General features: G+C 40.4%; 1 protein-coding gene across 2 annotated transcripts; it reads left to right on the forward strand.

Moving 5' to 3' along the window:
* The first annotated feature begins 15,786 nt into the window (after positions 1–15,786).
* Positions 15,787–77,657, forward strand: znf830 (zinc finger protein 830). Of its 2 annotated transcripts, none has more exons than XM_012964521.3 (10): positions 15,787–16,136; positions 16,831–16,930; positions 19,128–19,251; positions 20,537–20,570; positions 48,764–48,981; positions 51,208–51,289; positions 57,100–57,163; positions 58,178–58,245; positions 76,321–76,397; positions 76,738–77,459. In XM_012964521.3, exons 1-10 carry the CDS (start codon positions 16,024–16,026, stop codon positions 76,764–76,766), a joined length of 909 nt encoding a protein of 302 aa, XP_012819975.1. In that variant the 5' UTR covers positions 15,787–16,023; the 3' UTR covers positions 76,767–77,459. The 2 variants fall into 2 exon arrangements, with proteins under 2 accessions (XP_012819975.1, NP_001004918.1); NM_001004918.2 differs by having other exon boundaries at positions 15,956–16,136; positions 58,178–58,258; positions 76,738–77,657.
* The last annotated feature ends 66,522 nt before the right edge of the window (positions 77,658–144,179 follow it).

The raw sequence follows: 144,179 nt of genomic DNA on the forward strand, positions 1-144,179 counted from the left end.
TGAGTAAACGGCTCAAGAAGCTTTCTCCGTTTGCAGCTGCCATTTTAGGTAGCTTCCTGTTTGCAGTCTAACCCTTATAGCTCAGATCACACATTCCTAAGGGAGGGGGGAGCTGCACAGATTCTGGCTCAGGGAATAAACAAATTCTTTGAGAGAGGACGTCAGACACCAGAACAAATCCTGTTTTTATTTTGATAGTGCAGCTTTTCTGTAAGTGCTTATGGCTGTATTTACATAGACCTTTCTGATAAAGGTTACTAAGTTGTTACCTTTCCTTCTCTTGTAACTTATAGGATGAAAGCATCATTTTGCCTCTTTATAGATATCTTCAATAGGTTTCTGAAACTCGAATTTGTCAACAGTCTGGAATCAGTATAAAAACTCAAATGTTTATAAAAACTTAAGAGTACTTCTGGTCAGTTTTACCCACTGTCTTCTTCTAAATAAACCCTTTTTGCATATAAGTTGTAAAAATATCTTGTTCTTGTTTGCACAAAAATAAAATACTCGGATGCTAGAGTAAAACAATGAAGATTACAACTAAAGACAAAGGTCCAGCACCATTTAGTATTCATCCCAGCAAAATGAAAGAGCTCAGCTCTGTGATACTAAACAACTTAATTTTCCAGATTTTTTTAATGTTTGGCATGGTCCAGAGAAATTGGCAAAAATGCTTATGTGGTGGCATTATAAAAAAGGGATCATCTTAGCTTGAAACGTACAGGCCTGTAAGTATGACATACATTTAAAATCAAAATACCATTTATTTGCCAGCATGGTTTTAATGCCGAATAATTCTTGGCAGACACATTCAATTGCCTTCTATGTAGAAATGGGCAGAAACTTGAGGTGGCAGCAGATATAATCTATACATTTTGCTAAAGCATTACAGTACCACACAGAGGTCACCACTGTAGACTGAGGAACCAAACTTTCATTTAAAGCAACAAAAACACTTTCACAGTGAGTGCAGCGAGTTTTGGGAACACTGTGCCAGGTGATGCCAGGTTCTCTTAATGCCTTTAAAGGAAAACTATACCCCCAACAATGTAGGTCTCTATAAAATGTATTGCATGGGCAAGCTCATATGTAAAGCCCTGCTTCATCTAAATAAACCATTTCATAAAAATATACTTTTTTAGTAGTATGTGCTATTGGGTACTCCTAAAAAGAAAATTGCCATTTTAAGAATTAATGGCCGCCTCTTGGGATCAAAGGATATACAGTGCACACAAACAAGCCAAAGCACACATACATGCTAGGCCACATATATACTTTAGTTTGATGAGATTCTTTAACATGCCACTTAACATAAAATAAACTATTTGTTGGTTAAGTATTCATTCTGTGGGTATAGTTTTCCTTTAAGAGTGGCTTGGATGACTTTGTAGACAAGCATAATATACAAGGCTAATGATCTTAAAGGAGAAAGAAAGGTAAAAACTAAGTAAGGTTTATTAGAAAGGTCTATCAAAATACAGCCGTAAGCACTCACAGAAATACTGCACTGAGTTCTCTGTCAAAAGATTTGTTCTGTTTTCCTCTGCCAGAGACACGCAGCTCTCTCCTGATCCCCCCCTCCCTCAAGAATGCTAAGAACTCACTCTCCCTCCTTAGGAATGTGGATCTGAGCCAATCAGCAGGAAGCTTCCTCATAGTCTTACAAACTGAGCATGTACACTGGTCTGGGTCTCTGTGCAAAAGCGAGGCATTATGGGAACTTTCTTTACACAGCTCAGCGATTTTTCTTCCTGTTTGGCTTCTGATCATCTGAACAGGTGAAATATGGGGAAACTTAAGGGCACTATTGCGAGAACTGAAGGTATGCCTGCAGCATGAGGTTAACTCTTTATTAGCCTTTCCTTCTCCTTTAAGATCTACATTCAGTTTAGTATAGGTTTTGGGGTCTGTAAAATATATGTGTATCAGTTTACTGGTAGTAATTTTAAGTTCTTTAATCTTAAAAGAGCCTAAAAGGGCAAGATTATTTTTCTCAGTGTCCCATACTGTTTTTTTTACAAAATTAACCCTTTTTTTTGTCCCAATATTCTGAAAACTCTGGTCCTAGGTTGCATAAAAAATACTTTGATCCTTCAAGATTAGTGTTGCACAAAATGATAGAGTAAAAAGAGCCTAAAAATCAAAGATTACTTGTTTTATCCCTAAATTGTGAAAACTCTACACAAATTAGATGCAGAGGGTCTGGTAGAAGCAGGTATTTGTGGCAAGGACCTAAAAAGTGTTTTCTTTTTTCTTACTTGGCAGAAATAGCTTTGAAAGTATATGTAAAGGCATGAGGTCAAATTGTCACGACAGCAAGAATCTGGAGAAACAGTGTTACAATATGCAAAAACAGAGAAATTAAATTAAATTCATGTAGAAATGGAAGTTGAATTTTCAAAGCTAAAGCTTCTTTGAAATTCTTAATTCAGGTTTACGAGACTAATTTACAGACTTGTTAAAAATGAAAGGTAAGATGAGATTTCACTGCATTTTAAGCCTTCCACTTCCGAGATTTTTTTATAAGCATACACTAGAGCAGTGATCCCCAAGCAGTGGCTCATGAGCAACATGTTGCTCACCAACCCCTTGGATGTTGCTCTCAGTGCCCCCAAACCAGGTAGTTATTTTTTAATTCCTGGTTAAGTGACAAGAAAAGACATACACTTGATCAAGGCACACCGTATAGGAAGTTAAAATAAACCTTTATTTAAATGACTTCTAAAAAAATAGGTTTAAAAACATGTACGGGGGACAGGAAAGGTTAAAAGGAAAGGCAGCCCTATGTTTGTTGAAATTAGAACAGTTTCACTTTCTATGTTGCAACATTGTAACAGTATCGCCAGAAAGGGAAAAAAAAAATATTTTTTTTTTTTCTGCTGGAATTGCAACTAAGAGACAGTAAGTGTTGGGAGTCTGTGAAACCGGTATGGATGAGACACACTGTATCAATTGTTAGCTGCTTGCATGTGTTGGGAAGGTGAATGTAGGTTTCGCCACAGTAACACCTAAAAAGTCCCAAATCCACCCTATGTCATTCACACCCGACTAAGAATGTATGGAGATTATAGTTAACATTCCATACCCGGGTCAGGATCAGACTATGTTGCCACGGCCTTGCAAGGGAAAGTGGGTGTTTTAATCAATCAATTACAGAATTACGCCAGAAGAAGCTGAATTGTCACTTGCCAGTGGGTCACATTACTTGCTGCGTGGTATAAAGAGCTACGACTGACCTTTGTTTCATCACTGTAATTAAGTGCTTGAAACTATGTCATTCATTAAGACATGATTGTTCTCTATTCCTAACGGCGCAAGATAGCTCTTTATAGTATCTGGGAATTGTTCAAGAAAGGCTGGGTACAATTCAGGTTCTCAACTCAGCCAATATCTTGACCAGAATTAAATCTCATATACGCAGGCTTACTGTATAGTCTACCCAACCATTTAGAACGGGGAGCTCATTGTCCGCACTTCAGCTTAACAAGTGCGTCCTGACAAGTGAGTCACCCGGCACCTACTTCATTTCACTCCCGACTAAACATAGTGGTTCTCTATACTATCAGCTGACTATGTGGTGGAAGCGAGACCGACTTCAGACTAGAAGGAGCAGTTAGGTAAGTATCTCATCGGCCCAATTGGTATGCAGCACACGGATCCGTTTGGCGCTAAGAACTGGCTGCCGATACTATAAACTAACGGATGCGCCCTTAATACTATTTGTATTGCTCGTGCCTCTACACAGCCAGAGGCGGTGAACTACTTTCCCCAGCAAGGATCCCCTAAATGGCCGTGGGTTACTGTCTGAGTACTCAGTACCACAAATGTCGGTCGATAAGCTGCCTATTATGTGTAGTCACCTCATCCGCCTCAGTGTTTGAGTGCAGGTGCTTCAATCGGATACAATTATCCTGCGAAAATGTCGAGCGGGATTTCTCCCCTGGTAGTGTTCTGGCCGAATTATAACTCCCATAAATTTTAGAGATCTCAAGGGAACACCACTATTCTTGTCCCTTGGCAACCATAAGCTGGTGCCGTCGACATTAACTGTCCCTATTCGATCTAGAATTTGCCATTATCATTACATTAGCAAAGCATAGCAATCAACAAACAACGGGCTGCAATGCCGACGCGCGTTTCGCATATGATGCTTTATCAAGGCGAACATCAGAGCCTCCGTGGGAGTTGTTTAAATATACTCCCCCACCAATCACACACGTTCATCATCCTCGCGTGAGCTGCAATTGCTCTGGGAGATTGCTGTTACTACAAGAACGGGGAGGAGCTTAGCATCAATATAGCTCCTTACATTTTAGATCTCATGCTTATATATCCTAATGAAGTTGTTTTGGTTTATTTTAGTGGAATTATTTAAAATTTATGTAGTTTTAAAGATGCATCAATTAGTTACTCGGTCTTGCGATACTCTTATTTATTAGTTAGATACTTTTATTTAAGTTTATAATCATCATGATCTTATCCTAAGGAGAGTAGGATACTCTTTACTGAAGAAAAAATTAATTATTAATGGTTACTTATCTGGTGAAAAAAGAGATAATCATACATACTTGTCTGTGTTATATTGGGAATTCAAGAAAAATAAAAATTACCATGAAATAAAAAATTCGGAAATTTTAAAAATCAATTGTGCTTAGTTCCGTAGTTATCTATAATCTTGTGCTGGTTAAGGAAACAGTATCCTCAAATACTGTGAAGAATACTGTATGTGTTGAAAGTATATAAATTTCAATCCGTTATAGGGGTGTACAAAAATAGGTGAATGTGCTTTAGAAAGAATTATATAATATAATAATGTGTGAAAGAAAGGTAATTAATAACCTGTGAACAGGAGTCACTAAATCCGTGTATCATTGTGTAATGATTATGATCGGGAATATGTTACCGAATCATGTGAGTGTGCATTTTGATGTGATCATGTAGGAAGAAAAGGATTAATAAATTAAAATTAGAGTTTCCAGATGATTTTTTCAAACACGAACTAATGCTCATCTTAAAAAAGTAGAGAAGTCAATTTTCTCATTTAGTCCCGTCGGAGCTAAGGTGTTTAGTGTATAGATCCATTTGCTTTCACGCTTTAACAGGAATTCAGATATATTGCCCCCTCTAATACCCAGGGACACGTGTTCTATTCCCCAGAACTGCAATTTTTCTGGATTGCCATTGTGATACGTTAGGAAATGACTTGCCACTGTACTGAGGATTTTATTCTTTTGCCGATCTTCTTTTGCCATATTAATGGTACTTACATGTTTTTGTATCCTCTTGTTTAATCTTTGTGTGGTCATGCCAACATACTTTCTATCACAGGGGCATTCAATACAATATATCACGTTAGATGTCTTGCAATTGATGTAGTCATTTACATGCTGTAGATTGCCAAATCGATCAGTAAAAGAGTCTTGGTTTTTCACCATGCTGCAAGAGACGCAGCTTCCACATCTAAAGGTCCCCTTGACTGGGGGCTGACGTTTCCTTCCTGTGAAATGGCTCCTAGTAAGGTGATCGCCTAAATTTTGGCATCTCCTATAACAAAAGGAAATTGTTTCAGGCAGAATAGATCGTAAGTCTGCATCTTGATGTATTACTGGCCATAATTCCTGAATTACCTGTTGTACCTTATATGTTTGTGGGCCATAAGTTGTTATAAATCGTAATTGTTGATCATCGTGGGTTTTCACCGGTTTGGTTTTAAGAAGATTGTCTCTATTGGTAGTAAGTGCTCTGTGATATGCTTGTTTCAAAATTTTGTTGGAGTAACCTCTATCTTTTAGTCTGGTTTTTAACTGTTCTGACCTTAGACGGAAAGTTTCAAAAGAAGTACAGTTGCGTCTAAGTCTCAGGAATTCTCCCGTTGGTACGGATCTTTTTACCGTATTCTTGTGGTAGCTCTCAAAGTGTAGGATTGTGTTGGTAGCCGTTTCCTTTCTATATAGGTCAGTAGTGATATTTGATTTCTCATCTATGCCTATAGTTAGATCCAAAAAGGAAACCATGTTTTGTGAAATATTTTGAGTGAGTCGAATATTTAAACTATTAGTATTCAGGATAGTGATGAAATCATTCAATAAATTGAGTGGTCCTTCCCATAGGAACAGGATATCGTCGATGTACCTAATCCACAGCGGAATGTAATTAGTGAAAAAACTAAGGTCATCTCCAAAGACGACATCCTGTTCCCATTTTCCCAGAAATAGATTGGCATATGTTGGGGCACAGGAAGTACCCATCGCGGTTCCTTGTATTTGTAAATAAAAAACATTATTGAATACAAAGTAATTGTGGTGTAATATAAAACTTAGCATTTTTATTATAAAATGTCCAAGGTCTGGGTTGATTGATGGATCTATGTCTAGAAAGTATTTAACCGCCTCGATGCCATCTTTATGTCGTATTGACGTATAGAGTGCTTCTACGTCTAGTGTCACCAGGTATGTGCCCTTCATTACATGAGTACCATTGAGTCTGGCCAGGACTTCCATGGTGTCTCTGACGAATGATGGTAAGGCGGTGACATATTTTCTAAGTAGACAATCCACATATTTACTGGTATTTTCGGTTAGGTTGCCGTTACCAGACACAATGGGTCGTCCTGGCGGTTTTACTTTGTTCTTATGGATCTTTGGTAAAAGATAAAAAGTGGCTACTCTGGGATTATCGACTAGTAAGAAGCTTTTTTCTTGTTCCGAGATCAAAAGATCTCTGAAGGCATCATTAATCAGATTATTATGTATTGCCACAAAACCTTCGGTGGGATTACCATATAATCTTTTATATGTATCTGAATGGAGCTGTCTTTTTGCTTCTAAGATGTACATATCATTATCCCAGATCACAACATTACCTCCTTTATCTGAAGGTTTTATCTGGACATCTTCCCAGGACTTCAATTCTTTAAGGGCTTGTCTTTCAGCTTTACTTAAATTATCAGATTGACGCTTATGATTAAGTTTCAGAAGAGCATCCGAAGCCATATCTCTAAAAACGGAGACGTAATTGCTAATGCCATAACCCGGTGTAAAATCCGATTTTTTCTTTAGCCCTGATCTATTCGCTTTCTGGAACTTTTGGTCTAAATCACTTTCATCGAGTAGACTCTCTAGAACTCCCAAGATTTCTTTGTCCTTATCAACTATATCAGGCTCTCTTAATTTATCTTTTTTAAAATATTTTTTCAGGAGAATTTTTCTACAAAATAGGTTTAGATCTTTTTCTAGCTCAAAATAGTCACCTTGTGGTGTAGGGCAGAAAGAGAGGCCCTTCATAAGTAATGACATATGATCTTTATTGAGAGTATGTTTGGATAAGTTTATAACTTGTAAGGCATCTCTTGTTACAGTCTCCGCTGTCTCTCCCGATATTTGTAATTCTGCCGGGTCAGGGGTCTTAGGGATTCCCTTTCTCTTTCCCTGTCCCCGCCTAATTTTGCGTTTCGTGTATATGCTGTGGATTGTTCTCCTCGGTTTCTTTTTAAGCGAGGTCTGTCTTGTGATGTCATGCTCTCTAAAATATCAGTCCTGGATCTCACTAGTCTTCTGGATTGGGGTTCAGTATCAGTGTCTGAGGTATCTAATTCTTTGTCTAACTTTCTAGGGACATGAGTAATTTTATGTGGCCACGTATATACTGACCCTGTTTCAAAATCTTGTTGGTCCCTTGAGAGTTTCTGTTTTTTACGTTCAATAACTATGGATTCGTATTTATCTATCTCAGTCAATAATCTTTCATAGCTCTTATGAATTTCGATATTCTTGGTATCTAGTTCCTGTTGTATATTTTCTATTTCTCTCTCTAATTTTTCTAATTTCTCATGTTCATTAATTATTAGGATATTCATTAGTTCCAAAGAGCAAGTAGTTAGTGTTTCCTCCCATTTTTCTTTTAGAACGGCATTTACCAAATCAAAAGATGGATACGTATGTATCCTCAGACCTCTAGGAACTAGGCCTTGTTTCACGTATTGTTCGAAAAAACTCTTATTCCACCATGACTTTGTTTGTTGTAACAATGCATCTTTAAGGTTTCTTAGAAGTTCTTTATTATTAGATGACAGTAAGGATAAATTAGCAGTTATGGGATTAGAAAAAATCTGACATAGATTTTCTTTTCTCCGTTCATTGCGTTCTCTTACATTAAACGTGAGGGGTTCTCCCCCTGCTTGTGAACCAATGCGTAGTGACATTGTTTCGCTATTTGGCTATGTGCAGAGGTAAAAGAGAGAGGGAAAAAGGGGGGGGATAGACCCTCTTAATTGTAAGTTCCTGGCGACATAGGGTGGATTTGGGACTTTTTAGGTGTTACTGTGGCGAAACCTTCCTTCCCAACACATGCAAGCAGCTAACAATTGATACAGTGTGTCTCATCCATACCGGGTTCACAGACTCCCAACACTTACTGTCTCTTAGTTGCAATTCCAGCAGAAAAAAAAAAAAAAAAAAATTTCCCTTTCTGGCGGTACTGTTACAATGTTGCAACATAGAAAGTGAAACTGTTCTAATTTCAACAAACATAGGGCTGCCTTTCCTTTTAACCTTTCCTGTCCCCCGTACATGTTTTTAAACCTATTTTTTTAGAAGTCATTTAAATAAAGGTTTATTTTAACTTCCTATACGGTGTGCCTTGATCAAGTGTATGTCTTTTCTTGTCACTTAACCCAGTCCTTTACTACATTCAAGTGCACCCACAAAATAGCTATAGTGCGTGGTTTAATTTCAAATTTAGGAATTTTTTAATTCCTGACTTGGTGACAAGTTTTGGTTGAATAAAAACAAGGTTTACTACCAAATAAAGCTTCCTGGAAGCTGATAGTGTGCATAGAGGCTACCTAATAGCCAATCTTAGCCCATATTTGGCACTTCCATGAACTTTTATGATGCTTGTGTTGCTCTCTTTTTTTTTTACATTTGACTGTGGCTCACGAGTAACAAAGTTTGGGGATCTCTGCATTAGAGATTGGGCCCTAGCATTCAGATAGCTGGTGAAAAGCCTACACTGAGTAAAAGTAGGCAAAGGATTCAATAGAGAGAGAGAAGACCGAGTAGATGGTAGATGTGTGAAACTGAAAACTGGCCACAGGCGTTTTAATAATACTGTACCCCATCTAATAATATACCAGAGGCGCCTGCTTTTTCTGCCTATTCCAAGTTACTTGGTTGCTATGTGTTTCTGCTTCTGGGCAAACTTGTCTTTTATTTCATATGGGGCTTTTCTCTCAATTCTGGCCCTAGTTTGCACAAAAAAATACTGGGACCCTCTTATGCCACTGAAAAAAAAACAAAAAACGAAATTACTGGCACACTGACACAAATGTAAAAAAAAAAAGGCTAATTACCAAATATTGCTGCTGATATATTTCACTGATTATCTTTTCCTAAATAAGCCATTTTTGTCCCTTGTGAATAATCTGGCCGAAGTTCTCACAAAAAAACAATTGGACCCTCTGATGGAACTGTAAAATCAGAGCCTAAAAACGCAAAGTAAATTTTGTTCCATTACCGTCATTGTATTCCCCTGTATTAGACATTTGCGCCCCTAAATTGTGAAAAATATGCCCCTTATTTGCACCAAAAAATCAATGGAACCCCTGTGATGCCAGATCAAAAAAATACAATTATTTCACACCCTAGTTTGCACAAAAATCACATACTTCTGGCAATTAGTATCAAGTTTCCATAATTCTCTGCTTTATGAATACCAAAAATACTTATGGGAGTAATGGGATTTACATTGGTAACAACAGGATATTGCAACGAAGAATCCATGCCTGGTGAAAAATGTCACTTGTAACAGCTAGTACTATCACTAGTAACAGCTAGAGAGGCCTGATTTCTATACAAAACAGGGGAAACCCGTGCCAGCAACTGGTCTTTACCTCCCAGAACTTTCTGCTGCAGAACAGCCATGGAACATGCACACTTTGGAGTTTGGACCAGAGCATATGAAGAGTAAAAGGTAATTTTGGTTGATTTCACCCACCGTTAGCCCTTGTTCTGTCCCTGAACTCAGAAAAATCTGGCCCTTGTTTGCACAAAAATAGAAAGAACAAAAAGAACCTTAATGTTAGTATATTTCACCCACTGTCTCGTAAATTAGCCCTTAGTTGTCACTAACCTGTTAAAAACCTGACCATAGTTTTCACGTAAAAGCACTGGGATTCTCTTATGCCAGAGTATCAAAAACCCCTAAAAACTCAAGATTACTTCTGGTCAATTCCAATCACTATATTCCCCAAAATTAGTCCCTTTCTGTCACTAAATTGTGAAAAATCTGCCCCTTGTTTGGATAAAAAATATTTTGTCTCTGAATTAGTCTCTAGATTTTACATAAAACACTGAACCAGAACTCAAAATAACCATGTCTGTTTATGGGTAACCGTGTATAGCAAACAAAAAGTCCATATACTTTCCCCGTTATTGACCTCAATACGTTGTCTGTTGGTGCAAATCCTCCAGACGCACCTGGCTCCAAAATGCATTTAGCAAACTGTTGGATTGAAATCTGATGTTTTGTTGACTCCACCCACTTTTTCTAACCTTGGACCACAGTTATATAGTAAAAATCACTGTGCAAAGTTTGGGGACCCTGGTTTTAATAGTGTCTGAATAGCAGCAATTTAAATTTCCCCACTGAAAGTCAACAAGTGACATCTGATTTGCTGATTTGGTGGCTGCAAAGTTTAGGGACCCTAGGATTAATAGTTAAAGAATGGCAGCAGTTTAAATTTAAACTCTGCCCACCCAGTCACCCAGTGACAAACAGTGGACACCTTGGCATAAATAGTGTGAGAACGGCAGAATTTTAAATTTAAACCAAAAAAAAAAAAATCAATAGGTCAAGTCTGATTGGCTGTTGGTGGCTCCACTCACTTTTTAAAACCTAAAAATGCAGTCCCCTAGGACCCTGGTATTAATACTGTAAGAATTACTAATACTGTAGGGAATTCCCCATTGAAAATCAATAGTTAAAATCTGATTGGCTGTTGGTGGCTCCAACCACTTTTTCTAACTCTGAACTGCAGTTACCTGGTGACTAGCTCTGCAAAGTTTGGGGACCTTAGTATTAATATTTAATGACAGCAGTTTAAATTTAAACATATGAAGTCTATAGGTGAAATCTGATTGGCTGTTGTTGGCCCCACCCACTTTTCTAAACTTGAAACATAGTCACCCAGTGACTGTGCAAAGTTTGGGAACCCTGGAATCAAACCAATAAAATTCAATAGGTGAAATCTGATTGGCTGTTGGTTGCGCCGCCCATCTTTTTAAAAACAAACTGCAGTCCCCTAGTGACCAACTGTGAAAAGTTTGGGGACCCTGGGGTTAATACTGTGAGAATGGCAGCAGGCTGAATTTCCGCCAAGTCAATAGGTAAAACCTGATTGGCTGTTCACAGCTCCGCCCACTTTTGGGCATCCAACAATCATCATATTTTTATTCAGGCTGACCCCATGACTATGTGATTTAAGTTTGGGGAGTGTAGCCACAAAGCTGTAAGATTGGCAGCAGTTTCAATTTCCCCCATTAAAGTCAAAGGATAAAATTTTATTGGCTGTTGTTGGCCCCTTCCACTTTGGGGTCATTCAACAAAGTCGCTGTTTCATTCGGGGTGACCCGATGATTATGTTATTCAAGTTTGGGGAGTGTAGCTTCACAGCTGTAAGCATGGCAGCAGTTTGAAAATCTTCCCTGTCAAAGTCAATGGAAAAATTGGGGTGTTCAGAGCAGCGCCACAAAACAACAGGGAGCGCAATCACTTAGAAAAGCACAAGCAACCTGCTCCACTATAGGGTGAAGAAGTGTGGAGAGTTTGGGTGTTGTACCCCTAAAACTGTAGGAAGAGTAGCGTTTAGAAAATGGGGGGTGCTAAGAATAAGAAGCGGAAGAATAAGCCAAAGTTGAAGAACAGTATGTTGGGTTTTTTCAACCCAACACAATAACAAAAGGAGAAAAGGAAATGCACACAACATTTCTGCTGGTGAATATTTATTGAGGAGTGCACATACAGACCAAAATTTCAAGAGCTTCACGCCCTCTTCATTAGTGTGTGTTTTTTCCACTGAGAGCATGAAGCCCTTGTGTGCATTTTCTTTTCTCCTTTTGTTATGGGTAACCTGGCCAGCACCAGCCTTTAATGCCATTTTGGGGCCCTGGAACTTTCTGTTGCAGAAACTTACAGGGAACCTGTGCACCTCAGAGTTAGGACCACAGTAAACAGACTAAAAAGGTATTTACATCAATTTCACCCAGTTTTCTTCTAAATTAGCCCCTTTTCTGTCTCACAAAAAATATTGAGACCCTCCAATGCCAACAAGAAAACGCACTTAAAGGACAAGGAAAGTCAAAATCTATTAAGCACACTATTAAATAGTACTACTATTGCTGTGTAAAAACGCTATATTTCTGGCTTGCCTAATGAAAGATTTACAGAGATACACCTGCTACATTTTACATACTCAGTGAACGGCGCCGCCATCTTTAATAAGGCATGACCACTCCCTTTCCCTCACTGTCTCTACTGCGCATGCGCCCCCAACATCCTCCCTGCGCTCTCTCCGGTCCTCTCCCGCCTTGCCTCTCCCCCTACCAGCACCTGCTTGCCTAATGAAAGATTTACAGAGATACACCTGCTACATTTTACATACTCAGTGAACGGCGCCGCCATCTTTAATAAGGCATGCCCACTCCCTTTCCCGCACTGTCTCTACTGCGCATGCGCCCCCAACATCCTCCCTGCACTCTCTCTGGTCCGCTCCCGCCTTGCCTCTCCCCCTACCAGCACCTGCTTGCCGGCTGTCACACACTACCCGCTTGCTTCGTTTTGTCATCACCCCCCCCCTGTCCGTTTGCTCTCTCCGGTCCGCCCCCCCTACCTCTCCCCCCACCAGCACCTGCTTGCGGGCTGTCACACACCACCTGCTCGCTTTGTTTTGTCAGCAGCCCCCCCCGTCCGCTCGCTCTCTCTGGTCCGCTCCCACCTTGCCTCTACCCCACCAGCACCTGCTTGTCCGCTGTCACACACCACCCGCTCACTTTGTTTTAACAGGACCCCCCCCCGTCCGCTCGCACACTCTCTCCGGTCCGCTCCCCCCTTGCCTCTCCCCCCACCAGCACCTGCTTGCCGGCTGTCACACACCACCCGCTTGCTTTGTTTTGTCAGCACCCCCCCCCCCCCGTCAGCTCGCTCTCTCCGGTCCGCTCCCCCCTTGCCTCTCCCCCCACCAGCACCTGCTTGCCGGCTGTCACACACCACCCGCTTGCTTTGTTTTGTCAGCACCCCCCCCCAGTCCACTTGGTCTCTCCGGTCCACTCCCCCCTTGCCTCTCCCCCCACCAGCACCTGCTTGCCAGCTGTCCCACACCACCCACTTGCTTTGTTTTGTCAGCACCCCCCGTCCGCTCTCTCTCTCCGGTCTGCTCCCCCCTTGCCTCTCCCCCCACCAGCACCTGCTTGCCGACTGTCACACACCGCTCGCTACAGTCAGCTCGCCGCTTGCCTCTCTCCCCCTGCCTCTCCCCACCTTTCCTCTCCTCCCTCCAGCACCTGCTTGCCGGCTTCTGTGCCGTTGCCGCTGCATACACGCATGCATACACTTAGGGCAGCGGTCGCCATGGCAACCGGACGCTGGGGGGGTGCGCATGCGCCGCCAGCAACAGTCCTGGTCCCATGGTCTGTGCAGAAGTGAGGCATTATGGGAATATTCTCTACCCAGCTTAGCGTTTTTTCTTCCTGTTTGGCTTCAGATCTTCTGAATGGGAGAAATATGGGGAGACTTAAAGGAGAACGAAAGTCAACATTTATAAATCACACTCCTCAATAGTTCTACTATTGTTCAGTTAAATCGCTATATTTTTGGATTGCATAATAAAAGAGTTACACTTCCATCCTAATTTCGCTCCATTTTTTTAACGGCGCCGCCATCTTGAAAAAGGTATTCCCACTTCCTTCCCTCTCTGCTCCACACTGCGCATGCATTTCATCCCCCCCAACCTGACCCCAGGCGCGCGTCCATCCTTTCTCACAGTTTAATATATTCACTCAGAAAGCCGCACCTCATCCGGCACCATGGCAGTTGACTGTGCAGACAAATGTAGTAAATTATTTTGCCCCTTGCTGCGCACCGCTTGCGCTATGTGTATGCCCCCGTAGCAGAGCAAAAATGAATGAATGGAGCGCGCTCGTGCGTTGCTATGGTAACAGTGGTTCCACTTCTGATTGGCTGGTGGGCGTGTAGAGTGGAGGTCAGTATGACACGCACGCTACAGAACAGGAGACAGGATTGCATTACAAATATGCGCACATGAAGGGAATTGAAACCATTGTGATTAAGGCTGCCGCTGGCAGCCTGCAGGAAGTGGAGAGATATTTTAGTGATGTCACTGTAGTCTTCACACTGCTGTAGGCAGCCAGCACCATATCTCAGAGAAGCAAGCAGGGATCTGGGAATTTAGATATGCAGTAAGTGCTTAAAAAGAATGCTAAAGATTTACTTTTAATTTATATTAACCTTTCATTGTACTTTAAGGGCACTATTGAGACAACTGAAGGTATGCCTGCATTTTGAGATTAACTCTTTACTAGCCTCTCCTTCTCCTTTAATAATCCAATATTACTTTTTGGAATCAGTGCTGTCCAAGTGGTGGGCCATAGCCTCCCACCTGTCTGGCTGCTGTAACTGCTTAACTTTGTGTAATCTTTAAATAGTATCAGTACTAAGATTTACTGGCCCCTGCATTGTTCTCGCCTCAGATTCTGGCCCCTGTATTGTTTACACATGTAATCTCCTGTACTGTTCACACATTTTAGTCCCTGCATTGTTCACACCTCAGGCTCAGACTGTAGGAGCAGTATCAGCATTGTGTCACTGTATCCACTGCCTGCCTAGGCAGCATAGGGCAGGCAGAGTACAGCATGCACAGGCAGCATAGGGCAGGTAAAGTATGGCACACAGGCAGTACTCTGCCTGCCCTATGCTACCTGTGTATGCCATACTCTGCCTGCCCTATGCTGCCTGTGTGTGCCATACGCTGCCTGCCCTTCCTTGCCTGTGTGTACCATACTATGCCTGCCCTATGCTGCATGTGTATGCCATACCCGGTTTGCCCTATGCTGCCTGTGTAGGGCAGGCAGAGTATGACACACACAAGTAGCACAGGTCAAGTAGAGTATGGCACACACAGGCAGTACTCTGCCTGTCCTATGCTACCTGTGTGTTCCATATTCTGCCTGCCCCATGCTGCTTGTGTGCTCTACTCTGCCTGCCCTATACCACCTGTGGGAGGTAAACCTGGCAGGGGTTTGTTTATGAGAGTTTGTTAGCATTTGGAAATAGTCAATATATGGTCCCTAAGGTGTGTAATTCTATGCGGTGGGGGGGGGGGGGGGGTTCTAAGGATTTACGGGTATGACATAATTCTTTCACCATTTGTGTTTTTGCTGTGCTGTCACCATTAATGTGGGTATGGTCTTAAAAACTCTTGTGATAACATGGGTGTGGTTTAAAGTGGGTGCCAATGGGCACTGTTACCAAGCCAACACGATAAATCCGTTTTTAAGCCAACGGCAGCGACAGTGCAAGTCAAAATTAGTTTGTTTTTTCAACAAACGTTTGTTTCCTGGTACAAAAGCTCTGATCAAATAAAAATACAATTGTAAACAAAGAGCTGACATCTGCACACAACAAACAACTACGATCACCTAAAAGCAACTGACGTTCTCGTTCACAGCACTATGTACTGTTATACGTCACAGCCATATCTCGCGATACTATGACGTTTTATGGTTGATCGTCCCGATAGGGCATAGGAAAGGAACATATGTTTTGTCTTGAGTTCTAAGCACACGTATTAAGTTTATTAGCGAATGTGCATACATTTGAATAGTGACTCTACAAAAGATACACTTCCAATCGCGTCACCTCCTAACTTGGTCATAGACGAGTGACGAATTGCATTTTTCCTGGCGGAAGTAACAGAAGGAATCAATTCACGTGAATAACACTGTCGATAATATGGCTGACGCCGGGAAAAAAAAACTGGTGCAGCAAGAAGAGCTGCGTAGGTTAATGAAAGCAAAGCAGCGGAGAAGTTGTTCTAAGAAACGGATAGAGTCTCCATTGGCCAAATATCCTTTTGTCAAGCTAAGACCCAGGGTTGAAGAAATCCCGCCATGGTGTGACTTGGATTAGATAGTGTGCGCCTTATTTATGAGCGGTCACAAGTCATTATTTTGTGATTGAGCTTGATTATAGCAGTAAAATAGTTACACAATGTCACATGTAGCTGATACTTCCCTGTATTATGTTTACAACTACGGCTGTGTAGCAGCCCTTATTTTCTTGCTGTATCTCCTGCCTTAGTATCCAAAGCAGGATATGAATAGGTTCTGATAGCTCAAGTGTTTTTGGAGGAGAATCACTGGAAAGGTTATTTAGCATTTTCAGGCAATTCCTTTCAGTGAGGGGTTTAAAGGGATACTACCATTTTGTTGTGGTGTACTTTTTTTTTGTATTTCAACAAGAACTTTATTGTTACAGCATATCAAAGGTTACAGTTTCATTTGTACGAGTGCTTACACAATCGGTAGTGGTGTACTTTTTATTTATAAATTGCACAACAAATAATTCACTCTACCATTTAAATTATATTCTTGAACAAATGTATTTTTTTTTAGTTATATCGGTGTGTTAGAACTGCTTTCAAATAACCCATTGTTTCTCCTACTCCCATGTAACTGAAGGTAGAAGCACATTCCACCAACAAACCCCCAGCATTTTTTGTCTGTCATTTAATGTAATTGGTCTTTGACTGCTATTTACATATAACAGCCTTGGTCACTTACTGTGTGTTGTCTGCAATATTCAGATTAAAAGTGAGTTATTGTGGCCAGCACACATTCTTGGAAAGCAACACAAGGAGGTGAGTCTTGGTATACTCAGTTAATATTTCATTTCTCAAATAGCTTTCTTCTGCTTTTCTACCTGATACCATGATTTAAAAGAGATGCAAAATCCCTATCAAATTTTTGATGTGCCTATTTCAGTGCATAGGACTGCAAGCTTTTATCGTAGTTTGAGGCCATATACAGCGAAGGAGGTAATAGACCATTCTCCATTGTACTGTCTTAGGTGCTTTGGTGTCATGTTCTTTCTAGTTGTGCCATCAGGCCTCCACTGCTGTTTACCCCGCCAAAGTTATAAGGCATGTGAAACAGCCAAGGTGATTCACACAACACTATATGAAAAAGTGCAGATGGAGAAGGTCAATTCGCACAACACTATACTAGAAATTACAGATGGAGAAGGCCTAATTGCACTTTTTACATTGAAAAGAATAGTTTGCTTTGTGAATACATTAGCTGTATTATTCATGGACAAGGTAAGGTTTATTCGCTGGGGGGGGTATCCCTTGCAGTTTTATCAGGGGCAAAGTTGCTAATTTAACACTTGGAATGCCTAGGAAAAGTATGCAAAATGGCAGCAGCACCCGGTTAGTTTTGTCCATTGGCCTGTGCATTTTATCCTAACATATTGGCACCCCCAGCATATCCACCTTTTTTTGTACTTTAAAGGACATGTCAACCCCAAAAATAATTTTCCCCTAATAAAAGAAAACATAATTCTAAGCAACTTTCCAATATCAATTTATTAAAAATGACTAGTGCTTTAAAAGTTATTTGTAAATGTAATTGCTATAGAAAGCAGCATTTGCTGAACTCGTGGTTGTTACTTTTTAAACAATGTTGCAAGTGTCCGGCTCCTCCAGCAAGACAGGCCTGTAAAATCTGCTGATTTGTGTTACATTGTTTCAAACACCAGAGCCACCAGCGCAGAGAATAGAAAGGACTGGCAGTCCTATGCTTATAATAGCAGTTACATATAAAAACTTGAAAGGGAAGTTTGAGAACAAACTTCATGTTGGGTTAAAAAACGTGAAGTCTCTGAATAAAATCTGATCTGTTGTTGACCCCCCCCCCCCCCACTTTTTCTAACCTTGGACCACAGTTATATAGTAAAAACCACTGTGCAAAGTTTGGGGACCCTGGTTTTAATAGTGTCTAAATGGCAGCAATTTAAATTTCCCCACTGAAAGTCAACAAGTGACATCCGATTGGCGGCTCCGTCCACTTCTTCCAACCTGGAACTGCAGTTACCCAGTGATTAACTCTGCAAAGTTTAGGGACCCTAGGATTAACAGCAGCAGTTTAAATTTAAACCAATAAAAGTCAACAGGTAAATTGTGATTGGTGGGTGTGCCCATTTTTTCTAACCTTGAGTCGAAGTCACCCAGTGACAAACAGTGGGCACCCTGGCATAAATAGTGTGAGGATGACAGCATTTTAAACCAATAAAATTCAATAGATGAAATCTGATTGGCTGTTAGTGGACCAACCCACTTTTCCTATTTTTAAACTGCAGTCCCTCATTGACCAACTCTGCAAAGTTTGGGCACTCAGGCATAAAAATTGTGGGACTGGCAGCATTTTACACTTCACCATTGAAAGTAAATAGGTGAAATGTGATTGGCTGTTGGTGGCTCCACCTACTTTTTCTAACTTTGAACCGCAAATACCCAGTGACTGACTTTGGAGAGTTTAACAACCCTGGAATTAATACTTACATAATGGCATCAGTTTCAATATAAACCAATGAAATTTAATGGGTGGAAATGGACTGGCTGTTGGTGGCTCCACTCACTTTGAATTCATTGTGAATTGAGAAAGCCAGTTGAATGACTGGCGAAACGTCTTCAAGAAAAAACACAGCAAGGATACCTGCTGTGATTTCTAAATAAACGACAGTAGATTTATGTGTAAATAATTTAGTGCATGTGCCTTTACCCTTATATTATACTTAAGTGTGGGTTTTTTTTTCAATTCTATAACATGATACTGTGACTTTTTTAACAACATTTTTCACATATGTTGAACATCTACATCCTTTACCATTATGCTTTACAAAGCACCTTCATTCAGTGTTAATCAGGCCTTATTTACTCATTCAAGTTGCATGTAACACATACAATATCATTGTTTTTATATTACTGTATTTATGTGATCCTAGTTTTTAAGTTTGTAAATTGCTCTCTGTTTCCTAATGTTTTTGATATTTTAAAGAAAGTTGCTGAGTTAAAAGGATCCAAGGCTAACATAAGTAGTCCCTCAAATAAAGTACAGCTTCATCACATTATGAAAAGGAAGGGGTCTGAACCAGAGAACCAAGAGAGCAAACGAATTAAAGGTAGGCAAAATTAAATGCTTGATTTCATTTCTGGGTGTCATCTGCTTTCTCAGAAGCAGTTTTTTTTTGTTTTTTTTAAGTAAACACCTAAATAAACAGACAGTTGGTGAAACTCACAACTGCATTTTTTCCTTGAAATAAAGTTAAGCTTGTCATGTAAAATTATTTTTTAATGTAAAGATTAAAGAAAGGAGCTGCTTTTAATATTCAGCCTATTTGTAGTATTAAACTGGCACACCAGAATACATAGAAATCTCACTTGGCCACTTAGTCTACCTAGTCAGTTGATCTCCTTTACCTCAGTTTGTCTAAACAGAGCATAGTGTCCTCCTAAGGGTGGCCACCATTAGAAATCTAATGAGCATTCTAGAGTCCTGTATTATATGACTGCTTAGGCAAAACAAAAGTGTGCTCACCACAAATTAAATTAAATTAAATCAGTGGTGCAATGAGGGTGTAATTTTATAATTTACCAAAAATATTAGGGGCACCCCAGAGATTATAATCTCTTACCTGAGACCCCTGGCCGGTGCTTCTGTTTGCTGAAAGTTGCACCAGCTTGGGGTACTACTGTAGGAGCACCACACTCCCATCATCTTCTTGGATCTTCTCTACAGTCCAGTCTGGTTGTATAGAGCGAAGATATTCTTTACAGCTCCTCATTAGCAAGAGAACACAGGGAAGCGTCTTAACTAGGGTAGCCGTGGTGTCAAGTAAGCCATTAAAATCACTTGGGGTTTGCATAACATTTTGGCACCTTCTAGTTATACCTTTCCTTCTTTTTTTAATTTATGATTCAAAAATCATAACTTTTGAGGAGAACTTTCCATTTTGCTACTAGTTTCTAATAGTTTATAAAAGAAGAGGCAAGCTCCCATCATTTCTCGCTTCTGACAGGTGATCCCTCTGGTGTCCAATATAAAGGGCAAACTTCTGGGAGTTTTAACTTTGTAAAACAACTTGCCGATACAACTTAGTCCCTGTAAACACTTGCAAAAGAAATTACTGGAATGCAAAAATTAATTAGATGAAAGCATAGGTCTGGCTTGACAATGGTTGGCTGATGTAAAAATATTGCAAAAAAGGGTATAGTTGAGGGCAGAGGATCTATTTTTTAGGGGATTTTTTTTTTTTTGTTTTTTAACACAAGCATTTAATATTTGCTATATGGATTATTTATAGACCATTGCCTGTAAAGACTACATAAGGAGACTACAGCATGCTATGATCTCTATAAAGTTACACGAACATTAATGACAGCTTTGTAACAGTTATTTTTCTGCAGGCACAGAAGACCAGCCAACAGCTTTAAAAACCAAGTAAGTTTTATGTTAGCAGCATGCTTGTGTAATTGTGTAATTTTAACCTTAGAACTCAAATGAATACTTTTAAAAAAGCAAACTCTCCTAGCACTGTTTTTATTGACAGTGCTTTCCCATGGAAATAAATTATTTTTGTTAAAAACTATTTGTGCATCAGACATCTGTGTTTAGTTTACATGATTTGCCTTACCGAATTTTCAGCTTTCTCAGTGTGCAGGGTTACTTTTTAATGTTAAAAAAGGGGTGGCTATTTCAATTTCTTCTAGTATCTCCTGTACTTTTAATCATTCAGCATTCACTTTTTAAGTAAGTTGTCCACGCACTTCTAACTATGCTGTAGAATGGGTAGTAGTAGTGCACATCGCTTTATCAAGTGTACTTGGCATTTAAAGTACACAGAGACCAAAACAGCCCCCCACCAGATCAATAAATAGTGACTGTCTATGGCATCTTACAGCATGCTAACAAACTCCCAGAACAAACCCCTGCCAGGTTCACCTCCCACAGCATAGGACAGGCAGAGTACAGCACACGCAGGCAGAGTATAGCACACAGGCAGTATGCTGCCTGTGTGTGCCATACTCTGCCTGCCCTATGCTGACTGTGTGTATCATACTCTGCCTGCCCTACACATAGGCAGCATGGGGCAGGCAGTACATACAGCATATATGGGGTTATCACAGTTTTTGCTTGTAGTATAGATGTCTTACCCTTTGTAGAGATGGGCCCGGGTGCTCATGCCCCAGACCTTTAGCTTAGGGAGCCATAATAGAGGAAATCACGTAGCAAAAATTGATGGCAGGCACTCCGATGTCCCAGAGGTATATATTAAAAAACAGCCGACAGACTGTAAACCCCTGTATTGTTTAAACATGTAATCCCTGGTACTGTTCACACCTTTAGTCCCTGCATTGTTCACACCTCAGGCTCAGACTGTAAGCCCCCACATTGTACACCTGTTTATCCAGCAGAAATCACATAGCAAAAATTGATGGCAGGCACTCCGATGTCCCAGAGGTATATATAAAAAAACAGCCATATTATAAGTAAAAAATGTAAAAAGTTTATTTAATCCATATATAAAAGAACAAAAAGAAGCCTTATGCGTTTCGCACCAATAGGGTACTTAGTCATAGGCTGTATTACACTTACAAGATACACAGTATTTAAATATAAGGTGGCCAATAGGGATATCTCAAAAATTGGCCAATCACAATCATCAAGTAATTAGGTACAATTGAATGATAGATAGTGAGTGGTTAAAAAGATTTATATAGGGATACTAAGTATAACTCTTATGTGAGATTAAATATCCAACGTTTAGGCACAATTTTATAAAGCATTTTTCTATACATAACAGGTCACATCGTATTCATAGTTTAGACCATGCGGTTGTCTGGTTTTTATAAAAAATATCCATTTAGTTTCTTTTTTAATTAGAGCATGGGTAATGTCTCCTCCACGGGGATCGTGGAGGTTACTCTAGCAATTCCTTTTATGTTTAGATAGGACAATGATCTATTTGAACATTCTGAGAAATGTTTCGCTATTGTAGTGTTACATTTTTTGTTTGTGATATTAAGGATATGCTCTCTGATTCTGTCTTTCAGTTTTCTACTTGTTTGACCGACATATTGTTTTTTACACTTAGTGCATGTGAGTAGATAAATCACATATTTAGTATTGCAATTAATATAGTGTTTAATCTGATAAGTATTCATTGTAGTGGATGAAGTGAAGGATTGTGTTTTGACAACAAAATTACAGGTAATACACTGTCTGGACCCAGGATATGTCTATACCCATGGTTATGTATTAGTGGGGATAATTTGTTACTTAGGGTATCCGTTTTCCTGGTTACAAATCTATACCCATTATCAAGAATTTGCCTCAAAATTGGATCTGTTTTAAGAATTGTTAAGTTATTATTAACAATGCTTTTTATAGCGTTGTATTGAGGACTATATGTAAAAATACATTATAAGGCCTTAGTGTTGTCTTTGAAGGTTTTTCTTTTTTGAGAGTAATTTATTTATGGGTGCTCTTTTATTTTGTGCAGCCAAAGTTTCTGTGGTGTTCCGAGTTTTATATCTATTAAAAAGCTCTAATCTGTTGGTAGATGCAGCTTTTTCAAAAGCTTCTTGTATGATTCTTTTTGGGTAACCCCTATCTAATAGTCTATAATAAAGATCATTAGATTTTTCTAAAAAATCAGTTTCCTCTGCGCAGATACGCCTTATACGCAAAAATTGGCTATATGGGATGTTGTTTAGGGTGGCAAGATTGTGCGTTAAGTAATGTATTGGCAGAGCTGTCTTTTCTAAAGATAGTAGTGGTGATGGATTAATTTTTAGCACTTAATGTGATACCTAAGAAATTAATAGAGTTTTCATTGATTTCTGAGGTAAATTTCAAATTATAATTATTAGTGTTAATGTGAGTGATGAAATCTGTGAAATGTTTCATTGGTCTTTGTTCTGCATGGTCTGTGCAGGAGTAAGGCATTATGGGAACTCTTCTTTGCACAGTTCAGCGTTTTTTCTTCCTGTTTGGCTTAAGGCTGATGCCACACACGGCGTAGGGCTGATTTTTTTCAGCAAGCGGAAAAACGCTAGCCGAAAATTCAGCCCTACGCCTGCTACTTGTGCCTGCACCCGAATGAATGGAATACGCTCGGCTGCAGGCACATGTAGCCGATATACGCATGAAAACGCGAGAGAATGCAAAGTCTCGCGTTTTCATGCGTATATCGGCTACATGTGCCTGCACCCGAGCGTATTCCATTCATTCGGGTGCAGGCACAAGTAGCAGGCGTAGGGCTGAATTTTCGGCAAGCGTTTATCCGCTTGCCGAAAATTTCAGCCCTACGCCTCGTGTGGCATTAGCCTAAGATCTTCTGAACAGGTGAAATATGGGGATACTTAAGGGTGCTATTGAGACAACTGAAGGTATGCCTGCAGCTTGAGATTAACTCTTTACTAGCCTTTCCTTCTCCTTTAATGCTCTTTTTCTTTTTGTGTAAGATTATCTTACAGGTTAGAGGTTTTTGTTCCTTTTTTAAGTTGTCATGTAGAAGTGTTAATTCAACTTCTATGTTAATGATGTTATCTCTTAAACGTACTGGATAAAAATTGGATTTAGATCTAAATCTTTCTTTAGTTTCAATTAGGTTAGCTCCGACTCTACCTGATTCAGGGTTAACTTCTCTCTGTCATTGTTCAAGTTGTAAGAGCATTTTCATTTCATGAAAATTGGACACATTAGACTGTAGAAAGATGGGGTCAATCTTGTTGACTCCATCTTTCTCATTGTTCAATGGGTTAGAATTATCATCAAAGTTTCTTTAGTAATAATTTTCGCACAAATCTATTATGTTCGTAATGGTGTCAAACAGATCAAATTAAAAAAGAAACTAAATGGATATTTTTTTCTAAAAACCAGACAACCGCATGGTCTAAACTATGATTAAGATGTGACCTGTTATGTATAGATAAATGCTTTGTAAAATTGTGCGTAAATGTTGGAAATTTAATCTCACATAAGAGTTATACTTCGTATCCCTATATAAATCTTTTTAACCACTCATTATCTATAATTCAATTATTGTGATTGGCCAATTTTTGAGATATCCCTATTGGCCACCTTAGCTTTAAATACTGTAAGTTCCATGCAGGATGCTGACGCTTTGCAGAGCGATTTGACAAAATTGGAAAACTGGGCAGCAAACTGGAAAATGAGGTTCAATGTTGACAAGTGCAAATTTATGCACTTTGGTAGAAGTAATATAAACCCGAACTATCTACTGAATGGTAGTGTGTTGGGGGCATCCTTAATGGAGAAGGATCTAGGGGTTTTTGTAGATCACAAGTTGTCTAATTCCAGGCAGTGTCATTCTGTGGCTACTACAGCAAATAAAGTGCTGTCTTGTATAAAAAAGGGCATTGACTCAAGGGATGAGAACATAATTTTGCCTCTTTATAGGTCCCTGGTAAGGCCTCACCTTGAGTATGCAGTGCAGTTTTGGGCTCCAGTCCTTAAGAAGGATATTAATGAGCTGGAGAGAGTGCAGAGACGTGCAACTAAACTGGTAAAGGGGATGGAAGATTTAAGCTATGAGGTTAGACTGTCGAGGTTGGGGTTGTTTTCTCTGGAAAAGAGGCGCTTGCGAGGGGACATGATTACTCTGTACAAGTACATTAGAGGGGATTATAAACAGATGGGGGATGCTCTTTTTTCCCATAAAAACAATCAACGCACCAGAGGTCACCCCTTTAGATTAGAGGAACGGAGCTTCCATTTGAAGCAGCGTAGGTGGTTTTTCACGGTGAGGGCAGTGAGGCTGTGGAATGCCCTTCCTAGTGATGTGGTAATGGCAGACTCTGTTAATGCCTTTAAGAGGGGCCTGGATGAGTTTTTGAACAAGCAGAATATCCAAGGCTATTGTGATACTAATATCTACAGTTAGTATTACTGGTTGTATATATAGTTTATGTATGTGAGTGTATAGATTGGTTAGTATAGGTTGTGTGCTGGGTTTACTCGGATGGGTTGAACTTGATGGACACTGGTCTTTTTTCAACCCTATGTAACTATGTGTATGTATGTACAGCCTATGGCTAAGTACCCTATTGGTACGAAACGCGTAAGGCTTCTTTTTGTTCTTTTATATATGGATTAAATAAACTTTATACATTTTTTACTTATAATATGGCTGTTTTTTTTATATATACCTCTGGGACATCGGAGTGCCTGCCATCAATTTTTGCTACGTGATTTCTGCTGGATAAACAGGTGTACAATGTGGGGGCTTACAGTCTGAGCCTGAGGTGGGAACAATGCAGGGACTAAAGGTGTGAACAATACAGGGGTTTACAGTCTGAACCTGGGGTGTGATCAGTGCAGGAGGGCAGTTAATCTCAATACTAATTACATATAAAGCTTACACAAAGGTAAGCAGTTACAGCAGCCACACAGGTGGGGGCCGCGGGCTGCCAGTTGAACAGAACTGGCCAAGAGCATAGCATAGAGTCTACGTCTTGTTGGTCTATAATTAAATTTGCATTTTGTTTACACAAGCCTGTTTGTGAGATCCATGAGTGCCCTGTGTTTTGGTTGTGGTATGATCCTCCTCTTGCTGTAGCTCTGGTGAATGTGCACATGGACCCCACTTATACTTTGGTGAGATATACTTGTATACCTATGGGATTATACACTAAAATGTTTAAAATGGATTCTCTGTATTAGACTTCCTTCTCTCAGCTCAAACCTCCAGGGACCAGCCTTGTTTCTCTCTCCTGCTCCCTACCCCTTCCCCTCTCTGCTGTAATCTGAGCCCAGAGGAACATTTGGGCATGTTCATTTGTGTATGGTGCATATTTGCTTCGGAACGTACCATTGCACTTGTAATCAAAGTAAAACATTTACTATTTTACAGTTTCTAGTAGAATTCAGTCTAAAACAACTGGACTTTTCTAAGTTTATTTCTTGAAAACGTTTCACCACTCATTCAAATGGCTTCTTCAGTTCAAATGACTGGTAGGGAATTCCCCGGCATTTAACCCCTTGATGGTAGTTCAGTCACAGGCATCCAATCATATTGGTTCCATTGAACTTATTCAGTTAGGTGTTGGCTGAAACTGACAGGTGTAAGTAAGGTAAGGTATGATCCGTCACAATGGTACCATGATTCTCATTGATGCAGGTGTTACGACTGGATAATTCACAACTGGAAGTGTGAATTATTGTATGTTGTATGATAAGCAGTGTCGCAGGTCCCCTCCTCTGTTTAGGGATGGTTTTTCCAGGCTGGCATAAATGGTCTCTTTCACACCTCTTTCAAACCATCTGTACTCTCAGTGCAAAATTTGCACGTTACTGTCCTCCGTTTTCCTTGATGTGTAGATAGACTGCTGAGTTTTGTCCTGAGGAGTTAGCCCTCCTAGGTTGGGCCATTGCCTTAGAGAGGTTTTGTTTTGTCTCCCCAATGTATAAATCAATGCACTCTTCACTACACTGGACAGCATAGACTAAATTACGTTTCATGTGCTTTGGTGTAGGATGCACCAACTTTTGTTGCCAGAGTGTTGCTAGGTTTGAAAAACATTGCATTCCTGTGTGTACCATTATGACTGGATCACACCTAACTGAATAAGTTAAGTTCACTAAATTAGTCTGGCATAGAACTGTGCTATCATAAACTTATAGTATTGTGAACTGCAATGTATTCAAGTACCATATCTCTTATTACCCCTTCCAAAAGCTTTCCTACTACTGATGTCAGACTAACAGGGCTATAGTTTTCAGGCTGAGAACAGGATCCCTTTTTAAATATTGGCACCACATTAGCAATTCCCCGGGCTCTTGACACCATGCCAGACCTCAATGAATCCTGAAAAATATATTGAAGAGGTTTGGCAATCACAGCACTATGCTTGTTTAATATTCTGGGATGAATCCCATCCTTTGTTTACTTTTACATGTTCAAGTCTCTTTTGAATTTCCTCCTGAATTTCGAGGTTTACTAGCATGTAGGGGCCCCAAAATGAAAATACCCCCATATGGTGTATCATATATTTTTGGACAGTAAATATTCCTTCAAATTTTAAAATGGGTACCTGTGTCTTTCTACTACAAAGTACCAAGCTACAACACTTTTCTAAAATTGGTGATTTTGAGAAGATTTCCAAAAATCACCTCAAAGCTTTCACTTTGCAGCATCTTTTCTCCCACATACTATTAGGTACCAAGATAAATCCTCCTAGTTATGTACCCCAGGGGTCCACTGAACAGTTTGATGCCCAATGTGGATAGGTTTACCAAACTTTGTGACATGTAGGGGCCCCAAGGTGAAGATCTTTCATTTTTTGTCATTTTAGCTATTGGAAAACCAACACATTTACTGCATTTTGTATGGGATAAAGCTATAAAAAGAACATTCTCCAGGAAACCATATATTTTTTCGAAAGTACACATTCCCCCAAATCTAAAATTGGTTCTACTCCAAAGTACCAAGCCGCAAAGCTTTTCTGAAATTGGCATTTTTGATAACTTCCGAAAATCACCTCGAAACGTACACTTTGCAACTTAAACTTTACACTTTTTTTCTCTCACAGGTCATTAGGTAATCATATAAAACAGCATCAATCCTAAAAAATAATACTAAGTGGCTCAGTTTTTACGGTAACAGGAGGGGGAATATATGTATACAAGCCTCTGTGTATATAATCCCCAGGCTATCTTTCAAAGCTAAATGCAAATGAAGTGATAACAAGATCACCCCGTAAATTATGTGGTCCGGGTGTGTAAACCCCAGTTTGATAAACCTATGTATATCGGACATCAAAGTTCATGGCATTTACAGACCCCAAAATATACCTTGTGCACACTTATTTTATGGCTTACATTTAACTAATTCATAAACACTTGGGCAATTTTGTGTGTGGCAAAAATGTAGGGTGAAAACCATTTTTATTGGAAAGTATACATTCAGACATTCTACAGCAAAGTACCAAAACTGCAAAGCTTTCCTAAATTTAGCATTTTTTATGTCATTTCTAAAAGTCACCTAAAAGCGTTGCAATTTGCCGCATTTATTTTACACAATTTTTTTTACATACAATGGCAGATCACCCTAAATATAAATGGGGGGGGGGGGTTGGCCAGCGCATGCATGTGAACACACGCTTTCTCTGCAGCTTCTGCTCCGGTGCCGCTACGAAGCTGTTATTAAAGCTACTCCAGGGACCCCAAACCTGCAAAAAAGAGGGGCCAAACCGCAACCCCTGCAACTCACCACGTTCTATGGATCGCAACCGAAAAACCCGCTGCTGGAGGGAAATCAAGATGGCGCCCAGACCTCTTCAAACTAATACTCCCCATCACGCAGCGAGACTGAAACAGAGCAGCAGGCAGATAAATATGCTACTCCCATGCAGCACATAACAGAAACCAGCCTAAAAACACTACTCTCAACTGAGAGAAGATATCTGCACATACACCAAGAGAGTCCTACAGGACCTGAAAGCAGACATATAAGCAGTGGCTGAACACACGGACCACCTAGAGTCCAAAATGGCGGAGCTAGTAGGGGTACACAACACAAATAAACTCCCAAGAATCCCTAATAGCAACACTACAGACAAAACTAGCAGACATAGAGGACCTCTCCAGAAGGAATAATCTGAGATTAAGGGGAGTCACGGAAGAGGTAACACAAGCCCAATTAAAGCTTTCCTTCTTTTCCATAACAGGAGACTGGCACCAAATGTTGAATCTTTAACTAAAAGCAAACCTATGGATATGGATGCAAGAAATGCATTTCTGCACAAAAGACCAAGCATCCTTAAAAAATAAACACTACAGGATGCTAGCTGCTGCAACTTCCAAAACAAAAAAAGAGATGTATGTATGTTTGAGATAATGCTGCAGAGACAGCTCTATAAGGGAGTAACTAAAATGCTCAATTTTAGACGTGCAGACTTTGCCAGTATAAGGGCATCTCTGCAATGTGTCAACTGGGAAAGGCTTTTCATGGGGTTAGACACAGAAGGAAACTGGAACATCTTTAAAACATTGCTTTGCAGGTATACACAACAGTATATCCCCCTTGTAAGCAAGGAGAGGCATCGCAAAGCAAAACCTTTATGGCTGAATAAAGGTGTTAGTGTTGAGGTTGGTAAGAAAAGACGTGCTTTTAGGACATTCAAGTTAGCTGGGACAGCAGAAACTTTCATCAGGTATAAGGAAGCAAATAAAGCATGCAAAAAAGCTATCAAGCAAGCTAAAATAGAAATGGAAAGGGATATTGCAGCTAGGAGTAAAAAGAATCCAAAATTATTAGTCTCAAAAGAGACTTGAACATGTAAAGGTAAACAAAGGTCCAGGGCCGGATGGGATTCATCCCAGGGTATTAAATGAGCTGAGCACTGTGATTGCCAAACCTCTTCACTTAATTTTTAGGATTCGTTGAGGTCTGCCATGGTGCCGAGAGACTGGCGGATTGCTAATGTGGTGCCGTTATTTAAAAAGGGATCCCGTTCTCAGCCTGAAAACTATAGGCCTGTTAGTCTGACATCAGTAGTAGGAAAAATTTTGGAAGGGGTAATAAGGGATAGGGTACTTGAATACATTGCAGTTCACAATACTATTAGTTTGTGCCAGCATGGTTTTATGCGTAACAGATCTTGCCAGACTAATTTAGTCGCCTTTTATGAGGAGGTGAGTGGGAACCTCGATGCTGGAATGGCAGTTGATGTCATCTACTTGGACTTTGCTAAAGCGTTTGATACAGTACCTCACAGAAGATTAATGATCAAATTAAGGAATATTGGCCTAGAACATAATATTTGTAATTGGATAGAGAACTGGCTGAAGGATAGAGTACAAAGAGTGGTGGTAAATGGAACATTTTCTAATCGGACCAGTGTGGTTAGTGGAGTACCGCAGGGGTCAGTCCTTGGTCCTTTGCTTTTTAACTTGTTTATTAATGACCTGGAGGTGGGCATAGACAGTACTGTTTCTATTTTTGCTGATGACACAAAATTGTGCAAAACTATAAGTTCCATGCAGGATGCTGCCGCTTTGCAGAGCGATTTGACAAAATTGGAAAACTGGGCAGCAAACTGGAAAATGAGGTTCAATGTTGATAAGTGCAAAGTTATGCATTTTGGTAGGAATAATATAAACGCGAACTATCTACTAAATGGTAGTGTGCTGGGGGTATCCTTAATGGAGAAGGATCTAGGGGTTTTTTTTGATAACAAGTTGTCTAATTCCAGGCTGTGTCATTCTGTGGCTACTAAAGCAAATAAAGTGCTGCCTTGTATAAAAAAGGGCATTGACTCAAGGGATGAGAACATAATTTTGCCCCTTTATAGGTCCCTGGTAAGGCCTCACCTTGAGTATGCAGTGCAGTTTTGGGCTCCAGTCCTTAAGAAGGATATTAATGAGCTGGAGAGAGTGCAGAGACGTGCAACTAAACTGGTTAAGGGGATGGAAGATTTAAACTATGAGGTTAGACTGTCGAGGTTGGGGTTGTTTTCTCTGGAAAAGAGGCGCTTGCGAGGGGACATGATTACTCTGTACAAGTACATTAGAGGGGATTATAGGCAGATGGGGGATGTTCTTTTTTCCCATAAAAACAATCAACGCACCAGAGGTCACCCCTTTAGATTAGAAGAAAGGAGCTTCCATTTGAAGCAGCGTAGGTGGTTTTTCACGGTGAGGGCAGTGAGGTTGTGGAATGCCCTTCCTAGTGATGTGGTAATGGCAGATTCTGTTAATGCCTTTAAGAGGGGCCTGGATGAGTTCTTGAACAATCAGAATATCCAAGGCTATTGTGATACTAATATCTACAGTTAGTACTAGTGGTTGTATTTATAGTTTATGTATGTGAGTGTATAGATTGGTAGGTGTGGGTTGTGTGTGCTGGGTTTACTTGGATGGGTTGAACTTGATGGACACTGGTCTTTTTTCAACCCTATGTAACTATGTAGCTTTAATAGTTAAGCAATCCTTAAACATAACCAGTGTACAACATTTAGCTGACTTTAAGGGAAGATGTCTAATTGTGGTATGCAAAATAAACCAACAACAATATACCTTAGTAAATGTAAATTCCCCCAACACAAATCAGTTAGAGTTTTTAAAACAGCTTTACCCATTACCCAAAACATATTGTAAAGCAGTAACCAGAAAAGCACTCAACTTCACCAAACTACTAATACAACATAACCTTTATGACATATGGAGAGTCCTGAACCCATCAGCTAAAGATTACACATACTATTCTCAATACCACAAATCATACACCAGAATTGACCTATTTTTGGTACACCCCCAAACACTAAAAAACATCTCACACAGTAATATTAACAGCACAACCTGGACAGACCATTCAGCGGTCTTGTTTACATTGCAAGAAATCCATCAATTTACTACTAAACCCCCATGGAGACTGAACAACTCACTACTCCAAGTCATTTTTCTCAATTAATGAAAACTCAGAGGTACAGAACACCATACTCTGGTGTGCACACAAAGCAGTAATCAGGGGCCACTTAATTAGCATAGCAACCCACAAAACCAAACAAGCAAAGTCCAAACAAAACCAGCTATTGTTACAACTAAACAAACTAGAGCAAGAAAAAGGAAATGCACCCTCCCTCCAAATTGCTCAGCAATTCAAAGTAAAAGAGGAGATTAATTTACTGATTCTCCGTAGATGCCACAACCAGCTAATCAAACTAAAAAGCAAAACATATGCTATGGGCAACAAAGCCAATGCAATCCTAAAAAAAAACAACTAATCCAGCAAACAATGCATCATAGAATAGAAAAAATTATATCACCAACAAAGGGACCCAGAATAAATCCATCAGACATAGCAAACACATTCGCACAATTCTATAGTGAGCTATACAACCTACAAAACCACCCCAACATAATTTACCATTAGAAACAGAAACACAGACCTTCCTAGAACAATTAAACCTCCCCACCTTACAAGCCACAACCTTCCCAGCACTAACAGCCCTCATTGCAACAGAAGAAGTATGGGCCGCAATAAAGAACATGCCACAAAGCAAAGCTCCAGGCTCAGATGGATACACAAATATTATAAAACATTTGCACCCTTAGTGATCCCTCACCTCACAAAAGCCCTAAACCAGGCAGCTACTACAGGTGTATTCCCCAAAGAAATGCTAGTATCACACATATCAACGATACCAAAACCAGGTAAATGCAAAAAATATCGCCCAATATCCCTCTTAAATGGGGATATTAAAAGATATACCACCATACTAGCTAAACTGCTTACAAACAGTCCTGCCCACATGCATTAACACAGTCCAAACAGGGTTCATAAAAGGACGCCAGTTACATGACAACACCAGACGACTTATAAATCTTACGCACAACATGCAACAAAACACCCCAGCCATACTACTGGCACTAGATGCCGAAAAGGCATTTGACAGGGTTAATTGGGCGTACCTCAAACAAGTAATGGCAAGATTCTGTATACCTCCACCATTTATTACAGCTATTATGGCCCTATACTCAAACCCCTCAACACAGGTAAACATTAATGGATTTCTATTAAACCCATTCAATTTAACCAATGGAACTAGGCAGGGATGCCCATTGTCACCACTAATATATGTGTTGAGCATTTAACCACTGGCCCAAGCGGTACGGCAAGCCCCAAAACTAAGAGGTGTTACTAAAGGACCCCTTGAGCACAAAATTTTACTGTTTGCTGATGATATTGCACTTATTTTGACCAACCCTACAGTCGCCTTACAGGAATTATTTGAACTACTATGGAGATTTGGGCAAATATCCCACTATAAACAACACTACGAAAACTCAAGCGCTACCGATTCATTGCCAACACTACAGGAACTAAAGAAGGAATACAAACTAGACTGGCAACCTTCAGCCGTCAACTACCTGGGGGTAAGGATTACGGCTAATCTGAAAGATTTATATCAACAAAACTACACCAATATAACAGAATATACAACAGACTTTGCAAAAATGGAAAACTACATGTATATCTTGGCTAGGGCGGATTAACGCAATAAAAATGTTAATACTCCACCAACTGCTGTACAAATTCAGAGTACTGTCCATCCCACTACCAAAAACCTTTTTTCAACATCTACAAAAGGTATTAATGACCTTCATCTGGAACATAAACAAACCAAGGATACCACAAAATGTAATATATGCCAGCAAGAAAAAAGCGGGATTATCTTGCCCCCACCTACTCATGTACTACAAAGCTACAATACTGGATCAAATGGCAGACTGGCATACCCCTTCAGGTACAAAGAAATTGGTAGACATAGAAAACTGGATATCCCATAAAAAATTTGGCACACAAGAGGACACATGGGAGACATCCCACCCTGGCTCTAGAATCAGCACCCCTACCGATCAAAGCAACTCTACAATCTTGGTATGTGGAGAAATACAACCGAACTCTCACAAAACCACTAACAGCTCTTGCAGCGATCACAATACTAGAGAATGTTATTACAGATCTGAATATGACACAATGGACACAATGTGGTGTAACAAAAATTGGGCCTCTATGACAAGGATGGCCTAAAAACTTTTACCACACTGCAAGCAAAATTCAGTCTCCCCAATAACCAGCTATATACATTTCTACGTATACAGCACTATCTGCAAACTAACAGACTGCTCACCAGCCCCCAACCAACAAGGTTCGATCAAAAATGCTGGCTAGCCCCAAACAAATCGAAAGGAATCGCCACCATATACAACTTACTGATACAAAAACGTTCAACAAAAACCCTAGCAGCAACCCAGAAATGGGAAAAAGACCTATCTATACCACTCAATACTGAAACCTGGGAACACATATACAACCAGACACCCAAAATCTCGCTCTCAACCATCAAGAGACCGCTATAAAAATCAGATGGTACATGACTCCGGAAAGGATAAATAAAGCTTACCCAAATGACTCAGAACTATGCTGGCCATGCCAGAGAGATAAAGGCACCTTACTACACACATGGTGGACGTGCCCAACAGCCCAAAAATTTTGGGCACAGACAGAGCAGCTCATTGAAAACCATACAGGCTTAAGCATGGAAATCCAGCCATCCCTAGCACTACTGGGAATACTCCCACAACAACTAAACAAAAGCAAAAAAACGCACAGTCCTACAAATAATAGCTAGCAGGAGTCTACTAGCGAGGAATTGGAAAACGCATACCCTGCCCACCTTATTGGACATTCAAACAGAACATGAACGCATAGTACTGTACGAGTCAGTCTTCACCTCAATAACACAAAAATGAGGTCAGACAATACACAACAGAGCCGAGCCCAAATGAATGTCAGAGGTCTACTGAACAGTTTGATGCCCAATATGCATATATTTACCAAAGTATGTGGTTATGTACAGACCTGAAATAAAAGTAGTGCATATCATATTTTTCACTTGCCAACCCAGCTTCTGCAAACAGAGCCCCTGACTGCATATTATGTGCCGTAAGACCCCCTAACTGTACAGAAACCCCCAGAAAACCATATATTCTTGGCAAATCAAACATGGGTAAGGACATATTCTACAGCAAACTACTAAACAACAAAGCTTTCATAAACTTAACGGTTTTGATGACCAAAAGAAGGTAGAAAAAAGTTTAGTAAAAGGTGTGTTGTGTGTGTAAATGTGTGTATATAGGTAAAAAAATGGGGAATGGGGGATGTTTTTTTTTCCCCATAAAAACGGTGAGGCCAGTGAGGTTGTGGAATGCCCTTCCTAGTGATGTCGTAATGGCAGATTCTGTTAATGCCTTTAAGAGGGGCCTGGATAAGTTTTTGAACAAGCAGAATATCCAAGGCTATTGTGATACTAATATCTACAGTTAGTGTGCTGCCACAGCAGTAGTTCTGTACACATTTTAGATATAGCGATTCTTAAGTGTTGCAAATCTCTTCATATGTAACAATTTCTTTTATGTATTGGGCTTTATGTATCCTTGCACTTCCTCCTCCCCCTCTCCTCTGGCCACTTCTAGAACTGTGTCCTTGCAACAGTCATTTTGCCAGGGCTGGTGAAATCAGTACCCACACTCATCTCTAAGCAAGGCTATCCAAGCATCGTTGGTATGTTTGCATTTTGTTTAATGCCTGCTTATTATAAGCTGTGTATTTTGCTGTTATGTGCATTCTGGTTGTAGTTGTGATTCACTATTTCTCCCTTAGCAGCCAACTGTTAGGCCCCTCTAGGACTGTATAATGCATATAAAATGTTTATATATATATATATATATATATGCTCAGGGTCGGACTGGGCCGCCGGGACACCGGGAAAAATCCCGGTGGGCCCCAGCCCTAGTGGGCCCCAGCGGCCCAGTCCGACCTTTGCCGGTGCTCCCCGCTACTGACTGTTCCTCCCCGACGCGTTCAATTTATACGCGCTCGGGGAGGACGTCAGGCGGGGGCCCTTCGGGGGGGTTAGGGGGGCCCTTGGGGGGGTTAGGGGACGCGGCTGGGGCACCTGCAGGGCCCCTGGGGCGGGAGCCCCGGTAGGCCCTCCACCCCCCAGTCCGACCCTGTATATGCTTCTATTGTATTTTAAAGCTGCAGGAAAACCCGAGAAAGATCTTTTTAAAGTTATGGATGGGTTGAATTTTAAATCTAAGTATGCAGCTAATTACCCAGAAGGAAATTTCAAGTCTAAGTATGCAGCTAATTGCCTTGAAGGAAATGTTGCTGGCATTGTTGGATCTAATATTAAGGCTGTGCCTTCATTAATTGTTGCTGGACTGCAAACAGACTGTGTGTCCTCACTAGTGGACAGAGGTAATTTGCAAACTGACTATGCTTCTATACAAGTGGATGATAATTCACAAATTGATTATGCCTTTTCACGACCTGAAAACAGTTCTCAAATCGACTATGCTTCCTTGCCAATTGGTGGTAACTTACAATCAGAGGATGTATCTTTATCAGTTAATGGTAACTTGCAAATTGATTTTGCTCCCTTAGAAACTGATGGTAATCCACAAATTGATTATACTTTTTTACAAATGGATGAGAATTTACAAATTGATTATGCCCTGATACTAATGGAGGGTATTTTTAAAAATGTACAAATTGATTATGCCCCGTTATCAATGGAGGATAATTTTGATTCTGCCCCTTCAGGAATTGATGGTTATCTACATAGTGGTGGTCCTTCTTTATTATCAGATGGTAACTTACAGGTCTTTCTCAAAAAATTAGCATATTGTGATAAAGTTCATTATTTTCTGTAATGTACTGATAAACATTAGACTTTCATATATTTTAGATTCATTACACACAACTGAAGTAGTTCAAGCCTTTTATTGTTTTAATATTGATGATTGTTGCATACAGCTCATGAAAACCCAAAATTCCTATCTCAAAAAATTAGCATATCATGAAAAGGTTCTCTAAACGAGCTATTAACCTAATCATCTGAATCAACTAATTAACTCTAAACACCTGCAAAAGATTCCTGAGGCTTTTAAAAACTCCCAGGCTGGTTCATTACTCAAAACCGCAATCATGGGTAAGACTGCCGACCTGACTGCTGTCCAGAAGGCCATCATTGACACCCTAAAGCAAGAGGGTAAGACACAGAAAGAAATTTCCTAACGAAAAGGCTGTTCCCAGAGTGCTGTATCAAGGCACCTCAGTGGGAAGTCTGTGGGAAGGAAAAAGTGTGGCAGAAAACGCTGCACAACGAGAAGAGGTGACCGGGCCCTGAGGAAGATTGTGGAGAAGAAACATCCAGAGCCACCGTGTACAGGAGTGTGCAGGAAATGGGCTACAGGTGCCGCATTCCCCAGGTCAAGCCACTTTTGAACCAGAAACAGCGGCAGAAGCGCCTGACCTGGGCTACAGAGAAGCAGCACTGGACTGTTGCTCAGTGGTCCAAATTACTTTTTTCGGATGAAAGCAAATTTTGCATGTCATTCGGAAATCAAGGTGCCAGAGTCTGGAGGAAGACTGGGGAGAGGGAAATGCCAAAATGCCTGAAGTCCAGTGTCAAGTACCCACAGTCAGTGATGGTCTGGGGTGCCATGTCAGCTGCTGGTGTTGGTCCACTGTGTTTTATCAAGGGCAGGGTCAATGCAGCTAGCTATCAGGAGATTTTGGAGCACTTCATGCTTCCATCTGCTGAAAAGCTTTATGGAGATGAAGATTTCATTTTTCAGCACGACCTGGCACCTGCTCACAGTGCCAAAACCACTGGTAAATGGTTTACTGCCCATGGTATTACTGTGCTCAATTGACCTGCCAACTCTACTGACCAGAACCCCATAGAGAATCTGTGGGATAGTGTGAAGAGAAAGTTGAGAGACACAAGACCCAACACTCTGGATGAGCTTAAGGCCGCTATTGAAGCATCCTGGGCCTCCATAACACCTGAGCAGTGCCACAGGCTGATTGCCTCCATGCCATGCCGCATTGAAGCAGTCATTTCTGCAAAAGGATTCCCGACCAAGTATTGAGTGCATAACTGAACATAATTATTTGAAGGTTGACTTCTTTTTGTATTAAAAACACTTTTCTTTTATTGGTCGGATGATATATGCTAATTTTTTGAGACAGGAATTTTGGGTTTTCATGAGCTGTATGCCACAATCATCAATATTAAAACAATAAAAGGCTTGAACTACTTCAGTTGTGTGTAATGAATCTAAAATGTATGAAAGTCTAATGTTTATCAGTACATTACAGAAAATAATGAACTTTATCACAATATGCTAATTTTTTGAGAAGGACCTGTATTAAGTTTGGATCAGGAAAATATTGTTGATAATACAAAACCTATGTGTACAGAGTTTGTGCCTTTTTTGCAAAACATTGCTAATTTAAATAATGTAGAATTGGGTAACATAAAGTCTGATGCTCCACAATGTGAGGATTTAGAGCATATTAAGTTTAAAAGGATGGAAAAAAGAAAAAATATTATGAATAATTCTCCTTCTGATGAGGTAATATATGATAAACAAATGAGTAAATGTGTTTGGCAGAATTAGCAAATTTTAAATTTATCAACTCATCAGTTAAATAAGGAGGAAATTGAAGTACTGCAAAAAGGTTTAAATTTTTGCCCAACTTGTAATATGGATTATTTTAAAATGTATGTAGACTTTTAAAAATGTATCAGAAAAATTGCCTTGAAGCAATATTTTAAGGTTAAAGAATTGCAAAGTTCGGTTAAAGCTAATACAACAACTGTTCAATCTGATGAAATGGTTATGGATGTAATTTTAGATAGCGATGGGGGTGATAATAAAGCACAGGGTTGTTTTAGTAAAGAAGAAATGGAAATTATTAAATTTATGGCTCAGTGTGCAGAAGAGTATGATTTAACAGAAACTATAATTCATAGTGATTTTAAGGGAGAGACAGTTTTCTCCCCAGATATCCCTCCAGGGAATGCCATTTTGATGTATAAAAAAGTGGTAGAACAAGAATTATTAAAGATTTTTGAAAAAGATCTACAGATTGGAGGTTTCGGGATAATTTGACCCGTAAACAAAGGAGAGCCCTAGTAAGTCTAAAAAAGGATAGTAATATCTGTATTAAAAGGGCAGAGAGGTAAAGTTGTAGTATTAGATACAGGTCAATATAAAAAAAAATGGTAATGGATATTTTATGTGATCAAAAGACATATGAATATATGAAGGATAATTTGCTCAAAAAATACAAAAGGGAACTGCAACAGCTATTGGATGCAAAAAGTCAAGAAATTTTAAATAAATCAGAATTTGAATATATATGAAGGGAAAACCCAATTATGGCTCATATTTATGCCTTGCCCAAGCTGCATAAAAATGTTACTTGTCCCCCAGGGAGGCCAATAGTCTCGAGTATAGTTACTCACAGAAGGTCTCAGTGCATATGTTGATTATTATCTTAATGATATTGTAAAGTCTACACCTGCATATATACGTGTTAGCCAGGATGCCTCCTCTGAAATCTCTACTATTAAATGGAAAAATAGCTATATTTGGGTCACATTGGATGTGCAAGCATTGTATTCACGCATAAATCATGTTGATGGGCTTAAGGCAGTCAACATGTAATTATGTAGATATTTAAAATCAGACGAACAAATAAGATTTTTATTAGATGCTGTTGAATTTATTCTCTCCCACAATGTGATGACTTTTGATGGTAGGTATTATAGGCAACTGATAGGAACCGCAATGGGGGCCAAATTTGCGCCCTCATATGCTGGTCTTTTTATGGCAATGTGGGAGGAAGAATATATTTATGGAACCGATAACCCATACCACGATAGCATTGTCAGGTGGTATCGCTATATAGATGATGTCATGGTGTTGGATGGGGAGAAAAATGAGTTACCTGGCTTTCTGCATTATGTCAATAGTAACTCATATGATATTAATTTCACTTTGGAATATGATATGCAAACAATTATCTTTCTAGATCTGACCTTCTATATAGAAAAGGGACAAATTAATACGAGACTTTTTAGGAAATTAGTGGCGGGCAATACAATTCTGAGAAGAGATTTGTTTCATCCAGAACATACAGTAAAATCAATACCATATGCACAATTAGTGAGACTCTATAGAAACTGTTCCAGCTATGATGTATTTAAAGAACAAGCGAGGCATGAATGTGAGAGGCTTGGGAAAAGAGGATATAAAAAATGTGATCTACAAATGGCGTTACAAAGAGTAGATGAGTTGAAGGATAATGATAACAGTAGGGGTTACAAAAAAGGCAAAAAAGTTAAAATCACCAAAATTGAAAAGAAAGAAGAAATAAGATGCATCTTAGATTTTGGAGTCCAATATAAACAAATTGGAAAGGTAATTAAAAGAAATTGGAACATTTTACAGGCAGATCCAATACTAAACAAGTTAAATATTAAACCAGGTGTGGTGAAGAGAAAAGCTAAATTGATAGCAGGAATTGTAGCGGATTAACGCAATAAAAATGTTAATACTCCACCAACTGCTGTACAAATTCAGAGTACTGTCCATCCCACTACCAAAAACCTTTTTTCAACATCTACAAAAGGTATTAATGACCTTCATCTGGAACATAAACAAACCAAGGATACCACAAAATGTAATATATGCCAGCAAGAAAAAAGCGGGATTATCTTGCCCCCACCTACTCATGTACTACAAAGCTACAATACTGGATCAAATGGCAGACTGGCATACCCCTTCAGGTACAAAGAAATTGGTAGACATAGAAAACTGGATATCCCATAAAAAATTTGGCACACAAGAGGACACATGGGAGACATCCCACCCTGGCTCTAGAATCAGCACCCCTACCGATCAAAGCAACTCTACAATCTTGGTATGTGGAGAAATACAACCGAACTCTCACAAAACCACTAACAGCTCTTGCAGCGATCACAATACTAGAGAATGTTATTACAGATCTGAATATGACACAATGGACACAATGTGGTGTAACAAAAATTGGGCCTCTATGACAAGGATGGCCTAAAAACTTTTACCACACTGCAAGCAAAATTCAGTCTCCCCAATAACCAGCTATATACATTTCTACGTATACAGCACTATCTGCAAACTAACAGACTGCTCACCAGCCCCCAACCAACAAGGTTCGATCAAAAATGCTGGCTAGCCCCAAACAAATCGAAAGGAATCGCCACCATATACAACTTACTGATACAAAAACGTTCAACAAAAACCCTAGCAGCAACCCAGAAATGGGAAAAAGACCTATCTATACCACTCAATACTGAAACCTGGGAACACATATACAACCAGACACCCAAAATCTCGCTCTCAACCATCAAGAGACCGCTATAAAAATCAGATGGTACATGACTCCGGAAAGGATAAATAAAGCTTACCCAAATGACTCAGAACTATGCTGGCCATGCCAGAGAGATAAAGGCACCTTACTACACACATGGTGGACGTGCCCAACAGCCCAAAAATTTTGGGCACAGACAGAGCAGCTCATTGAAAACCATACAGGCTTAAGCATGGAAATCCAGCCATCCCTAGCACTACTGGGAATACTCCCACAACAACTAAACAAAAGCAAAAAAACGCACAGTCCTACAAATAATAGCTAGCAGGAGTCTACTAGCGAGGAATTGGAAAACGCATACCCTGCCCACCTTATTGGACATTCAAACAGAACATGAACGCATAGTACTGTACGAGTCAGTCTTCACCTCAATAACACAAAAATGAGGTCAGACAATACACAACAGAGCCGAGCCCAAATGAATGTCAGAGGTCTACTGAACAGTTTGATGCCCAATATGCATATATTTACCAAAGTATGTGGTTATGTACAGACCTGAAATAAAAGTAGTGCATATCATATTTTTCACTTGCCAACCCAGCTTCTGCAAACAGAGCCCCTGACTGCATATTATGTGCCGTAAGACCCCCTAACTGTACAGAAACCCCCAGAAAACCATATATTCTTGGCAAATCAAACATGGGTAAGGACATATTCTACAGCAAACTACTAAACAACAAAGCTTTCATAAACTTAACGGTTTTGATGACCAAAAGAAGGTAGAAAAAAGTTTAGTAAAAGGTGTGTTGTGTGTGTAAATGTGTGTATATAGGTAAAAAAATGGGGAATGGGGGATGTTTTTTTTTCCCCATAAAAACGGTGAGGCCAGTGAGGTTGTGGAATGCCCTTCCTAGTGATGTCGTAATGGCAGATTCTGTTAATGCCTTTAAGAGGGGCCTGGATAAGTTTTTGAACAAGCAGAATATCCAAGGCTATTGTGATACTAATATCTACAGTTAGTGTGCTGCCACAGCAGTAGTTCTGTACACATTTTAGATATAGCGATTCTTAAGTGTTGCAAATCTCTTCATATGTAACAATTTCTTTTATGTATTGGGCTTTATGTATCCTTGCACTTCCTCCTCCCCCTCTCCTCTGGCCACTTCTAGAACTGTGTCCTTGCAACAGTCATTTTGCCAGGGCTGGTGAAATCAGTACCCACACTCATCTCTAAGCAAGGCTATCCAAGCATCGTTGGTATGTTTGCATTTTGTTTAATGCCTGCTTATTATAAGCTGTGTATTTTGCTGTTATGTGCATTCTGGTTGTAGTTGTGATTCACTATTTCTCCCTTAGCAGCCAACTGTTAGGCCCCTCTAGGACTGTATAATGCATATAAAATGTTTATATATATATATATATATATATGCTCAGGGTCGGACTGGGCCGCCGGGACACCGGGAAAAATCCCGGTGGGCCCCAGCCCTAGTGGGCCCCAGCGGCCCAGTCCGACCTTTGCCGGTGCTCCCCGCTACTGACTGTTCCTCCCCGACGCGTTCAATTTATACGCGCTCGGGGAGGACGTCAGGCGGGGGCCCTTCGGGGGGGTTAGGGGGGCCCTTGGGGGGGTTAGGGGACGCGGCTGGGGCACCTGCAGGGCCCCTGGGGCGGGAGCCCCGGTGGGCCCTCCACCCCCCAGTCCGACCCTGTATATGCTTCTATTGTATTTTAAAGCTGCAGGAAAACCCGAGAAAGATCTTTTTAAAGTTATGGATGGGTTGAATTTTAAATCTAAGTATGCAGCTAATTACCCAGAAGGAAATTTCAAGTCTAAGTATGCAGCTAATTGCCTTGAAGGAAATGTTGCTGGCATTGTTGGATCTAATATTAAGGCTGTGCCTTCATTAATTGTTGCTGGACTGCAAACAGACTGTGTGTCCTCACTAGTGGACAGAGGTAATTTGCAAACTGACTATGCTTCTATACAAGTGGATGATAATTCACAAATTGATTATGCCTTTTCACGACCTGAAAACAGTTCTCAAATCGACTATGCTTCCTTGCCAATTGGTGGTAACTTACAATCAGAGGATGTATCTTTATCAGTTAATGGTAACTTGCAAATTGATTTTGCTCCCTTAGAAACTGATGGTAATCCACAAATTGATTATACTTTTTTACAAATGGATGAGAATTTACAAATTGATTATGCCCTGATACTAATGGAGGGTATTTTTAAAAATGTACAAATTGATTATGCCCCGTTATCAATGGAGGATAATTTTGATTCTGCCCCTTCAGGAATTGATGGTTATCTACATAGTGGTGGTCCTTCTTTATTATCAGATGGTAACTTACAGGTCTTTCTCAAAAAATTAGCATATTGTGATAAAGTTCATTATTTTCTGTAATGTACTGATAAACATTAGACTTTCATATATTTTAGATTCATTACACACAACTGAAGTAGTTCAAGCCTTTTATTGTTTTAATATTGATGATTGTTGCATACAGCTCATGAAAACCCAAAATTCCTATCTCAAAAAATTAGCATATCATGAAAAGGTTCTCTAAACGAGCTATTAACCTAATCATCTGAATCAACTAATTAACTCTAAACACCTGCAAAAGATTCCTGAGGCTTTTAAAAACTCCCAGGCTGGTTCATTACTCAAAACCGCAATCATGGGTAAGACTGCCGACCTGACTGCTGTCCAGAAGGCCATCATTGACACCCTAAAGCAAGAGGGTAAGACACAAAGAAATTTCCTAACGAAAAGGCTGTTCCCAGAGTGCTGTATCAAGGCACCTCAGTGGGAAGTCTGTGGGAAGGAAAAAGTGTGGCAGAAAACGCTGCACAACGAGAAGAGGTGACCGGGCCCTGAGGAAGATTGTGGAGAAGAAACATCCAGAGCCACCGTGTACAGGAGTGTGCAGGAAATGGGCTACAGGTGCCGCATTCCCCAGGTCAAGCCACTTTTGAACCAGAAACAGCGGCAGAAGCGCCTGACCTGGGCTACAGAGAAGCAGCACTGGACTGTTGCTCAGTGGTCCAAATTACTTTTTTCGGATGAAAGCAAATTTTGCATGTCATTCGGAAATCAAGGTGCCAGAGTCTGGAGGAAGACTGGGGAGAGGGAAATGCCAAAATGCCTGAAGTCCAGTGTCAAGTACCCACAGTCAGTGATGGTCTGGGGTGCCATGTCAGCTGCTGGTGTTGGTCCACTGTGTTTTATCAAGGGCAGGGTCAATGCAGCTAGCTATCAGGAGATTTTGGAGCACTTCATGCTTCCATCTGCTGAAAAGCTTTATGGAGATGAAGATTTCATTTTTCAGCACGACCTGGCACCTGCTCACAGTGCCAAAACCACTGGTAAATGGTTTACTGCCCATGGTATTACTGTGCTCAATTGACCTGCCAACTCTACTGACCAGAACCCCATAGAGAATCTGTGGGATAGTGTGAAGAGAAAGTTGAGAGACACAAGACCCAACACTCTGGATGAGCTTAAGGCCGCTATTGAAGCATCCTGGGCCTCCATAACACCTGAGCAGTGCCACAGGCTGATTGCCTCCATGCCATGCCGCATTGAAGCAGTCATTTCTGCAAAAGGATTCCCGACCAAGTATTGAGTGCATAACTGAACATAATTATTTGAAGGTTGACTTCTTTTTGTATTAAAAACACTTTTCTTTTATTGGTCGGATGATATATGCTAATTTTTTGAGACAGGAATTTTGGGTTTTCATGAGCTGTATGCCACAATCATCAATATTAAAACAATAAAAGGCTTGAACTACTTCAGTTGTGTGTAATGAATCTAAAATGTATGAAAGTCTAATGTTTATCAGTACATTACAGAAAATAATGAACTTTATCACAATATGCTAATTTTTTGAGAAGGACCTGTATTAAGTTTGGATCAGGAAAATATTGTTGATAATACAAAACCTATGTGTACAGAGTTTGTGCCTTTTTTGCAAAACATTGCTAATTTAAATAATGTAGAATTGGGTAACATAAAGTCTGATGCTCCACAATGTGAGGATTTAGAGCATATTAAGTTTAAAAGGATGGAAAAAAGAAAAAATATTATGAATAATTCTCCTTCTGATGAGGTAATATATGATAAACAAATGAGTAAATGTGTTTGGCAGAATTAGCAAATTTTAAATTTATCAACTCATCAGTTAAATAAGGAGGAAATTGAAGTACTGCAAAAAGGTTTAAATTTTTGCCCAACTTGTAATATGGATTATTTTAAAATGTATGTAGACTTTTAAAAATGTATCAGAAAAATTGCCTTGAAGCAATATTTTAAGGTTAAAGAATTGCAAAGTTCGGTTAAAGCTAATACAACAACTGTTCAATCTGATGAAATGGTTATGGATGTAATTTTAGATAGCGATGGGGGTGATAATAAAGCACAGGGTTGTTTTAGTAAAGAAGAAATGGAAATTATTAAATTTATGGCTCAGTGTGCAGAAGAGTATGATTTAACAGAAACTATAATTCATAGTGATTTTAAGGGAGAGACAGTTTTCTCCCCAGATATCCCTCCAGGGAATGCCATTTTGATGTATAAAAAAGTGGTAGAACAAGAATTATTAAAGATTTTTGAAAAAGATCTACAGATTGGAGGTTTCGGGATAATTTGACCCGTAAACAAAGGAGAGCCCTAGTAAGTCTAAAAAAGGATAGTAATATCTGTATTAAAAGGGCAGAGAGGTAAAGTTGTAGTATTAGATACAGGTCAATATAAAAAAAAATGGTAATGGATATTTTATGTGATCAAAAGACATATGAATATATGAAGGATAATTTGCTCAAAAAATACAAAAGGGAACTGCAACAGCTATTGGATGCAAAAAGTCAAGAAATTTTAAATAAATCAGAATTTGAATATATATGAAGGGAAAACCCAATTATGGCTCATATTTATGCCTTGCCCAAGCTGCATAAAAATGTTACTTGTCCCCCAGGGAGGCCAATAGTCTCGAGTATAGTTACTCACAGAAGGTCTCAGTGCATATGTTGATTATTATCTTAATGATATTGTAAAGTCTACACCTGCATATATACGTGTTAGCCAGGATGCCTCCTCTGAAATCTCTACTATTAAATGGAAAAATAGCTATATTTGGGTCACATTGGATGTGCAAGCATTGTATTCACGCATAAATCATGTTGATGGGCTTAAGGCAGTCAACATGTAATTATGTAGATATTTAAAATCAGACGAACAAATAAGATTTTTATTAGATGCTGTTGAATTTATTCTCTCCCACAATGTGATGACTTTTGATGGTAGGTATTATAGGCAACTGATAGGAACCGCAATGGGGGCCAAATTTGCGCCCTCATATGCTGGTCTTTTTATGGCAATGTGGGAGGAAGAATATATTTATGGAACCGATAACCCATACCACGATAGCATTGTCAGGTGGTATCGCTATATAGATGATGTCATGGTGTTGGATGGGGAGAAAAATGAGTTACCTGGCTTTCTGCATTATGTCAATAGTAACTCATATGATATTAATTTCACTTTGGAATATGATATGCAAACAATTATCTTTCTAGATCTGACCTTCTATATAGAAAAGGGACAAATTAATACGAGACTTTTTAGGAAATTAGTGGCGGGCAATACAATTCTGAGAAGAGATTTGTTTCATCCAGAACATACAGTAAAATCAATACCATATGCACAATTAGTGAGACTCTATAGAAACTGTTCCAGCTATGATGTATTTAAAGAACAAGCGAGGCATGAATGTGAGAGGCTTGGGAAAAGAGGATATAAAAAATGTGATCTACAAATGGCGTTACAAAGAGTAGATGAGTTGAAGGATAATGATAACAGTAGGGGTTACAAAAAAGGCAAAAAAGTTAAAATCACCAAAATTGAAAAGAAAGAAGAAATAAGATGCATCTTAGATTTTGGAGTCCAATATAAACAAATTGGAAAGGTAATTAAAAGAAATTGGAACATTTTACAGGCAGATCCAATACTAAACAAGTTAAATATTAAACCAGGTGTGGTGAAGAGAAAAGCTAAATTGATAGCAGGAATTGTAGCCCCTAATAAACTAAAATTAAAAGAAAAAGGAACAACATGGCTGGGTGATTTAAAAGGCTTTTTTCCATGTAAGCGTTGCAAATCATGTAAGCATAGTGGCAATAAAAAAACTTATTTGAGTAAAAATACGGATAAAGAATGTAAGATTGATACCTATATATCATGTCAAACACAATATGTAGTTTACTGTTTGCAGTGTGAATGTGGTTCCCTTTATGTAGGACGAACTATAAGACAGTTAAGAACGAGATTAGGAGAGCACCTGAGAGGGTTAAAAAATAGTGATAATCCTTTATATAAAAATTTTGAGTATGTACATAAAGGAAAGCAGATGAAACCGAACAAAAACTATACAACATTTACTGGTCTGGGTTACTCTAAAGGTGAAAATATGAATATAAATATTTTATATCTATGTACTGATGTCTATTTTTATATTTATTGGTTTTATTGTTATTTATTTATGTTATGCACTGGTATGCACTTGGTATGTTTATGCATCTTGGAGGTATCTGGATAATGATTTTTCCATGTGCAATATTAATATACGATATGAAATTATAATGTGATTATAGCTGTTACAATCATAGCAATAGTGATTATAGCTATTACAACCATAGCAATTGCCTTTTGGCATATTGGACATGTTTGGAGATCTCCAGGATGCAACAATAACACTATGTATTTAAACAATATCATTGATTTTTTGCACAGTTATGCACTTTAAATTTTTAAATATTGATTATGAAATTTGTTTTACCTGATTTTCAAGGTGTAAGACTTATCGAAATAGTCAAGTTTTTGTGGTTTTTGTGTTTTTGTATAATTTTCTGATTTGTGCTATGTGCAGGGCTGACTGAAAGCCCTTAGCTAGGTATATTTCAAGCTCTTGATATTTTATGAGCTTGTTACAGAGTTGGATAGTAACCCTGCACACTGTATAAATTAAATTTTGAAGGTAAATAAAGGAAGTGACACAAACATACCACACCTCCTCTGATGAAGCACCACATGGTGCGAAACGCGTTAGGAGAGTGGGTACCATGAGGCACTGGGATGTACCTATCCATTGTTTGGTATAGTATGCTTTATATGTTAGTTTTTGTTGATTTGTTAATTTGAGCCAATAAATGTTGTTGTTTTTATTCCACTGAAATTTCTGCTGTTTATTCATATGCTTCTATTGTATTTCATCCGTATTTTACATACCCAGAATGTATTCAGATACCATTGTACTGTTTGTACCTACAGTACCTTCTTTTGATCATCATCATTAAACAAGTTCAAAACTTTTACAGTGTGGTGATTGAAGGGCGAGTAAACTGCCTGTTGATTCACTTCTCGTAGTGATGGGTGGTTGTATATATAGTTTATGTATGTGAGTGTATAGATTGGTAAGTATAGCTTGTGTGTGCTGGGTTTACTTGGATGGGTTGAACTTGATGGACTCTGGTCTTTTTTCAACCCTATGTAACTAACTATTATAGTGCAATTATAATATAGGAAAAAAATCACCCTGCTACAGTGTTGCAATACAAAAAAGAATAACTATAATACATAGATTGTGCCTCACCTTGGGCAGGGCTGGAATTAGGGGTAAGCAGAAGAGGCAGCTGCCTACGGCGCCCGGTTGGCTAGGCCCGCCCCTGACCTTGATTGCCACCTTTGGTTTGGGGTTTTGTTAAATGGAGCATATTACCGTTGGCTGAAAAATTTTGATGCTTAGAAACTTTATGCTTCCGCTTATTTTATTTTTGCTTAGAGGCTGATGGTGACTAAGGCAGTTATGTGATTGTTTTATAATTAAGATTACCAGAAGGGTTTTTCGAGACAGAAGAGACGTCATCTGCCAAACACGCTGCAGAGAAAGCACCAAGCCTGAAATTACTGGCAGGGGACTATGAAGATGATGATGAAGTAGAGGGTGAAGAATATGAAAATGTCAATGAGGCATCCACCTCTCTACAGAAGCCAGCAGAAATCCCTCTACCACCACCTACATCGAGTGCTGACAGACTCCCAGCAGGTAGCACTGAATTTATGTTAATGGGAAATGAAGAACTGGGTGCCTAGAAAAATAAAGAAAATAGACGTTGCAGTGAGTTTTCTTGACAGTTTTCAACATTTGAATTATATTCCTGTAAATTTTAATTGGTAACCAGGCTATGCAAATATTTCATATTTTGTTATCCTAAAGGGGGTAGTTCACCTTCCAATTAGCTTTGAATATGATGTAGACATTGATATTCTGATATCATTTGCAATCGGTCTTCATTTTTCAGTTTTAGTAATTTAGCATTTTGTCCAGCAGTTCTCCATTTTATTTACCCCAGCAACCAAGCAGTGGTTGAAATGGGAATATTAATAGTAGAGGGCCTTAAAGAAAGATATGTAATAAAAAGTAACAATAATACTTTGTAGCCTTACAGAGCAATAATTTCTGGCTACTGGGGTCAGTGACCTTCGTTTGAAAACTGGTAAGAGGCAGAAGAGAGAGGCAACTATACTTCATAGTTCAAAATACCTTTCTATCCAGATAACTGGACAATTGGATGGCTAGGTAATGCGAAAAGAAGGGTTCTTCCTGATTGGCAAGGTATTTTCTGGTGCTTTTGTGCCACAGGAGAGTTTATTTCCCCCGGGTCCCAAGGCACCTTTTCCTTTTCAACATTGAGATAGCACAAACAGGATCAGGTTTGGTCAGCCTATTAAGTCAACAATAGCCAAGTAACAAGATAACAGGTCTTCCTGAATAATTCAGTTGCCTAATAGCACCTGCTAGTGGAGAAACTGTTCCAGTGGTGGCCACAATACCCCTAAGTAGTGAGAGATGGGGGTCCTCTTTCACTGCTTTATGTGCATCGCTAAAGGTGCTTTTCATTTTTTATCAAGCATGGTAACAGCATTTTGGCTGCTGCTGACTAACGGCACAAGGTGCCTGGCGTGATACAGCTACCTAACAATGCTAGTACAGTGGTTGTTAAAATGCTCTAATGTATGTTTTTGGGCTTGGAACCTTCTGCACTTGCTGTGTTAGACAGTTTTTAATTTATTTTATGGGAAGCAGCATGAGTGATTTAATAGCATTTCTTTGCAAGTTGAAATATAGTGTTGAATAATTTCCCTATATGCCATTAGTTCCAGACTCTCTGAATCAACGTGTTTAGTAAAATCCATTTATGCATAATTGTACAGTGACTTGAATAACAATATCCCCACATGCTAAATACAAAATAAAGTAAGTGGCAGAGGGTACTGACATCCCAAATACATAAAAGGACAAAGTGAAATTCTTTTGTGGGTGCCAGTGTGTTAGACACCCCCAAGTGAATATAATTGCTAATATAATATAATGGCCTTCACTCATTTGTTGAAAAGTGCACTGACACAGGGTACCATTCTTGCATCATCTTTCCTGATGCCATAGATTTTTTGTGCCACTGTCCAATATATAAACCCACTTATTTTACAGCGCTGCAGAATGTGTTGGCGCTTTATAAATACATGTTAACAATAATAGTAAGTAAAATTTGCTACATATATTTAAGTGGATGAACCTGCAATATAGTAACTAATGCTAATACTACCTTCTATTAAGTATCACACCCCAACTGGGCTTATTCTAGTGACTAAAGTTAAACAGCTACAAAACATACATCTTAGGATACCAAGACGCATATACTAACATTATTATTAATACAAATATGTATTTATTATTTGTTGTTATTATAATTATACATGGGTAGACTGTGTCAAATAAAAACATGGTACAGCTTAGTTTCGCACAGGGACTTCTCTGTATTTTTTTTTTTTTTTAACATCTGCTCCCAGTAATTTCTGTATTCTCTACTATATTTTGTTGATCGCAGCTTATGCTAGGCCATCTTAACGTTTTTACGTTGCCCCTGGGTACACGTTACAACAAAATTAAGTGTTTGACTCCCTTTGGGATAGCAAGAAACTTTTGGTACCACTGTGATCTGACCAAATTTTAATGCCTATTGCAGATGTTGCTTTTTACAACCATACCAAGAACAGCACATTCTATTCTAATATTTGCTAAATATTCATCTGGTTAATGTGTTATTTAAATATGTTCTTTCTTTAAAGCTATAATAAATTAGCAGACTTATGGTACCCATTTGTTGGCCAATCAAATCAGAGTGCATTTGTGTTTAGATGTTAAAGCAGATTTACTTATTAGATTAAAAATTCAGGAAACAAATGTAATTTTTTTTTTTTCTTCTTAAAGATTTCTTTGAAAGTAAAATGCCTTTGGTATCTCACTCTGGGTCAGTCTTAAAAGCGGATATACAAGAGAAGATTGTTGAAAGGTAATCTATATCACTAAAGTTATACCATTCTTGCTGAAGCCAGACATACATAGGTCCTCACAAGTTTGGCATTTTTGTGCCTAAATAGACTAAATGGTTGGTCAGATCTGGCTGATATGTTTGGCCACAGCCAATTATCAGAACACCTAATGGTTCTGTGTAGACCTACCAGTGCATAGACAAATCCACAGTTGCATGTGGTCCTAACCCAACTAGATTTTCTTGCCTTTCAAATCCATACTGTCTGAGTCATTAACAGATTTTAGTTATAGAGGCTATCATTTTCATTACAAATGGCTCATTTGAGTGACTGAATCATAAGCCACTAGTGGCAATCTTAGCTTTAGATACATGGAATCGGTCATTTTGAAGACTGTTATTTTGAATGTTGCACTATAAGGGGGGGGAACTGTTGCCTTAGGCCCGGTCAAATTGCACTTTGGAGGGGGGACATGGGCAAGTAGCACAAATTGTTACCTAAATTGCACAACTTAGGTTAGAACTTACGCAATTTATGTAACTTCTGTCAAAACTTGAGTGACTAGCCTAGAAACTTACATAACTTTTATAGAAATAGGACTGGGCAAACTCCACTGCTCCTAAATGAGCGGACTGACTTATTAGCACATGAATTATTTAAAATATTTACATGAATTCCTTATTTTAGAGGAACTTCAGCTGTTTATATTGTAATCTATTTACTTAACCTTTTTACTGCTAGTCGTTTTGGTCAAAGCGGAACTTGTATTGCCAGACAGTGTTTGAACATTTTGCACTGTTTCACTTTAGGGGCCTTTCCTCGGGGGGACTTTTAGTTTACCAGGAAAACAATATATATTTTTTTCCAGGACAACCTATGCTTTCAAAATATGGTAGAATTTGAGTAATTTTATTTCTGTAACAAGATATAGACTTCTAAATGTCTAAAAAAATTTTAAAAAAATCAAATTTTCCATAATATAAACACACATACCAGAAACAAAAATTATTTTATGCCTGAAAATACAACTGATGTAGAAAGTCCCATGTCTCCTGAATGTGGCGATACCAAATATATATAGTTTTATGGAGATTTCTCACTTGTATAGGTCAAAAACTCCCAGCATTACACAGCACTACTTTGGATTTCAAGGCCAAAAATTCCACTAACAGAAGGATTATCCCAGAAAGAACAGATTCTGGGGAATCCAGAATAGGCACAACTGTCTGTCTACTCCATACTATCAAGTCGCAATGCTTTCCAAAAGTTATTGGTTTTTATCAAAATTTGTGAAATTTTTAAAAAAAATCCTTCAAAGCTTCCAGTCTATAATATCTTATCTCCTACAGGTCATACAGTTCGCCTACAATTCCTCAACGTATTTACTTTCAGCCCTATGTTTCCCTCTAGTGGCTGGAGGCTCTATTAAACCTAATGTAACACCTATTTGGCTATAAAATGGCCAACCCAGGCTAGTAGCGTGCTGTAGAGCATGTGTTACATGCGACCTTAATGCACAGGAGTGGGCCTCCGCTACGTGGGAGGTAGACAATGGAGCTGAGGGGTTGTTGAACTACAACTAGCTGAAGTAGTGTGGTGCAATAGAGATAAATGGACGCCAGAGGATTCTTATAAATGAACTGGATAATACTTTATTTGTCCAAGACAAAGGTAATCCGGGTATTTAATACTCACTTAATAGATGTTATGCAGTATGCAGTTATACAATTGATGTAATTCGGATCAATAGCAGAAATATGATGCTCCCCTGTGTATCCCTTCTCATCAAGAGGATTGGGCAGGTAGAACAACAACAGCGTGATAGGTAGGAAAGCTCACCGGCATAGTCCCATGCTCTTTTGGAGGTTAGGGCAAGGCATATTTGCTAACCTATTTCCCTAGCACTTCTGTGTCCCTAATGACCTGGAGGTGGGCATAGACAGTACTGTTTCTATTTTTGCTGATGACACTAAATTGTGCAAAACTATAAGTTCCATGCAGGATGCTGCCGCTTTGCAGAGCGATTTGACAAAATTAGATAACTGGGCAGCAAACTGGAAAATGAGGTTCAATGTTGATAAGTGCAAAGTTATGCACTTTGGTAGAAATAATATAAACGCAAACTATCTACTGAATGGTAGTGTGTTGGGGGTATCCTTAATGGAGAAGGATCTAGGGGTTTTTGTTGATAACAAGTTGTCTAATGCCAGGCAGTGTCATTCTGTGGCTACTAAAGCAAATAAAGTGCTGTCTTGTATAAAAAAGGGCATTGACTCAAGGGATGAGAACATAATTTTGCCCCTTTATAGGTCCCTGGTAAGGCCTCACCTTGAGTATGCAGTGCAGTTTTGGGCTCCAGTCCTTAAGAAGGATATTAATGAGCTGGAGAGAGTGCAGAGACGTGCAACTAAACTGGTTAAGGGGATGGAAGATTTAAACTATGAGGTGAGACTGTCGAGGTTGGGGTTGTTTTCTCTGGAAAAGAGGCGCTTGCGAGGGGACATGATTACTCTGTACAAGTACATTAGAGGGGATTATAGGCAGATGGGGGATGTTCTTTTTTCCCATAAAAACAATCAACGCACCAGAGGTCACCCCTTTAGATTAGAAGAAAGGAGCTTCCATTTGAAGCAGCGTAGGTGGTTTTTCACGGTGAGGGCAGTGAGGTTGTGGAATGCCCTTCCTAGTGATGTGGTAATGGCAGATTCTGTTAATGCCTTTAAGAGGGGCCTGGATGAGTTCTTGATCAATCAGAATATCCAAGGCTATTGTGATACTAATATCTACAGTTACTACTAGTGGTTGTATTTATAGTTTATGTATGTGAGTGTATAGATTGGTAGGTGTGGGTTAGGTGTGCTGGTTTTACTTGGATGGGTTGAACTTGATGGACACTGGTCTTTTTTCAACCCTATGTAACTATGTAACTAACTATGTAACTAATCTAAGGCCAGTAATGCCTGTTAGGAAGACTACTCCTTTGCTATTATCCTGGATGGAGCAAATGGCTGCTCTTTCTGTATAATTCTGTCTGAACTCACCACTTCTAGAGGGTGCTATGAAATATGCTGCTATACTGTCTTTTCCTCATTCACGGGGCCCCTCTCCCCGACTTAATTTGGATGGATAGTGGCTTACTGGGCCGGATCTGAACCCAGGCTCGATGGAGCTCTGCTTCAGGTAGCAGATCAGCAGCCAAAGAGGAAAACACTTCCTTGTGCAAGACACTATATAGTCTGCCAAGGGGAGTGGTTAAAGGGGCTAAACCTGTAAGGGATAGCTTTAGAAACTGTAACCTGAGTATAGGGGGTCTATCCTATAAAAGTACAGATAAGGAAAAGTAGGGAAGTAAAGCCATAGGGAGCTTAAACCTATGGGTCCCTACACTAATTTTCCCAAACTTGCAAAACCCTGCCACCTAGTGGCTAAACTGTACAAATACATTCTGCAATAACTAAAACCTATGCAAGGGAATTAGCAATCACTCGGCACCCCCCCAAGGGGGGGGCCCCTTCCCACAAGCTTCCACTTTGCAGCATCTTATCTCCCACATAGTATTAGGTACCAAGATAAAACACCATAAATTTGAACACCAGGGGTCCACTGAACAGTTTGATACCAAATATGTATATGTTTACCTAAATATGTGGCATGTAGGGGCCCCAAAAGTACACTCACCCCAGAAAGCAAAGCTTTCCTAAATTTGCCAATTTTTATGACATTTCAGAAAATCGCATATAAATGTTGCAATTTGCCGCATTTATATTTCACAATTTCTTGCAGATAAAGGCAAATCTCCCCAAATAGGAACACCTAAGGTCTACTGAACAGTTTGATGCCCAACATGCATAGTTATACCAAAGTCTGTGGTATATACTTACCCCCAAAATGAAAATAGTGCATATGGATTTCTCGCCTGCCAACTCAGCTTTTGCATACAGAGCCCTCTGACAGTGTATTATGTGCCGTAAGACCCTCTAACTATACAGAAAAACTCAGGAAACCATATAGTTTTGGAAAGTACACATTCTGATGAATTCAAAATAGGTAAAGTTAGTTTTGTACACCAAAGTTACACATGGCAAAGCTATGCTAAAAACAGATCAGGAACACTAAAATAAATGCAATAAAACCACAAAAATTTTGCAAATCCGTGAAACAACAAAATAAGTCACACAACAGTGTAATTAGTGGTCAGAATATCTGATCCAGTAGTCACGCAGTCAAAATAAACAGTTTTTAGGGAAAAGAAACTAAAAACAAAGTGGTAAAATAAATAAATAATACATGTGTATACATGTGTGTACATATGTAAAAGTTGTGTGACAGTGTGTAAGTGTGTATATAAGTGTGCAAAATGAAAAAAACAAACTGCTAAATTGTGTGTAAGTGTGTGTAAATTCAAAAAAACACCTTACCTGTCCTGAAGCAGGGACTGCTTGGCTCTGTCCTCCAGCTGCTGTCCTGGAAGGAACTCAGTGGGCCGGCGCTGGGGGAGGAAGCAGGAACAAGCAGCAGACGCGATGCAATTGCGTCGCAGGACCGACATGACAGCCCCCCTGGCTTGTTGCCCAGGGGGCTGTCATCTCTAAGAACTCTCTGCAGAAGTGGTATCTGCCAAATATTGTGCGGGCCCGTTGTTGGCAATTCGTTACATTTAAATCTGCAAACAGCATTCACACACACAGACCCTTATTCAGCATACGTTTCATCAAGAATACAGGCTCACACAGGTAGAACTGTCTTTGATAAAAGTTCTGCTTTGTTTGAGCTGAGCTCAGGAGAGAAAGAAAAAAAAAATTGAAGCAGACGGCTAGAGCTGAGTTTCTGTGGGAACCAGCAATGCCATCTCTTCACTGGCTGCTAGACTGGGGGGCGTGTTTAGTAATCTGAGCTTAGAACAACTGAGCATGCCCACAAGCCAGAGGCAAAGCAAATTCCCGAGGGAGGGGCGTGAGTGGGTTACAGGAGGAGAAGGCAGTCTAAGTGATTAAGGGGATGCTGCAGCCTTACTATTAACCTCTGGACGACCAGAGTGGCAGGTATTGAAAGATTTCAAAAAGGCTGTTCACTGATTAAATTTTTGCGTGTGGGGTTTACATGTCCTTTAAGCTTAAAGTAGTAGTGAACTTTTTTTTTTTTTCTTTATCTTTAAAATGGCTCTAAACAACCCCCGGCATAACATACCTTAGTCCTTGCATTCAGTCTGATCTGGTTGCTAAAATCTCCAGCTCCTTTCCTCTTCTTCCTTGTACAGTGTGAAGCCCGCCCCCTCTTCTTGTTCAGCTCTCCTTATGTCTTTGACTGCAGGGTAGTCGAAGAGGAGAGCCTTCTGTGCATGCCTGACAGAAGAAGCTTTTGGGGGATTGCACAGAGAAGCAGGAGCCAGTGTGCAGCAGCAGCTTTTTTCTGTGCCCATACATAACTACCTGACAAAGCAATACATATGTGAATGTTATAACACAGGCGTATTTATTAACATTGGAGACAAACATCTTCGTTGATGTGGCCCATAGCAAGCATTTAGATATTTGTTTTTCTAACTCATAGGTGACTTTTCAAATCTAATTGCTGATTGGTTGCTATGGACAACATCGCTGGGGATGTTTTTGTGCAATGTTAATAAATACACCAAAATTTTCTCTACTGTATCTGCAGTACAGCCATTGGATGAACACTGACATACTGGAGATTACATATAAGGATGTTGGGTAGGTGTGCCCTAAGTTGTGGCACCTCATGTTCCTTGTGTGTTACAGTTTGGCGTTCAGTTTTTGCTTTCCAGTTATGTCTAATTAACTCTAGGCAATTTTCTTTCATTTGTTCTCAGGAAAGACAATACAGCTGAGGCTTTGCCTGAGGGATTTTTTGATGACCCAGAAGCTGATGCAAAGGCAAGCTATAATTTCTTTATTTGGCAGCCACTCTTTGTGAATGTGAATCATTAAAGTATTTAAAAACACAAATGATTAAATGTTTAAAGAAGAAGGGAAAGTAAAAACTAAGTAAGCTTTATCAGAAAGGTCTATGTAAATACAGCCATACGCATTTACAGTAATGCTGCACTGAGTCCTCTATTAAAGAAACACAGAATTCTTTTTTTGTACATGTGATGTTCCAGTGTCTGACTTCCTCTCTCAGAAACGTCCTTAATTCCCGTGGCCAGAGTCTGTGCAGTTCTCTTCTCTCTCCCCTCTCCTGGTCCCCTCTTACTAGAATGCTAAGAACTCCATCCCCCCTCCATTAGGAATGTGTGATCTCAGCTATAACCGCTAGACTGCAGGAAGGAAGCTTCTTAAAATGGCAGCTGCTATCGTAAGCAAACAGAGAAAGCTTCTAAAGTTTCTGCAGAATAAATATAGTGTTCTAGGTGGCACTAATGTGGCAAATCTATTGGCAGTAAAATGCCAAAATGACTTTCCTTCTCCTTTAAGCTGTCCACTGGCTTTAATGACAGAGTGCATTGCAGACATATGGTGTTTAACATGAGTAAAGTCTCTATGCATAACAGTGTGCACCATGTGTGTGGGCTGGCATGTGTTGTACAAGAAAAAAGTGAACTAGTATATACTTTTATTTGGTTCATTGTTTTTGGCTGCTGAAATACCAGTTGGCAATTACACAAATAAATAAATGTTAATGCTTTGGTATTCCTCTGCTGAATCTTAGTAACAGCCATTTAATAATAGAAAGTATTAGTGTGACTGCAGTCTCCAGAATGTTAGCATACATCTTTTAGGTTTTTTGGTATTTATTTATTTTGCTAAATATTGTATGTAAAATAATCTGTTTTAAAATTGCTATGATTTGTTTTCACCGGTAATAAAATCTTTATAGATCCTATCTTAACTATAAAGTTAGTGGATGCAAGTGCTGCACATACTTTTTAATTTTTGCTTTATCTAAAGGTTAGAAAAGTTGATGCTCCCAAAGACCAGATGGATAAAGAATGGGAAGAATTCCAAAAAGAAATTAGGCAAGTTAATAGTGTAAGTACTAATGCACATTAAACATAAGAGAGAAATGCATGCATGTGTAGCAGTGTGTACTTCCCTGTTTTATTGAATATTTACAGCTACTACAGAGTTGTAAAGATAGGAGAATAGGTTGGTTATTCCATGTGATGATAGAAGTACATATTAAACCAAGCCCTAGTATTTTGAGATAGATGCCTCAATTCCAGTTATTGTTATCCACTTGTTTTTCTTTAAGGTAAGCTATTTGAATACTGAGCTATTGTAAAAAACTTCTTTATTTAAAGGACAATGAAAGGTTAATATAAATTATATAAAGTAAATTAAAAGTAAGTCTAAAGGCATTCTTTTTAAGTACTTACTGCATATCTTAATTCCCAGATCCCTGCTTGCTTCTCTGAGATATGGTGCTGGCAGCCTACAGCAGTGTGAAGACTACAGTCACATCACTGAAATCTCTCTGTCCTTCCTGTAGGCTGCCAGCGGCAGCCTTTCTATTCTCTGAGCATGTGTGTAACTTGATCTTGTCTCCTGTTCTGAGCTACACACGCCCACCAGCCAATCAGAAGCGGATCTGGCAGAGGGGAGGGGGGGAGGGAATGAAACACATGAGCAGTATGAAGCAAGGAGGGAAAGGAAGGGAGAATACCTGTTTAGAGATGGCTGCCTCTTCTAGAAAATGTGAAGTAAGTGTGACTGAGTAAATATTTGATTAGGTGAGCCAAAAGTGTGGCGTTTTTACTAAACAATAGGAGGACTATTGGGCAGTATGCTTTTTAAATTTTGACTTGCATTCTCCTTTAATATTATTCGTAAAGCACTATTGTCTCTTGTGGTGCTTTACAAAGCGAGGGGACACAAACGCAAATCAAAACAATTTACTCCTATAAACAACTACATTTACAGAAGCAGATACCCATTGTAGAGTTTGTATAGCCTTGAGGTCAATAGGGATATGTTGACCATAGGGAAGGGCCCTGCTCGAGCTTACAGCTTAAAAGGTTTAAAAAGTAAGACATAATTTGGGAGTGACTTGCGTCATCCCATCAGTCTATATATTGGCAATGTAAAACCTTCTCTGGTAAACAAGCAGACCAGTCATCCACAGGAATGTGTTCATCCTTGCACACATTCATTTTTTATTTTCCAGGTTATCTTCAGAAAATAGCCATTATAATGTTAACTAAAGAAAACTTTAACTACAGATTACATACAGTTACAACATTCAGAATTTATGCAAGCAATAATTATTACAGGTATGGGACCTGTTATCCAGAATGCTCTAAACCAGTGGTATTTCGGATAAGGGGTCTTTCTGTTAGTTGGAACACCATACCTTAAGTCAGGGATCCCCAACCTTTCTTACTCGTGAGCCACAGCCAAATGTAAAAAGACTTGGAGAGCAACACAAGCACCATAAAAGTTCATAGAGGTGCCAAATAAGGGCTAATATTTTCTATTAGGCAGCCTCTATGCACCCTATCAGCTTACAGGGGGCTTTATTTGGTAGTAAATCATGTTTTTATTCAACCTAAACTTGCCCCCAAGTCAGGAATTCAAAAATAACTACCTGGGTTGGGGCACTGAGAGCAACATCCAAGGGGTTGGGGAACACTTCCTTAAGTCCACTAAAAAATAATTTAAACATTATATAAATCCAGTAGGATTGTTTTGCCTCTTATAAGGATTAGGTATATCTTAGTTGAGATCAAGTACAAGGCAATGTTTTAATTATTACAGAGAAAAAAAGAAATTGAGTTTTAAAAGTCTGAATTATTTGATTAAAATAGGGTCTATGGGAGATGGCCCTACCGTAATTTGGAGCTTTCTGGGTAGCTGGTTTTTTGATAATGGGACCCTTACCTGTTCAGCAGTAAAGCAAAGCAGTAGGAAGGGCATTCTCCCTGTAGTAAATTTTGATATAATTTAAAAACATTTTAATTCAACATAGTAAGATCTCTCATCTAAACAGTATCACAGCAAGGCCCAGCCCAAACACATTGCATCCACAACAGACTGTTAGGAGAATTTCTCCGTAAATGAAACTTTCCAGCAGGACTTAGAAATCTGTAAGGTATTTATTGAAAGTGCCGTGAGAGACAAGCTTACAGTAGCCTGGTGGCTGTCTGTTTCAAAGGTTGTCTAACTAGCACGTGCAAATGACAGAGTATTTATACCCTCTGAAGATGCATTATTACATTTAGAAATATCCATATAAGTATCAGAGAAAAGCAGGCTATCTATTCCGAGAAATAGACCGTTTTTACAGGTAAAAATATTTGCTTCGGTTGCCAGAGGAATTGTTACATCGTGACGCATGTCTTTGACCACATGTGATATATTGATAGCACAGCAGGAGGCCATATACTAATTTTAACAGAAGCAGTTTGACACTTATATAAATTCCGACAATACATGCAGACTCAATGTATTAACTCTTTTGTTCCAATATTAACTCTTTCATATTTCATTTTTCCAACATATCCACCCTTTTAATACTTAGGAAGCATGTATGGAACAGGTGAATAATATCCTTTAATAGGACTAGTATAGCTTTTAATCCTAAACTTCATGCATCTGTTCATAGATACCCGTATTATCATCAGGGTGGTTGGAAACAGTAACATACATAGTTTTTGTAAGTGCAGCATCTATGAGCCGCTGCAGCAAGCCTCGAAGGCAAGGGACGCAGCAACACCCACAAGTTACCAGAATACCTGCAAGAACAGCAATAGAGAGAAATACGCTAGAAGCAAGTGTACTCCACTGGCCAAACCAGTTCTGCAAAAAGTCAGTGAAAGGATTAGATACCTGAGTTCTCAGCAAGTTCATTTGATAGCATAGTGAGTCCTTAAAGTGCCTTGGTGATACTGCCGTCCGGAGCGGTGTTATTAGGTATGAAGGTGCAACACAGGGTGCCAAACATTTTGCAAACTCCTGCTTTTTCGGCCAACAACATCTCAAGGGCAATGCGATTCTGCCATGCAACGAGGGAAGTTGCTTCAAGCTGGCTAGCGACTCCGTTGAAGCCGTCCCTGGTGAAGTTCACAAATCTTTGCTGATTATAGTAGATGTAGTTGATCCAGTCGACATTCCTTTTCTTAGTGGCCCACCAGAATAGCGATTCGAATCCCGCACTGATCTGGTTTCTGGCCTTAAATTCCTCTGGGAAACTGCGGGGTACACCAATGCTGTCGATATAAACGGAATGATCGAATGAACTTTTTGGGGTATGCATTTCTCTCTTAATCCTGTGCACAAGACGTGCCGACCCAGCGTGGGGGAAGGCCGCATTCGCATCTGCATGTCTCCACACAACCACCAAATGTCTGACCTAGTATACTTGTGGTTATCAAACCATTGTGGTAAGTAGTCAGTATTTGTTTTATCTATGGTGATTGTTTGGGAGTGAAACGAAATGGGGTTGTTCTTGTAAACTAAGGCCCTACATGTATGGGTTGTACCGATGATGGCTGACCTTGGCTAAGCTCAATTGGATTGTTCACTGGTGTCTGGGCTACTGTGGGCGTTACATTTAGGTATATTAATCCCGTAGGGTCCTGACCTGTTACAGTTATGCCTATCCCATAATCTCCCTCATCACTGAACTTAGTAACATAGTAACATAGTAAGTTGGGTTGAAAAAAGACATACGTCCATCACGTTCAACCATAATGCCTATATATAACCTGCCTAACTACTAGTTGATCCAGAGGAAGGCAAAAAACCCCATCTGAAGCCTCTCTAATTTGCCGCAGAGGGGAAAAAATTCCTTCCTTACTCCAAGATGCCAATCTGACCAGTCCCTGGATCAACTTGGTTTGCTTAACGGTCAGGATGAGTGGATTGCACACATCTGTACAGCAGGATGGGGGGATTGGACTTTTAATCAATGTTATTCTACTTTGTATACCTTCCCTATTTTGACCAGAGGCCCTTTGTATTTCCCAACCATCTGGATCAGTCATCCACCAGACCTTGAGCCAGTGACAAGGTGGGATTTGGTTACCCATATACTTGTGACATGATGCATGTTCTCTGGCCTCGGTATAAGGAATTACTGCGCATGCATCAAATTTACCGTATATACTCAAGTATAAGCTGTGTAAAAATGTGCTGAAAAAGTAACCCTCGGCTTATTGCACTCCATCTAGATGCAATGCGCTCGTTGCGCGCACCCCCCCCCCCCCGACAACCTTACGCTGCATGTAGACATTATGTGCGATGCTGCACCATTGAGGGGCGATTATTGTGCTCGTTGCGCAGCGTCCTCTTCCCCCTCCCCAGTGCGGTGGAGCAGGCCAGAGCCAGGCAGGGAGCTAGCTGTGCCGATCGGAAGATGCGCTGATGGCTGTGACTGTGCGGCACATCCGTAGTACCGCGTGAGTGTCCCCTTGTCTGTGTGCGCAATGTGATCTGAGCCGCACTAGCTAAACCTGAGCCTGCTGCTGCTGGGGCAGCCAGGCAGTAATCGCATGCCTCATTATGTGCGAGCCCAGAGACAGGCAGGGCTGCAGCCCACAGAGGGAGGAACAATTAACAGCCACAGCCTAAATAGCAGCTTTCCTACAACAAAAACAACTGCAAAGGGGAAGCTATTCCTGAAACACCCGGGTAAATGCATTATTTCTGGCAAACGTTCGAGATCAAGTCGCTGCAATACTTGGGGAAATGGGAACAACTCTAGATATATGTAACAAAGGTAAAGTGGTTGCTATATTATTTGATTATTGAAACTTAGCAGTAGCGGCTGCATATCCCACCCTAGACTTATACTCGAGTCAATAAGTTTTTCCAGTTCTTAGGTAAAATTAGGTACCTCGGCTTATACTCGAGTATATAGGGTAATTGTAGTATCTTGGCCTTCTATAACTGTTAGCACAAAGGTGCCTTACTTTGGATAAGTAGAAGGAACTAATGAGTGCTTATACCTTGCATTGGAGTGGTTACCAGCCACCCTTTTGGTTTGATTTGAGTGTGAAGACAAGAATCTCCACCCACCTAAGGGGGGTAGGAGTGACATAGTTATGACAGTAAGGAAAAGCAAGATTGTTATCCCTATGGCAATAAGATAGATGAACAGTAGCACAGCCTTTTTCCTGGACCAATTATAGTATGCATTGCTGAAACTTCTCCTTTCCCTGGTTTCTACAGTGTCCCTGAATAAGCCCATGGGCCTTCACTGATGTTGAGATGAGCCATTCCCCAATGGGTTAATGACCTGTACCCCAATGGGTGAGTGACCCCCCCTTTGTAGTCAGACTCCTCCAAGGGTTTATTCGGGGTCCCTAAATTCTGTCCCTGCCTGAAAAGGTTTTACTAGTTTACGGTGTACCCCCGCAGTAGGGGTTGACAGTAGTACATGGTATGGACCTTCCCAATGGGGGCTGACCAATTTCTCCTCTCGATTAATCAGGATCAATCTCATAAGGCTCAAATTTTTTCTCAGGAATAGGTTGGTAAAGGCTAGAAGAGAAGTGGGAGATATGATATTTTGTTTGTTAAGTATTTTGCACATGTATTTGGCCATTGTTTTGTCTGCCTTGTCCCTTTTGTCAGGTGGGTCCGATACCTATAAGTGTAAGAATCTTACACGGTTAACTATACACAATATTTCTAATGGAGTGAAATCCTTTGTTATCTGTTAATTATCTAAGCATTGCCATTTACATATTTATAAAAACTGCATGGTTCCTTCCCGTTGTTTATATCTAAACACATATACACATTCTTCTTACCCAGACCTCCGCTCACTTCCTTCTTAATAGCACGTTCAGGGACCCAACTGACAAACCTCCCTCCCTTTTGTTAGTATTTTAGATGCAATAGGTGCATCAGAGCTATTTACTGGACAGGTTTCCTTAGGAAAACATTTATAATTACAAAACATTTATTTCTTATTTACACATTTTGTCCGATAAAATTTATTCATTTTGTTTAAAAACAATATTGGGCTGGGAGAAGGCAACCTTGTTTTGGGGTGTAAGGCTCAGTGGGCATTGAAATGAAAGTTTGACAAAAAATTTTTTTTAGTTTAATTAGTAAACTATGAATGTTTTATTTTTAGGGGTTACCACCATTCCTCCTGTTGAGAAATGGCGAAGCCCATGGCTCATTATAACAGAATACATTAATAGAATGGGGTAGCTGGGACCAAAGACTAAAATGCCGGATTATCATATGAAGCACCGTGAACGTGAGGATGCAGCACCTATCCTTTAGTGGTCATGCACACCCACGTTAGCAAAGCCCACAAGACTTGTCCGCTTTTGGAAATGTCAGCAGACGGTTGTTATGTCAAAGATTGCATCCTATTGAAGACCCTTTAAAACACAGATTACATAATGAAAGATTAGTGTTATAGAAAAAGATTTGCGGTTATAATTTGCGTTGGTTGCAAACTTACGTACTCCTAAAATGGTATGGCGCATTCTGAGGTGAATGGCAAAAGGGTATTGGAGTCACAAGCTGCCATGTAGCTGTTGCATTATATGACCACACGGCATCTTGCACTAAAACAACCTAGTATAGAAGATAATAAAAGGAGTAACATACACAAACACAAGAGCACTGCAGAGATGACACTGACATTAGCTAACAATAGCAATTGATTTCATGTCCACAATGTTTCAGCATTGGTGACCTTATTACTATTTTTAAACTTGGTCCAACACAGTGCTATAGTCTTAGTTTAGTGATATACTAATCAATTACTTATGCAAATTATCTACTGATAATGTCAAATGGAAGACAAGCATGTCATCTAAACACCACAACCAAAAAACAATATACATTCAACAATGCGTGTGTTAAATTATACAGTGGATCCAGAATTTGTCATAAAAAAATATTAACATATACATCTTGTGATTCATCTCTGTTGATTCTGAACTGTTTATCGTATAATTGGCCAGATTATCCGATAAATCTCTAAGTATAATCATCAAAGATATCTGTGTAGACTTATTTTCAATAAAAACATACTTTTCACCTCTATTGTCTACATAGTCAATTTATATTAGCACATACAATAACCTCACTTGTGAGCAAAAGTTGATTAAAATAACATTAGCTTTACTTATTTTACAAGCATATAACCATAATTCACAATGACGGAAATTTGACAGTTATGCCTCACTTGTTTCCGTATCCTTTACGCACTGTATTTGCGGTCCCACAAAATGCTTTAGATCAAATCACATTGCTTTTGATGAGAGAAAAAAATCTAGTTCATTTTTAAGCAGGAGATGCTAATAATCTCCTGAATCACAAGCATGTTTGAGGACTGCCAACGTATTAGTCTAGCTGGGGTTACGCGAGCTAGTTAGAGTAGAATTCTGGAGGGGTGGGGGGCTGTTCCTCTCTGTGGGGACTGTCAGCACTGTCTGTTTCTCTATACTTGCTATTGTTAGACATGATTCATTCTAATGCTCAGTTCACGTTCCAATTAACAAACTCATAACTTACTTGTTTCTTCTTTAAAAAATTCATGCATCTTTCTTTTACTACCAGTACTCTGTTCTTTTGTATTAGAACCTCTGTCTTACCAGAACATTTGCAACCTTTCCTTTTAACAGCACACACCTATAGACCTTCATCAACCACAAAAACTTGCATTTTCTTTTCTTAAAACTGTTTCTATACATTCCTTGCGTGTCCTAATAGTAATCTAAAAAGGTACCTATAGATCTTTAGGTCATTATTCTTACAATCTTTTTCTGAGGTTTTTGACATTTTCTGCTGGAACCTCGGCTTATAATAGGGTCAGAATTAACACGATTAGCATATCGAGAGCTGTGATTCTCTGATATTAGATTCCTCCTGATTTTACCAGGCATGTATCTGTAGCTGAGGGACAGCTTTTGTAGTTGTTGTTTCTTTTGCCGACAATATTTTGCAAAATGCCCAATTCCCCTGCACTTAAAGCATATGTTTGTCTCTGTTACTATTTTTACTGTCCCTCCTTTCTTTGTAATCTCCCCTTCCTTTTTGGTTCCTGTCTTCTATCTCCCCCTTTCTCCTGTCTGACTGCATACACATCTTCTGCCTGATATACAAGAACTTGCCTTTTTCTTTCTTTCTTATTTTGAAAATGTCTTTCAGCATGTCTGGCATATTCTAGGACTGAGTTTAGTCTCCCTATCCTGTGATCAATCATATGTTTTGTAACAGCTACTGATTTTAAGCAATGTTCCTTTTAGGAAGGCATTTGTAAGTTGTTGTTCATATGGGATATCATTTACCATGCCTCCTGCAGGTACGTCAATGCCGCTGTGATTGTCAAACACTTCTTTTAGTCAGCCATAGTAATGGTCAACTAGTTCATCATCATTTTGGGTACATTTATTTATCTCAACCCAGTCTGGTGTTTTATTCCACTTATTTTCTAACTGGGCTATATTATTTGTTAAATCGGCGGCATTGTGTGCTATGACAGCATTATTTATATCTAATGCGGTCCAATTTTCACACACGAGACACCAATCTGGACCCAATATCTGCCTATATACCTGTTCTGTCTCTGCTCCATTCAATTTATAACTTTTAACAAGACCATCCACCCCTTGTAGGAATCTTTGCATGTTTGTCCTAGGGTCTGGTATCCCATCAGTGACCTTTCGGACATCGTCTAATGTCTAAGTTCTATAGACTAACATGGTGAGGCCCTCATTATCTTGCCCATAAAAAGGATTGGGGACCTCAATCATGGGATACTGGCCTACAGATTGGGTATATGGATCCATATGGCGGTTAATTTGGCCCAGGGATTCCAGGGTATTTTGAATTAAGGGATTGTTCACACAGATCACACTAGCACACAGGTCAGACTAGTGTCACAGCACCCCAAAGTCCAGCCAACACTCACAAACTCATACACAACTTGCTGCCACCACACTCATACATCTTACACTGGCGATGAGAGATGCAAACCACACTGGTAGAGAAAGGGTTAAAGTAAGGAACTGACACACACACTCTCCTTACCAGCAGTCAAAGGGTTAATCAGCATACAGCATGCAGAGGGCTAAGGCACACAACAACAGTTACACACTCGGAGGGTAGGTACGTTTTAGAGCATCAAGGACAAACTTATTTAATTTTATATTTTAATATTATAAAAGGTATAACAGTGCATATATAAAATAAGATGTTACAAAAAGGACATACAATAAAATAAGTACAAACAGTTTTAAAATAAAAGGGAAAAACATAGAAGTCCTATACTATACCAAGCAAAGTTCTTCTAGTCCTGGAGGCAAGGGGAAACCACGGGATAAACCTCCAATCCAAATTGGTCCTCCAAAGTATATCAAAATATAGTCAGAAGAGCTGACTATTTATCCCAGTTTGCAGGGGATCAGGTAACTGGACACCCCCCCTCCCTCAGGAATGCAAGGGGTGTCACCATTGGCAGGACACAGTGTGAGTTTTATGGCCTCCTGTGTATGGACTGAGTGTATGGACTGGACCAATGATACAAATGTCCATAACTCCTTGTGGGAACATAATAGAAAGATGAAATTAAATTCATCAATTCTAAATGATCCCACTGGTCCCATACAGACTAAACATCACTACTGTGTGACCTGCCCCTGCCCAGATATTCCTATCTGACCAACCGAGTGCCCAAATCCAATGATGTTTGGACTTGTATGAAAGGGCATATTAAATTAAACATATACTCAGGTTTTGGTACCTCTAGTATAAATGGTATGGGTTCTGGGACAATAAATGTTTGGTTATGGTGTGACCTCCACATCACCTATGATGGGTCCCAATGTGAACTCTGACGTGGGCTTTCACTCCCCTCCCATGGCATGGCTCTTATCATCCAGGGATTAGAGCTGGGCATTCCAGGTTGTGAGGCCTTTACACATGGCTGGTTCCAGACCCTAGTGACTAGAGGCCTGTTATATATCTGTTTCTGGCACATAGGGTAAGATATTTGTGATACCTTGGCCTGCTTGAATTAACCCTTACAGGCCTGTATCATGACAGGGCCCCTATCCTCCGCCTTATATACATGGTTGTATCAGGCTGTTTTAGGTTTACTTCTACTTCATTCCTTTTGTCTCGCCTTACAGCCTCCTCTAACCATCAATTGGCTATGTGTAAGCCTCTCTTTTTCTGTTTTCTAACATTAGTACCGGCATCTTTTTTGATAATCTCAACTAGAACTCTACATTTGTCCTTATCTAGTATAGAATCAAAAGCATGATCCTTTTTCCATTCCTTTAAATACTTAACATTTTCTGGGTCTTTATACATGGACTGAGTGTCCTCAGTCATATCAATGGTACCTTTACAATACTTATTTGCCATGATTATTAATTATGTATGGAATTCCCCCCAGAGCTGTGCACTCACGGCCTCCTTGGGGAAATGACCAAAATCTCTTTTTTAATTCCTAGTCACACTTATTCACGTACCATAAGTTCACAACACCCAATGCTACAACAGTTGGGTGAACGTACGTACGTTATGTCACTCAGTTTGACGAACACATCCGAGTGTGTCCGGAGCTGTTTTTCCCCGTAGTCTGTGTGCTCAGGACTATGGACTAAAAACCGGTCCAGACCTCACAAGTAATGTAAGCACAACTATCCAGACCAATAACTGGTCTAGACTCAACATGTAATGCAAATATGACTACTAGACCGGGCGGACTGACTAGTCATGTCATCAGTCTAAGGAATTTATCTCGTTGGGCACCAACCCTTGCATTTTAATATGACTACACACCTTCTTGGATGATGATGACACAGTCCTATAACCCACATGAACTTAATGGTACTAGAATAAGAAAAAGAGAAGGATTATTCACAAGGAGACAGAGAGAACAATTCACACATTACCACAAAGAGAGAGAAACAATTTGTACGTTACCAGATTCCGTCGGTTCTGGGCACTGTTCTTAGAAGCCCGTCACCCGTTCCAAAGCAACCTGCGGCTGGCCTCTGGTTACAACAAGAAGTTGGAGGTCTTTCAGGGAGAGAGGAGAGATTCGGTCTCCGGTTGTCCCGGTGCAGGCGCCCAGTTGCCTGGAAGGGGTTGTTGGACTTCCGGTTCGAATGACCAGCTGTTAGGAGAATTTCTCCTTACATAATACTTTCCAGCAGGACTTAGGAATCTGTAAGGTATTTATTGAAAGAGCCACGCGAGACAAGCTTACAGTAGCCTGGTAGCTGTCTGTTTCAAAGGTTGTCTAACTAGCACATGCAAATGACAGTATTTATACCCTCTGAATTATTGCATTTAGACATATCCAGATAAGTATCAGAAAAAAGCAGGCTATCTATTCCGAGAAATAGACCGTTTTTACAGGTACAAATATTTGCTTCAGTTGCTAGACGAACTGTTACATCGTGACACATGTCTTTTACCACATGTGATATATTTATAGCACAGAAGGAGGCCATATACTAATTTTTAACATAAGCAGTTTGACACTTATATAAATTCCGACAATACATGCAGACTCAAAGTATTAACTCTTTCGTTCCAATATTAACTCTTTCATATTTCATTTTTCCAACACAGACTTCCTCAGGGGCATAAAAGTTTTAAGCTTGCATACTTACACTTGAGCACAAACACCATAGATACTGGCACAGCAAGGCAGTTGTTGTTTGAGTTTGGATTGGAGGGTGCTGTTCCCTCTTGATACTGTGCACCAGGCTAAAGTTTTTTTGGAGGAGCCAGGGTGTGCTGGTGAGTTTTTCTTTATCCACAATACTTACACTTGAGGTCTCAATAGATCTTATTGGGCTTGACTAAAATTGAAGTTGCGCAACGCCTGAGGTCAAAAACACCTGTTGGGGCTGTGATATAGCTCCTGCTAGATATATTTCAGCTTTGGAATCTTTAACTTCAAGACCACCATACATATATGTAGTTTTTAATTTTTCTGCACAAGCAGTGGGTGTGATTTTCTAAAATATTATTGTACTGCTCAGGTAGATTGAACATCTAAACTTTGGCAACAATGTTCCCTCATTCCTCCTTGGCTTTGTGCTCAAAGAAATTTTGTTCGCACAGGTAACCTTGATTGATGATAACAGGGCTGAGATCCAGCAGGTTTTATAAAAAAAACTGCTTCCGTAACTTAGGTTTTCAGATACTATGGTTCATTTTTAAGTGATTTTGATATTGCATGTTATTGCCTGTTACAGCACATATTTAAAGGAAAAGTAACGCAAAAAATTAACTCTAAATATATCCCTTCTACATTTTATTAACATATGTATCAGAAAAAAATTGCAATATGATAAGTGGTTTTTGAGTAAAATACATTACCACTGATTTATTGGGCAAAGCTTGAACAGCAATCTGGCGACTGCTTGATTTCCCAGTTAATGCGGAAGTTCATTTGCTGCATTCTTTAGAGTCGGAGATTCCGTCCTGTGAGTGATTTATTGGGGTTTTCAGCGATGGTGCTGGGAGAGGGATAGGTAATAAACCATTTCTTCTTCCTAGATAACACTGTCTGCCTGTAGGAACAATCGCTATCTGAGCCTGCGCGGGGAAAGGGGGGGGGGACGGAGGGGGGGACGGAGGGGGGGGGGAGAAACCCGGAAGTGTGCTACAAAAGTAGGGAGAGAGCTGCTTCCTGAGCTATATAAGGTTAATTTTCTTAAAAACCACTTATTCTATTGATATTTGGCTATGTTGTATTTGCTAATCAAAGTATTTAGAGAGGATATTTTGAATGTGAAAAAATTGTGTTACAGTTCCTTTAATGGGCAGTATACCCCCTTGTTCAACATAGTTTACTAAATAGGGCTTGTGCTGAACATATATTTTGCTTATTGTTTTAATTAACAAAAATCTGATTTTTGTTATTCCTTGAGCTAAACAGGGAGATTAAAGCAACTCCATGTTTGGTTTCTGCCTGATAGATAATTATATTACCAGTACACAGATAATCCACCTACATAATGGACTTCTGTTTATCTGTACACTGCTAATTCTTGTCCATTTGTGTCTAAAGGTGGCCATATCTGCCTATTTGGCTCCTTTAGACTGATTCAGCAGCCCATGTATGGGCACCTCTGACTGGCCTACCCAACCAACATCTGGCCTAAAGTTGTTGGATTGTAATTGTTGGATCGGGGACCACATCGGCTCGTTGATGCAAGCCTCGGTCCGATTATACCTATGCCCACCATTTTAGTTTGAGTGGATTGCAAGTGTATGGCCACCTTAAGTTGGTCTTTCACTCTGCAGTGCATGCCCGGACTGGAAGAAGCCAAAGAAGATTGCGGTGAATGACCTTCTACAGAAATACCCCAGGCCAGTGAAGTTTTGTGTAGAACAGAAGCACCAGCCAAGGGTAGCAGAGATTATAATCACTATCTTATATTTTGGCACCCCCAAGTGATTCGACTTATAGCTGTTGCTGCTCTGCTCATTACTGGCTCTTCTGCTCTTGCACCTGGCTTGTACCTACCTTTTCAACTTTGCTAACTTTGTAATAAATTAACTTGTTTGGCTTAAGACTATTCTGTCTGATCCATGACTTTGATATGTAAACTCCAGCCTTAGCCTATTCCTTATTTATTTATTAAGTGTTTTAGCTGGAGGTATTCATACCACAATAAGGAGAGGCCTGAAGCTTTATCGTTCCGGGTCTCCCGTGATGGAAACCCAGCGGTTACTCGGTCAGTCATGTCTCATAGAGTAAAGAGGGGGGTATAAATCCAGCGTTGCAAGATGGATATCTTCATATCTGGGTGTGACATGCACTCCCAGGTACGAGTTATGATCTTTTTTCCAATTGTATTTAAAGGTGGACTGCAGGGCTTCCAGCGTTGAGGGAGCGATGTGGAAGGGGAGTGCTTCTGTTTTGGTCACATTGATCTACTGTACATTTCTAGGAGCTTATGTTAAGAGGGAAGAGAGTTTTGTGGGTTGGTGAGTGTCATCCGCGAAGAGGGCAATTTTGTAATGGTCAGAGCTCACTTCTACCCCTTTGATGTCTGGATGGTTAAGTATGTTGGCTGCTAAAAGTTCTATGCTGAGGGCATAGAGGAGGGGTGACCCTGTCTCGTGCCGTCGTCTATTCTGATAGGAGTGTTGGAATGGCCTGGCGATTTTAGGGAGATGATAGAGTTGTTGTATAGGACGTCTAATACTTGGAAGTAGGGACCTCATAGGTTGAGGTGCTGGAGGAGGGCAAATTAATATGACCAGTCTGGGCAGTCAAACAGCTTCTCCGCATCCAAGCTTAGGATCAGGGCCTTTTTTTTCTGCCTATTCAGTATGTTGATCAAATTGATCACCCTTTTCGTGTTATCTCCAGCTTGGCAGCCTAGTATGAAACCTACTTGGTCGACACTTATTAGCCTTATAAGAATGGGGGCTAAGCAGTTATTTTGGAAAATAATTTAGGTCTGTGTTCAGTAAGGCCTATCGCCTTACGAGGCCCCTATCTCCAAGCATTACACTCCCTATAAAACAACCCTACTACCTCCCTAAAATTGCCAGGCCACTCCAACACTCCTATCAGAATGCACAATGGCACGAGACAGGGGTGCCCTTTGTCACCCCTCCTCTATGCCCTCAGCATAGAACCGTTAGCAGCCAACATAAATAACCATCCAGTCATCAAAGGGGTAGAAGTGGGCTCTGTCTATAGTTTGTGCAGATAGTTAACCCCTCCTTTGGGGATCAGTGTGACAAAGGATGAGAGGTCTGTTGGGGGAATCAGTGTCCCTTGGAGGTAGCTGTCATACATTTTAGTGAGGTGGTGAAGGAGAGTGCCCTGGAATATTTTGTAATATTTGTAAGGGAGCCCGTCTGGGCTTGGGGCCTTGCCATTGGGGAGAGTTTTGGGGGTGGCAGGCACCTCTTCCTGTGAAATTTCTGCATTTAAGTGTTCTAAATCATTCTCTTAAAACTTGGGCATGTTTGCTTGTTGGAAGAACTCCAACAATGGGGGGCTCGGTTAGGAGGGTCTGTAATCTGGTTCTGATTTAGGTTATATATTGCAGTGTAATATTTGTGGAATTGAGCAGCTATGTGATCAGGATTGTAAATTTGTGAGCCTGAATTGTTTTTCATTGCAGTGATGGTAGAGTGGGCTTTTTGGTGTCTCAGTTTCCGTGCTAAGAGGGTGTATTGCTTGTCACCTTTAGTAGATTTGCTTGGCTGCTTTCTCAGCTATCTTTTCTTTTTGGATTCGGAGTTGGTTACATGTATCTATGATCTGGAAAGTATTGTATCTGACTGGTTCTTATTGTATAGGGATTCTAGGCTTTTCAAACTTTGTTGCTTTTGCGTTTGATGCTTTTTCCTGGCAGAAGATAGGGCTGTGAAGTGTCCTCTCATGATAGCCTTATGGGCCTCCCATAGTTTAGCTTGAGATTGGACTGAATTTGTGTTTATAGCAAAGTATTCTTTCAACAAGGCCTCCATCTCCTTAAAGGACCAGTAACACAATTTTTTTACATTAAACCTATGCCTTCTACTCACTTTTATTAGCATATTTAAAATACATAAATGTTAATAGCATAAGTAGATTTTAAATAAGGACCATTACCAGGTATTCTCAGGGCTCAGGCTGCAGCACTTCGTTTGACACACTTCCGGGCAGCTTCCCCCTCTACCCCCGCCCTCTCCCCCGTACAATGTCAGCAGTGCCCTCAGCTCACACAGAAAAACAAACAGAGCAGGAGATAAGAGGGCCTCCGTCTCCCAACCCTCTCCCTAACCAGCTGGAAAATGCAGAAAACTAACTTCCGGTTTTAACAGGAAGTCGCCACATCGCCTTTTTCAGCTGTGCCCTATACATCCAAGGTAATGATTTTTATTCAATAACCACTTATATTTAAATTTCGGTCTGTTTATATATGTTAGCTAAAGTGTATAAAATGTAATTTGCAATGTAAAAAAATTGTGTTACTTTTCCTTTAAAGGTTTCAGGGTCATGTAATATGGTGTCATTAAGCCTCCAGTGTGGTGTTTTGGGTGGAATAGTGTGTAGATCTAGAGTTAGTGTCTGAGGTGGGGCTGGGAGGTCAAAAAAAAAAAATCAAGTGTGAACCTTATGCTTGGGGAATAAAAGGTATATTGCCGACCAAGTGGATTATCAATACACTTTAAATGATGGCAGGTGTATGCTGACTCCTATTTCACATGATTTTGAATGTGATTGCTTAATTCTGAACAAAGCTACATCCCCAGTTAGAAGAGGGTGTGCACACTTATGCAACCACATTATTTTAGTTTTTTTTTGTTTTCTTCCCTCCACCTAAAAGATTTCAGTTTGTTTTTCAATTGAGTGGTACAGTTTATAGGTCTCATTAAAGGTGGAAAAAGTTCTGAAATGATTTATTTTTGTCTCATTTTTGTACAGCACAGGAACCTGACATTTTATCAGGGGTGTGTAGACTTTTTATACCCACTGTAGGTGATTTGTTTTGTAGGCCCAGAGCTGCGAGGAAATGTTGTGCCCTATCTGGGTTTTGCAGGCTATACTGTATGTTTGTCCATGCTGTTGTACAATCAATTTGAAGGGATATCCCCAGCAGGTGGGGTACTTTCATGTCCCTTAAAAGTTGCGTAACTGGCTTTACACTCTTCTTTTGCCCAGGGTGATTGGTCAGCAAATATTTGGACTTTATGGTTCAGGTAGATAATTTCTGCGGCAGTGGTTAGAATCAGCGCTTTTTGTTTAAAATAGTGCATGCAGGTTACTATTACCATTATGTCACTGAGAGATTTGGTTGAAGGAGATTTTTGACCTAGGGAGCAGTGTGCCCTATCAAACTTCCATTTGTCTGGGCGTATGTTAGGGCATATTGTAGTGAAAAGCCCACTGAGGAAGTTTTGTATGTATATGCTGGTATGTCTTCGGGTACTCCCCATATCCTAAGGTTTTTGCCTCCTAGACCCATGTTTTTAAGTTGTTGGAGCTCGTCTTTGAGGAGCGCATTTTTCTCCCCTAGAGTAGATTGTCGCTGTATAAGATCGTCAGTGATGGATTCCAATTTATCTGTGCGGCTGCTTAGTTCAAAGAGCTCAGTGTGGATGTCCTTAATAGCCCCCGTGTAATCACTTTGGTTAAAGCTACTGTGAGGTTGTCTTGTGCTGATACATGGGTTGTGCACAAGGTGACCGGTTCTGGTTCAATGGGATATCATCACCCCTTGCTCCTTTAGTCTCCGTTTTCCCATTATTTTGCAGCAGAGGTTCTCCTGGGTTTTGTATGGTCCTGATTGCATTAATCCAGCTGATGCAGAAACTATTTGTCGGGAGTTTTCTACACCCAAGGCACAGAGCTCTCAAAGGACACATCCGCTCTCCACTATGTCAGGCCACGCCCCTGATGAATAAAAATCTTCATAGTCATACTGCATTTAATAGCAATAACATTTACAAATAACTTTAAAACCGTTGAAGTTTTGTAATGTATATTAGAAAAATTCTAAGAAGCCAATTTTCTTTCATTATTGCAAAATCAAACTTTTTTTTTTTTTTTCATTATGCAAAGTCCAATTTTATGTCAATGTACAGTGAATAGAGGGTAGGGCACTAGGATGTAAGTAAACACATTTCACATGTGAATTAGGTGTCTAGGTGGATTAACTCCAGTCCCTCAGCATGGGGAAGTAGAAAACTGTTAACAATGAAAGTGGTCAAATCGGTACTACAAGAATCCACACGGCCAAAAAAAAAAGTGAAAAATATATATTTATTTACATCAACATTATATTACATCAGGTCAGTTTCTTGTTTCATGCCAAGGTACACTTAATGCAAGCTAAAAGGAATGCATAAGGTTTCTGAAATGTTGAGATATATATATATATGTAATCAAAGATTCTTTTAGTAAAATTTGCCATTTTTTTGTTGTTGACAGAATCCATCTTTAACTTAGTTTTGAGTTGCCCTAAGCTTTCAGTTTTTAGATGATGATTTCTACACATTTGTGCTTTATGTTTTTGGGTACCCAGTTCCAAAAAGTCCTATAGTGGGACTTGACTTTTGTCTTTTTTATAGAAAACTATTTTTCATTATTATGGAATATTCTAAGATTTTGTTTTTTAAATGTTTGCCCAACCCCTGTTCTGTAGGTTTCTGATGCAATTGTCGCAGAAGAGGATGAGGAAGGCAGGTTGGATCGTCAGATTGATGAAATTGATGAGCAAATGTAAGTATAAATATTATGCTGATGTATGTTTTATATGCTTTCTTGTTTTTTTATCTCAACCATTTTCAGTTGTATTCCTTATTGGTGAAGATTTACCACAAGCAACAAATCTTCTCATGTGCCATCAACCCCATAGGGTGGAAATCTCAATTTCTAATTGGTTTTGGAAACAGAGACAAAACAAGTACCAGTTAATTCACAGTAATTTACAATTTGTAATGTTTGGGAATAGTGATGAACACAGTGAGTCTTTGCTATTAGTAGCTTATTTGGGAATAATTGCTTCTGCTTCTTATTGCTAACCATCCAAACATGTTTATACAATTTTGTTGCTTTCTAGTGAATGTTACCGTCGAGTTGAGCATCTGAGGGACCTAAAGGACACCTTGCAAGATGCTAAAATGGAAGTTTTGAAGTCAAAGTCCAGTAAAAAATGGCAGGAAGAGATTGGTAGTGATGATGAAGAAACGCTGCCATCTTTACTTTACAAAAACTGGCGTGATAAGGGGGCTTTCCTTTAACATTCTTTATCAAGAGAAAGGCATTATTGATTGCATTGTCTACCATGTGGTGGATGTAATGTGCCTATGAAACGACTTTGTTGACTTGCAGTTATGTTCTGCAATATTCTGCTATAAAGCTCCTTTGATGCAAAAGTTACCAGTAAATTTTACTTAAACCATATTAATTCTTTGTTGCAATTTTTCGTATTTAAACCAGTTATACATTTTGCATAAGTTGTATGACATAGCCCTAAGCTGTAAAAGTTGCTGATAATACATTATACAATATGCTGCTAAAAGCATGTAACATATAAAAGTCTTCCAGACAGATTTGGCAAATACAAAATCAATTAAATAGTCACCATAGCAAATATCCTTCTTTTTGCTAAACTTCATAGTCCCATGTTAATTATTGTTCTCATGACATTGTTAAAAAAAGTTAAGTGCTATATTTTGTACATTGTTATTTTATACTGTGTGCCACTGGTATATTTCTGTAACAAGTCTGTAGTATTTTTGTACAATAATAGGTTTTGAAGTAAATTATTCTTAAGCCTTCTGTTGTTTCCAGCTTGAGCTGCCAAAGCTTTAGTCATTGCTTATGACTATATTTTCTTTACAATAATTTTACAGATTTCATGCATCCTTTTAAACCAGAGCTCACTGCAGTTAATGAGCAAAAGCAAGATGGTCCACATTGTTACGTCATTGCAATTTATCACTTTAGTATTTTTAGAATTAAAACATTGATAAACGTGCCATGTTTTGCCAGTGCCATCAGCCTTTATCAATTATGTTTTTACAGCAAGGGGCACCTACCTTTTGTTTGTACATTATGGTGTGCTGTGATTTAACCTTTTTTCTGCCAACGACGTATGAGAAAACTTTGTTTTTAGTTTCTTTTCCATAAAAACTGTTTATTTTGACAGTGTGACTATTGGATCAGATATTCTGACCACTAATTACACTGTCATGTTACTTATTTTGTTGTTTCACTGATTTGCACAATTTTTGTGGTTTTATTGCATTTTATCCCTGTATAAGTGTTCCTGATCTGTTTTTAGCATAGCTTTGCCATGTGTAACTTTGGTGTACAAAAATAACTTTACCTATTTTGAATTCATCATAATGTGTACTTTACAAAAATATATGGTTTTCTGGGGGTCTGTGTATAGTTAGGGGCAAAAGCTGAGTTGGCAAGCGAGAAATCCATATGCGCTATTTTCATTTTGGGGTCAGTACATACCACAGACTTTAGTATATCTATGCATATTGGGCATCAAACTTGACTTTGTACGCAAGAAATTGTGTAAGATAAATGCGGCAAATTGCAACATTTTTAGGCGATTTTCTGAAATGTCATACAAATCTGCAAACTTAGGAAAGCTTTACACCTTGGTACTTTGGAGCAAAAAGAAATGTGTACCCATTATAGATTCGGGGGAATGTGTGCTTTCCAAAAATATATGGCTTTCTGGGGCGAGTGTACTTTTTTGTAGCATTATCCCACATAAAGGATGTAAATGTGTTGATTTTGCAGGAGCTGAAATGATAGATCATATGGGGGTATGTTCCCATTGGGGCACCTACATGCCACATACTTAGGTAAACCTATACATATTGGGCATCAAACTATTCAGTGGACCCCTGGTGTTCATGTTTAGGGTGTTTTATTTGGTTACTTTATGACCTGTTGGAGATAAGATACTATAGACTGGAAGCTTTGAAGCGATTTTTTTAAATTTTTTGATAAAAACCAATAACTTTAGGGAAGCATTGCGACTTAATAGTTTTGAGTAGACAGACAGTTCTACCTATTCTGGATTCCCCAAATCTGTTCTTTCCAAAAATGTACAATTTTCTGGGATAAACCTTCTGTTAGTGGAATTTTTGGTCTTGAAATCTAAAGTATGCAGCTTTCTGAAGCAGCACTTTGGAAATTTAGTAGTGTACTGCTGGGAGTTTTTGACCAATACAAGTGAGAAATCTCCATAAAACCATATATATTTGGTATTGCCATGTTAAGGAGACATGGGACTTTCCAAATCAGTTGTATATATTCGTGCATAAAATAATTTTTGTTTCTAGTATGTGTTTATATTATGGAAATTTTTTTTTTTTTTCATTTTTAGACATTTAGAAGCCTATATCTTGTTACAGAATTGGAATTACACCAAAATTCTACCATATTTTGAAAGCTTAGGTTGTCCTGAAAAAAACTATATATTGTTTTCCTGGGTAAACTAAAAGTCCCCCCAAAGAAAGGCTCTTAAAGTGAAACAGTGCAAAATGTTAAAAAACTGTCTGGCAATACAAATTCTGCTTTGACCAAAACGGCTGGCAGTGAAAGGGTTAATATGATAGATAATCTCAGGAGAAAGTTTAAGATTACGTCCAGTGACTGAATATTTGCATGTAGGAAGGACTAGTTAAATGACCTGTCAGTCACCTACACATTTGATTCTGTGCAAATCGCACAGAGAGGGAATAGAACCAACTTTTGAACGCAACTTGTGAATTGAAAACTGTTCCTTTTGAAAAGTAATCTCTATAGATACTGTATATGACTATATTGTCTTGAACTGAATTCTGCTTGGTTAACAAGCTATATCACCTCTTGAGAGGTTTGTTTTCTCCTCTTCCTGTCATGTGTCCTGCACCACACAGTTATTATTTCATTTAATTATTTCCTCCCACAGCCCTACCAGAGTCCAGTAGGGCTGTGGCAAGCAAAATGTAAGCATTTCCTCCTACCGGAGGAGAAAATGCTTACATGAAATAACATAGAGCAGGATACAGGATAGGTAGAGGAGGTTACATAGTTATAGTTAGTTATAATTACATAGGGTTTAAATAGGGCCATAGTCCATCAAGTTAAACCCTTCCAAGTAAACCAAGCACACACAACCTATACTTACCAATCTATACACTCACATACATAAACTATATATACAACTACTAATACTAACTGTAGATATTAGTATCACAATAGCCTTGGATACTATGCTTGTTCAAGAACTCATCCAGGTAAAAGAACACCTCACAAGAGGCGATAAGCATGTACAGTACAGGTATAAAATCTGTTATCAAGAATACTTTGGACCTTGGGTTTTCCGCATTAGGAATCTTTCTGTAATTTGGATCATCGCAAATTGAGTCTTCTAAAAATCATTTAAACATTAAATAAACACAAAAAAAACTTGTTTCCCACCTATATGGATATATGCAGCTTAGGATGAATTATAAGGAACTGTTTTAATATTACAGAAAACAAAACAATTGCATTTTCTTAAAATGAAGTCAGTGGGGGATGGACATTCTGTCATTCTAAAAATTTCTAGTTAACAGGTCTTTAGATAAGGGATCCCAAAGAACCTTGCTAAAGAGGAAGTTAGAGTGTATATACAGTGGCTTGCAAAAGTATTCGGCCCCCTTGAACTTTTCCACATTTTGTCACATTACAGCCACAAACATGAATCAATTTTATTGGAATTCCACGTGAAAGACCAATACAAAGTGGTGTACATGTGAGAAGTGGAACGAAAATCATACATGATTCCAAACATTTTTTACAAATAAATAACTGCAAAGTGGGGTGTGCGTAATTAACATTTTGGCACCCCCAAGTGACTTAGCCTTTCCTTCTCCTTTAATTACAATGAATTATAATTCCTGGGGATCTTCTATCCCCATTAGTGCAGAAAGAAATTTGAGGTGGTTCAAGGTTCATTAGTACTTACAGTAACAGCAGTAGGAATATTCAAAATATTCTCAGCAAACATTGGAGAGTATTGTTGATTAATGAGAATTTGAGGTTAAAATAACCAGATCAGGAAGAGGTATGCTATAGCAGAGGACATAATTTGAAGGATATTCTATGTTACAGTTATTTTGGAAATCAGACTAGGAGAGATAGAATAAAACACAGAAAGAAATCGCCAGCGCTCGGTCTAACCCACGCTGTAGTGTTGACCAGCTGCTAGAAACACTATTGTGCCAGCGCTCGGTCTAACCCACAATCTGGAGTTGACCAGCTGCTATAAACGATAAAAAACCATTAATTATACACAAAGAGAAAGAAAGTTTGCCAGCGCTTAGTTTGCCTTTAAAAATAATTTTTACAAAAAATGAGGTGTTAGTACCACACTTTGGCCAAAATATGTAAGCTCACGTGCCACGTCAAGGCCCCTCATTGTACGTGAGTCCTACACTGTCGGACAGACTCAAAGTCATTAGACAGTGTAGTACTCACGTACAATGAGGGGCCTTGACGTGGCACGTGAGCTTACATATTTTGGCCAAAGTGTGGTACTAACACCTCATTTTTTGTAAAAATTATTTTTAAAGGCAAACTAAGCGCTGGCAAACTAAGCGCTGGCAAACTTTCTTTCTCTAGGAGAGATAGAATAAGTGGGGCCTGTCCATGTGGAGAGTGCAATATGTGTAATCAAATGTTTACGAAAAAATAATTTTATCAATAGATTTGGGAAGTAATGGTACAAGTTGGAGGTGATATATCCTTGATGGGGGGGTATATATAACCATTTTTTAGGTTCTGACCCCTTTAAGAACCACCCCTTTAAGAGAGCCAACACAGGGTTAACTAGCAGGAGGTAGTAGGCTGGACAGCCGAGGGGGTATAAGGGGGAAAAGGCAGTTTTGGTAGGAGCTAAGCCTGGAAGTAGGAGCTGCACATGTGCACTGATTCAAAAGCACCTGATTTTCCTGAGATCTCGTCATCTGCTGTAACCCAATAGTCCTTGGAAGGACTGCTTTTATTTTCTGATTACTGTTACTCTAGTCTTCTTTCACTGTGTACTGCAGCTCCGTCTGTGTGTGTTGGAGACAGGTGTGCTGCTCATAGTAGTGCACTAAGCACCAACCACACCTTCACATCATTTTTTTTTATTTGTGTTTTTTTACTTTGCTACTGTAATTTATAGAGCCCAGTGCTATTAGTCTAGCTGTGTTGGGGACTGGTGTGCTGCTTCCTAGTAGTTCACCACCAGCACCAACCAGAGATCACTTTTGTTTTATTATTATTTTTTTGTATTTATCTTATTATTTAGATATTAGATATAGATATTTAGATATTTATTTAGACATTCTGTCTAAAAATAACAATAATAATTCCGTGTCCAGAAACATCACCTGAGTGACGTTTTTCCACCAGCAATAATATATCCACTACTGTATACGTTGCCATTGCAGGCCTTGTTGCCAGTGTCTTCTTCAACCAAGTGCCACCTAGCTGTGTGAGCTTTTTCACATTCTGTCTAAATAACAATAATAATTCCGTGTATAGAAACATCACCTGAGTGACGTTTTTCCACCAGCATTAATATATCCACTACTGTATACGTTGCCATTGCAGGCCTTGTTGCCAGTGTCGTCTTCAACCAAGTGCCACCTAGCTGTGTGAGCTTTTTCACATTCTGTCTAAAAATAACAATAATAATTCTGTGTCCAGAAACATCACCTGAGTGACGTTTTTCCACCAGCAATAATATATCCACTACTGTATACGTTGCCATTGCAGGCCTTGTTGCCAGTGTCTTCTTCAACCAAGTGCCACCTAGCTGTGTGAGCTTTTTCACATTCTGTCTATACAATAATAATAATAATTCTGTGTCCACAAAACATGTTGTACAATGCTTTTAAGGGTGATGTCACTCAACATTCCAGCGGCAGAGGTGCCAGTAATCCTCCCACAAGCACACCTGCAAGGACAATGCACTTTGGCCACTCTGTAACATCAGTCAGAATATCCAAGGCTATTGTGATACTAATATCTACAGTTAGTACTAGTGGTTGTATTTATAGTTTATGTATGTGAGTGTATAGATTGGTAGGTGTGGGTTAGGTGTGCTGGGTTTACTTGGATGGGTTGAACTTGATGGACACAGGTCTTTTTTCAACCCTATGTAACTATGTAACTATAAGACATGCAAAGTTTTTTCAGTCCAAGGCAGCGCCAGAACCCTTCTGGATCCACCCTCAGAGAACGCCTCGACTGGCAGGTAGCGGACTACCTGGCATTAACTGCAGATATCGACACTCTGAGGAGCGATGAACCCCTGGACTACTGGGTGCGCAGGCTTGATCTGTGGCCAGAGCTGTCACAATTTGCCATCAACCTCTTGTCTTGCCCCGCCTCAAGTGTCCTCTCAGAAAGGACCTTCAGTGCAGCAGGAGGGATTGTAACTGAGAAGAGAACTCGCCTAGGTCACAAAAGTGTGGATTACCTGACCTTTATTAAAATGATGAGGCATGGATCTCAGAGGGTTACTGCACGCTGAAAGACTTGTTCTGACTCCCCATGCAGCTGTCCTTCTCTGCACGCCGCATGACTCCACACACAGCTGTCTTTTAGCATCCTCCTCCGCCACCGTACAAACTAGGGTGCAAATCCTACTGGTTTAATTTTAAGCCAAACTTTTTGGACAGGTAAATCCTGAGTTTTTCTGAATATTTTCAACATTTATATAACATATTTTTTCTAGCCTCTGTGCTTCAGTGGCTGCGGCAACAAAAAAACTAATATTTTCAGCATTTATATGCCATATTTTTTCTGGCCTCTGTGCTGCAGTGGCTGCAAAATCGTATCTTTTATGGTCACCGCAGGTGATCAATAAAGTAGACCAAAACTGGGCCCACACTGCAGAATCAGTGTTTTTTGGTTCACTTCACTGTATATTGAATTACCTCTGCCTGACCATGCGCACAAGCACAGTGACTGCTAAACACACCACTACAGAAATATTCCCACCGACATGATGAACGTCCTGGAGGTGACAAGCAACTAGTAAAAACTATTATTCGCTCACTTGACGGTATGTAATAAAGGGGGTGAACCTTTATTAATATTAATAATTTGTATTAATTGACATTAACTGTTACTGTTTACCCAGCAATATACATAGAACAAAAATATTGTACCTTGAACACTAGACAATAGCTGTCCCAAAATCTGCTGCTTTTACTTGACTCAAACCTAAGATTTGATTCATATGTCAAAGCAGATGTATATATTGTAAATCATAAAATCAATAGAAAATCCACCGTGCTACATTCCACCCCTTGATTTACAAAATATACTGATTTGATAATAATAACCAACAGTATACAAATTGGTAAGTCCTCTAATACAGATAACATACAATGCTGCATTCAATGCAATATATGCATTCACTGGTTGTCCCCATTACCCTAAACAAATAAACAATTAATGACTGTAATTCTGACTGAAGGACACTACATTTAACAAAAGATTAAACAAATCTCACCTACATCCCAAGTCATAAAACACCTCTATAATGATTTCTGTCCAGTGAGAAAATCTGTGTCTACTTGTAGATACATATCTTGGGCAATCATGTGGCAAACATGTATAGGCACCCCTCTTGCTCTGCATTTTCATTATAGGCTATCAGCTGCTCAAAACAATTAGGCCCAGGGCAGGTTTCATTGCAGGCTTTACAGCTCACATAGTTAAACAGTGCTTCTTTGATAAGCAATATGTTTACTATATTATGTATCTGCCATGCACTTTGTTTCTACCTAACCCCCTTTTATATACCAAATGGCAACTGAATTCCTTTCAGCAGAATTGTAGCCTCAGTACACATTCTGCCAATGCTTTTCCAAAATATGTCTATCACCAGTAGCCACAAATTCCACCCATAAGGCCACAAATCACCCAGGGCATTCAAATCACTTGGGATGATACTATCAAGTCTAACAGTGACTTCTTGTAAACTAACGTGTCCCTCAGCAGAATTGTGTATTAACTTGTAGTCTTTAAAAGGCTTTCACTTCAATCATATAGAGTTGTCCAAACTCTCTTACAGCCAACATTCAGCTAACTCCATTGATATCATAGTACTAACTCATAAAATTACATTACTCTATTCACACTTACAACAATTATACCATAATGCTTGTCTACAGACATTGTTAGTTTCACATAGCAATTTTTCCCTCAGGATGATAAATTACACTCTTTCTGTTTTTTCAAAATAGGCCCTGATATTTCAAGTACACAGAGCCCCAAACAGCCCCCACCCGGCCAATAAATAGTGAGTGTCTGTGGTATCTTACAGCAGCCCCTCTGGCATTTACCTAAATTCACAGATTGCCAGTGGCTTGCTCTATACTGCAGGTTCACTGCACAATATTATATACCATAGGAGATATACAGTTCAGCTGTGCTGCCTGTGCTATAAAACCCACTAACTAGCACTTTACAGTTCATGTAACAAGCCATTACATTCCTATTACCATTAGTACAATAATGTATGCAATGCTAATTTCAGCCTGTAGAAACAGTTGAACAAAACATAAGTATTAATTTATAAAGTCCAAAACCAATGTCCATTTAAGTTTCCAGGTCACCATTCAAATGAATTCCATGTTCTTCAATACTTTGTTTGTTGACTTTGTTACTGATGTCCATTCAAAATTAACAATGTCCAAATCCTTGTTTGCTGTCAATTGTTTTGCTATTAACTCATTTGTTAATGCACTTGATAAACATCTATAAAACAAAAGATCAAGGCAACATCAGTTCTTAGCATTTAAGATCTGTTTTGTCAACTTTAACAACTTTCTTAATTTTGTATTACTTTGTCAAGAATTTTTCAGTCACTGTCACATTTAAGTCATTGTCACAATTAAGACAAGACAAACCATAACAACATGCATGTGGGCCCACACATTCTCAGAAACATACAACAAAAAGTGTTAAAAACTTTCAAGTTTCATTGTTAAACTTTTTTTTTAACAAAAACAGACCTGTCTTAAGGCCTTTACGCACAAATTTGTGCACTTAAAAAAACAAAACAAAAAGTGTCAAAAATAATGGATCCATCAACTCTTGATGCCTGTTATTAAAATCCATATTAACTCAAAATAATCAGATTCTTAAATCCTGGAACAGAAAAACATATGACATTAACATACAGTACAATTTAACACAATGTAACATTTATTTTGTTTCTCTATCTTGAGAAATAAATCACTCCCTTAGTCTCTTTTACTTACAAGAGTTCTTACTTTAACTAATACACCATTTTCTTCTTGTTCTGTCCCTTTTCTATGGTGCTTTTTACTCAGAGTTCTTACCACATATTTTTGTAAATTCTATCTCCATCTCCTCATTGTGTGCTAATGAGGTGCCCAAACATTCTCTCATTGTGGCTAGCTGATCTTTAACTGCCTGCAGCTCAAGCTCAACCGCCTCCTTTTGGATTGTCTCCTCCCTGAGCGCCTGAAAACACAACCAACCCAACTGTGCTGAGGACATCTGCTCCTTGGAACACATAGACAAATCCAAATTCAGCAACAGGTGATCGGGGTGAGTCACCTGAGAGAGTTGCTGATCTCCTATCGCATCCCGAGCAACATGGGTCCAGGGTCCGGAACTAGCCCATGTGGGAAGGTTGCTCGTTTGATCATCTACCCCTCTAACTTTGTTTTTCAACCAACAGAACATTATTGCTAACTTTCAACAGTATGTTTGCCCTGCACAAGCCACTACAATACTGCCACTACACTACCATACAAAGCTGCACTATAAATTCTACAATTTCTATACAAGTTATTACTGCACTTCCCAGCATCAAAAGGGTTAATCCTGCCGACTACGCCAAATGTAATAAAGGGGGTGAACCTTTATTAATATTAATAATTTGTATTAATTGACATTAATGACAAATATTAATAAATATGCAGGATCAATGATTAAGCCTTCTGATAGACTGTTAGTGAGCAATAACTTACACACACACAAGTAATAATAGAATTAAATAGATTTACTTATCTTTAGTATGATTAGTTACAAGTATAGCCAGTTCTGCACAATTCAGCACAATCGGGGAGCCCCACAACCTTTGGTGCAAGACCTTCAGGTTCCCGATAACCAAGCGATGATCCAATTGTCCCGGCACTCGTTCAGGAGTCCTAGGCGAAGCTACCGACCCATGGTGGAGGCTCCTTTTTATAGTAGAGTTCTTAGCAAACCCCCAACACCAAGTGCTGACTTGTGTACAAACTTTTGTCATGAACAAAACCTATTAACTAGACTTAGAAGGCCTTATTTGTTGCTCAAATAAGTTGTACATAAAGTGTATTGTCTATATGCTGTCTGTTTGTTTATTCCAAGGATATTTGCTGGGTAACAATACCTGTGTTTACTGTTTACCCAGCAATATACATAGAACAAAAACATTGTACCTTGAACACTAGACAATAGCTGTCCCAAAATCTGCTGCTTTTACTTGACTCAAACCTAAGATTTGATTCATATGTCAAAGCAGATGTATATATTGTAAATCATAAAATCAATAGAAAATCCACCGTGCTACACGGTATCATTAAAGCTTTTTACGTTTTTTTTCGTTGCAGTAAACGCAGCGTTTTGTCTTTGCGTGTGAAGCGGCTGTAACCTTTACACGACTTGATTGGCATGTTGACGCCGGACGTTTTAAAGCAGTTTATTACACAAGTTTAGAAATGTAGTGTGATTTGTGCTCTTTACAGCACAAAACGCAACGCTGTGTCAACAACGTATTTTTCAGACAAATTTTTGCCCTTGATCCCCCTCCTGCATGCCACTGTCCAGAAATGGCTTTTCTAGGTTTTAAAGTTCGCCTTCCCATTGAAGTCTATGGGGTTCGCAAAGTTCGCGAACGTTCGCACTTTTTGGCAGAAGTTCGTGAACGGGTTCGCGAACTTTTTTTGTGAGGTTCGCTACATCACTATTTGGGTGCTGAACACAGGCTATTTTCTGTCCTTTTGCTGCTAATGAAAAGCCTTTTTGAGCAAGGGCAAGGGCTGCAGTTCAGCTTCAGCAGAGTATGGAAATGCAGCAGCAGTCTACAGATGCTCAGTTACTTGCCTTAAGACTACCATGAAGCAAGCAAACCAACCTGGTAAGCAACCCAAGTCACAGATGCATGACCTCATCCATTTGGTCACCAAGTGGCTACAACCTGAGGCTCTGATTGGTCCCCAGATGGTGGAGCAGATCGCCACAGACTGGTATCTTTGGTCCCTCCCTTTTGACCTACAGCGCTGTGTGAGTCATGAGGACCCCAAAACTGGTCGAGATGGTTGAGCGGTACACTGCAACTGAGGAATAGCTTCCTCCCCACAACCAACAAAAACCTAGCTCACACCAGGAGAGAACCTTGCCATCTGGGAAAAGTCTTTCACAGGATCCTGAAATGTCTTTCACAGAATTCCTGAAAGAAAGTGGAGAAATGTCCTCGCCAGAGGCGTAATCAAGTTCATCCTCCCCATAAAAGGGGGGGGGCAGTGTGCAATGTTGGAGGTGTTCAAGCCTGGGGCACACTAGAGCTCAGTGCCCGCCGGTGGAGGAGCCCATGCAATGTTGTGCTCTCCAGAAACTTTCCTGTTATACATAGAAAGTTTACACTGCACTCCATGATTTTTGTGAGGGGCAATTTGAGTGTATTTTTACATCAATCGGGTCCCAGTCAAGGCTCTCCTGGATTCAGGGAGCATGGTGACCCTTGTACTGGACAGTGTGGTCGATGAAGTCGGACCTGCAACCATAGCCCAAATGATGTCATAAATATGCCAAGTGATGATGAAAGTGATGTAATGTACGACTGGCAAAATAATGTGTCACAGCCCCAACCTCTAAAAGAAGGTGGAACTTTAATTGACCGTCCCAGTCCAAAGACCGAGCTGCTCTCTGAGGTGCGGGGGATTATCCCCATTACAGGTAATGCTGGGTGAGGATGATGAGTAAAATTCATGCCACCCCATATGTCCTGATTTGGATGTGTCAAGGGGAATCTTTGGCATTGCCCAAATGTGTGATCTCACTTTAGTTTATGCCAGGAAGCAAGTTGTGGTAATAAAAGTGTTCCTCAGGACCCCTGGGCAAATAGTGGTCTCACTCCACTGTCAATGGTGACCAAGGTCTGTAAAGGAAGTTATTGAACAGCTATTGGTTCCCCAGACCTACAGGCAAATGGTACTTGATCTACTGCATAATGATGCTCTTGCTGAACACCTAGGGGCAGAAAAGACAGAGGCGCCAATTATGGAGCGGTTTTACTAACCATCTGAATTGAAAACCTACTGTGCCTCCTGTCCTACCTGCCAGTGAATGGCTCTGTCCTCACGTTATCATAGCCCATTGGTGCCCCTTGCCCGAGGTACCATTCGATCTTATAGCTATGGATTTGGTAAACCCCCTTGGTTAAATCTGGCCGAGGGCATAAGTACATTTTTGGTGATCCTTGACTATGCCACCTGATAACCTGAAGTATTCATTTAAGGAATGCTTCATCTAAAGCCATTGCCTGTGAGTTGTTCTAGAACAGTGCTGTCCAACTGGCGGCCCACAGGCCACATGCGGCCCTCGACCCCCCTCTGTGTGGCCCCCCATCTGTCTGGCTGCTTTGATGGTTTACTTTTGTGTAAGCTTTGAATGGTATCAGTACTGAGATTAACTGGCTCAGATTCAGGCTGTAATCGCTCTGTATTGTTTCAAAATGTAATCCCCTGTCTTGTTCACACTTTTTAATCTCTGCATTGTTGACCCCCTGCAGTGTTCACACCTCAGGCTCAGGCTGTAATCACCCACATTGTTCACCTCTTCACACCTCAGACATTGTATGTACTGCCTGGACTATGCTGCCTGTGTATAGGCAGCATAGGGTAGGCAGAGTATGGCACATAGGCAGCATAGGGCAGTGAGGGTATGGCACAAACAGGCAGAGGATGGCACCCACAGGCAGCATAGGACAGGCAGAGTGCTGCCTGTGTGTGCCATACTCTGCCTACCCTATGCTTGCCTGTGGGAGGTGAACCTGGCCGGGGTTTGTTCTGGGAGTTTGTTTGCAGTTGGAAATAGCCATTAAATGGTCCCTAAGGTATGTAATTATATGCTGGGGGTTGCTGTGCTATCCACAGGGGAGGAGGAGGTGGCATGTGGATTTAAGGGTGTGTCTTAATATGACATAATATAATTCTTTAACATATGAATGATGGTTAATATCCCTGCAGCGACCATTGTGATAAAATGGGTGTGGTTTGAAGTGGGTGTGGTTTAAAATGGGGGAGTGGCCAAAACTGGCTTCCATTCACGGCCCTCCACCATGCACCGCAGAAGTTGGACAGCACTGTTCTAGATGTTCTCCAGGACAGGGTTTCCCAAACTGACTGACCAGGGCAAGTTATTTCAGATTAAGCAGGTCTACCATCCACAGATGGATGGGCTGGATGAGCGATTTAACCCTTTAACTGCCAACGACATGCAGAGAGTCTTTAGCGACAACCCCCTGAGCAACGAGCCAGGGAGGCTGTCATGTTGGTCCTCCGATGCGATCATCGCAGGACTGACCTCCAAGCAACAGATGTGATTGCATCTGCTGCTTCTCTTTCGGCTCTCCCTGCTTTCCCCCCCTCCTGCCAGCGACGCCCACTCACTTCCTGCTGCTGGAGCTCTGCGCAGATGACCCTCCAGAAGACTGCAGGACCCCTCCAATCGTTCTGATTATCCATCTACCTCCAGGACAGTTAAGTGTCCTTTATTTACAGTACTATGCACACTTACATACATTTACACACAGCACACAAATTAGAACAGTTTTATTTTAATTTTGCACACTTATATACACACTTATACACTGTCACACAACTTTTACATATGTACACACATGTATACACAAACACTTTTTTTTAAAAAAAAAAATTGTAATTTTAATTTTTTTAATTTTACCACTTTTTTAGTTTCTTTTTCCCTAAAAACGGTTTATTTTGACAGCGTGACTATTGGATCAGATATTCTGACCACTAATTACGCTGTCGTGTTATTTATTTTGTTGTTTCACTGATTTGCACAATTTTTGTGGTTTTATTGCATTTTTTAGCCCTGCATTAGTGCTCCTGATCTGTTTTAGCATAGCTTTGCCATGTGTAACTTTGGTGTACAAAAATAACTTGCGATGCGATCATCGTAGGAGTGACCTCCAAGCAGCAGATGTGATTGCATCTGCTGCTTCTCTTTCGGCTCTCCCTGCTTTCCCCCCCTCCTGCCAGCGACGCCCACTCACTTCCTGCTGCTGTGTACTTTACAAAAATATATGGTTTTCTGGGGGTCTCTGTATAGTTGGGGGGTGTTACAGCACATAATATGCTGTCAGGGGGCTCTGTATGCCAAAGCTGAGTTGGCAGGTGAGTAATCCATATGTGCTATTTTCATTTTGGGGTCAGTACATACCATGTAATTGTATGCAAGAAATTGTGTGAGATAAATGCGGCAAATTGCAACATTTTTATGCAATTTTCTGAAATGTCATAAAAATCTGCAAATTTAGGAAAGCTTTACGCCTTGGTACTTTGGAGTAAAAAGAAATGTGTAACATAGTAACATAGTAAGTTGGGTTGAAAAAAGACATACGTTCATCACGTTCAACCATGCCTATATATAACCTGCCTACTACTAGTTGATCCAGAGGAAGACAAAAAAACCCATGTAAAGCCTCTCTAATTTGCCGCAGAGGGGAAAAAATTCCTTCCTGACTCCAAGATGGCAATCGGACCAGTCCCTGGATCAACTTGTACTAAGAGCTATCTCCCATAACCCTGTATTCCCTCACTTGCTAAGAATCCATCCAGCCCCTTCTTAAAGTTATATAATGTATCAGCCAGCACGACTGATTCGGGGAGGGAATTCCCACAACTTCACAGCTCTCACAGTAAAAAATCCTTTCCGAATATTTAAATGGAACCTCCCTTCTTCTAAACGGAGTGGGTGCCCTTGTGTCCGTTGGAAGGACCTACTGGTAAATAAAACATTAGAAAGGTTATTATATGATCCCCTTATATATTTATACATAGTTATCATGTCACCTCTTAAGCGCCTCTTCTCCAGTGTAAACAGACCCAACTTGGCCAGTCTTTCCCCATAATTGAGACTTTCCATACCCTTTACCAACTTAGTTGCCCTTCTCTGGACCCTCTCTAACTCAATAATGTCTCGTTTGAGCACTGGAGACCAGAACTGGACAGCATATTCTAGATGGGGCCTTACCAGCGCTCTGTAAAGGGGAATAATAACCCACTCCTCCCGTGAATCTATACCCCTTTTAATACAGCTCAAAACCTTCTTTGCCAGCTGCTGCCTGGCATTGCTTGCTACAGCCAAGTTTATTATCTACAAGATCTCCAAGGTCCTTCTCCATTATGGATTTGCCTAGTGCAGTCCCATTAAGGGTATAAGTGGCTTGAATATTTTTACATCCCAGGTGCATGACCTTAGATTTATCCACATTAAATCTCATCTGCCACTTAGCCGCCCAGATTGCCAGTTGGTCAAGATCCTGCTGCAAGGATGCCACATCCTGGATAGAATTGACTGGTCTGCTGAGTTTTGTGTCATCTGCAAACACTGATACATTACTTATAATACCCTCCCCCAAGTCATTTATGAACAAGTTAAACAAAAGTGGACCCAGTACAGAACCCTGAGGGACCCCACTGAGAACCTTATTCCAAGTAGAGAATGTACCATTAACAAACGCCCTCTGTACCCGATCCTGTAGCCAGTTTTCTTAGTTTAGAAAGCAGTCGTTTGTGGGGAACGGTATTAAATGCTTTGGCAAAATCCAAATAGATTATATCTACTGCATCCCCACTGTCCCCATGGGTTCCAGATTCGGGGGAATGTGTACTTTCCAAAAATATGACTTTCTGGGGTGAATGTACTTTTTACTAGAATTATCCCACATATAATGATGTAAATGTGTTGATTTTGCAGAAGCTGAAATTACAGAAATGATAGATCATATGGGGGTATGTTCACATTGGGGCCCCTACATGCCACATTCTTAGGTAAACCTATACATATTGGGCATCAAACTGTTCAGTGGGCCCCTGGCGTTCATATTTAGGGTGTTTTATCTTGGTACCTAATGCTATGTGGGAGATAAGATGCTGAAAACTGGAAGCTCTGAGTGGATTTTTGGAAATGTTATCAAAATTGCCAACTTTAGGAAAGCTTTGTGGCTTGGTACTTTGGAGTAGAAAGACATGGGTACCCATTTTAGATTCGGGGGAATGTGTACTTTCCAAAAATATATGGCTTTCTGGGGTGAATTTACTTTTTACTAGCGTTATCCCACATATAATTATGTAAATGATTGATTTTGCAGAAGCTGAAATGACAGAAATCACAGTACATATGGTTGTATGTTCACATTGGGGCCCCTACATGCCACATACTTAGGTAAACCTATACATATTGTGTATCAAACTGTTCAGTGGACCCCTGGCGTTCATATTTTTAGGGTGTTTTATTTGGTTACTTTATGACCTTTAGGAGTTAAGATACTATAGACTGGAAGCTTTGAAGCGATTTTTAAAAAATTTCACAAATTTTGATAAAAACCAATAATTTAGGAAAGCATTGCAACTTGATAGTTTGGAGTAGACAGACAGCTGTGCCTATTTTGGATTCCCCAGAATCTGTTCTTTCTAAAAATGTAAAATTTTCTGGGATAAACTTTCTGTTAGCGGAATTTTTGGCCTTAAAATCTAAAGTATGCAGCTTTCTGGAGCAGTGCTTTGGAAATTTGGTAGTGTACTGCTGGAGGGTTTTGACCTATACAAGTGAGAAATCTCCATAAAACTATATATATTTGGTATTGGCACGTTCAGGAGACATGGGACTTACCAAATCAGGTGTATTTTCATGCATAAAATATTTAATGTTTCTGGTATATGTGTTTATATTATGGAAAATATTTTTTTTTCATTTTTTAGACATTTAGAGGCCTATATCTTGTTACAAAATTGGAATTACACAAAAATTCTACCATATTTTCAAAGCTTAGGTTGTCCTGAAAAAAACAATATATTTTTTTCCTGGGTAAACTAAAAGTCCCCCCGAGGAAAGGCCCCTAAAGTGAAACAGTGCAAAATGTTCAAAAACTGTCTGGCAGTAGAAGTTCCGCTTTGTCCAAAACGGCTGGCAGTGAAAGGGTTAAGCACCATATCCTGTGTCAACCACTGTGTAGTTGGAGCTGAGGCAACAGTGCAGCTATTGGGTGGGACTTGGCACTCTGGCTCCTCTACTGTATACACAGAAGAAAAGAACTGGTTAAGCACATCTGCCTTTTCTGTATCCGCCGTAACCATATTGTTATTATAACTCAATGGGGCCACACCCTCAACCTGCATCTTTTTACTATTAATATACTTATAAAAACTTTTTGGGGTTAGTCTTGGCCTCTGCTGCGATGCGCTCCTCCTCCTCTTTGCCTTCCGGATTGCTGTTTTACAACACTTGTTATAGTGTTTATATTTATTAAACGCAGCTACTGTCCCCTCTGACTTATATTTCTTAAAAGCTTTCCTTTTTTTCCCTATGAACTTCTTTACCTCAGTGTTAGCCACATAGGGTGATTCTTAACACTTCTACTTTTTCTTATTAATGGAATAAATTGAGAACAGTAATGATTTAATATCATTTTAAATGACAACCATTTCTGCTCTGTGTTTTTATCAGGAAACATAATGCCCCAATCTGTGCCCTGAAGCGTTGCCTTCCTAAAATTCATTGTCTTTGTTGTCCCCGTGTAAATTTGTTTCCTACACCAAACATCAAATGAAATAACATTATGATCACTATTACCCAGGTGTTCAACCACTTGCACATTTGCTATACGTTCTGGGTCATTAGAGATCACTAGATCCAGTATAGCATAGTTCCTGGTTGGCTCCTCAACAACCTGTGACATAAATTTGTCATGCACCAAATTTATAAACTTGTTCCCATTTACTGTCCTGGAAGTACTATGGCTCCAGTCAATATCAGAGTAATTAGAATCCCCCATTATTATCACTTGCCCCAAACTAGCAGCCTTTTCTATTTCCAACAGGAGCTGGGCCTCCTCCTCTACGCTTACATTTGGGGGTCTATAGCATACCCCTACAATTAGTTTGGTAGATTCTTTACTATCTGTGAGAAGCTCAACCCATAAGGATTCTGATCCCTCTGTTACCCCCATCACTTCCCCTTTAACATTTGCTTTTAATTCTTGCTTAACGAACAGACACACTCCCCCTCCTTTTCTATTGCCCCTGTCCCTCTGAAACAATGTATAACCCCCAATATTAACTGCCTAGTCATGAGACTCATTCAACCAAGTTTCAGCAATGCCAATGATGTCATATTTCCGCTCCAACGCCAGTACCTCCAGCTCTCCCATTTTACCAGTCAGACTCCTTGCATTGGTAAACATACATTTAATACTGGTACCAGCGTGAGAATGACGTGTAAACAACTTATGGGCCTCCCTGCCATTATCAGTATCCCAAAGCAAGTCTCCTCCCCCATTTTCCCTTACTATGCCCACTACCTCATCTATCCTGTCTACCACAGAATTTCACACTGCACCACCCCCCCCCCCGCTCCTAGTTTAAAATCTCCTCCAACCCTTTAGCCACCTTTTCCCCCAAAGCAGCTGCCCCATCATCATTGAGGTGCAGCCCATCCCTGGCAAAGAGCCTGTAGCCAATTGAGAAATCAGCCCAGTTCTCGAGAAACCCAAAGCCCTCCTCCCTGCACCAATCTCTCAGCCACGCATTAATCTCCCTAAGCTCCCGCTGCCTTCTTAACGTTGCTCATGGCACAGGTAATATCTCTCAAAAAATTACCTTGGAAGTCCTCGCCCTCAACTTCTTGCCTAGCTTTTTAAAATCGTTCTTGAGGACTTCCCCCCCTCCTCTAACTTTGGCATTGGTACCTATGTGTACCAAGACCGCCGGGTCTTCCCCAGCCTCTCCCAACAATTTGTTCACTCGTTCCACCACATGCCGAATTCTAGCACCAGGCAAGCAACACACAGTTCAGCATGTAGGGTCTTTGCGACAAATTACCCTATCCACCTTTCTAATAACTGAATCCCCTACAACTATAGCCTGCCTTCCCTTCCTAGCTCTATTCCCCCCTCCTGTATTAGAGGTGCCGGCTCCCAGGGTGCTCTGAGAGTCAGCCTGCTCCATACCTGCCAGCTCAGAGCTGTCTTCCCCAGCATCTTCACCTAAAGCAGCAAATCTGCTGGTTTGAACAAGTTGTGAACCAGCCCCCCTACCCTTGTGGCCCCTACTGCCCCTCTTAACTGTCACAAATTTGTCTCCCTCATTAACCTCCACTGTCCCTTTTCCACCCCCCACTACACCGGCCCCTGCCAGTGGTTGCTCAGTGAGCCTCCTGTTCTCCCCCATGTTTGCAGCTGCCCTCAGTGCTGCCAGTTCCCCCCTTAGATTCTGCACCTCAGATTCCAAGAGGAAAACCCACCTGCATCTCTCACAAGTAAATGCTGCATGGAACTGCTGCTCCAGGACCACATACATGCGACAAGATGCACACTGAGTAACACCAGCAATCATACTGAAACTCATATTGCCACTGGGTACTTACAGTCTCCCGAGTGCAATCCCTTGTATAGTGCCTTTTAAGTTTTAAACGCCTTTTTGTTTTTAACGCCTGCTAAAACACTAATTCACATGCAACATTTAGATTACATGCAACACTCGCTGTGCAGTCAGAAATTTATAGAGGTTCAAACCAAACAGCCAAGCGCCTGGTGAGAATTTACCAGATTTACTCCTCCCCCTTAATTAGTAGGCTCAATCAGCCAGGTAGCACTTACAAATCACACAGCAGTTCGTTAATTGCACTTACTTTCTCCTTTCACCCAGCACTCCCAGCATGCACAGTAAACCCCAAACGCCTTTTTACCCATTATAGATTCGGAGGAATGTGTACTTTCCAAAAATATATGGCTTTCTTAGGTGAGTGTAATTTTTTGTAGCATTATCCCACATAAAGGATGTAAATGTGTTGATTTTGCAGGAGCTGAAATGATAGATCATATGGGGGTATGTTCCCATTGGGGCCCCTACATGCCAAATATTTAGGTAAACCTATACATATTTGGTATCAAACTGTTCAGTGGACCCCTGGCATTCAAATTTATGGTGTTTTACCTTGGTACCTAATGATACGTGGGAGATAAGATGCTGCAAACTGGAAGCTTTGAGTGGATTTTTGGAAATGTTATCAAAATTGCCAACTTTAGGAAAGCTTTGTGGCTTGGTACTTTGGAGTAGAAAGACATGGGTACCCATTTTAGATTCGAAGGAATTTGTACTTTCCAAAAATATATGACTTTCTGAGGTGAGCATACTTTTTGCTAGCTTTATCCCACATATAATGATGTAAATGTGTTGATTTTGCAGGAGCTGAAATGACAGAAATGATAGATCATATGGGGGTATGTTCACATACCTATACATATTGGGCATTAAACTGTTCAGTGGAACCCTGGCATTCATATTTAGGGTGTTTTATTTGGTTAATTTATGACCTGTAAGAGATAAGATACTATAAACTGAAAGCTTTGAAGCGATTTTTTAAAAATTTCACAAATTTTGATAAAAACCAATAATTTTAAGAAAGCATTGTGACTTGATAGTTTGGAGTAGACAGACAGTTGTGCCTATTCTGGATTCCCCAGAATCTGTTCTTTCTAAAAATGTAAAATTTTCTGGCATAATCCTTTTGTTAGTGGAATTTTTAGCAGCTTTCTGAAGCAGTGCTTTGGAAATTTGGTAGTGTACTGCTGGGAGTTTTTGACCTATGCAAGTGAGAAATCTCCATAAATCTATATATATTTGGTATTGGCACGTTCAGTAGACATGGGATTTTCCAAATCAGTTGTATTTTCGTACATAAAATTTTTGTCTGGTGTGTGTGTTTATATTATGGAAAATTTGATTTTTAACATTTAGAAACCTATATCTTGTTAGAAGCCTTATCCTGGAATTACACAAAAATTCTACTGCGATTCATTAAGAATTCTACTGCTTCAATATACGTTTAGCAAAGGGAGGGCATTTCTTAGTAGCTTAATGCACAGAATGTCTTAATGTCCTATATATATTGATAATGGGTGAGTGCAGAGGATCTCTTGTTGTTGTCTATATGTATTTTGTGGTCACAACCTCATTGCACCCCCGCCTAATGGTTTAAAATTTAGTGGTTGAGCACAACTTTCCCCTTTTTTGCTATAGTTTATACAGGAGCAGTGGCCAGCTCCATGTTGTAGCTCCCAGCTATAGTCAGGTGATCCCAGTGAAGCCAATAAAAGGGCAACCATATGGGGGTTTTAACCTTGAAAGCAAGTATGTTGCAGGTAAAACTTCGTCCCTTTGCTAAACGTATATTGAAGCAGTAGAATTCTTAATGAATCGCATAAGTCAGTGTAGGACTGGCCAGAAGGGATGACTTTGATGTAGTTGGCCAGCTTGAAGTATATTGCAATGTATGGACAAACAATCCCTATTTTGTTTAAAGGGGAGGGCATTTCTTAGTAGCTTAATGCACAAAATGTCTTAATGTCCTATATATATTGATAATGGGTGAGTGCAGATGATCTCTTGTTGTTGTCTATATATATATATATATATATATATATATATATATATATATATATATATATATATATAAATAGTTTATGCACAGTATGTGAGTGTATAGATAGGTCAGTATAGTTTTATGTGTTTGCTGGGGTACACTTGGAAGGGTTGAACTTGATGGATTTTTGTTTTTTTCAACCTGACTTAACCGTGTATATGTAACTATGTGTTTATAGCAAGTCTTGTTTCTAAATCAGTAGTTAACTTTGGAGTGTTTATTTGGACTTTTAATCTCTCATAGTCATTGTTGGTTTGGTGTTTTGTTGTTTGGTGTTTGTAATCTGATTTATTGTGTATGACCCTGGCCTGCTGACTATCTGATTGAACATACCCCTAAGTAATTCCTATTGGTTACACCAAGAGCACACTCCTTACTGCATTCCAGCTCAGGGTGGGCTTGTCACAACAGACTGGTCAGCTATATCTCCAAACAGCTTTCTGCAGCTTTCCCCTGCTAATGCTGCTTAAAATGTCTGCATATTAGAAGGCTTAATTCCCTTCTCAACCCAGTATCTTGACTGCACTGCCATAGTTCCATTCCCCTCTGCACCTAGCCACTGAAATTCATTTCACCTTTTTCACTCAGAATATAACAAACAGATTTCTTAGGCGCTATGGATTTTGTTCGGGCAGAGCAAGCCATTTCTGGTTTGAGCCAGCAGATTTATTATATAGCTCAACTGATGCAAAATTTACAGAGCCAAGGAACAAATATCCCAAAGCCCCCTCCTACTGCAGTTCTTGCTGAGGTCCCTTCCTAAGTATCTAAGAAGCCTTACCTGAGAAATTTTTGGTAGATAGAAAGTATTTTAGGGGTTTTATAAACCAATGCACCTCACAGATTTCCTAATGACTCCCTCAAAGTGGGGTTTATGTTAACTCTTTTACAAGGGGAAGCTTTATCTTGGGCCTTCCAAACTATTGAACCTAGCCCCTTGCTTACTGATTAAAAGGTTTTTAGCTGCTATGGCAATTATTTTTTATGCTTCCAACAGTACTGCCACAGCTGAGTTCACTCTCCTGTATGTTTGCCTCAATGTTGCTGAATATGCAGTGAAATTCAAGAGATGAGTGGCAGATACTAAATGGAATCCTGCTGTACAAAGGCTTCATTTTAGGAGGGGGCTAAACTGAAAAACTGAAGATGAATTAGCCAGGGTAGATTCTTCAGAAGACCTTGATGAATTCATCAAGTTATGTGTCATGATTGAGCTACGCCTTTCAGAAAAGCGACAAGGGGTCTTTTACCCCTTTTCTGTCTGACTCCTTTCCTACCCCTTCTGGTTCTACTACTCACTCAGGAGGGCCTATGCAGTAAGAATTTGTGAGGGGCCCCTTGTCTGATAAGGAACACCGGAGGTCTAACGAACTGCGCCTTTACTGTGGTTCAGTAAGCTAAACACTTAACCCTTACAGTTTTCTTGTAGACTAAGGGATGCAAGATTGAGGGTCAAGAAATGAATACTTCTGTGCTGGAGGAAATGTTATTTCAACCCAGATGGCATCTCAAGCAGGACTATTTCTAACCACCAAACCCTATCCTATTTCCATCAAAGTGGTTGATGCTACTCCTTTGCATTCTGGTCCTGTTTTCTCTAAAGCCAGGGATATTATTTTGTTTTTCAATAAAGAGCATTCAGAAAAAGTAACCTTTGATGTCCTCCCAATTCTTTCCTTCCTTGTTTCCTTCCTTCCTTAAATGATTTAATCTTGGGGTTCCCTTGGTTAACGAAATAATCCTAATATAGATTGGGTAACATTGGGTCCCTGTGACCATGTAGCATAAACAACGTGCTCAGCCAGGGTAAATGGGACAAAAACAGTATAGGGAACAATCTGTCAGCCTTGGAGGAACTGACAAAAAACCTCTATAAACCTCTAAAACATCCTTTTCAGAGCCTTACAGAATAGAGTACTAATGACTCAAACATTATCTCAATTTATTCACAAAGATTAAAACCTACAAGGCAGGTAGAAGCACTACCCTGCAAAGACCACAACACCTAAAGTGAAGACAAGTGACTACGTCCTCTGGCTATGAAGGATATCAGGATATCCTGAATATCCTGAAGTGACTAAGCTTCAAAAAGCCTTTGCTTTTTGAAGCTTAGTCACTTCAGGATATTCAAGGATAGAGTTCCAGAGGTAAGGAGCAGCAAGATAGAAAGGTTTAAGACGAGAGAGAACAGTAGGTGTGGATGGTGTAAAAAGGTGGAGGTTCTCAGAGGAGTGGAGGAGACAACCAGGAACGTACAGGGAGACCAGTGAAGAAATGTAAATAGTAGCAGAGGAGTAAAGGGCTTTGAACATTAGCAGAAGGGTTCTTTGCTCAACAGGCAGTTATGCTAGAGACATTACTTGGTGTTGAACAGGTTCCCTCTAAAGAGAGAGCAGGATGATCTTGGCAGCAGAGTTTAAAGGGGTTGTTTTAGTATGATGTAAAGAGTGATATTCTGAGACAGTTTGCAATTGGTTTTAATTTTGTATTGTATGTGGTTTTTGAATTATTGATCTTTTGATTCAGAAGCTCTCCAGTTTTTGCAATCTGGTTGCTAGGGTCCAAGTTACCCTAGAAATCATGCATTGATTTGAATAAGATACTGGAGGAGATCGTCTTAATAGAAAGATGAGTACTAAAAACTCGCAATAACAATTAATATGGTTCGAAAAGGAGAGGGACTGGTCAAAGATAACCCCCAGGGTTATCAAAAATCCATCAAGTTCAACCCTTCCAAGTGTACCCCAGCAAACACATAAAACTATACTGATACACTCACATACTGGGGGCTGAATTAACTGGGTCATGTAAGGAGGAGAAGAGCTTTGGGCGGGAAGATCATGAGCTCTGTTTTAGCTAGGTTAAGTTTAAGGTGGCTTTGGTTCATCCAGGAGGAGATAACCAGGAGGCAGTTAGCAATCTGAGTTTGAACATCAGTAGTTAGTGAAGGGGTGTCTAAATATATCTGGGTGTCATCTGCGCATAAGTGATATTTAAGACTGAACCGATTCACTAAAGGACGAAAAAATGAGTGTAATTTTTAGCATGCGCTAAAAATATTATCACTTCTTATATTTTGAGAATTAACGATCGATTGACAAAAATGACACTTGTCTGAATTAAGAAGCTATTTTATTGTTGTTATTTATCTTGCCATGACATACTTTTAAGCGTTATTTTAAAGCATGCATGTTCTGTCCTCACCACATGTTACGCTGAGGTAGTGTGTAGCTTGACATACAGCTAAACCCTACCACACTCCAATAAAGAGACAAAGGGTTAAATCTGTAGAACTTTACTGGGTGATTGTGGAAATAAGTGGTAAAAATTGCACTATTCACGCATCTTTTTGCTCCAACTATCCACAAGCCAGCTGTCCTTAAAGCTCCTTCTGTTAATAGTCGGCCCTGATGTTTGACTCGAGCATGATAATGACATACAAGCAAAGTTGCAATGTGATGGTTACCTGGAATGATCAGAGGATGTTTCTCTTCAAACTCTATTTCTGCACCTTTGAGGCGTCCTCCTACTCTTAATAGGCCATTCTGGTAAAGGAATGGGTCAAGTTTTCTCAAAGCACTGTCTTTAGGAACAGGTTTGCCTCCTGTAATGCAGTTGATTTCTCTAGAATAAATCTCGTTATGTACAGTGTGAAGAATTACATTCTTTGTTTGCTGAAGTTCTGCTACTGTGTAGACATTTTTACAGTGATGCCATCCTTTGCAGGTACTTACATCTGTAGATGAGGTATGTTTGAAGGAGCGAGCTATGTGGGTCAGACAGAGGTGATAGCTCGGACGAGTGATTTCCAACTTGAAAACCTATTAAACCTGCTGGATTTAAGTTGGTTGTTAGTGATTATTGTGTGACATGTAGACACTTGGGGGCGGATTTCAGCGTCTGAATTTGCATCCACTAGCTCAAATGTTTCGTTCTCAGAAGCAGTTTGTTCAGTTCTACACAAGAATGCAGGTCCTGTGAGCCAAGATGTGCTTTTAAGTTGACTTGCAGCAACAGCTCTGGTTGCATGGTCTGCAGGGTTGTAGTCTGTAGGTACATAGTGCCACTGTTCTAGACAGGTGGATCTCCTAATTCTGAGTACCCTGTTGGTGACATAAACATAAAACCTTCTGGTTTCATTGTAGATATAGCCCAGTACTACCTTGCTGTCTGTGTAGAAAACAGTCTCTTTGAGCTCTATGCCGATCTCAGCTGTAATAAGTTCAGCCAGCTCCACAGCTAGAACAGCAGCACAGAGTTCCAATCTGGGTATGGTATGCTCTGGAATTGGTGCAAGTTTTGTTTTGCCCATAACGAACCCAATGTGACATTGTCCATAGACGTCCACGGTTCTAATGTAGGCGACAGCAGCTATGGCTTTAACAGAAGCATCACAGAAAACATACAGTTTTTGACTTCGTATTTCTGTAGAAGGTATTGAAGCATATGGGCGTGTTACCTGAAGGCTGGAAAGAGTTGTCAAAGAACTTCTCCACTCTGCCCACATATTCTTTTTATCAGGTGCCAGTGGAGCATCCCAGTCAGATGTTTCCATTGTTGAGTCTCTTAAAAGTGCTTTACCTTGTATAGTAACAGGAGCAGCAAATCCTAATGGATCATATAGGCTATTTATTGTGGACAGGACGCCTCTGCGAGTGAAGGGTTTTTCCTCCTCATTTACTTGGAAGGCAAAGGTATCAGACTGTAAGTCCCACAGAAGTCCAAGGCTCCGTTGAACAGGTAAAGAGTCAGCTCCTAAGTCTAAGTCTCTAAGGTCATTTGAATGGTCCTGAGAAGGGAAGGCTTGCATTACTTCTTTGCTTTACAAGTCCTTTGGTGATTAGCTCATGCCGGGCAAAGAACTTGGCAAAGTCCATTGTGGCCTGGTTGGCACCAGGGTAGGTGGGTGGACCAGTGTAATAATGAAAAGGTGTAGCGTAATCATACCTGTCTGGAGGCTCTCCTTTAGGCTGACTTGTGACATACCGCTTTAACATAGCAGAGGAGGCAGCTGGAGGGTTACCCATAGATTTAGGTGCTTGGTTAGCGTAGGTCCCGTAGGCAGGATCACTTTGCTCCGCGTTGTCTTTTTGGTGGATCTGCGGCTTGCTGCTGACTTGTTGAGTCGCGTAGCAGTCTTGGTTTGGCTCCTGGGTAGCGCGTTGGTCTGGTTCTTGCGCTGAAAGACAATCCATACCTTGTTTGGAGTGCCGGTGGACATACTCAGAAGTGCGCTGTTGCGGGTCTTGGGCCTCAGTCTCCAGATCTGGCATCCTGCTGTGTCTTTCACTGTCAGGGTATATGATTGCCTCTAGAGCTTCCGCTTCAGCTATGGCTGCTGCAGCTTCCTTCTCTATATTGAGCTTCTCTAGGAATGCTTCTAGGCGACCGCTTTCTATTTTTGCCTTCATCTCTTTTTCTGCGAAGGAGGCGCGGGCCTTGGCTGCCTCTGCTTTTGCGTGGGCAATGGCGGCAGCATTAATAACAGATGAACGCTGGGAGGAACCAGAAACCTGGGACCTGGTTGTGAGTGAAGGTGTCCTTTTCTGAGACATTATGCTGTTGCGGGGTATTTGCCCTTGCAGGGACAGCTGGTATAGTTGAATGCAGGTAGCTGCAAATAGCAGGTTTCAGTGTATTCGCTATATTTTATTGCAGTTTAGTGGGGGTACACTGCACTTGTATAGCTGCTTTCTTGCTGCGCTTGTTTTATAGCCTGCAGTGAAGCTTCTGAACTGCTCTACCCGCTGGATAGCCGCTGTTTTACTGTTCTGCCTCACCACGTGTTACCCTGAGGTAGTGTGTAGCTTGACATACAGCTAAACCTTCCCACACTCCAATAAAGAGACAAAGGGTTAAATCTGTAGAACTTTACTGGGTGATTGTGGAAATAAGTGGTAAAACTGTAATACAAATGAAATAAAGTACAATGAGTATATGGGAAATACACTAACACAAAAACAACTGCAACATACACATCATTTCTGGATTTGATTATATGCCACAGTGTCTCTGAGGAGCTGGCAGCTTTTTAATAGTGGCTCAGTCCAGTTTTTATGACCATGATGCTTACCAGCGATGCTACCATGGGGAGAAGATGGATAGTGTGTGCTTCTTGTGCAGCATGATCTACAAAATGGAGTCTGTACTCCCACAAAGCATTGCAAAGTGTCACATGCCAGGAAGTATGATGGTTCCATAGGTTATAGGTCACAGAAAATGAATAGCTGCATTTGCAGCAGACAGCCAGCAGAGGGAGTTCACTGCTAATGAGCAACAATAAACAGCAAAAATGATGGAAGCTGTGCTGGAGACATGACAATGCAATATATATTTATGCGTTATTTCATAGCATGCGATATTAGCGCACGCTATTATGCACATAACCAAGGCGATGTGTAAATGTGGGCTGTGACACTCCACCTTATATCCCTCCAACTTTCTGAAATCGTTCTGTGCCGAAAAAATGAAGGGAGCACGGAAGTTTGACAATGCCAGGAACAGCATGGCTGCTGTGTGTTAGTGGCTGCAGGTAAGGCTCCAGTACCTCATACAGGCCATAGATTGCTGCTCTATTTAACCTATAGCACCTCACTATTTCCTCCTCTGATAATCCCTCTAGAGTTGATCTTTCCCTGAAAACTCAAGGATGCATTACTCTAGGACGATCACATACTTGATTCTCTTCTTCACAATCCAACAAAAATCCGACTGCAAACTCCATGTTGTCTTCACAAACACTCAGGAATCGCAATCAGAGCTTCAAATATGTCTGTGAATTATGCATAAGTATTATTTCTATTAGCATTAGCTAGAAATAATACTAACGCATAATTCACAGAATTCACGATTCATCAAAGTAATCTCGCATTCGTTACTACCCATACTGTATGTGCAAAAAGCTCAATTATTGTAAAGCGTTTATTGAGATATCTCAATGCAATGGACATAACGCTTTGTGATAATTGAGTTTTTTGCGCATATGATATGAGGTTACTACTCAGTAAAGAATGCGAGATTACTTTGATGAATCGTTACTTAATAAACAAACACTTTTTAACGCATAAAACTATGCGTTAACTGTTAATGACCTTTTGTGGATCAGCCCCAAGGTCTCCTAAACAGAGAGTGTACAGGGAGAACAGCAAAAGACCAAGTACAGAAACCTGAGGCACTCCCACACTAAGCTGAACTGGGGAAGAGTTATAACTGCAAGAGCAACAGAGAAGGAGCAGTTAGAAGGATAGGAAGAGAACCAGGATGCAGCTTGATCCTGGATACCCAGAGAATATAGGATTTGCATAAGGACAGAATGGTCGACAGTATCCAAAGCGGAAGATACAGATGAAGCGCTGGGTTTCCCAATACTTAACTAGTTACAAGATAACACAGGCTATCCTGTTTGTGTTATCTCGTGCCATCTCCCTGCTGTGTCAGGAGAAAAAAAGCCTTCTTAGGCTGTTATTCTGTTTTCAGACAGCAGGTGGTGCCTGGAAAGGGAACATGCACAGTAGGGGGTCCACTTTGACACCAGGCTTCATCTGCTTTATCTGTATGTTTCTGGAATGTGGGAAGTGCTATGAGTGATTAAGATGACCCCCTTGTAAAAGCAAATAGAGCACTAGTCTCTGCTGTGGGTAATTACACACTGGGCTGTTTCTGGGCAAATCCAGTTGGTACAATGTATATCAGGCGCATAATCATATGTATGTATGTGTAACACCTTTTTGGCTGATTAGGGGTTAATCCAAGCTAGTATATAGTAGAGCATGGGTTACATTCGATCCCCCTTTCCCAGGATGGGCCTCCGCTAAGTGGGAGATGGCCTGTGGGAGCTAATTTGGAGATGAGGATGTTGTTGAACTACAACTCTGAAGCTGTATGGTGTAGAGGTAGTAATTAGGACGCCAGAGGTTCTTTGCTGAATAACTGTAGAACGTTTATTGTCATAGACAAGGTTGAAGCAAGGTTATACTCACAATGGTAGAGGTAGTAACATAGCAGTTAGTGGCAGTTGTAATAGGCAAAAGCAGAGTAGCACCACAATGGAGGCAGATGTGGAACAAGCAGAAATCCTAAGGATGATTAACCTTTACTGGACCGGATCCCAACAGCCAACGGTGGATCAGGGGTAGATACTGCCTGATACCTGTGTCTGAACTGCGGTCCCTACAGCAAGGCAAACAGAGCCTGGGTATGCTGAACCCTTACTTACTCCTATGTTGGAGCCAATACTGCTCTTACTAGATAGCCCTAATTATATCACACTCGCTAAAGCGTGCTATGACAGGATCTATCCTACCACTAACTTCTCCTCATTCACGGGGCCCTGTCCCTGACTTCACTAAAGCACCAAGGGGCTACTCTAGGGCAGATGGCTTTATTGGGGCCTATTCTGATCCCAGGCTCAATGGAGTTGTTCCCTGAGAGTCAGAAGGCAGCCAAAGAGGAAGCCACCCCTCCTTGCTAGACACTTTATCAGTCTGCAAGGGGAGTGGTCATCCTAACTAAGCCAATAAGGCATAAGGTATAGTGAACTAGATACATGGGACTTTGCCCAGCAACAGTAATAGGAAAGAGGCAGTAGGGAATTAAAGCCATAGGGACTCTAATACCTATGGGTCCCTACATTCACCCGGGGGAAAACCCATTCCGACCTGGCAATGGTAAATTAAATGAAATGCACATTATAAAATTGCAAAAATCATAAACACAGCACCAAACATCCTCTTCCGGTATCCTCTCCTGAGGAACATTTTAAACTGTTTCAGTTACTGTTACCCAAACTTATATACACTTCTTGAGTATCCTATGGATCACTCAGGCCAATTGCTTAGAGAACCATGAGTCACCTCCCAGACCTGCACCAGGGGTGCTCAGGCACACACTTACATGGGAATACCTGCTGCTTTCAGGGATCCCAGGCACAATACCTTGACTGCAAAAGAGAAATAGTTGAGTTCATGCAACTGCAAACATTCCCACCTCCCCAACTTTATTAAGTCCATCTTTCCCACCCTAACCCAGTGTTCATGAATCTCCCACATGCACTTCGTAGGATATGAGAACAAGATGGTTCCTACTCGGTGGTAGGTTAATGTAGAAGTTGTAGTGAGGTGGGGCTCAGCAGTCCTGTCTCTAGAACCCAACTATGTACAAGTCAAAGTTAGTGTCTCTCAAATGAGAGAGTTCAAACTTGGAGAACAAGGCCCATTAATATGGGGCAACTGAAATAAAGCAGGGTCATTCCCTAGGTGTCTCTAACGTGTGGGAGTCTCTAGGGTCAGACCAACATATGGTGGGGATCCTAGCATTTGTTGCCTATGGAATTTTCCCACCCTCCCCTGGTACAAATCCTCCCCTGAGGAAACACGTTGGACCTCATATACGGATGTCTTATTTGGCCAGTGTGTCCTCAAAGGAGTAAATAGGCTGGGTGTGGTTTGTCCACCCGGCCACCCTGGCGAAGATCCGCTGAAAGACTAAAATACCTATCTTCCTGGTATTTTCCACAGCTCTTTACATAATGTTTAAGAATGGTTCTACCAAACCACCATTCTTTGGAAATATCGTATAAGTAGTTGACATCCTTCTGCCTCTGATTGGGATCGCTGTGGAACACTCCTCGTGTTCTCAGTTTCTCCCTGCGGATCAGCTCACCATAAATCCACTCCTCCAGGTGCGCTTCCACTTCATCATAGACCCATTCGGGCCTGTAAGGCATATAGTACCCCCACCTGTTTCTGACTTGGGCATTTATAATCCGTTGCACTCGGGATACAGTGTGTTGTTTGGCAGGGTCTGCCCTTCCGGGTGCCACCCAGAAATGGTCATTACTCTTTAGCAGCAGCAACGGTAGCAACTGGTAAGCTTTGCACCGACATGGCTTTACCGGGCTTCTTAGGACTGTGATGGACCGTTAAATTATCCTGCGCAGTTGTAGCCTCCTCCTGGGGGTTGGTTGATGCCATCCCCTGCGGACCCTTGGAGGTAGATGGGGCCTCCGTCACTGTGGAGGGGCTATCTACGCGTGTTGGGCCAGCCCAGCACTGGTTTTGGCAATAGGGGCACCGGGCCCTGACGTTGGGCAGTACGCACCACACTTGCTTCCCGCATGCGCCACTATAGGGTACAATCTCTGTAGCATCTCTTACATATTGCTCCCCGAACATGCCAGTCCATATATAATGGAGCGGGGATGGTGGCGGTATCACAGGTCTAGTGGTAAAGGAGTGGTCCACCTCCGGATCGGGCCACCCATCCCATCCCTTCTCGGCCATCCCTGCAGAGGGCGTAGGGGTCGCTTTAGGGACTGGGGTTAGATATTAACGTCCACTTAGGTTAATCCGGTCAGGAGTCTGTACCAGTAGTAATGGGTAAAATCCTTGCAAAGTGCTCCGCACCGCGGTATATAATGATTTGAAAGTCCCGTATAAGATGTCAGGCCTCAACTGAGGATCCTGATATGGTTAGATGTTATTTTGGGTGAGCCGCAGCCGCGGTGGTACTCACTAATGCCTGTGGGGTATTCCGGCAGATGTATCCAGGCCTCAGCCGAGGGTCCTGGTGATGCTCGGTACTCCCTTTAGCCCCTGGTTTGTCCTCCTCTGCGGATATACAGGGTAGGCTGAATCACTTAGGCGTTTGCTTGGCTTTTGCGAACGTAGATTTCCTCAGCAGTAGGCTGCAGTAGACGGAATTCCTACGGAGCAGTGGTCGCGCTTGCGTCTAAGTGAGGAGTGGTTCACAAAATGGCCGACCCACCCTTTTATAGGCAGGCACCGCCCTGCAAAGTCTCGTAAACAAGGTGGGACTTTGCGCGGGATTACAGGGAAAGTGCGCCAAAGCTCCACAGAGATGATTGACAGATGTTTAAGCCAATGGGGCCGATTCACTAAAGTGCAATAAAACGTGCGCTATTTATAGCGTGCAGTAAAAATTTTATCGTGTCTAAATTTTCGCGACTTTTCGCACGATTCACTATAAGCATACTTGCGCTATTTTACTCGCGATATTGCATGCGTTATTTAACTCGCGATGACTATTTTCAAGCGGGATTTGACTGTACATGCGCTAAATAACGCACGCGAATAGTGGCCGGATATGAATAGTAGCTTAGAAATAGTGTATATAAATTGTCACCGCATATAAATGGTAGCATATAAATGGTAGCATATAAATAGTAGATGCTTATAAATAGTAGCCACTAGTGATGAGCAAATGTGTTCTGGTTATCTTTGGTGAAAAATTAGCAAATCTTTCGAAAGATCCATGAAACGGCAAAAATGTTGCACTATTATTTTTTGACGCTTGTGTAAATTTTTGGACGTGCGGTGAATTTTTGCGTTTTGCCATTGGCAGATTGTTTTGCGAAACACATGAAAAAATTTGCCGCGGAAAAATTAGCCGCATGTCCAAAAATTTGCTGCAAATCCATGCCTGGCGTAACATTTCATCACTTGTAGCCAGATATAAATAGTCGTGCGAATGAACGCACACCATGTTAGCCATACACGCCAATACTTGCGGAAAATTACTGTATTAAAAATGACCATTTCACTGCAAACTGGCGGCTGCGTCACTCTAGGGGAAACACATACTTAAATAAATAACACTGCAAAGTCCATATTTTATTGCCAAAAGCTCATTTACTGTACTTTTCTATAATTATTATACCTAGTAATGTATTTTGTGTGATTAAATATTTACCGCTACAGTACTGTATATTTTGGCGACTAAATATTTACCGCTACAGTACTGTATATTTTGGCGACTAAATATTTACCGCTACAGTACTGTATATTTTGGCGACTATATATTTACCGCTATAGTACTGTATATTTTGGCAACTAAATATTTACCGCTATAGTACTGTATATTTTGGCGACTAAATATTTACCGCTATAGTACTGTATATTAGTAGCGAAATTCAATACATGCCAAGACTTTAGTAAAATTTAGTAAAAAGACACATACTTGAATAAATAACACTGCTAAGTCCATATTTTATTGCCAAAAACTCATTTACTGTACTTTTCTATAATTTATCGCCTGCCTGAAGTAGGTGTTAATTTTCACATAGCCTAATGCGATATTTAGCGCGCCTAAGTGATTGTGAATCATACGATCGCGTTAAAACTAGCGCATGCGGTCGCGCGAAAAATAATGCATGCGATATGGCGACTTAACGCATTCGATAATACTATGGTGAATTGCGCGCTAACTACAACTCCCTGAAGCTGTATGGTGTAGAGGTAGTAATTAGGACGCCAGAAGATTCTTTGCTGAATAACTGTAGAACGTTTATTGTCATAGACAAGGTTGAAGCAGGGTTATACTCACAATGGTAGAGGAAGTAACATAGCAGTTAGTGGCAGTTGTAATAGGCAAAAGCAGAGTAGCACCACAATGGAGGCAGACGTGGAACAAGCAGAAATCCTAAGGATGATTACCCTTTACTGGTGGATCAGGGGTAGATACTACCTGATACCTGTGTCTGAACTGCGGTCCCTACAGCAAGGCAAACAGAGCCTGGGTATGCTGAACCCTTACTTTCTCCTATGTTGGAGCCAATACTGCTCTTACTAGATAGCCCTAACTATATCACACTCGCTAAAGCATGCTATGACAGGATCTATCCTACCACTAACTTCTCCTCATTTACGGGGCCCTGTCCCCGACTTCACTAGAGGGGCAGATGGCTTTACTGGGGCCTATTCTGATCCCAGGCTCAATGAGAGTCAGAAGGCAGCCAAAGAGGAAGCCACCCCTCCTTGCTAGACACTTTATCAGTCTGCAAGGGGAGTGGTCATCCTAACTAAGCCAATAAGGCATAACGTATAGTGAACTAGATACATGGGACTTTGCCCAGCAACTGTAATAGGAAAGAGGCAGTAGGGAATTAAAGCCATAGGGACTTTAATACAGGGAATAAGTGCCATGTGGTATGAGACACAGTGGAAGGAGGCCCATGCCCCATAGAGCTTACAGTCTAAGTGGTTGGGTAACATACAGGCACAAATTGGAAGGTTAAGAGTGCACTAGGTATGGGCATTTGCCCTTAAGCACAGGAGTCAAATTACAGTGTGAGTGTTGGTAAGGAACTGTCTTTCTGTTCCACCATTCAATTGTAAATTTGCTCATCACTCCTGTTATCTGACTACCCTGGCAAGCTGATTCAGCTGGGACCACAAATCCCAGCATTCTCAGCAGCCCCTTTGTCATTTGCCAAAATCCACAGATTGCCGGACCGGGCCTTCTAAGGGTTATAACACACATACTGAATACACAAAGAAAGTGAAATAAGAAATAATGTTCAGAAATCCTCACTAGGCATTACTGATTATCAAATTTCTGAGAGTTGTAGTCCAGAGCAAGACTGTCAAACAAGTTTAAGAAACTGATACATATACAAGGTTTAACCACAAATATTGTGCCTGGCATTACCATTTATTAAGGTGCAAGGAGCTGTAGTGTCAGTTTACTCCTGCACAGCAAATAATATATATACAGATCTAGCAGTAGAGTAATAAACAATATTGTGATCTTAGATATAAGCAATTATAAGGGTTTGAACTTGCAACCTCTCTACTTATTATAACATAACTTATTATAACTATATCCCTGTTTGTGTTCACACTTTGCAAAGCACTGCATACAATTTTGGTACTATATAAACAAATAAATACATTCATACATACCTCTTCACTTACTCGCTGAGCTACAAGAGAACATGTATGGTATGGGTTTTATTTTAATATATAACACTGCATACTGATGATTTATATATGCACAATATGAGGAACCAGAGAACACATATTGGTGTTTCTCCTATAGCTTTTAACTTTCACCAGTAATTCAAAGGCTGCATCCAAATGAATAGATCATTACACTTCTGCACATTTAAATAATCTGTGACTGTCTGTACATTGTTCTAGTCTCCAAAGCTAACACTTCATTAGCATAGAAGCCAAATGTGACACTGAAAAAGATCAAAAGCATTCCAGTCTTGGGTTTTACAATGTGTACTGAGTGACTAAGCTCACTAGGAGCATCTAGTGGTGACCTTTTCATTGCAGTTTGGGTTAACTAAATTAGTTATGCGTTATGGGGAGTGTACCTCCACTGGGATGGTGTGATAATCCCTCTAGAGTTGATCTTTCCCCACTTCTAATAGCAGGCCATGGCTTGTTTCAATACAGCAAAGTCTATTTTGATTTCATCTATTTTAGTTATTAGTGTAGAGTGGTCAGCAGTAATAATGCTTTGAATATCAGACATTTTGGTTGGTTCTGCAGATGAAACTAGGATTGAGGAGCTGGAAGGCATTGCATCCTCCCTGCCGGCCAAATGAACAAACGCCTTGCTGACCTAGTGGCTAGGGCAGGAGACCTTGAAAATCACTTGCGGAAAAATTATATTCCCTTCTTAGGCCTCCCAGAGAGGGCAGAGGGCCCAAACAAGGACTAATTCCTTGAAAAATGGCTCAGAGATAAATGTGGCCTGGAAGCCTTTTCTTCAATGTTCACAATAGAAACAGCCGAAGGGGCAGACCTCCACCACCGGGCGCACCGCCGAGACCTATTATTGCCAGATTTCTGAACTATAATGGTAGGGATGCAGCCCTAGCCGAGGCTCCAAAAACAGGGGACATAATATATGAGAATCAAAAGATATCACTGTATCTGGACTACTCCTCTGAAGTTTGAAAGCAGCGAGCCAAATTCACAGAACCAAAAAGACTTTTTTTTTAAGATCCCTTATGATGATTTTTCCGGCTAGACTACGTATCACTTTTTCACAGCACCAGAAAAGGTCATAACTTGGATAGAAGGCTGTCCGCAGCGCTTTCCATCTAGATAAAGATGACAGACTCTGAGGCAATCATTCATGAAAACTAATCCATTAACCCTGATATTACCTACCTTACTTGACAAGGATCATCTATACTGCATGACACTAGGCCCAGGGACCGGGCCCCTGAAAAGAAACTCCACTTTACCTTAGTCCATCCAGACATAGGACTGGTTTGGTAGATACAAATCCCACTACACTTACAGTTTCAAGTTTACTATTTTGGGACTAAGCTCACTCTAAGTTTTGTTGGGGTATAATGTGGGTAGGGAGGAGGGAAAAGAAGAATGTTAACTGTTCTTTTTCCTTATTCCTTATGAATGCAATTTTTACACTAAGTTTAATTCAGCAGCTTTTAACATTAGAAATATTATCCAACGACATTGGAATGTAATTTTAGCTGATCCGGTTTTAAAAGAGACCTGTAATCGAAAACCACAAGTTCATTTTAAAAAGTCACAAACTTTGAGCAATATGCTGGCACCATTTAAAATTTGGGGCCGCCAAGATCATAAAAAACATTCTAATTTATTTGGACTCAAGGGGACGTATAAATGTGGCAAGAAACAGTGTGTGGCTTGTTTATACGTTGCCCCTAAAAAAATCGATTGTTGCTAACATACCGACAATAAACTATTTTATTAATTGCCGTTCTATATACGTGATCTATCTATTGGTTTGTCCTTGCAATATGTTTTATGTTGGGAGGACAATCAGATCAGTAGGTACTAGAATTAGGGAACATGTACGGAACATCAAAATTGGTAAAACTAATCATGGGGTCTCTCGACACTTCAAGGCAATGCATATACCCTATAGGTTTAACCTTTATTGGATTGGAACAAATACCTCCCAATATTAGGGGTGGCGATCGTTTTATCAGGCTCAGACACCGAGAGACCTATTGGATTTTTAAGCTTAATATCCTACAGCTCTTGGGCCTTAATGTTGACCTAGATCTGGCGGCCTTTTAATTTTAATTTAATTTATAACTTTTAAATCTTTTGTTAATGTTAACGTGCGAGTAGATAAAGAGGTTAAAGGAATAGAAAGATATATTTGGAAAGAAAAAAAAATATTTTTTTTTTATATATATATATAAACATTCCCAAGTCTTAGATTGTATTTCCCTTATACTCTATGGCAGTGCTGTCCAACTTCTACGGTGCTGAGGGCCGGAATTTCTCTAGCATACATGATGGAGGGCCGCTAATGGAAGCCAGTTTTGACCACTCCCCTTTTTGAAACCACACCCACTTCAAACCACACTTATTTTATCACAATGGTGGTAGCACAGCAAAATCCCAAATGCTTGGTCCTTACAGTGGGGATATCAACCATCATTCATATGTGAAAGAATTATGTCATATTAAGATATACCCTTAAATTCCATATGCCTCCTCCTCCACTGTGGATAGCAGAGCAACCCCCAGTACATAATTACACACCTTAGGGACCATTTAATGGCTATTTCCAACTGCTAACAAACTCCCACAACAAACCCCTGCCAGGTTCACCTCCCACAAGCAGCATAGGGCAAGCAGAGTATGGCACACAGAGGTAGCATAGGGAAGGCAGAGTATGGCACACACAGGCAGAGTGTCATACTCTGCCTGCCCTACCCTGATTGTGTGTGCCATACTCTGCCTGCCCTACCCTTCCTGTGTGTTCCATACCCTCCCTGACCTATGCTGCCTGTGTGTGCCATACTCTACCTGCCCTATGCTGGCTGTATGTGCCATACTCTGCCTGCCCTATGCTGCCTGTGTGTGCCATACTCTGCCTGCCCTACCCTGACTGTGTGTGCCATACTCTGCCTGCCCTACCCTTCCTGTGTGTGCCATACCCTCCCTGACCTATGCTGCCTGTGTGTGCCATACTCTACCTGCCCTATGCTGGCTGTATGTGCCATACTCTACCTGCCCTATGCTGGCTGTATGTGCCATACTCTACCTGCCCTATGCTGGCTGTATGTGCCATACTCTGCCTACAGTACCTATGTCTGAGGTGTGAAGAAGTGAACAATGGGAGTGATTACAGTCTGAGCCTGAGGTGTGAACACTGCAGGGGGTGAACAATGCAGGTATTAAAGGTGTGAAAAACACAGTGGATTACATTTTTAAACAATACAGAGGGATTGCAGCCTGAATCTGAGGTGAGAACCATGCAGGGGGCCAGTTAATCTCATTACTGATACCATTTAATGCTTACTCAAAGGTAAGCCATCAAAGCAGCCAGACAGGTGGGGGGCCACACAGAGGGGGGTCGCGGGCCGCCAGTTGGACAGCACTGCTCTATGGGATATACATATGACACATAGTACTTTTGATCGAATTTTATTTTGTTTATATGTTTATATACATCAATGGTTTTTAATATTGTTATGGTTTTTCTGAATAAGCCGGTACCATTTAGTTTCTGCAATACCCTGTCCTTTACCATTTGTAGGGTCATTCTGTTCTTGCTCTGTGTGAGCTGCGCGTCCCCATGGCAACAGTTTTGCTTTGGGCGGCGTTCAGTGTGCATGTGCCACCTTATGGTGCTTCCAGGAGACGCATTGCCATGGTAACGGATGCGTCCTTCCTGCTCTCACTGCGTGAGTGTCGCGTAAGAGTGCTTATGTGAGGCGCGTTACTATGATAACGATGACCTCTTTCTCCCTCCCTCTCCCTTCACTTCTGGGTTCGCGCTGCTGTTTGTAATTAGCACATGGGGAATGGGTATAAATGAGCTTTCTAGAATTTAGGGGGGTATTATACACTTTACTGGCTCCTGAGGAAGCGTGCAGAGAGCACGCGAAACGCGTTGAGCTTCTACTTTTTATCGCTTTTACCGTTGTACATACTGTTAGTAGCCTGCATTGAGCAGGGTTTTATTTTTTCATTAAACTATTTACACTATTATTGCCTCCTTTTCCATTCTATTTTATATTGAGGATTTTGACCCCACTCCAATCAAGGCCCGGCCAGGTGTCAGCGGGGGCCTCTGGCACCCACGGGAAGGGTGAAGTCAGGATCAAGGAGGAAGGCCGCTTCCAGCGAGTCCGAGCGAAGTACAGATGCAGGGTAATCCAATAGCGAGGTCAGGTTCAGGCAAAGGTCAGTTAAGGCAGGCAGCAAGGTTCAAGGTCAGGAACAGGCAATTAAACAGCAACAGGAAAGCAGATGAGACAAATAGAGACCCAGGAACACAATAGGTATATTGAGCTATACTCGGGCATTGAACCTGGGTCTCTGGCGTCCTTTTAAGTTTGAATTTGGCGCCATAGCGCGTGACGTCATCGCGCCGGCATCCTTGCGCCCACGTGGAGTCCTGGGCGCCGCCATCTTGGATCCGCCGCGCTGAGAAGGAGGACGCCGCCGCACACCAGGTAGGGAGCGCTTCGTGACAGTACCCCCCCCCCCACGGGGGGCCACTGGACCACCAGGCCAAGGCTTCTGAGGGAATTGACCATGGAACGCCTTCACAAGACGAGGAGCATGTACATCAGAATCTTTCTCCCAGGAGCATTCCTCAGGGCCGAATCCCTTCCATTGGACGAGATACTGGAGTGATCCCCTGGAGAGCCTAGAATCTAGAATTTTCTCAACTTCGTACTCTTGCTGACCATCCACGAGGACGGCAGAAGGAGGGGACTGAGCAGAGGAGAAGTGATTGAGCACTACTGGTTTCAACAAGGAAACGTGGAACACGTTAGGAATCCGCATCTCTGGGGGAAGTTGTAGCCGGACTGCCACGGGATTGATCACCTCAGAGATGGAGAAGGGACCCAGGAACTTTGGACCCAGTTTCGGAGATGGTACCTTCAAGCGGATGTTCCTGGAAGAAAGCCAGACTTTTTCACCAACCTTGTATGGAGGGGAAGGCTTTCTCCGACGATCAGCGAAGGTCTTGTGTACCAGGGAACTTTTCTCCAAATTAGACTTGGTGGCAGCCCAGATAACAGACATGTGAGCCGCCAGATCATCTGCAGCAGGGACTTCGGAGAGGAGAAAATCTTGAGGGAAGGCCAAAGGATGTTGACCATACACCGACAAGAAAGGAGATCTTCCAGTGGAGGAGTGACTGGCATTGTTGTGAGCGAATTCCGCCCACGGGAGTAAATCCGACCAGTCGTCTTGGCAAAGGGAAACATGGTTTCGCAGGAATTGTTCAAGAGCTTGGTTTACACGCTCTGCTACCCCATTGGTCTGAGGGTGATAGGCCGAGGAGAACTGAAGAGATACTCCCAGAGACTTGCACAAGGAGCGCCAAAATCTGGAAACAAACTGAGACCCTCTATCGGAGACAATTTCCACAGGGAAACCATGGAAACGAAAGATATGCTGTACGAAGAGATGAGCCAGTTCTACAGCCGAGGGGAGTTTCCTCAAGGTTATGAAGTGTGCCATCTTGCTGAAGCGGTCTATCACTACCCAAATGACAGTGTTACCACAGGAGGGCAGCAACTCCACAATAAAGTCCATACCCAAATGCGTCCATGGGCGAGAGGGTATTGGCAATGGATGCAGAAGACCGCAGGGTCGAGAGTGGCTGGCTTTAGTGGTGGCACATACTGTACAAGCTGCGACAAAGTCTCGGACATCCTTGCGGATGGTCGGCCACCAAACTAGACGTCGAAGAAGCTCAAGAGTCTTTTCCGAACCAGGGTGGCCAGCTTGTTTGGAGCTATGAGTCTGCTGGAGAATGGGAAGGCATAACTCAGGAGGTACAAATGCCATTCCTATGGGAGTATCCGGAGGAGCGGCAGACTGGCTTAGCAAAATTTGTTCAGCGAATTGGGGCAATACAGAGGCAATGATCCTGGAAGGAGGAATGATAGGCTCTTGCTCTATAGGTAGACGATCTTCTGGGGAGAAACTTCGAGACAGGGCGTCTGCCTTTCGATTCTTGGTCCCAGGACGATACGTCAGGACAAAATTGAAACGGGAGAAGAAAAGCGACCACCTCGCCTGACGGGGATTCTGTCTCTTGAGAGACTGTAGAAATTCTAGGTTCTTATGATCAGTGTAGATCGTGACCGGATGAGATGCTCCCTCTAAGAGGTGTCGCCATTCCTCGAGGGCGAGTTTGACAGCCAGGAGTTCACGATTCCCAATGTCGTAATTCTGCTCGGCGGAGGAAAACTTCTTGGAGAAGTATGCACATGGATGGAGCTTACCATCTGCAGAATGTCTCTGGGAAAGGATAGCACCTGCTCCTACATCAGAGGCGTCGACTTCAATAAAGTAGGGTAGGTGAGGCTCTGGGTGTCGAAGAACAGAGGCCGAAATGAAGGCATCCTTCAGGGACTGGAAGGCTTCAAGGGCCACAGGAGGCCAACAATTGGGTCTCCCTCCTTTGCGGATGAGGGAAAGGATAGGAGAAATGCGGGAAGAAAAGCCTTTAATGAATTGGCGGTAATAGTTCGCAAATCCTATAAACCTCTGGATTGCTTTAGTACTCTGGGGAAGTGGCCACTTCTGGATAGCAGATACCTTGGCAGGATCCATTTCGAAGCCCCTAGACGAGATAATGTAGCCCAGGAAGGAGATCTTTGGTACTTCGAAAGTGCATTTCTCCAACTTGGCGAAAAGAGAATTTTCTCTAAGGCGAGAAAGGGCTTCTTTTACTTGGGAGCGATGGGTCTCCAAATCTTGAGAGAAGATAAAGATGTCATCCAGGTACACGACAACAGACTTCCCCAGGAGGTCCCGAAAAATATCGTTAACGAACTCTTGGAAGACGGCTGGAGCGTTGCAGAGGCCGAAGGGCATCACGAGGTACTCGTAATGCCCATCACGGGTATTGAAAGCTGTCTTCCACTCATCGCCCTCTCGGATCCTGATAAGATTATAGGCCCCGCGGAGATCGGACTTAGAGAAAATCTTGGCCCCTTTAAGTTGGTTAAAAAGTTCAGAAATAAGGGGTAAAGGGTATCTCTTCTTAACAGTTATTTTATTGAGACCCCGGTAGTCAATACAGGGGCGGAGTCCACCGTCCTTCTTTTCGACAAAAAAGAAGCCAGCTCCTGCTGGGGAGGTAGAAGGACGGATAAATTCACGCTGGAGATTCTCAGAGATATACTCCTTCATGGCAGCCGTCTCTGCAGGGGATAAGGGATAGGTCCGCCCACGGGGTGGCATGGTTCCAGGAAGGAGATCAATAGGGCAGTCATACCGCCGATGCGGGGGAAGAAACTCTGCTGACTTTTTACAAAAAACATCAGAGAAGTCCCTGTAGACGGAGGGCAGAGCTGAAAGACTCGTAGAGGAGACTGTAACCCGCTGGAGTGGCTGAGGAATTAAACAATGTCTTTGGCAGTACTGACTCCAACGGGAGATTTGACCCGATGACCAGTCAATGGAGGGGTTATGGAGTCATAGCCATGGCAACCCCAGCACAACAGGAGACGAAGGACATGGAATGATCAGGAATGACATCTTTTCCAGATGTAGTGCTCCAATCTGGACAGATAGTTCACCGGTGGTTAAAGTGATGGTGTCCGTGGAGAGAGGTCTGTCATCGATGGCGAAGACCCGAATAGGAGGAGTCATTGGAAAGAGGGAAATGCCAACCTTTTTTGCGAATGCCAAGTCCATAAAGTTTCCTGCAGCTCCGGAATCAAGGAAGGCTGAGACTGGAATTGCCTGGGAGGACAACCGGATCTGCACAGGAACATGAAATTGGTGAGATTGTTCCGCTGACTTAGGAACAATACTACCAGCAAAAGAAACAAGTCTTACTTGAAGCAGGAGTATTCCCCAGTTTGACAGGGCAGGAAACCGCTAAGTGGGATTGTCCGCCGCAGTACAGACATAGGACGGAAAGGCGTCTCCGAAGCCTCTCTTGTGCAGATAGTCGAGCCTTCCCAAGTTGCATGGGTTCCTCCGAAGGGGAAGTGGTAAACTGCGGAGAAGACGGGGGTATCATAGGGTTCTGGAAGCGCGGAGCCAGGACTGGATGAGACTTTTTACTCCGCTGTTTATCAGCCTGATGTTCTTTAAGGCGAGTGTCCACCTTAATAGCGAGAGCAATCAAATCTTCAAGGGAGTCAGGTAGATTTCTGGATACCAGGTCATCCTTCAGACGGGACGATAGGCCTTGGTAGAAGACTGCCTTATAAGCCTCCTCATTCCAGGAAGTTTCCGCCATGAGGGTTCTAAAGTCTATGGCATACTCACTGGCACCGAGACTGCCCTGGCGGATTTGCAGCAGGCGTGAAGAGGCAGTAGCGACCCGACCAGGGGCATCAAAGATGGTTCTGAACATCTGTAGAAATTCCTTCACATCAAATGTCAGGGGTGACTGACTCTCCCAGAGAGAAGTTGCCCATTCCAGTGGTTTGCCCTCCAGACGAGACATAACGTAGCCCACCTTCGCTCGCTCACAGGAGAATTGGGAAGGTTGGAACTCAAACTGAATCTGGCATTGAGTCACGAATCCCCTGCAGGCCTGCGGATTGCCACTGTAGCGTGGAGGAGGAGGTATTCGTGGCTCACGAGCTGGCGACATCGCTGGCAGAGGAACCACCACAGCAGGAGGAATTTCCGCGACAGCGGGAGTAGCGGGCAAACGGGACAAAATGGAATCAAGTACTTGCCCAATTCTGACTTGCTGGGATTCATACGCCTCCATACGGGACGCCAGCCCGCGAAGGGCTCTTCCGACGTCCGGTACCGCTTCCTCGGGATCCATGGCCCGAGTATAATGTCAGCGGGGGCCTCCGGCACCCACGGGAAGGGTGAAGTCAGGATCAAGGAGGAAGGCCGCTTCCAGCGAGTCCGAGCGAAGTACAGATGCAGGGTAATCCAATAGCGAGGTCAGGTTCAGGCAAAGGTTAGTTAAGGCAGGCAGCAAGGTTCAAGGTCAGGAACAGGCAATTAAACAGCAACAGGAAAGCAGATGAGACAAATAGAGACCCAGGAACACAATAGGTATATTGAGCTATACTCGGGCATTGAACCTGGGTCTCTGGCGTCCTTTTAAGTTTGAATTTGGCGCCATAGCGCGTGACGTCATCGCGCCGGCGTCCTTGCGCCCACGTGGAGTCCTGGGCGCCGCCATCTTGGATCCGCCGCGCTGAGAAGGAGGACGCCGCCGCACACCAGGTAGGGAGCGCTTCGTGGCACCAGGTTGGTCTATATGCTCCATGTGTAATGGTGTCTGGTGAGCATTTATACTAGACACTATGATTGGGTGTTACACATTGTTTTAAGCAATTTGCTAAGCACATTTGGGATTTGGTGCACACATCATCCATTTGATCTTCACTATATTTTGTTTCTGCTTTTATTTTATGCGCTTCCACTGACATTTCTGCATACACAACTGTTCTTTTTTACATGAGTATGCTGACCAATAGTAATGGTGGTGCCAATACTCCAAATCCTAACACCACCTAACACCACCTACCACTAGAGACCTATCTGTACCTGCCTGGCAACTGCTGTTGCCTCTTCCGCACACCGGTCAGGCCCAAAATATTTTACTAATAGACAAGGGCTGAACTTAAACTATTGTCATGGAATCTGAAGGGAATGGGAACCGCTATTAAAAGGAAACTAATATTTGACTTTATGCACAGATAAAAACCCTATATCTGCAGGAGACTCACCAGGAACGGAGCAGAATCCTTGCCTTATAGATGCCCTGGATAAAAAGTACCTACTATCTACTCTAGTTACTAGAGGGGTCTCTGTACTTATTGCCATATGTTGCCCAAACTATTATTATTACAGATAATCAAGGCAGATGTGTGATAATACAGGGCTCAATCCACGGTAAACTCCTTACCCTTGTAGGTGTACCTTCACCCTTTGAAGACACTGTCCTATATGATATTATGTGGAGAATTACTGTACTCCCAGTAGCTCCCCTCTCGCTCATGGGAGATTCTAATGCTATAACTGATTCTAAATTCAATAAATTCACACCTGCTACCGCGCACAATCATGCTTTTTTTTAGGTGGGTCTCAACATATGGCTTGGTGGATCTCTGGCACATTCGTAACCATGATATTCAGAAATCTGCTACTCAGCAGGCTATACTCACAACAGCTTGTCTCAAAAAGAATTAGCCCTCTGTACCCCAGAGATAACTTTATTGTCTCCAAAGTAGAAATCCTCACCAGAGGTATATTTGACCACTGCCCGCTAATGGTCTCCTTAACAGTTGCCCCATAGATCAATAATAGAATGTGGAGACTCAGCTCTGACTTGGTCAACCACCCACAATTAACAGACCCTGTTCTACATAGCTTGGAAACATATTTAGACACTAACCTAGATACCACCACAGATATAGTATAGGCGTTTACAAGGGCAGAATACATTAGCAACATTAAAGCTTAGCCCTCTGTACCCCAGAGATAACTCTATTGTCTCCAAAGTAGAAATCCTCACCAGACCTAACCTCACTCCCCACTAACAGTCTCCCTAACAGTTGCCCCAAAGATCAATAATAGAATCTGGAGACTCAGCTCTTACTGGGTCAACCACCCACAATTAACAGACCCTATTCTATGCTTGGAAACATATTTATGCACTAACCTAGACTCCACCACCACCACAGATATAGTAGGGATGCTTTGAAGGCGTTTATAAGGGGAAAATACATTAGCAACATTAAAGCATTAACCAGTGTACTAAACATGGAAATCTCACCCTGCAAATGCAGGTGGCAGAAGACACATACCTTGACCACCCACAGATTGCCATTTGGCACACCACCAATGGCAGTCCACCCAGGAAGCAATAACTCTGGCCCAACTAGAACTAACAGTATTATTTTTTAGAGAGTCAATGTCTTCAACATGCCTGAACCCATGTTCAAGAAGGCAAGTAATTTACCATTTTTGTCTCCATAGACAAAAATGGCAAATTACTTGCCTTCTTGGCCGAAATGATACTTCACCCATGGGCATCCCCGTTGTTAAACTCTATAACCTCTACACCTCCAAGCTTCAGCTCACAGAGACAGATAGTACAGGTATAGGACCCATTTTCCAGAATGCTCGGGACCAAGGGTATTCCGTATAAGGGATCTTTCTGTAATTTGGATCTCCATACCTTAAGTCTACTAAAGAATCAATAAAACATTAATTAAACCCTATGGGATTGTTGTGCACCAAATAAGGATTATTTATATCTTAGTTGGGATCAATTACAAGGTACTGTTTTATTATTAGAGAGAAAAAGGAAATCAGTTTTAAAATTCTGAATTATTTTATTAAAATGGAGTCTATGGAAGACGGGCATTCCGTAATTCGGAGCTTTCTGGATAACGGGTTTCCAGATAAGGGATCCCATACCTGTACAGATATGCCCGAAATTGATGGCCCAACAGCTCAATTACTAAGGGCACCAATAACTGAGCAAGAAGTAGGGAAAACCCCAGGCATATACTGATCAAGTCTAATAAGAAATTTGCCAAATAAGTAGTCCCTCTTTTGACTAAACTTTATAATGAGGTGATGGAGGGTAGAGGCTTACCAAAACATTGATAATTCTGATCCCCAACCAGATAAAGACTTGTTAGAATGCTCATCCTACAGACCAATCTCCCTTAGCAATGCTGATGCAAAAATTTTGGCTAAGGTCCTTGCCACACACCTAAACCAATGTATTCTAGATATAATATCCCTTGACCAAACTGGGCTTGCCTGGCAGATCAAGAGACATAAACATCAGAAGGCTGTTTACCAACCTATCTATGCCCATGATAATTTGGGAACCAGAATTGTGGCTGCTATGGGAAGATCTGATCAACACCTTGGAAAGTGGTGTTATTAGTGAAGAATAGATCCAGATGCACCAGATAAACTGTTCCCTTTCTCACCAGGCATCTTTAGCCAGAAGTTTCAAGTTTATTGTCATATACAAATAACAATGAAGCATCATTACTGTAATGAAATTTTTTGACCCGTGTTCCTCCCAATTTTACATAGACAAACAAAAAAAAAAAAAAAAAATATTAAATATAATAAAAGTGAGCAATAAAGGTACAAGTATTTACAATAATAAAATGCAATGCAATATTTGAAATTGTGCAGTGAGGATTTAAAGTGGCTTTGCTTAAAGTGACACTGGGAAGAGTCCAGTACTTATGGGGAGTGTGTGTTGGGCAGAATGTCAGCAGTTCAGAAGCCTGATGGCTTGTGGGTAGAAACTGTCTCTGTATCTGCTGGTGTGGGTCTGGATGCTCCTGTACCGCCTGCCTGATGGTAGGAGCGTGAAAAGACTGTGGCTGGGGTCAGTCAAAAAGTCAGAAAAAGTGCCTGAAAAAGTTCTGGAAACAAAGACGAATGGACAAACAGGACTGCGGTTTCTAAGACTGAAGGTAAAACTACTCTGGTTTCACTGTTCGGGATCCTGAAAATCCTTGTGAAAGATAGGAGGGTAATGGTGTTGCCTGTTTAACACAATTCTTTATTTCTGACTTTAGAAAGAAAGAGAAAGAGGACCCAGTGTTGTCCAAACTCTATGACAAAGTAGTAAAAATTGGGTACCTGAAGTAGTGGTACCTGAAAGTGTAAATCTTTTTCCTCATTTTGAATTGCATTTGTTATTCAGGGTGTACAAGAATACACAAACAGGGGAGGTTTTGAAACAAACGATGGTTCCTACAGAGTTGATATGGGCTGTGTTTAACTTGGCTCATACAGTTCCATGGGGCAGACAGTGTTTCCAGTGTGATTAGGAAACATTGCATTCTTTACTAAAAATGTAAGAGAAAGTGTACATTTGAGGGTTGTGATGTGGACTGCAGGGGGATTCCTAATGCAGACATTGTTATTAGTCCCTCTCAGTCGGCTAATTAAGAGGCAGCTGGCACCTGGAGAGGTGTGCTCCCACACCTAGGGGTCACTCAGAGTGAAAGGTCTCTCAGAGCAGGGCACACAGCAGGAAGGCTGCCTACCTGTGTGAGGAAATCCCAGAGGGGCTGGGGGTAATACCTGCCACTGCAAGGAGCAGAGGGAGCTGTGACACCTGTATGAGAGTTGAGAAGAGTTAGTGAAGTTTAATGTGAAGCCAGAATGTCAAGGCTTAGTTAGTAGCACAAGTGTTCACAAGTGTGAGAGTCACTGTGGATGTGTGAAGGTCATTGGGGATGGTGAGAAGCCCTGGTGAGTGTCCCAAAGAAGGGACAATTCATGAATAAGTTTGATTAACTGTTTTTGCTGATAAACTGTGAACTGTGTTGTTTATGATGGGAGGTGTTTGCCCCAAATAAACTTTTGTTTTTTTTGCCTGAAGAAGTGGTGTCCCTGTCTCTATGCTCCTGATCCTCTGTGTACTATAGCTAATTTCCCCCAAAACATACGTGTACAGGCAGAAAGCATGTCTCACTTGGTATTTATAAAGATGCAGGTGCTACATGCCCAGATTGCCAGTTAACCAGCCAAATAAACCCCAAACCTGCCCCTTTAATACCTTTGCCTGGTGTGGATCTTGTTGACCTTTTGGAACCTTCTGCAAAGTTCATTTTAGTAGTCATTGACTATGCCACCAGGTACCCCTCTTTAACCCCTCTTTGCATTCTCTTTAACAACAGCTACTGCTTAGCAAGTTGCTGCTAAACTTTTTGAGCTGTTCTCAAGGGTTGCGTTGTCTAAGGAAATGCTTACCGATCAAGGGACCAATTTCATGTCCCTTGCTAGAGCTAGTGCTAGAGCTCTTGAAAGTACAATCCATAAAAACCTCAGTTTATTACCCACAAACTGATGGGTTGGTTGAGTGGTTCAACTGAACTTTAAAAAGCACCTCTGCATGCTTCTGCCTCTTTGAGCTATCGTATGGAGTCCTGGATTTGGTAAAGGAGTCTTGGGGGGAGCACCCATGCTCTGCTAAAAATACTGTTCAGTATGTCATAGACATTCTCCTGGGTCAGTTTGCCTACAGTCTGTTGATAAAGTGTTGTTACTTCTCCCTTCTTTAGAGAGAAAAATCTTAGCTAAATGGCAGGGTAGGTATTGTGCAGGAAAGGGGAAGTAAACTATGAAATTGCACGCCTAGATTACAGAAGAGGTAATCAGATCTATCATGTTAATCTCTTAAAGCCTTGGAAAACTGAGGCCTTCATGTCTATACATCCTGTCCCTGATAGCACAGATATGGGGGCACATCTTCCCACCAGTAAAGGTGCAAGAAGTCCCCAGATACCCATGGGTCAGCAGCTCACAGTAACACAGAAAAATTATATGCTGACTCTAATTTCACAGTTTACAGATGTGTTTTCAGAACTCCCTGGTAAGACATGTTTTATATCGCATAAGGTAGAAACAGACCCAGGGTCATCTCACCCTTATCGCCTCCCTCACAGTAGAAAAGGCCTTGTGAGGAAGGAGCTATCATAAATTCTTAAAGTTGGGCTTATTGCTGAGTCAAACAGTGACAGGTGTAGCCTCATAGTCCTGGTCCCTAAGCCAGATGGGTCAATAAGGTTTTGTGTACCTGCGCAAGGTCAGAGCAGTGTCTAAGTTTGATGCCTTCCCAATGCCCTAAGTAGATAAACTAATAGACTGTTTGGGGGAGGCAGCTTATATAAATCTAACTTAGACTTAAAGGACAATGAAAGGTTAATATAAATTAAAAGTAAGTTTAAAGGCATTCTTTTTAAGTACTTACTGTATATCTAAATTCCCAGATCCCTGCTTGCTTCTCTGAGATATGGTGCTGGCAGCCTACAGCAGTGTGAAGACTACAGAGACATCACTGAAATCTCTCTGTCCTTCCTGTAGGCTGCCAGCGGCAGCCTTCCTATTCTCTGAGCATGTGTGCTGTCTGCTGTTTTGAGCTACACATGCCCACCAGCCAATCAGAAGCGGATCTGCCAGAGGGGAGGGAATGAAACACATGTGCAGTATGAAGCAAGGAGGGAAAGGAAGGGAGAATACCTTTTTAGAGATGGCTGCCTGTTCTAGAAAATGTGAAGTAAGTGTGACTGAGTAAATATTTGATTAGGTGAGCCAAAAGTGTGGCGTTTTTCCTAAACAATAGGAGGACTATTGGGCAGTATGCTTTTTAAATTTTGACTTGCATTCTCCTTTAACAAAGAGCTATTGGCAGATTCCCCTTGAGGAAAAGTCTAAACCTAAAAATGCCTCTGCAACTCCATATGGGTTATACCAGGTCCTCATGATGCTATTTGGCCTACATGGTGCCCCTGATGCCTTCCAAAGGCTCATGGATAAGGTGTTGCATCCTCATGCAAGTTATGCTGCCTTTATAGATCATGTGGTAGTTTACAGTAAAACTTGACAAGGTCATTTAGATCAGCTAAAGGCTTTTTTGTGCTCCTTAAGAGAAGCCGGCATCACAGCAAATCCCAAGGTGTGAGCATTGGGTAAAACAAACAAAATATATGCAGTAAGTTTTGGTAAGGCCTGTAGCAGACACAGTAGCTGCTCTCAAACAGACCCCAGGTCCAAAGACAAAGAATGAAGTTAGCTCCTTTTTGGGGTTCACAAGCTATTACCACTGATCTGACAAAGAAAAGTGCTCCAACAGAGAGAGTCTGGTCTCAAGAGTGTCAGAGGGCTTTTGACCACATTAAAATTGTCAGTGAAGCTCTCCTACATTAAAAAGTCCAGATTTTGCAAATTCCTTTATTCTTTAGACAGATGCCTCAGGTTGGCCCAGGGGCAGTGTTATCACAAACTTTAATGGGGGTTGAGCATCCAGTACTTTTTTACCTGAGTACTGTAGGAAACTTTTCCCCAGAGAGAAGAACTGCTCTATAATAAAGAAAGAGCGTCTGGCAGCTAAATGGGCCATTAAGGAGCTACGGCACTACCTAGCAGGGGTACAGATTGTGTTGGTAACTGACCATGCACCTGATGAGGTGGTACATGGATCTCCAACCCTTTTTCCTTAGGGTTCAACACAGGCCTGAGAAGGCAATGCTCCCTCTGTATGTAGCAGAATTAGATACAATTGGCTGACCAGCTGGGGCTGATTAGCCTGAGGTGGTTAATCAGTAGCTCTTAAAACCCTGGCTGGTCAGTTTCTCAAGCTCTCTGAGTGAAATAGACATTGAGAGGTCTTGGCACTCGATGCATGTGTGTGACTACACACACTTACCTGGTCCGAGGTCTGTTAAACTGCTGTTACTGTACTATTTCTGATGTCTTATTGCTGCTGGAAGCTATTTTTATTGTTCTTGGAAGAAAACTGCCTTTATTTTTTTGTATATTGCTGCTGGCTGAATAAAAGCCATTTTTTTTTTTGGAGACTTTTTGCTGTCCTGGCATTTACTCTGTGTGACCCTACCATAGAGCCACATACACCAAACACCTTTTGGGCAGGCCAGGAGCGCACAAGAACAAGCACTTGCCACCAAATTCTCTGACAGCAATACAGGAAGGCAACTGAAACACAGGCAGACATGGAATAAAAATGCACACCAGTGCCCTACCTGGTCCAGGAGCTGAAACACAGAACACTTTGAGACAATTTTCAGAAATTACATAAAAATTGCTACATTTAGCTTAGATTTGCTGCTTTTCCATACAAAGATATATTTTACATTTGGTAGAATGTGTATTTTCTGAAAATATGAGGTTTTCTGGGGTCAATTTATCACCTTATTTACCATTTTTACTGCATATATTTCTACTACCACAAAAAATACACCGCCTGATTTATATTCCATGAAGTATGTATGTACTACTAATTTGGGGTCTCTAAATGTCAGATACTTTGGTAACCCTTGGCTTTTATGCTTATGATGTTTTATCTTGGCATCTAATGCTAAGTGCTTGAAAATGGAAGGTTTGGTGCAATTTTTAGGTATTTAATCAAAATAAAAATATTTTTGTACTTTTCAAAAATATATGGTTTCCTGGGGTAAACCTAATGTTCCGGGAATTTTGGCTTTGGAAACTGAAGTATACCATATTTTGCTATAATGCTTTGAAACTTTGGTAATTTACGGCTGGGAGCCACCTCACCCCTGCACCTCCCCCCCTTCCCTTGTGTGTGCTTGTGCTTGGGTGTGCATACGCAGTTCCATCAAGAGCGGGGGGTGGGGGAGGGGGGAGTAATTGCTCCTACTGCATAATGGCAACCAGGGGCCAATGACAAGGGAGTGTGGACTAGGGGTAGGCAGGAGAGGTTCCTGCTTGGTTCCACCCAATCGTTGCACCTAAAATGACAGAGCACAACATTTTTACAAAACGTCTGGCACTGAGGGGAACTGAAATGTGAAATTCTGCTGACACTTAAAGGGTTAAATACGCATATTGATTTTGGTTACAAAAAATGTTTTCCCTTTTACAACTTTCATAAATTCATACAACCCTTTAACACCAAACATAGATAACCAGTTACAGAGCATACCAGCCTTTATAATATAAATGTGTTCTGTAAAAAAGAAACATAGACCTAAAGTATATCAGTTACATTTATTCTGGAAATACTTTAAATTTGGTAGAGCACAACATTCTGGGCATGCTCCAGATCTGATTGTCTTCAACGTTAAGCTAAGTAAAGCTACAGAATTGCTTGATCTCTTCAAAAATTATTTTCTGATAGTGACATGACATTTAAATATATATGTATAAACAACATTCTATGAAAGGACATGTAAAGCCTACATTTGCCTACAATGTATAGCAGCTGGGCATGCCTCCCCCACCCAAATGGCATTATTTGTACTGCATATATCCCCTCCGTTTGCCAGCACCATCACATTTTCCTAAACCAAACAGCAGCTGTCACCTGGTGGCCATTTTTTCTCTGATACATAATTGGATACATTTAAATGAGCAAAAAACATGCACACACAGACCCTTATTCAGTATACATTTCATGAAGAATACAGGCTCACACAGGCACAACTGTCTTTGATAAAAGTTCTGCTTTGTTTGAGCTGAGCTCAGGAGAGTTGGTTGGGAGAAAAAAAAATGAAGCAGACAGCTAGAGCTGAGTTTCTGTGGGAACCAGCAATGCTATCTCTTCACTGGCTGCTAGACTGGGGGGCGTGTTTAGTAATCTGACCTTAGAACAACTGAGCATGCCCACAAGCCAACAACCAAAGCAAATTCCTGAGGGAGGGGGCCGAGTGGGTTACAGGAGGAGAAGCAAATCTAAGTGAGTAAGGGGATGTTGCAGCCTTAACCTCTGGACAACCAGAGTGGCAGGTACTGAAAGTTTTCAAAGAGGCTGTTCACTGGTTACATTTTTGTGTGTGGGGTTTACATGTCCTTTAAGTGATTGCACATAACAGCATTAACTCATTGCTTTACTTATGGCTTAAAACTGGCACACATCTTGCAATGTAGTTCAAACAAAAAAACAGCAGCATGAGGCATTAATTAATTACATTAATATTTACATGTATGTAAGTAAGACACATTCACTTTCATAACAAAGATCCTCCTGAATTTTATACTGGATGGTAAATTTAAATAAAGAATGTATGTGTGATGGCCAGTACTCAAAATGTGGCCAGTCATACAAATGCAAGTACTATGAGGCACTGACTAGCACTTTCAGCCGTGAAGGGGTGTCATATATACATATTCTCAGAGGGTGCTTGACTTCCACAGCCGCTCCCAAGGCTTTTTTTCCATGTATCTTTGCAAAGGAGAAGAAGCACTCCAGTCTGTCGGCAATGCCTTTAAATCATTTATTTGCAGAAATGGACAAACAGCACAAGCTTTTGGGGGTGACCCCTTCTTCAGGTACTGCACCTGAAGAAGGGGTCACCCCCGAAAGCTTGTGCTGTTTGTCCATTTCTGCAAATAAATGATTTAAAGGCATTGCCGACAGACTGGAGTGCTTCTTCCCCTTTGCAAAGATAATGTATAATGAACAAAATTACTGAGCATGTTTATTGAAAGTGAATCCTTTTACCAGGTTGGTACAGAAATCAAAATACAGCTGATGCCCAAGAGACAAAAAATAAATACAATTGTCCACTCTGTCTTTATGCCCTTATGACTGCTGTGTTTAATATTTTCTTATCCATAAGTCAGATATAGAGAAAGAGTCTTACAAGGTTCTGTTTACACACTAATGCCTACCATACTAATTCTATTCTTATGTTATTGGCTATTGTACTTTTTAGCCTCTCCATGTAGTTTCAAAACTTTGAAAAGAACAGCAGATAGAAGAAGCTAAGGTATTGTTGTTATTATTGGGCTGTACTGAGCTGTTTGGATGCTAGGAGAATGAATGTACAAGTACAATATTTGATTCACTTAAAGGAATTATGTTTTTTAGCATCAGTTAATGGAGCTTCTCTGTTTGCTCTTTTAAAAATCAGATTTAAATACATTGAAATCTGATTTTTAAAAGAGCAAACAGATTTTTTTATAATTCATTTTGAAATTTTGCATGGGGCTAGCAATATTCATTTCCCAGGGTGCCATAGCCATCGCTTGTATTGCAAAACATGCCTAGATGCACCACCTAGGGGTAGACATGAAAATAGCACCCCAGCGGGTGTGTATTTTTAAAATAAAAGTTACACCATAAGAATCATGACTGGATCCCTTTAAGTTAAGAAAGAAACAAACCAAAATCACAACTTAAGCTATTTTAAAATATTTTATGAGATTTCTTTGGTCTAATTTTTATTAAACCATCCTAATCTGTTTTATTCAGCACCGATTTAAAAGTAACACAGTAGTAACACAGACAGATGTTTTTTCCTAATGGGTGATAACTACAATTGTATTTTATAGTTATTGCTTAGTATAATAAAAAATAGAATAAAGTACCTAATAGCAGACTCAGTCAGAGAACTCTGACTTGCTATATCTAAACAGCAGGCAGCCATCAATGCTGACAATAAGCTCAAAATATTTTTTTTTCCTTTACTTGAATTAATGAGCTGAAAACAGACATACTGTGTTCTTTACATGTCCAGCATGTAGTATTTTTACCTGTACAAAAATACTGTAATAATGGCATGGTGTAGGAAAAAAAATAAGGACATTTAATATACAGACAACAACAGTGAATATGATATTAATATTTAAAGATAGCACCTTTTTGGCAAACAGTATGAAAATGTTCAATACCCTGTATAATGAAGTGCAGGGGCAGGGTCCAAAAGGGATAAACTATCACAACAGAGAGTTCTATTCTGAATGATACAGGGGAATCCACATCATATTTTTTCTTATTTCATGGTTAAGTTTTACCTAAAAGGAAAGCAAAAGTGTGCATAGATTTATTCTTAAAGGAGAATTAATCCCTAGCGCAGCCCTCCTTCCACTGCCCCTACTCTAAGCATTTATTCTTTTCAGAAATCTCCCTGTGTCCTGACCTTCCATAAATTTGCAGAGCTGTGCAGCGGAGTTCAAAAGGGTAATCTTCCCCTTTCTTTTAATCCTCTTCTGTTATAGCACTGACATGGATCTTGGAGGAGTATGCACAGTTGAATCTAGTGTGGGGAAAAGAAAAAGGGAGGCTGCTCCAGGGTTCATGCATTCCAACAGATTTGCCAGATTGTGTGAAGAAGATGGGAGCATGAACTCTGGACTGGCAGTTCTAGATGTGGCTGATCTCTCTAACAGCCGGGAGACCAGCTTTTCTAGTAGTGGTGAGGGGGAGAGAAGACCTAGGCCTAAACAGATTGTGGTTATAGGGGATTCAATTATTAGGAAAGTTGATAGGGTAGTCGTCTGGATCACTTCATCCGAACAGTTTGCTGTCTTCCTGGTGCCAGGGTTCGGCATTTGGTTGATGTGGCGTAATAACGTGGTGGGATGAAACATGCAACTGGGCTGTGAATTTAAATGGTTACAGCCAGAGGTAGGTAGGACAGAGGGACTAAAAAGGGTGGAGGGGTTTGTCTTTATGTAAAGTCAAATTTGAAGCCGTGTGCTAAAGAAATTACCAGGGACAGTGTGGTTTCCTTTTGGGGAGAGATTTCAGCAAGGCTAAAGGTTACAAAGAAAATTATCATTGGTGTATGCTATAAACCACCCCGTATAAGTGAGGAGGATGAGGCCCAGCTACTATTGCAAATGGAGGAGGCTTCAAAATTAGGTCAAGTTGTTATTACGGGGGACTTTAATTGTCTAGATATTGAGTGTTGAGTAATGGGGTGGCCAAGTCAGAAAAAGCTAGTAGGTTTGTAAATATGCTTTAATATGCTTTATTTCAACCTACTAGAAATGACTCTATTTTGAACCTGGTAATATCTAATAATACTGAACTCATCTCTAACATTTGTGTGGGTGAGCATTTGGGTGATCATATCATGGTATCATGAGATAAGGGAGTAAAAAACTAAAACACTTAATTGTAAACATGCAGACTTTGCCAGTATAAGGGCATCTCTGCAATGTATGAACTAGGAAAGGCTTTTCACAGCTTTAAACTAAGATGGAAACTAGAATATCTTTAAAACATACAGTACTTGCTTAGCAAGTATACAGGTTAGTATATTCCCCTTTTAAGCAAGGAAAGGCATCACAAAGCAAAACATTTATGACTTAACCACCCTCTTTAATAAAAGTTAGAGTTAGTGGCGAAGTTGGTAAGAAAAAAATGTGCTTTTAAAGCATTCAAGCTAGATGGGACTGCAGAAACTTTCATCAGATACAATAAGGCATGAAAAAAAAGCTATCAGACAAGCTAATATAGTGATGGGAAGCTAGGAGTAAAAGGAATCCAAAATTATTTTTTAAATATGTACATAGTAAAAAAATGTGCTGTGGTGGGACCCTTATTATCACAGGGGGGTCAGATGGTTGATGAGAGCAGGAAAAAAGGCAGAAATTTTGCGCTCTTATTTTTTATCTGTCTATACAACTGAGGAGCCAGCTAATCAAGGCTTTCCTTTTGATAGACCCAATTCTAGTATCATAACTGGGTCACTCTGGAGGAAATTCAAAAGAGGCTTGAACATGTAATGGTAAACAAAGGTCCAGGACCGGATAGTATTCATCCCAGGGTTAATACCCTGGGATGAATACTATCCGGTCCTGGACCTTTGTTTGATAACAAGCTTAGTGCTGTGATTGCCAAACCTCTTCACGTAATTTTTCTGGATTCATTGAGGTCTGGCATGGTGCTGAGAGACTGGTGAATTGCTAATGCGGTGCCGTTATTTAAAAAAAGATCCCGTTCTCAGCCTGAAAACTATAGGCCTGTTAGTCCTCAATGATGATGGGGCAGCTGCTTTGGGGGAGAAGATGGCTAGAGGGTTGGAGGAGATTTTAAACTAGGAGTGGGGGGGTGGTGCAGTGGGTAATTCTGTGGTAGACAAGATAGATGAGGGAAAATGGGCGTAGTAAGGAAAAATGGGGGAGGAGACTTGCTTCGGGATACTGATAATGGCAGGGAGGACCATAAGTTGTTTACGTATCATTCTCACACTGGTACCAGTATTAAATGTATGTTTACCAATGCAAGCAGTCTGACTGGTAAAATGGGAGAGCTGGAGGTGCTGGCGTTGGAGCGGAAATATGACATGATTGGTGTTGCTGAAACTTGGTTGAACGAGTCGCATGAGCAGTTAATATTGGGGGGGTTATACATTGTTTCGGAGGGACAGGGGCAATAGCAAAGGAGGAGGAGTGTGTCTGTTTGTTAAGCAGGAATTAAAAGCAAATATGAAAGAGGAAGTGATGGGGGTAACAGAGGGAGCTGAATCCTTATGGGTTGAGCTTCTCACAGATAGTAAAGAATCTACCAAATTAATGGTAGGGGTATGCCATAGACCCCCTAATGTAAGCGAAGAGGAGGAGGCTCAGCCCTTGTTGCAAATAGAAATGGCTGCTAGTTTGGGGCAAGTGATAATAATGGGGAATTTTAATTATCCTGATATTGACTGGAGCCATAGTACTGCCAGGACAGTAAATGGGAACAAGTTTATAAACTTGCTGCATGACAACTTTATGTCACAGGTTGTTGAGGAGCCAACCAGGAAGCATGCTATATTGGAAATAGTGATCTCTAATGGCCCAGAGCATATAGAACAAGAAGTTGAACCCCTGGGTAATAGTGACCATAATGTTATTTCATTTGATGTTTGGTGCAGGAAACAAATTTACACTGGGGCAACAAAGACACTGAATTTTAGAAAAGCAAATTTTAGCTCCTTAAGTGCAGCGCCTCAGTGCATAGATTAGGGCATTATGTTTTCTGATAAAAACACAGAGCAGAAATGATTGTCATTTAAAATGATATTAAATCATTACTGTTCTCAATTTATTCCATTAATAAGAAAAAGTAGTTAAGTTAAAAGTGTTAAGAATCACCCTATGTGGCTTAACTCTGAGGTAAAGAAGTTAATAGGGAAAAAAAGGAAAGCTTTTAAGAAACATAAGTCAGAGGGGACAGTAGCTGCATTTAAAGAATATAATCACTATAACAAGTGTTGTAAAACAGCAATCCGGAAGGCTAAGATAGAAAATGAGGAACGCATTGCAGCAGAGGCCAAGACTAACCCCAAAAAGTTTAAGTATATTAATAGTAAAAAGATGCAGGTTGAGGGTGTGGCCCCATTCAGTTATAGTAACAATATGGTTACAGCGGATGCAGAAAAGGCAGATGTGCTGAACCAGTTCTTTTCTTCTGTGTATACAGTAGAGGAGCCAGAGTGCCAAGTCCCACCCAATAGCTGCACTGTTGCCTCAGCTCCAACTATGCAGTGGTTGACACAGGATATGGTGCAATATAAATGTGAACAAGGCACCTGGGCAGATGGAATACACCCTCGGGTACTGAGAGAGCTAGGGTCAGATTTACAGTGGCCTTTGTTTCTGATATTCTCAGACTCATTTTCATCAGGTGTGGTACCTAGGGATTGGAAGAAGGCTAATATCATTCCTATTTTTAAAAAGGGAGTAAGATCTCAGCCTGGCAATTATAGGCCTGTAAGTTTGACATCCGTGGTGGGCAAGTTATTTGAAGGCTATTTAAGGGATCACATACAAAATTATGTACCGGAGAATGGCATTATGAGCAGTTATCAGCATGGCTTTATGAAGGACAGGTCATGTCATTCTATACAGGATGTGGCATCCTTGCAACAGGACCTTGACCAACTGAAAATCTGGGCGGCTAAGTGGCAGATGAGATTTAATGTGGATAAATGTAAGGTCATGCATCTGGGATGTAAAAATATGCAAGCTACTTCTACACTTAATGGGACTGCACTAGGCAAATCCATAATGGAGAAGGACCATGGAGTCCTTGTAGATAATAAACTTGGCTGTAGCAAGCAATGCCAGGCAGCAGCTGCAAGGGCAAACAAGGTTTTGAGCTGTATTAAAAGGGGTATAGATTCACGGGAGGAGGGGGTTATTCTTCCCCTTTACAGAGCGCTGGTAAGGCCCCATCTAGAATATGCTGTTCCGTTTTGGTCTCCAGTGCTCAAATGGGACATTATTGAATTAGAGAGGGTCAAGAGAAGGGCAACTAAGCTGGTAAAGGGTATGGAAAGTCTCAGTTATGAAGAAAGGCTGGCCGAGTTGAGTCTGTTTACACTGGAGAAGAGGCGCTTAAGAGGTGACATGATAGCTATGTATAAATAATATATAAGGAGATCATATAATAACCTCTATAATGCTTTATTTACCAGTAGGTCCTTCCAACGGACACAAGGGCACCCACTCCGTTTAGAAGACGGGAGGTTCCATTTAAATATTCGGAAAGGTTTTTTTACTGTGAGCGCTGTGAAGTTGTGGAATTCCCTCCCCGAATCAGTCGTACTTTAAGAAGGGGCTGGATGGATTCTTAGCAAGTGAGGGAATACAGGGTTATGGGAGATAGCTCTTAGTACAAGTTGATCCAGGGATTGGTCCCATCTTGGAGTCAGGAAGGAATTTTTTCCCCTCTGCGGCAAATTAGAGAGGGGTTCAGATGGGTTTTTTTGCCTTCCTCTGGATCAACTAGAAGTTAGGCAGTTAGGAAAAAAGATGTACGTCCATCACGTTCAACCATAATGCATATATATATGCATTATGGTTGAACGTGATGGACGTACATCTTTTTTCATCCTAACTGACTATGTTACTATGTAGTCTGACATCAGTAGTAGGAAAGCTTTTGGAAGGGGTAATAAGGGATATGATACTTGAATACATTGCTAATCACAATACTATAAGTTTGTGCCAGCATGTTTTTATGGGTAACAGATCTTGCCAGACCAATTTAGTTGCCTTTTATGAGGAGGTGAGCAGGATCCTCGATGCTGGAATGGCAGTGGATTTCATCTACTTAGATTTTGCTAAAGCATTTGATACAGTACCTCACATAAAGTTAATGATTAAATTGAGGACTATTGGCCTAGAACATAATATTTGTAATTAGATAGAAAACTGGCTGAAGTGGTGGTAAATGGAACATTTTCTAATTGGGCCAGTGTTGTTAGTGGAGTACCGCAGGGGTCAGTCCTTGGTCCTTTGCTTTTTAACTTGTTTATTAATGACCTGGAGGTGGGCATACAAAGTACTATTTCTATTTTTGCTGATAATACTAAATTATACTATACGCAGGATGCTGCCACTTTGCAGAGCACTTTTCAAAACTGCAAAACTGGGCAGCAAAATGGAAAATGAGGTTCAATGTTGACAAATACAAAGTTATGCACTTTGGTAGAAATAATATAAACGAGATTCCAGGCAGTGTCATTCTGTGGCTACTATAGCAAATAAAGTACTGTCTTGTATAAAAAAGGGCATTGATTGGCTCCAGTCCTTAAGAAGGATATTAATGACCTGTAGAGAGTGCAGAGTTGAGCAACTAAACTGGTAAACTATTAAACTGTGAGGTTAGACCGTCAAGATTAAGGTCGTTTTCTTTAGGAAAAAGGCGCTTGCGAGGGGCGATGATTACTCTGTACAAGTACATTAAAGGGATTATAGGCAGATAGGGGACGTTCTTTTTTCCCAATAAAATGATCAATGCACTAAAGGCCACCGCTTTAGATTAGAGGAACTGCACTTTTATTTGCAGCAGCGTAGGTGGTTTTTCATGGTGAGCAGTGAGGTTGTGGAATGCCCTTCCTAGTGATGTTGTAATGGTAGATTCTGTTAATGTCTTTAAGAGGGGCTTGGATGAGTTCTTGAACAAGCATAGTATCCAAGGCTATTGTGATACTAAAATCTGCAGTTAGTATTGATGTTGGTATGTGGTTTATGTATGTGAGTGTATGTCAGTACAGGTTTGTGTGTGCTGGGTTTACTTGGAAGGGTTGAACATGATGAATTCTGGTCTTTTTTCAATCCTATGTAACTAGGAATACACATCCTCAATCTGTACTTATGGACAGAAGATGGCGCCATTAAACTCAGAGTGCAACTCTGTAGGTTTCTAGCAGGTTAGCGCACAAGTAGACTTCTGAACAGAATAGTTCTTGCAGGGAGGGAGCTTGGGGGGCAGTGTAAGGGGGTGAAGGGAAGTGAGAATAGGACAGGGTTTAGTTCTCCTTTACTGTGTTTCTACATACTCCGTGCAGTAATTAACCACCATAGCATAGCTTCTATAATGCCCATTAAACACACACACATCCTGTTGTGTTTAAATTGATATTATGAGTTGGGCGGAAAACTGCAGGAAGGGGTTTTTGATTGTTGTATGACACTGACCACATCTAGATTGCTTGTGAGTAAAATGGTCCATTATTTTCTCACTGTATTAGAGTCACAGTGTACTAATCTGTTAAAATGTCTTGCCACAGACATGTTTGTCTCTTTGGCTTACAAGCCAAAGAGACATTTGTCTCCAGATCAGAAAAAATCAGAAACAATCTAGTTTTAAAGGAGGGCAGTGCAAAAACAGTTTTACCTTTTTAGCAAATACAGTGTAAATGTATTTTTTTTTTACCTGTGCCTACTGTATACTTTCTTCCATTCTTCTTCAAGAACAGCGTATATTTCATTCTTACTAGAATGACCATTCACCAACACATAGACACTCTACAAACTATTGCCAATTTAATAATTACTTCCAATGAAAAGCACATAGCAGAATTGGGTGGCTCTATCCAACTCCTTTGTCAAGCAGTAAACTTCGACGTACACAAAATTTCCTGATGTTTCAAGAGATGAAGGCCCGATGTAAAGCTGAATCCATAGAGATATATTCATATTCACCAAAAGAAACTGCAAAAGAAGAAAAAAGTTTCTTACAGTTTTAATGATGAATATGTGATTTCACGTGAAATTGGGTTTTTGTTTTGCAATATATATAAATATATATATAAAAATTAAGTGTTGGAAAGGAAAGCAAAGTGCAAACTATAAAAAAAAAGTTTTTCATATGTTTGACACGAAGTCAAATTAGCGAATATTATTATGTGCCTAACTTTCAAAATAATTGTCTTTCATTAAAATGAATTGGGAAAACACAGATTAGAAAAAAGTCACTGCCTAATTTATTTTTTAATTGATGTTTTTAACCCTATGCCTCATATTGTCCCATAATGTTAATTAAGGGGCAGATTTAGCAAAGAGCTCCCCACAAAAAAATTCACCCACTCTCTATTGATGCCTATGGGATTTTTAGAAGGGTGTTTATCAAAAGTTATGGGCTTATTTATCAATTTTTGAGATTGTGAATTTGAATGCTTGCTTATTTATTAATAAGGAAAACTTGTTCAAATAAAAAACGCGAACCTCGAAACTCGAACCTTGATAAATCTCACCCTTAGAATTCACCATTTGATAAATACACTTTTAAAAATACCATAAGAATGAATAGAAAGGTGAAATTTTCTGTGTGAGTTATAATTCAGACTTTGATAAATCTGCCCCTTTGTTCACCCACTACTTGAATCTCTCAATTATTTTAAAGGATAATAGTACATTTTCTCTACTACAGTCACAGAGGATGTTATAAATTATATCAGCATGTCAATATCACTAGTATGACACTAAAACCAGGTGAGAATATTTACTTTTTTCAAAGTGTAAAACCCAACATGGTTTAAAGCTACATGCACACAAGCTGGCAACTAATGCTTTTAATATGCATTCAAGTGTAGTACAGGTATGTATATATGTTTTGTCACTGAGGTTTATGTTTATATGTCAGATAATGGAAATTTTCTCACCTAGGTCAATTTAAACATTTCTGAACCATCAACAAGGCAAAATAATAATTTTCCCATTTCCCTTTACACTTAGCAAGTGAAATCAAGGAATATTTGTACAGAGTGCTTGCATTTATTAAAAGGGAATGACACTAACATTTAAATAATTACACAAAGCATTTTGTGCAGATGATGTATTTTATTTCACTTTCAAGATTTACACAAATACAATCTAAGATTTCCTGAGTAGGTCCATGAGTAACATACTGTAATAATTGGTAAATGATGAGTAATGACTTTGGATATATTTATAAACTGTACATAAGGCTAAATTGGTTTCTATGCTTTTAACTGGTTTACAAACTGGTTTAATAAAAGTGTATTTTTATCTGAAAACATGTTTTTATATATGTTCTTGGTTTCATGGCTTTTGTAACAAAATCAGATATTTAAACATGGCTTTATCTTAATATTATACACTTTAAAAAAAATTCTTGGTTTTAGATCAAGTACTGTTTATCTGTACTTCTATCCAACATAGTCTGACATTAATTTTAATGGTGGGTGGCTTATATTATCTGTTTTATTAATGAAATTACCTTTACCCTTATCCTAAAGCACTAAAATAGCATGATAGACTATTTCTTCTAAATTAATTCTTTGGAGAACTCCTTTTTTACAACCTGTTCCCTCCACACATGGAAAGAAATAACTTTACATCAAGGAAACATTGGCTGGCCTATATTCTCAAAAGTTGAGAGAACCCTGCTGAATTTGACCACACATGACCAAAATTGCTATTCTTATAAGAGCATCCTCTTATCAGAATAGCAATTGTGGTCATGTGTGGTAAACACCCGTGTGAATTAGAAGTTCTTCTGAAATCAAACTCTGTTGCTGAATTTTTATATTTCTACAGACTCAACGTTTATTTTCATAATTATGCAATTCTGCATCCCAGCATGCTACTGATTTTTTTAGATGCTTGGCCTCTGAGGTGACTTTCTCATATGTGAGTTTATGAATACAAAATGAAAGTGCACCCAATTATTTTGGAGAATCTATTCTGCATTGTTTCATTGTAAAGATCACTAAAAGAGAACTAAAACTATTTTCTAAATGTTGCACAGAAGCTTATTTTTCCATGCCCTTATTTCAATAAATAAGTCATGCATTGGATTGAGTCAGCACTATTTGGGCAGTGTTTACTGTAACCAGAGTGTCTCAATAAGACTAAATCTGCCCTGATCGGAATAACAGGAAGACTTAAATTAAACTGCATGTCTTAAGAGTTTGGTTCACCTTTATGTAGATGTAAAGTTAATATTATATTTTGTTTGGTTCCAGCACCATTCTGTTTTTGTATTAATTCACAACTAAAAAGGTAAAATATAACTGTAAGCAACTTTCTAATATACATTAATTGCAAAGTTTCAATGATTTTAAAGTTATTTGTAAATATAATTGCTGTGGCATTTTTCATATAGCCTTGCATGCTTTATCAGAGGCCTGTGGCATCTGGCTTCTGCTACCAATTTTCCGTGTCCTACAGTGCAGGGAACAGTGAGGGACAGGTACAAATAATTTTAAAATCATTGACACTTTTTAAATAAATGGACATTGCAAATATTGCTTGAAATTGCATTTTGTTTTGTTTGACAAAATTGTATTTTTTGGTTACATCTTCACTAAGAAATTGCATATTGAGGATAATAGAACAGCAAATAGCACAGGGTAGACATTTTGGTATGTTTGTAACTTCTGCATTACCAACTCTAAACTGTCCAAGCACAAAAAATCTTATTTATACTTGTTTTAATCGGTAAAAGAATTTTATTTATATATGTATATATATTTATATAAAAAACAAATAATTTAACTTACCATCAAATCTACAGTGAAATACAGTGATTTTTGAATACTAATTGCCCATGCTTTATATACATACTAGTCAAAGCATGAACTTTAACAAAAAAGTAACTAACAAAAACATTGCTGTATTGCTGAATAAATGTATTCTTACTCACATCAGTGTCAATTTGTAACAGTAATAAAAGCAACACAACAATTAGAAAGCAAAATTTGCCCACAAAGTGTTTTAGGTCCATAGAAATCATTGGTTCATGGGCATAAGTCCTGTCTCGAGGTTAATGAATTACGTACATGTTGAGAAACATTAGAGAGCCCCCAGGCCAGTAACTTCTGAGGAAAGCCTAAACATGAAAAGAAAATGTAGGGAACAAGAAAAAAGCAAGAAAAAATTCTTCTCACTATTAAAAAAATAACACTCAGTTACAACCAGCATAGAACAGTATCAATGCAGGCAACATTTTTTTAAACAGTTTGTTTTCATTAGTTAAAAAAACATAGATACAATATTCCAGAATATTGCACAGCAGTTAATTCAGGATGTTAATAATCTGAAGTAGCGAGACATTATTTCAGTTTGTGTTTTTTATATATTTATATATAAAACAAAGAAAATCTAGTTACACTGGTTTATTTAGAACAACGGTGGCAACAAGGCTACATTATATATAAATAACACATTATTATGTATGTACTTTTTTTACATGGAAGCTGACCCTGAACTTATGTTAATAGTTCTGCCAGTGACTGCAGTGCAAATTGTTCCAACAACCAAAATGTCCACACTGACTAGAAAAAAAAAAAATTAATTTCTATGTTGTGAAGTTAGCTCAATTTAGACTTGTTTAGTCATTCATTTGTTAAAGCTATGTGCCTTCAAAGTTGCGTAACTATGGAAAGAGTTTAGGAATTCTGGCTTTAAAGATAGTGTAAAGCAAACAATATTGCACAAGGCATCAGACTAAATATAAAGGGTAAAGAAATGAAAAGGAAAAAAAGATTAAAAACTAGTTCCAACAGATATTTTTGTTTTAATTGAGAGCCATTTTCCTCTTATATTGATGTATTTTTGTCCATTTTGACTGTTGTCCAATCAGAGGATTAGCCTTTGAATAAAGCAATGTTAAATAAAAATTACTGTCTGATCACACACAAACATTATGAGGAATTAATGTTCTGTCCAATCTTGCCTTGCCTATGTTTGTTAAAGAAATATATAGAAAATGTGCAAAAAACCCAGATTTATATTTTCTTTGCTTTTAAGTATTGGTATTGGCTTCTTGAGCCAATGACCCACATTAATGGGCTTGTTTGTTTTTCTAAATCAAATAAACTTAGCAAATGCTGGCTTATTTATTAATAATGATAACTAGTTTGAATAAAAAACTTGAATACCTCAATTTGTTAGAGTTTACAAACTCTAAAAACTTAAAAAAAAAAAAAAAAGCTTGACTTTGCCTAGGACTAGAGAAACACGTTTGTCGATCGACTTTTTTGTCGCCAATGGCGAAATGCGGAAATTCACTGCGAATCCATGCCTACTGAAAAAATTTGCTCATTACTACCTAGGACATTGACTTCTATTCACTCTCAAGCTTTTAGATGGCAAAGTTTTTTGCAATTAATAAATTCCAGACATTTGAGTTTTTGAACCATAATTAAAATTTGAGGTTTTTTTAGCAAAATCATATTTAAGTGTTGATAAATCACTGGCCAAATTTCTGTTGGGTATATGTTCTTTATTTGATATTAAGCATTAAAACCCACTCAGAGTACACTAAAATCTATCAGCTCTTGCATTGCTGTGTTGTGGGACAGATAAAAAAATGACTTAATGACAAACAGCTTTAAACTTTTCAGCATTCACTTTAGTATTTTTACTCAGCTCCTACCCAGGTGTATTGAAATATGTCCTACATCTGATAGGAGCTGATAGATCAGCAAAGTCATTAGGAAATAGTAAATGATAGATGAAGCCACTTTGGTTTGCGTGTTTAATAGAGACTAACTAAACTCGTTTAACTCACTTATCCCATTACACATAGAAAATTGCATCA

This window comes from Xenopus tropicalis, chromosome 6 (assembly GCF_000004195.4).
Source record: "Xenopus tropicalis strain Nigerian chromosome 6, UCB_Xtro_10.0, whole genome shotgun sequence".
Classification (NCBI taxonomy): domain Eukaryota; kingdom Metazoa; phylum Chordata; class Amphibia; order Anura; family Pipidae; genus Xenopus; species Xenopus tropicalis.

Coding starts and splice junctions, on each gene's coding strand:
- znf830 (NM_001004918.2), top strand. CDS start 16,024: ATGGCTGACGCCGGGAAAAAAAAACTGGTGCAGCAAGAAGAGCTGCGT. Junction 16,137..16,830: donor ATAGAGTCTCCATTGGCCAA/ATATCCTTTTGT, acceptor ACTGCTATTTAC/ATATAACAGCCTTGGTCACT. Junction 51,290..57,099: donor CAAGAGAAGATTGTTGAAAG/GTAATCTATATC, acceptor ATTTGTTCTCAG/GAAAGACAATACAGCTGAGG.